Here is a 144,179-nt window from a genome sequence, read left to right as displayed (position 1 = left end):
TCCTCTCTTGTTTCAGTCCCAGGTGGTCTCCTTTGGTATTCCTAGTTGATCGGGAGAGGAGAGGAGAGGAGAGAAACAGATGTGCTGCTGCTTGTAGCCCGCCTCTGGAAGTCCCCGAAACTCATCCATTTTTTTTTCTTCCCAAGGACTCTTAAGATTAGAACCACTCCCTGCGACTTTATGCACAAATCACCCTATTTTGTTCTCCCTTTACTTGAGCACAATTTCCTGCATTTTTATGACTGTTTCTTTAATATCAAAAACCCTGAATTCAGGGCTGGGTGGTGGCGTACCTGGTTGAGTGCACATGTTACAATGTGAGAAGACCCTAGTTCAAGCCCCTGGTCCCCACTTGCAGGAGGAAAGCTTAGTGAGTGGTGAAGCAATGTTGCAGGTGTCTCTCTGTCTCTCTTCCTATCACTCCTCTCTCTCTTGATTTTTGGCTCTATCCAATAAATAAAGATAATAATAATAATCCCAGGGTTCATTGATTCACCACACTATACACACTCCACCGAGCTACCCATCCATGCATTTTTCCTTATTTCCTTCCTTTCTCTCTCCCTCACTCTCTCCTTTCCTCCCTTCCTTCCTTCCTTCCTTCTTCCCTTCTTCCTCCCTTCCTTCCATTCCACTGTCCTTTGACCCTCCGGGTTAAATGTTAGGGCAAGATGACCAGAGGGCTCTGAACTCCAATTCCATGAGGACCTAGAGAGAGAAGAGGAAATAAAGAAAAGAAAAAAAAGGAAAGTACACCCAGAAATAGTAGGTGTGACTTAGAAAGTAAGAGAAGGCAGGACCATAGAAAAATGGGCAAATATAGATAGATAGTTAGATAGTTATAGAAATTATAGTAGACCCATAACTTGATCTTGGGAGAACTGCTGCAGTTTCCAGTGGAGGGAATAGGGACAGAGAACTCTGGTGGTAGGAAAGGTATGGAATTATACCCCTGTTATCTTATAATTTTGTAAATCAATATTAACTCATTAATAAAAAATAATAATAAACACTTACCAAAACATCTGCTAGGCCTCTCCTATAAGGAGATTATCAGCCAATTAAAATGACTAGTCCCTTCCACTAAGGAGCTTATTGTCTATTAGAAATATTTTTTTAAATGTAGTAATTGCAGGTATTACCCACTGTAATGAGCAATATTATTACCTTTTAAGCATTAAAGTGTGTATGCAGATGGTCTTGATCGTCCCTTTCTAACTTTGGGGATTAAATATATCCCACCCCATTGTTAACTGTATTGAACCAATATCTAGCTGTTAAGGTCTGGACTAAAATCCAGTTTATAAAATGTTTTCTCCTTTAAAAGTAAAAATAATGCTAGGAGAGGACTTGTTTTCCAACTAGAGTAAACTTTTCTTCCTTTCCTTTTGAAAGATAATTACCAACAACATCATAAAATGCTAATTTATGAATTACCAGAGCATTTATCCAGTCCACTCAAGATATTCTAAACTTAAAATTTACTTTCCTGGGTTCAACAGGTGCATCAAAGAGCTTATCAAATCAAAATTGTCTCAGGGTTATTTTGTTATGCACCTTGACTCTGAACATATTGGTGAAGAAAATTACCTTATAGTTATTTCTTGGTGTTCTAGGTACAATAGAGCATTCATCTTCCCAGGGGATCTTAACTCGGAACATGTTAATGCTTCATTTCACCCTCTGCAGACTTTCCAGATTAGCCTTGATTTAGACTTTCCCCCAGGGCAACATTTTGCTCCTCATTTTGCAGCTTCATGAATGTATCATTAAATTAAAAGTCTTTTCATTCTTAGATCCCTGGTTCATCCATTTCTTTTCCTCTGCAAGACACTGATATTTCTATCAAGCACTTTGAAGTTTGGCCCATTGTGGATCTAACCCAATGCTGGCCATGTTAAATACCTATGTTGTTTTAGTAGAAAATCTTTTGGTGGGCTAGGTGATGGCACACCTGGTTGAGCTGAACATGTTACAGTGCACAAGGACCTAGGTTCAAGACCCAGACCCCACCTGCAGGAAGAAGAAGAACAACGAAAGAAGACCAGGGTCTGGCAGTAGCACAGCGGGTTAAGCGCACATGGCGCAAGGACTGGCTCAAGGACTGGCTCAAGGATCCTGGTTCGAGGCCCCAGCTCCCCACCTGCAGGGGGGTCACTTCACAAGCAGTGAAGCAGGTCTGCAGGTGTCTATATCTTTTTCTCCCCTTCTTTGTCTTCCTCCTCTCTCAATTTCTCTCTGTCCTATCCAACAACAACAATAATAACAACAACAATAAAACAACAAAGGCAACAAAAGGGAAAAAAAGTAAAGAAAACATTTTGGAGTAAAAAAAATTAATATTTCACTAATATCTCAAAATAATCTTACAAGAGGAGTCAGCAATGCTTGATAGTATTTCTCACAAAATACTTGTCAGATTAATGAAGATATTCTAGTTTTCTTTTTTTTTCCCACCAAGAGAGTATTAGAGTTTATTTTTTCTACATCCTCACCAGTGACTTGTTCCCAGTTTTTCTTTCTTTTTTTAAATTTTTTATTTATAAAAAGGAAACATTGACAAAAGCATAGGAAAATGGGGGTTACAGCTTCGCACAATTCCCACCACCAGACCTCCATGTCCCATCCCCTCCACTGATAGCTTTCCTATTCTTTAACCCTCTGGGAGTATGGACCCAAGATCATTGTGGGATGCAGAAGGTTGAAGGTCTGGCTTCTGTAATTGGTTCCCCGTTGAATGATATTCTAGTTTTCATTTTATACACAGGAAAGTCATGGCTGAAAGAAACACATTACTTGAGACTACTCAGTGGTCAAAGCAGATTTATCTCTTTATTCTCCTTTCTATGTATCATGTGCTTTCAGAGCAATAAATGTTAGCTACAGTCTCTGAGAATGTTTATGTTGCACCATCATTTAACATTCTAAGGAATTTCTAAGTCATTTTCCCCTTTTGTTGCCCTTGTTGTTTGTTTATTGTTGTTGTAGCTATTATTGTTGTTATTGATGTCGTCGTTGTTAGATAGGAGAGAGAGAAATGGAGAGAGGAGGGGAAGACAGAGAGGGGGAGAAAAAGATAGACACCTGCAGACCTGCTTCACCCCTGAAGGTGGGATGCCGGGGGCTCAAACCGGGGTCCTTGAGCCTGTCCTTGAGCTTTGCGCCACCTGCGGTTAACCCGCTGCACTACCGCAGGACTCCCCTAAGTCATTTTATTATTTTTAAAAATATTTTTTACTTATTCCCGTTTGTTGCCCTTGTTGTTTTATTGTTGTAATTATTATTGTTGTTATTGATGTCGTTGTAGTTGGATAGGATAGAGAGAAATGGAAAGAGGAGGGGAAGACAGAGAGGGGGAGACAAAGATAGACACCTGAAGACCTGCTTCACTGCCTGTGAAGCGACTCCCCTGCAGGTGGGGAGCCAGGGGCTCGAACCAGGATCCTTAGGCCGGTCCTTGCGCTTTGTGCCACCTGTACTTAACCTGCTGCGCTACGGCCTGACTCCCCCCTAAGTCATTTTAATCATCACCCACCAAGCCCCTTCAAATAATCAAAGTCCTCTAATTCTTAAATGGACTATCAAGGTGTTTGTTTGTTTGTTTGCCTCCAGGGTTATTGCTGGGGCTTGGTGCCTGCAACACGAATCCACTGCTCCTGGAGGCTATTTTTTCCCTTTTGTTTCCCTGGTTGTTTTATCATTGTTGTGGCTATTACTGTCGTTGTTATTGATGTAGTTGTTATTGGGTAGGACAGAGAGAAATGAAGAGAGGAAGGGAAGACAGAGAGGGGGAGAGAAAGAAACCTGCTTCATCGCTTGTGAAGCGACTCCCCTGCAGGTGGGGAGCCAAGGGCTCGAACCGGTATACCTCAGCCAGTCCTTGTTCTATGTGTCACGTGTGCTTAACCCGCTGTGCTACCGCCTGACCCCCCACTAGCGAGGTTTTTATCATTGTGTTGGGCTGTCAGGAAAAAAAGACATACTTTTGCACATGAAAACATAGAAACAGGGAGTCGGGCGGTAGCTCAGTAGGTTAAGCACAAGTGGCGTAAAGCGCAAGGACTAGCGGGAGGGTCCCGGTTCGAGCCCCCGGCTCCCTACGTGCAGGGGAGTCATTTCACAGGCGGTGAAACAGTTGCAGGTACCGAGCCCTTGGAGGAAAATATAAGTTAATTAATTAGTTAATTAATTAGAAATATATGCGTGATTTTTTTTCTGGCAACCCAATAAATGTCTCTTCGGAATCACATTGATCTCAGATGTTGATTATACAAAAAAAAAAAGTATAGAAAAACTCTCACAAAAAATTCTCGGGGCAGAATTAATTCTAAAGACTTTACTTAAAAGTTGAAGTAAATTGAGACGCCAAGCAGCACTCCCTAAAGACTGAGGAACTGGCACACTACAGACCTCTGGAAATGAGGTAAAAGTGTGTTAAAGCCAGGAAGAGTGGCTCAGAGTCAAGCTAGAAGCTATTAGATTTCTAGATTACCTCCCCTCTGCACAGCAAGCTCAAACCATCTCACACACACACCACCACCACCACCACCACCATGATCCCACCACTCCTGGCAGACTCTTTTTGTTGTCTAAGATAGTGAGAGACAGGGAGAAAAGGAAACAGAGAGAGAAGACAAGACATCTCAGCACTACTCCACCACTCATGAAGCTTCTCCTTTGCATGATGCTCCTATGTAAAAAAATGGTTGGGGGCTGGGACCTGGGTCTTCAAGTATGAAGTGTGTGCTGTATGGGTGATCTCTTTCTCAGCCCTTGTTTTGCTTTTGTTGTGTTTTGTTTTTGATCTCCTTAACTAGTTTCCCTTCTCCTCTCTCCAGCTGTCCTCCAGCCCATTCACCAAATGATTATATAGCTCTCTTGTTAAAAAATTTGCAGTGACTTCTTGTGAAGCAAAAGTCTTTTTTTTTTTCTAGCTTTATGGAGTCTAATCAGAGAACATGGTCTATAAAATTTGTATCTAGAATATTAAGAATTTTTATAACTAAATATGATTGATATTAGCCAGTGTTCCATGAGCATGGAAAAAGTATTTGCTTTCTGCTACTAGTTTACAGAGAGAGGTCTTTTTTTAAATTTTATTTATAAAATGAAAATATTGGCAAGACCATAGGATAAGAAATGTACAGTTCCACACAATTCCCACCCCCAGAACTCTGAATCCCATCCCCTCCCTTGAAAGCTTTCCTATTATTTATCCCTCTGGAGCATGGACCCAGTATCATTATGGGGTGCAAAAGGTGGAAGGTCTGGCTTCTGTAATTACTTCTTTGCTGAACATAGACATTAGCAGGCCGATCCATACTCCCAGCCTGCCAGAGAGAAGTCTTGTTTATTATTTGTAATGTCTACATTCTAACATGTTTCAACTAGATAAAGTCTGCTGATTCTATTCTTCAATATTTTATTTATTTATTATTGGATAGAGACAGAGAGAAAATGTGAGAGGAGTACGGAATAGAAAGAGACAGAGAGATACCTGTAGCCCAGCTTCACCACTTTTGAAGCTTTCCCCCTGCAAGTGGGGACCAGGGGCTTGAACCTGGGTCCTTGTGCACTGTAATGTGTGCACTTAACCAGGTGCACCACCACCTGGCTCCCTCCAATATATTTTTGTTATTTTTTATTTATTTTCTATTTAGAATTCAAATGCTACTTAACAGCTATATATTTTAATAGTCTTAATGGTTTCCTTATATTTCTAATGAGATATGTAATGTTTGAGACATAAATCCTTGCAACAAGGGTATCCTTTTGGCAAATAAAATATCACACTTTATTAAAAATCAAATCTAAGATTTGTTTTATTTTGATATAAAAATTTCATGAATGATATGACTCATGTTCCCTTTAATGCAACTGTCTTTTATCCTGCTATTCCCTAACACTTTTTTTTACAAAGCCCTGCCCCCAGTCATGCTCAGTTCCACAGCGCTAGAGCTTTGTTTGATACCATGACACTCCCACCTGTGCCAAGGTCCTATGGCTAGCAAAGTGATCCCTATTGAGTAAGCTACCTCCCAGCCTCTCTCTGCCTTTACATTTTAACAAATACAGTCTAATTCTAGCACTTCAAAGCCTTTCACATACACCTAAAATTTTACTCTTCCTGAAATTTCCTTTATATTTCAGTTCAGCTGTTGTAGATTGAATTCCCAAAGATGTTTGTAAACCCATAGCACTTGTGCTTACCTATCTTCTCAACACCATATGTTACCTGTGTATATGTATGTGTTTATCCCTGAATTAAAGTTCAGTAAAAACAGGGATCAAACCTTCATCTTTCTTTGCCCCTATACAAGACTTGAAACATGGTAGACTGCTTAATTTTCTTGCACTGTACCCAGCCAAACTTCGCACTGCACCCCTTCCTTAAGCCTTGTCCCATTTTACCCCATCCTCCTCCCAGGACTGCTCATCATCAGCCTTTCACTACCTCCACCAATGGTGTTTGATATGATGTCTCTAGAATAGAACACAGTGCTCCTTAACCAAAAGTCAGCTTTTATCCTTGGCCCCTTGTCTCATGCATGTTTCCTTGGGTAGTCACCATGGGGTTTATGCTCTCTTATCTCAGAAGAGATTCATTATGATTCAGCACCACCTCCTGGAGAAGGAACAGCAGAAAGATGACCATTCATCCCTTTTCGTTTTGAAATTCTGCTCTCCAAGCCACTTTGTGGTTGAATCAGGTGAACTTGTTATGCTGTAAAGGAGTTGTATCTATAGGCATGGACATCAACAGTCTCACAGACATTTTATTTCTCATTAGAATTTTGTTCATTTTCATTATGTCTTAATTAGCCTCTTGAAGAATGAGTTTGCATTGCATAATTAGTGTATATTTGGATTCGTTAAGTTGCAAGAAACAAGACAATCAAAATAGCTTTTGTGTGAAGGGGAATAATTTCTCTTACATGGAACAATAGGAAATGTGGTATAACAGGAATTTATGAATATAGTACATGAGAAAGCTGAATTGTATGAGAAGTAAGCCTAGAAAGTTTCTAAGAATTAGGTCACATCCAGGGACTAACAGTTGCCACTTCTCCACTCTCCATGCACCATGGTGTCATGGTCTCTCTCTTTATTTTTCTCATAGTTTCTTTCTCCCAACTATTCTTGTCTTTACACTCATGTTTCCTTTCTTTATATTCTTGAAGTTTTCTTCCCTTTAATTTCCCTTTGTATCAATTTTATTCTTCTTTTCCTTCTTTCTTTTTTTCTTTTACTTAATTTCCTTAGAAATATGGCTTTTTAAAACATTTTTTTAAATCTTTATTTATTTATTGGATAGAGACAGCCAGAAATTGAGAAGTGAGAAAGAGAGATAAAGGGAGACACAGAGTCACCTGCAGACCTGCTTCACCATTTGCAAAGCTTTCCCCCTGCAAGTGGGGACTGGTGGCTTGAACCCCAGTCTTTGTGCATTGTAACATATACACTTAACCAGGTATGTCATTGCCAGCCCTGAGAGAGAGAGAGAGAGAGATGGCTTTTAAGGTCATGGATAAATAAATGTATCTGTAGTGAGTTAACTAGCTCCATCTTCATGGCTACTATTTTGGTAAAATCACTTCTTCTTCTAGCGTTTGCCCTTCTTCCGTAGCCAGTCAACAGCGTCAGGTTGAGCCTGATGTAAAGTTTCGAGACCTCCTTTGAATCTGGAGAGGTGGCAGTCATTGACTATGTGGGTCATAGTCTGTCTGTAGCCGCAGGGGCAGTTCGGGTGGTCTCTTGCTCCCCAGCGATGGAACATAGTGGCGCACCGGCCATGGCCTGTTCGATAGCGATTGAGGAGGGCCCAATCATAACGTGCTAGGTCAAAGCCGGGTTGATGCTTGCAGGGGTCTGTGATGAGGTGTTTGTTCTTTACCTCAGCTGACTGCCAACTCTGTTTCCAAGAGTCTGGAACAGAGAAGTTCAGTGTAGGCGTAGTGTTGTTAAAAATTCATAGGGCTCTAGCTGGCCGGGCTGGCTTCACGGGCGGGTAACAGAGACATACGGCTGGGCAGGGAAGCTGTATTTCTTTATTCAGGAACGTTATTCATAAACTAAACCAAACTAATCACCAAACAGAACTCTGCTGTCTCTTTGCGGCGGCGCAAGCACTCTCTCTCTGCAACTCTGGAACTCAGGAACCCGCTCTTACTCTCGAACTCTGAAACTCTGGCACTCAGGAACCCTGGAACTCTGGCGGGGTTCCTAGGGGCGGGGCCAAGCGGCCCGTGAAAACTAACTGGACTGATCCAATTCTCTTGGCGGGGGAGATCTAGAACAACCCAATGTAAAGCATACAACAATTCCCCCTTTTCTTTTTAACTAAATGACTACAGTATCAAGGGTGTGGGGTGAACAGAAACATATATTGTACAGGCATTTTTAAAAAAGAAACTGGCACAAACATGGAGAAACATGTAAGCAAGTAACAAGAACCAGTGTGCTGCCAAGGGAAGGCCTGAGGGAGCCGGCCATTTTTTGCCTCTGTGGGCAAAACTTTATCAGCTTAAAAAAAACATTTCTTGCCTCTGGGGGGCGTACTTGCCTTGACGGGCATTTGCATGGGGGTGGGGAACGGCCTAGAGTCTCAAAGGCAGCTGGCTGCAATTTACTTACTATGAAACAAAACTTGTTATTAGCATATTTCTAATAGAGAAGGAATTTGAGACTTTTACATAGCAACAACGTCTTTTAACCTTTTGTTACACCCATTCAAGATGGAGTCAGGAAAGAAAATCTCAGACATGAGAATAATTAGCATAGCCATTGTGCGATCTACCATTTCTAATAGAGAAGGTAAGCGAGAGTTTTACATATCAACAAGTCTATTTAACCTTTTGTTTAGCCTAACTTAGCTAAAATATATTGATTGTTAACTAATTTTTATCTCAGACTTTAAATGTAAGTTAATTTTATCTTTATGAGAATTACGTTGAAAACCTTTTTCATTTAACTTTAACTAGTAAGAATTTAGCCTTAAAGTTACTGTTTACCAAACTTTAAACATACACATAAACATGGTCATTAATACACAAGGAGAGAAACCTTTGTTACGAAGACATGTCATTTTAAACACGAATTTAAATCTGTACTGTCTTAGTTGTTGGGGGGGGGGTTCACCATCCGGAGGTGGCTTCCCACGCAGCTTCACTTCTAGGAATTGCAGGTTGCGATCTCTGCACAAATCTCTGCGTACTCCAGCTTGTCTGCCTTCAGACCGGACCGGTGGCTGGAGATCTCGTGTGCCCAGTTTCAGCAGGAAGCCCGGGGGTCCGGGAGGTCCAGGATCGTTCCAGAATTTATAGCAAGAGGGCAGGCGGGCCAGCTTTGTAGAAGGCGTGGGCCTAGGTGCCCAGGGGTGGCGGCCATGATAGGCCACCGCGGCCCTGCCCCATGGCCCTGCCATGTCTGCTGCCCTGCTCACAGTGGCCGAGCAGCATGGAGGGATCACACGTCCAGTGCCCTGCGCCACGCGGCGGAGAGCCGGCTCCTGTGGGCTGGCCTGCGTGCTGGCATTGGGCTCCTGTGTGCTGGCATTGGGCTCCTGCGTGCTGGCATCGGGCTCCTGCGTGGTGGCATCGGCTCCTGCATAGTGGCATCGGACTCCTGCGTGCTGGCATCGGGCTCTTGCGTGCTGGCATCGGGCTCTTGCATGGTGGCACTGGGCTCCTGTGTGGAGGCATCGGGCTCTTGTGTGGTGGCGTCGGGCTCCTGCCGGCTGCGGGGCTGCGGGGCTGTGGGCGCGGTGCGCAGGGATGTCTGGGTGCAGTCGGCTGGCTGGCTGTTTAACCAGGTGGAAATAGCAGCTCTGCGCCTCGCCTCCCGCCCGCTGGTTATTCCCGCTGGCTGTTCTGAGTTCACCCGAGCGAGTGGAAACCACAGAGTGGTCCAGAGATAAATGTTCCAGAAACAGCAAAACAGTCTCGTGAAGAAAGAGCAGAGGCCTTTGGAGATCTCTTCACAAGCAGAAGAGAAGGCCATAGTGCATAGGTAGCTAAATTGTCTTTACTTATCTGAGAGATGCGCAGGTCAGGTCCACGTGGGCGCCATTTGTTGTTAAAATTCGGAAGCTGGCTGGGTGGGGAAGCTGTATTTCTTTATTCAGGAACAACGATTCATAAACTAAACCAAACTAATCACCAAACAGAACTCTGCTGTTTCTTTGCGGCGGCGCAAGCACTCTCTCTTACTCTGCAACTCTCCAACTCTGGAACTCTGGAACTCTGTCACTCTGGAACTCTGGAACTCTGGCGGGGTTCCTAGGGGCGGGGCCAAGCGGGCCCGCGAAAACTAACTGAACTGATCCAATTCTCTTGGCAGGGGAGATCTAGAACAACCCAATGTAAAGCATACAACAGCGTAGGGGACCAGATTGGGTGACAAGATGTCAAGCGTTGGACAGGGTGGTCGAAGATATCCGTGTATATTGGCAGGTCCAATCGAGCGTAGACATGGGAAATGAACTTAGATGATGCCGCATCCCGCATCCCGATGAATATCTGGCAAAATCACTATATTCTCTCATCTGAATAAATACAATGTTTTTCTGTTTTTCTGTTTTTGCCTCCAGGGTTATTGCTGGGGCTTGTTGCCTGCACTACCAATCCACTGCCCCTAGATGCCATTTTCCCATTTTGTTGCCTTTGTTGTTACCCTTGTTGTTGTTGTTGTTATTGTTGTTGTCATTGCTGTTGTTGTTGGATAGGACAGAGAGAAATCGAGAGAGGACAGGAGGAGAGTGAGAGAAAGACAGACATCTGCAGACCTGCTTCACCGCAGTGAAGCAAATCCCCCTGCAGGTGAGCAGCCAGGGGCTTGAACCAGGATCCTTACGCTGGTCCTCACACTTTGTGCCATGTGCGCTACCACCCAACACCCTGCTTTTCTTTCTTTTTATTTATTTATTTATTTATTTATTTATTTATTTATTTATTTTGGATAGAGACAGAGGAAAGCTGGGAGGGAAGTAAGAGACAGAGAAGGGGCCCCCTGCAGCACTGCTTCACCAATTGAAAAGCTTCCCCTTATAGGTAGGGACTGGAGCTTGAACCCAGGTCCTTGTACATGGTAATGTGTGTGCTCTACTGGATATAACACTGCCTGCCTGACCCTCAGTGATCCCCCCCCCAATATTTACTTATTTGTTTGTTTTATAGCAGAACACTGCTCAGCAATGGCTTGTGGTAGTGCTAGGGACTGAACTTGTGACCTTTGGATCTTCAAGCCTAAGAGTCTTTTTGCATAACCATTATGCTATATCTCCACACACACACCCCATGACTTTTCATACTAGGATTTCTGGAGTGGAGCTATGGTGCCCTAGTCTGGAGAACTTGACTCTCTCCCAATAAACAAGTATTATTACAAACTATCTCAGGAGCAGGTGGTGGCTCACCTGGCTGAGCGCACATGTGACAATGCGCAAGGACCCAGGTTCAAGCCTCCAGTCCCCACCTGCAGGGAGAAAGCTTTGTGAGTGGTGAAGCAGGACTGCAGGTGTCTCTCTATCTCTCACTGTCTATCATCCCCTTCCCTCTAGATTTCTGGCTGTCTCTATTCAGTAAAAAAATAATAATAAAAAAGATAATCAAAATATCTCAACAAACATCTATTCCCTTGATGTTGCCTTCATGATTTAGTCTTGGCTGGCCCCTTGGTACATCACCTGACTCATTTCATCATTCTAAATCTTATATCCCCCCCCCCGCCGACATACAGAAATTGTTTAAGTTGCTTAAAATATGCCATGTTCAACATGCTCTCTCTCACCTCTAGTTGTATGATATTCATTCCATGTAGAAAAACGCTTCCTCTACAAAAGGCCTTACTCTTCAAGTCCCCACTTAAAATAATTATCCAGGAAATTAATTATTATCTAGGTTACCTGAATATGTTGTTGAGCTTTCCAAGTACTGCACTTTCCCTATTGTATCAGAAAATGGTTTATGCTTTGTTTGGAAGCAAGGTATATCTTTGTCTTGTTTGTCATTCTATCCCTAGTATATAACAATCTTTTTATTATTTTTTTATTGTTACCAGGTTTATGTCTAGGGCTTGGAACCTGTGCAATGAGTCCAACTCTCCCTATGGTCACTTTTTCCTTTACTCACCTCACCCTTTTATTTGATAGGACAAAGACAAATTGAAAGGTGAGTGGAAGATAGAAATAGAGGGAGAAAGAGAGAGGGAGAGAGAGACTTGCAGCACTGCTTTGACACTGTTGAAGCTTCCCTCCTGCAGACAAGGACTTGATCCTGGGTCCTTGTGCATGGTAACTTGTGTGTTTAACTGGGTGCACCACTGTCCGGCCCCTATAACAGTCCTTCAATGAATAGTTGACAAATGAGTGAGGCCCCCACCATAATTCTCTGGTGCTAGTAGCCACTGGATGTCGGGAAAACCCCTGATATATAGATATACCTTAATTCTAATGGATCAGTCTCAAACAGGTCTGTGAGAAAAGTAAGTTCCCCTTAGGAGGTTCTTATAGACAACGTGGTTAAAATTTTTAACAGTCATATGATCTCCTTGTGTTGCTCTGAATATTGATGACTTTACCACTCAACTCAATATCATCTACTAACTGCCTTCTCCATTCTCATTATAACTAAACTAAAATATCAACTCCTCCTGATGACCTGAAGAATTCCCTGGTGGTACTTGCTTCTCACACTCTTGACTCTCCCTGCCCACCATCACTCACTGGGCACCAGACTCTAATCCCTCAGACATCCTTAAGTGATTCCTATCTCAGGGCCTCTGTAGTCCATGTTCATCCTCTGAAACCTGTCTTCCCTAGATCTTCACACACGGGACCTGGTCTCTCTGTCTCTTGATTGTTAGGTAAAACATTATATTCCTCAGAGAAGCTGTCTCTATCATCCTGTGTGACTTGACCCTCACACCCCCTTCCATGTACCACAAACTAGAATCCTGTGGTCTTTACTTGTCAATAATTCCTTGCCTTTCCCACTAGAAGACAAACTGTAGAGATTTGTTTGATTAATCCTCTGCTATATCATCATGGTTTAGAACACATAGGATCATAGTCACTCAATAAATATGACGGATGAATGAGTTGAAATTGGCACACAATTTTTTTCTATCAGAACCCTCTTTAGTTCTTTCTTTCCTTCCTTCCTTCCTTCCTTCCTTCCTTCCTTTCTTTCTTTCTCCTTTTGTTGATTTGTTTTTACTGTTATATTCAATTTAGTGATAGAAATGCCCAAACAAGGGGCTATACAGTGGCACACTTGGTAGACTACACATATCACCATGCTCAAGGACCATGGGTCAGTCCCTATCTTGGGGGGGGGGGCTTCAAGAGTGGCGGAACAGTACTGTAGGTGTCTCTCTTTCTCTTGATCTCTCTCTCTCTCCCTCCCTATTTCTCCTTAACTCTATAAGGAAGGGAGGAAGGAAGGAAGGAAGGAAGGAAGAAAGAAAGAAAAAGAAAGAAAGAAAGAAAGAAAGAAAGAAAGAAAGAAAGAAAGAAAGAAAGAAAGGTGGAAAAAGGCACAATGAGTGCTGGATTTGCCATGCAGGCACCAAGTTTCAATAATAATCTTGGTGACAATGAAAGAAAGAAAAGAAAAGAGAAAGAAGGAAGGAAGGAGGACTGGAAAGGGGTGGGGGGGGTCTTTCAGATCCTGGAACATGATGATATAATTTGGGGGTGAAAGTGTTTTGCAGACAACTCTCTTAGTGAGATGAGAAATTGTACTAAATGCCAACAGTTGTACTGTAAACCATTAACCTCACAATTAAAAAAATAAAGAAAAATATTTAGTGGCTACTGGGTGTGATAGAGTCATGCAGGCACCAAGCCCCAGTGATAGTCCTAGTGGAAATGAAAAGGAAAGGAAAAAAAAGTATACCTCCAATCTTAAATATTTCTCCTGATAGTCTGGAGCAGAAGCAGCCCTCTCAGCAGCTTTGCTTTCTATTGCCTGGGGCCACCCCAATCCTAGCTTAGTCCCAGAGGTGCATGGGGTGGTGGCTTATCTGGCAGACCACATGCATAAGGACCTTGGGCTCAAGGCCCTAATTCCCACCTCCAGGGTAGTGGTAAACAGTGCTATAAATACACATCTTTCTATATTTATGTCTCTCTCTATATATATATTTAGTGTGTGTGTGTGTGTGTGTGTGTGTGTGTGTGTGTGTGTGAGAGAGAGAGAGAGAGAGAGTTGCCCTCTATTAAAGAAAAAGAAAAAATGAAAAATGACTGCCACAATGATGGAGTCATACAGGGACCAAGAAGCAGTAATAACCTTGGTGACAAGAAGGAGGAGGAGGTAGAGGAGGATTTGGAATCAGAGTAAGAGGAGGAGGAGAAAAATAAGAAAAAGAAGGAGAAGAAGAGGGAGAAGAACACAAAAAGAGGAAGAAGGACAACTGATTTAAGTTTTATGAACCCTGGACTTCTCTCCACCTCTCTGCCTTGATGTATAAACCTGGACCAGGGTCTTCACTTGTGTCAGGAATCTTAATACTATAGGGTGTACCACAATCTTCAACGATATGTTTTGCAGAGAGATTTCAATATGCATCTGCAAGAACACTCATTGGCAATAAGAAGCTTGTGTTCCATAATTTCAACACTTGACAGCTAAATACAGCACTAAGCATACTTCAGGTTTGCTATCTTGAGACTCAAAGAATCTCTGACATGACTAAGGTCAAATGATCTAAACTCCCTTTGAAATGGTAAGGGATTTGTTGAGGAATCTTGGCCTACTCCTGCCAGAACCTGAGAAATACCTTTGGGGCACTGTGCTCAGCACTTTGGCCCAGCCAGAGCACTGTGTCCATGCAGACCTTGGAAGCAGATTGCCTGACCATCTCACAAATGAGGCATTACGTGTTGGTCTGATGGAGGGGAGATAAAATAGCATGGATCAAATGGAGTGAAACGTGGCCAACATTTGGCAACAGCTTTCCAACAAAAACAAAAGGTCTTCACAAATAGTGGAGCTTGCACTTTTTAGATCTCCTAGGAGAGAGAATCTGGTGTCTGTAATTAGTAATTTTATATCAGTGTGTTCAATTTACAAAACAGGCAGGCAGTTTTCTGGAAGCCTCACTGCTGAGGATAGGGAGTCACTGTACTCATTGCTGGCTTGGAGCTTCCTGGGGGGAATGGTTTGTGGGGTGGTTTGAGGACCAGCAGACCTGGCTGCAGCACAGCATGTCGAAGAGCAACCAGTTACCCAAGAAGAGGCAAGGGCCAAACCCCAGAGAATCTGAAAAGACAAAGAAGCCACTGTTCTGCTCTGATGAGTGCCAAAGGCCTCCTGTAACCTCAGTGCTTTTACTCAAACATTTACTAATTAAAAAGGGGGAAAGGCAGAAAGAAAGAAAGAAAGAGAGAGAGAGGGAGGGAGGGAAGGAGGGAGGGAGGGAGGGAGGAAGGAAGGAAGAAAGAAAGAAAGAAAGAAAGAAAGAAAGAAAGAAAGAAAGAAAGAAGGAAAGAAAGGGAGGAAGGAAGGAAGGAAGGAAGGAAGAAAGAAAGAAAGAAAGAAAGAAGGAAAGAAAGGGAGGAAGGAAGGAAGGAAGGAAGAAAGAAAGAAAGAAAGAAAGAAAGAGAGAGAGAGAGAGAAAATCTGACCAACAGTGAAATTAGATAACATGGATCTGGATGTATTTTGAAAGTGAATAGAAAAATGAAAAACAACCATGATGCAATTATATCAAGAAGGTTAAATGGGCCAGGAACTTGTCAATTTTGAGGTGGATCAGTTCTTTATTTCTTGGCATGTCAATGTTTATCTCTGTGCTTTTGTGGGAGATAAAGTGACTCATTTGCAAACAGGATTGTGCAGTATTTTCTGGATTGTAATAAACATTCAGAAACAGGATTAAGGCAATGTGGGGCCAGTCTTGCAAACCAAACTATATGTTATATTGCTCATGAGTATTTTTCTAGATTAAATCACATCAGTAAACCTATCTGTCAAGTATCTATTGATCATGTGAGAGGGAAACACACAGAAATGAACAAGACTGAAATGCAAGGAAATTAAAAACATCCAGCAGTCTAGAGAATATAGTTAGTCTTTTCTGAATTGCCTCCCCAGAGTGAGAGACAGGAAGTGAACTAACACACCAACAGCCAGCAAGGAAACTGATTCTCGGAAATCTCCCTCAATACAGCCAAAAACAATATTTTGATCTGGAAGAAAACAAAAGTTAAAATTAATGTAAAACTGACCTTCCCATTAAGTGGTAGGAAAGTCAACCAACTTCATTGAAAATACTGAACTGAAAATACTGAACTGAAAATACTGAACATTTACTGTGTTAAGCAGATATAGGTTATATGACATAAAAAGCGGGGGGGGGGGGGGGGAGTCAGCCGGTAGCACAGCAGATGAAGCACACGTGGCGCAAGGACTGGCATAAGGATCCTGGTTCGAGCCCCTGGCTCCCTACCTGGAGGGGAGCCGCCTTACAGGCAGTGAAGCAGGTCTGCAGATGTCTTTCTCTTCCCCTCTTCCCCTCCTTTCTCCATTTCTCTCAGTCTTATCCAACAACGACTACATCAACAACAACAACAACAATGAAAAAAAACAAGGGCAACAAAAGGGAAAATAAATAAATAAATGTAAAAAAATTAAAACAAAAAAATTTTAAAGGTGTGGCTGGCTTTTTAAAAAATAAATCTAAAGTTTACAGTCAACAATATTTATACACCTTTCCCATATTTCTGGTCCTTCTGCCAGCCATGACATCACCTCCCCAGACAATAATTAGGATCCACCTGTATATCAGATTTCAGGCTCAGGCAAAAAAAAAACAACAAAACACTAGTATAGTCACAGGCCCTTTGAAATATAACTAAAATATGCCTACTAGCTATCTACAAAATGGAGCCCCCCCCAACTCTTCATCTGCACTATTCCAGCCTTTAGGTCCATGATTAGTCAACAATTTGTTTGGCTTTGTATGTTAGCTCTCTTTTCAACCACCAGGTTCCAGATGCTAGCATGATGCCGACCAGACTTCCCTGGACAGACAACCCCACCAATATGTCCTGGAGCTTCGCTTCCTCATAGCCCTTCCCCAGTAGGGGAAGAGAAAGACAGACTGTTCAGCAGGGAAGCAATTATAGAAGCCAGACCTTCAACTTTCTGCATCCCACAATGATCTTGGGTCCATACTCCCAAGAGGTTAAAGAATAGGAAAGCTGAAGCATTCTAAGTGTCCAACAACAGATGAGTAGCTGAGTAAGTTGTGGTATATATATATACAATGGAATACTACTCAGCTATAAAAAAATGGTGACTTTACCGTTTTTAGCTGATCTTGGATGGACCTTGAAAATTTCATGTTAAGTGAAATAAGTCAGAAACAGAAGGATGAATATGGGATGATCTCACTCTCAGGCAGAAGTTGAAAAACAAGATGAGAAAAGAAAACAAGTAGAACCTGAACTGGAATTGGCATACTGCACCAAAACAAAAGACTCTGGGGTGGGTGGTTGGTGGGGGGATACAGGTCCAATAAGGATGACAGAGGACCTAGTGTGGGTTGTACTGTTATATGGAAAACTGGGAAATGTTATGCATGTACAAACTATTGTACTTACTGTTCTTCTTCTTCTAGCGTTTGCCCTTCTTCCGTAGCCAGTCAACAGCGTCAGGTTGAGCCTGATGTAAAGTTTCGAGACCTCCTTTGAATCTGGAGAGGTGGCAGTCGTTGACTATGTGGGTCATAGTCTGTCTGTAGCCGCAGGGGCAGTTCGGGTGGTCTCTGGCTCCCCAGCGATGGAACATAGTGGTGCAGCGGCCATGGCCTGTTCGATAGCGATTGAGGAGGACCCAATCATAACGTGCTAGGTCAAAGCCGGGTTGACGCTTGCAGGGGTCTGTGATGAGGTGTTTGTTCTTTACCTCAGCTGACTGCCAACTCTGTTTCCAAGAGTCTGGAACAGAGAAGTTCAGTGTAGGCGTAGGGGACCAGATTGGGTGATGAGACATCAAGTGTTGGACAGGGTGGGCGAAGATATCCGCGTATATTGGCAGGTCCGGAAAAAATAATCAGGGTGATAAATAATCTGGAAGCTCACTTAAATGATGTACAACTAAGAACTAGGGCTACTTGGTATGCATAGTGTGAAATTGGGAAGAAAATGTTGACAGTATGTGACTTTTTTTAAAATGTCTATCGGGAGATTAATAGTTTACAGTTGGCAGTAAAATACAATAGTTTGTACATGCATGACATTTCCCAGTTTTCCACTTAGCAATTCAACCCCCACTAGGTCCTCCTCTGCCATCATGTTCTAGGACCTGAACCCTCACCCCTACCTACCCCAGAGTCTTTTATTTTGATGCAACACACAACTCCAGTCCAAGTTCTGCTTAGTGTTTTCTCTTCTGATCTTGTTTTTCAACATCTGTCTATGAGTGAGATCATCCCATATTCATCTTTTTGTTTCTTATTTATTTCACTAGTATGTGACTCTTAATGATAAGATGGCAGATGATTTAATTTTCTTCTTTATATTTCATATGTATACATATATGTTACAATAATTATTATTTTCTTTATTTTTTAATATCATGATGAACAGTACAGACAGGGTATCAGCTTGTTGGATAAACTATTGAACTTTCAAGCATGAGGTCCTGAATTCAATCCCTGGCATCACATGTGTGAGAGTGATGTTATGGTTCTCTTCTCTTTTTCTTTTTCTCACTAAGAAAGTGCAAAAGATAGAAAGGAAGAAAGGGAGGGAGAGAGGGAAGGAAAAAGAAAAAAAGAGGTTTTTTTAGCATATGTTTTAATTGGAGGAGTTAATGGTTTACACTAAATACAGTTGTTGGTACATGTATAACATTTCTCAGTTTTCTGTGTCTTTCTTTTTTTTTTTTTTTCCTTAGGAGTATAGTTTCTTACTGCTCCTATCACCAGGGGTCTGTGTCTCCACCCCCAACCCCTTAGACAACCACTATAGTTCTTCCAGTCTTAGATATGAGTTGACTTTTTTTTTCACATTTGTGTTTTCAATTCTCTACATTCTGCATATGAGTGAAAACATTCTGCAGTTGTCCTTTACCTTCTTACTTACTTTACTACTCAAAATCTTCTCCAGTTCCATCCACTTTATCCCAAAGGACACAATATCATCCTTTATTTGTTTCTGAGTATATGTCCCATAACTTTTTTTATCCAATCAGCTGTTGAAGGACACTTTGGTTGTTTCCAAATTTTGGCTATTGTGAATAAAGCCACTATGAACACAGGGATACATATATCCCTTTGAATCAATGTTATTATATCTTTTGGATATATACCTAGGAGTGAAATTGTTGGATCAACCTAGGAGTGAAGTTGTTGGATCATAAGGCACTATCAAGAAATGATACCCATCTTTCTTTTTGAATATTAAGGAGTGGTAAGTTTTCAGGGATGTTCAGGGAAATCTATCTTCCTTTTCTCCTTCCTTCCCTTCCTTCCTTCATTCCTTTCATTCTTTGACAAAAAGAAAGATACCTTTCATTGAAATCACACTACAAATATTTGAAGAGAACAAGATGGCTAACCTGAACTGTTTTTCATTCTTATGGTACAAAAATGTAGGGAGTCAAAGGCAATGGCTAATTAACATTGAGCAGGGCTAATGGCTTTAGTTAACACTGAACTCCTTAGGACAGTGGGAATTATTTGCAGTGCTGTGTGGGAATGAGGAGGATAAAGTTGATCTGAATGAAGGCTTCACTGTGTATGGGGGGAAAGAGCATGAAGTGGAGAAGTCTGGTTGTCTCTTGCTGAATACATAAAACCCCACACCAGAGATTTATAGATGGATTTTTACTCAGAATTCAAAGATGTGCTTTTTGACAGTGATTTTATTTAGAACAGAGGTCCCAACTGCTCATTTGGCAATTGAAGACAGCTTTTTCTTTAAAAAGAGATGTGTTGTTTTCGAAGGGTTATGTTGTTTTTGCCGGGCTGGCTTCACGGGCAGGTAACAGATGACCAGGGACTCATGGTTGAGCTGTAGGCAGTATCTCTTTATTCATGCAGGACACAGCACAATCTAAGATGAGCTAAGCTGAACTCAAGGTAAAGTACTCTAAAACTCACAATGCTGTCTTTATATATACTTGCCAAGTAAGGTGGAAACAGGATGTGACATAGAGAGGGTGGAGAGAAAAGTGACTGGTGAAAATCAGGGTGTGACAAAGAAGGGATAAGGGTGTGATAAGGAGGGGGGTGGAGCAAAAACATATCATGAAACAGTGGGGATTGAACCAATGCCCTGGAGGGAGGTGCTTGTTAACAGCGGTTATGTAAATAGAATGAAGTGGTTATGTAAACAGAATAGTGTTAAGCAGGGGGGATTTAAACCAAATGAAACAGAAGGTGTCTCATGCATACCAACAGAGATGCAGGATAAATAATGTGTAAGTACACAGACTTTGAAACCAGGTTCTAGGTTCGGACGGTATATGGCCATACCACCCTAAACACACCTGATCTCATCTAGGTTCAGATGCTAGCTTTGTCAGCATGAGCTACTATGTGCAGGCCTCTTTCCTCTGCTTCAGGGTTTCACTATAACAAGAAGATAATGACAACACTTACCTATACAAGTGTTAAAAAAGTGTCTGAGGTTCTGAGGTTCCAGGTTCAATCCCCAGTTCCTCTATAATCCAGACCGAAGCAAGGCTCTGATCTCTAGCTCTGTATCTTTCCGTATCTTTTTCATTAAAATAAATGAATAAAATAAGAAGTGTTAAAATAAGTTCATTTAGATTTTTATTTTTGTTTAGATATTTCATTTATTAATGAGAAATATAGAATGATAAAGAGAACCAGGGCATCATTTTGGCATATATGTTGCCAGGGATCGAACTCAGGACCTGATGCTTGAGAGTCCAACTTCTTTATACTTCCTAGATCACAGTGAGTTCATTTCAAGAAAAAAACCTTATGAGTCAATTACAGAATCCAGAACTCCCACTTTCTGCCCCCCCCCCAAATAATTCTGGTCCAAACTTCCAGAGGGGAACAAATGTTAGGGGAAGAGAACTAGAGACCTCTGAATCCCATCAGGACCTAGACAGAGAAGAAAAAAAAGGAAGGACACTTGGAAGTAGTAGTAGATGTAGGTGTGATTTAGAAAGAAAGGACCATAGGAAAATGAGCAAATAGGGTGGGGGAGATAGCATAATGGTTATGCAAACAGACTCTCATTCCTGAGGCTCCAAAGTCCCAGGTTCAATCCCCCATACCACCATAAGCCAGAACTGAGCAGTGCTCTGGTGTTTCTCTCTGTGGATGCTTCTCTCTCTGCATCTCTCTCAAAAATAAATAAAATATTTTTTTAAAAAAGAAAAATTAGTAAATATGTATGTAAATATAAATAGACATAATAGTCAACCCCATATCTGTGACCTCGTGAGAACTACTGCAGTTTCCAATGGAGGGAATGGGGACACAGAACCCTGGTGGTGGGAAAAGTGTGAGATTATATCCCTGTTATCTTTCAATTTTGTAAATCAACATTAAAACACTAATAAAAAATTTTAAAAATTCTTATTTGTATGGTGCCTGGCATGCCACACACAAAAAATTTCACAAGAGAGCTGGTACTTAAGCTTTTTGAATCTATAGACTGGAAATATGTTTTATACCTAAGGTCACCATGAATTCAACTATGTTGAGTTTAAAACACTAAAATAATCATATTCAATATAAAATATTACAAAATAACATATCTTATCACACCTGGATTTCCACAATTTAAAAAAATGTCTAGGAAATGCTCTTTATCAGTCTGCGTACAATGTTGAAAGTGCATATGAATTTAGAATAAATTTAAGGTAGTCTGAGGTTTACAACACACAGATATCACCTATGTCTGTAAAGATGGCCTATAATTGGTTATTTATTTATAAGTCATTTATTTATGAGTCTTTGCTGCTCCAGGCTGACTTTTTCAGACAGAAATAGAGACAAACAGAGATGAAGAAACAGCACAGTACCAAAGTTTTTCCCAGTGCAGTGGGGAAAAGCTTGAACCTGAACTGTGTGTATGACAAAGCAAGTTTACTTCCAGGTGAATTCTCTTACTAGCCCAGATGGTCTTTTTTTTTTTTTCCCCTTATTTTTTGGATAGAGACAGAGAAATTGAGGGGGAAAAGGGAAATGTAAAGACAGAAAGAGACATCTGTTTCACCACTCATGAATCTTCCTCCCTGTAGGTGGGGACCAGGGGTTTGAACCATAGCCCTTGAGCATGGTGAGTAAAGCCGCCACCTGGCCCCCATTTGGTCATTTTTAACTAATTAGAATCCTCCCAGAATATTTATGTGGCAGCTACACTAATATGACCTTCCCCTTTCCCCCACCAGAATCATGGCCCAAGACAAACCTAAGAAAGCTGAGTAAAAAAAAAACCCACAGAGACTACAGGAGTTTAGCCTCTTAGAAAATTAACATAGGGGATTATTGACTAGTGATACTGGGAAGCATTCTTAGAATGCAGTTGTAATTAAGAAAGCAAAGCCTAATTTATTCCATTGCCTGAGAACTAACTACATTAACAGAAAGCCTTAGCCTGGAGCAGATGTGGTGGCTGGTTGGGAAACAATGTGTCTTTGGGTGTCTTGCACTGTCTAGTTAAGAAGACACTAGAACAGATGTTCATAAACCTTCTGATCTCTGTACCACAAATATTCCTGTGCTATGGAGATACAGACCCTGATGATTGCATTCATTTTATTTTATTTTTTTTTATTTATTGGCTATCAGGATTTGGCTGGAGCTTCACACTTGTGTGATTCCACCATATCTGGTAGATTTTTTTTTTTTTTCACATAAAGATAGAGCTAAAAAAAGGAGAGCTACCACAACACTGTTTTACCATTCATGCAGCTTCTCCTTTGTAGGTGCTCACATATTGTGATCAGGGACTTGAACCTGGATCCTTGTGAGTTAAGTGTGCATAAAGCAAAGTGCACATTCTAGCCAGTGAGCTGTCTCTATAAAATTTATTTATAAAACACCTCTCTTCATTTGTAACATTCTGACAAGTAACATTCTGGTGGGAATTTGACTTTCTGTGTAAGTTTGTCCGTGGGTAGACTTGTACTTGGTGTTACTAGTTGTGAATAAATTAATCAGCATTCTGGATTATGTAACAGTTACTGTGAATAAATTTTCTTAGCAAGAGTCTCTGAGAATATTCTCAACTTGGTGCCCAGCAGAAGGATAGACAGAAAGAAAGAACAGGTCACAAAGTTCTACAGGTGCCAATTTAACAAGTTTCATAATCTTTATGTGTTGTGACTTTGGGCTTTCCTGGTGGGGAAATTTCCTGCTACACATTGTTCTCTCTGGGACAAGTGAACAAAGGTACACTTTTGGCTTTGATACCAAGTAGTTCAGACTGTGTGCTATGTCAACAATTAAATTAATTGATACATAAAATGACACAATTGTATACTGACATATTATACTTAATTATGTAACTACTCAACTAGTTTGTTTTTATTAACTATCATCAATTCATTTCAATAGTCATACTGAGCAACGAGCAGTGTGTATTGTTGGAAGATACTTGATTATAAAGATGGGTTATAAGGGCTGGGGAAATAGCACACTGCTTTACAAAATAGACAATCATGCCTGAAACACCAGAAGTCCCAGGTTCAATTCCCAGCACCACCATAACCCAGAGCTGAGCAATGCTCTGAGGGAAATAAAAGTTGTGAAAATGTGGGAGCCACTCAAATATTCACCAATAGATAAATGCCTAAGCAAAATGTAGTGTTCACATAGAGTGGGATATTATTCTTTTTAAATTTTATTAGTGATTTAATTATTGATTTACAAAATTACATGTCAAGGGGTATAATTCCATACCATTCCCACCACCAGAGTTCTGAATCCACAATCCCACCATTGCAAACCACAGCAGTTCTCTTAAGGTTGCAGACATGGATTAACTGTCATCACACCTGGTTGAGCGCACATGTTACAGTGCTCAAGGATCCGGGTTCAAGCCCCCAGTTCCTACCTGCAGAGGGAAAGCTTTGCAAGTGGTGAAGCAGGGCTGCAGGTGTCTCTCTTTTCTCTCTCCCTCTCTATCTCCTCTGTCCTCTTGATTTCTGGCTGTCTATCCAATAAATAAAGATAATTTAAAAAAATTTATTTTTAAATAGCCTCCTCCAGGAGCAGTGAATTCGTGGTGCAGGCACTGAGCCCCAGAAATAACCCTGGAGGCAAACAATAATAATAATGCTGCTTGTCAGGAACTTGGTTCGAAGTGGGGAGAAATAGGGAGTTGTTCAGAGGTCATTTTTCCATTTTTGCTAGATAAAGAGCTCTGGAGGTGGGTGGTGGTAAAGGTTGTCCAACCTTATGTACGTAGTACCATTAAGCTGTACACTTAAAAATGGTTAAGATAGCAAATCTTACTTTATTATAATAATGGTTGGAGAAAAAGAAATAGGTGAGTTATGGTGGCCCAAGAAGTGGTGTTGTGAATAAAGCATTGAACTCACTGGCACGATATCAATTCCCATCATTGTATATATCAGAATGATGTTCTGGTACACTTTCCCTTTCTCGTAAATAAATAAATCTTTTAAAATTTGTATTTACTTTACTTATTTGATAGGACAGAGAGAATTTGAGAGAGGAGACTATAGAGGGGAGGGGAGAGGAAGAGAATGAGAGGAGGGGGGAATTAGAGAGGGGAAAGGAGGAGGAGATTAATGAGGGGGAGAGGGGGTGGAAAATGGAGAGGAGAGGGGGAAGAATGGAGAGTGGGAGAATGAAGAGGGAAGAGGGGAGAGTAGTAACCTACAGCACTACTGCACCAGGTTGCTTGAATATGGATTTTTGAACATTACAACTTCTATATTCAGCCAGCTGCATAACCTCCCGGTCCCCATAAATAAATCTTTTAAAGTGGTCCGGGAGGTGGCGCAGTGGATAAAGCACTGGATTCTCAACCATGAGGTCCCAAGTTCAATCCCCGGCAGCACACATGTACCAGAGTGATGTCTGGTTCTTTCTCTCTTCACTTATCTTTATCATGAATAAATAAATAAATTCTTTGAAAAAGTAAATCTTTTTAAAAAAGTTAAATTATGGCTCCTGGCCTATGATATTCATAGCCCCCGCAAGAAGTCGAAGAGGAGAGTTGGAATAACGTTTGAGAATGCTGACTAAGCAGAATTTGTCTCTAATTTAAGGAGACTAATTTAAGGGGTGGGCTTTCGGGCTGGCCAGGCTGCATCCGAGATACCCTCGATGGCCCAGCAGGTGGCGCAGGCGCCCGCAGTGCTCCTCTAGGAGCCGCTCTGGGCCGGCTTCACGCACCCTCTGCCTCTATGACCCCTATTTCCGCCCGCGGAGCCTTCGGCTTCTAGTGTCGGCGCGCAGCTCCGCTTTCTCACTGAGAACATGGCGGCGCCTTCGAGCGGCGAGAAGGAGAAGGAGCGCTCTGGAGGCGGCGCGACGGCGGCGGCAGCGGGCGGAAACAGCACACGAGAACGACTGCTGTCTGCGCTGGAGGATCTAGAGGTGTTGTCGAGGTAATGACCGAGAGCCCGGCCCCAGCTGGACATGGAGGACTGACTCAGGGCTGGCCGAGCAGCGCGAGGTGCCTGGGGGCGCCCTCGGGGCGTGGACCCCGGGACACTGCAGAGGCCCATGGGGGTGAGCTCCCCGGCCCGTGACTCTCAGCGAATATTTGGGGAACTTGCCCTCGCTGGGAAGCAGTGAGGAAGCCCGAGCGCAGGAGCCCGGAGTCCAGAGGGCAAGACAGGAGGACAGACAGACGGCGTCCTGGAATCTGTTGAGCAGAGGCGAGCGCAGCGGGCTCCTGCAGTTCAGGTTTTAGGCCCCTTTTTCCAGGTGCTCGGTGTTTGTGTGTTTTTAATTGGGGCTCTACGCCTTCACGATTCCTTCCCTCCTTGGCAGAACTATTTATTTTCCGGTCACAGCCCTTCTTGTTCCATACTCTCCAGCCTGCCTGAAATCGCCCCATTCTAAAACTAACCCTACTTTCTCATCTTCAGTGTCTCCCACTCCACCTCCAACAGAGGCTAATCATTCATTTATGCTTCGTAGTCCAGTTCAAATCTATTTACTTATATTATCCGACTGGCTGGTGATCAGCCTTTTACCTTTGCTGTAAATTTAGTCCTTACTGTGTCAATTACTAGGCTTAGTAGGTCAGCACTATACTCCTACATGATAATGACTATATACTCAGACACCAGAGATTAAGTGGTTTGTGTTTGATCCGCTTACTAGACTGTATTAAAGTATTGCTTCAGAAGAAGACACTTGGCCATTTTCAGTCAGCTAGTAGTCCATACAGTGAATAAGAAAACTCCTGTTTGAGGCAGCTGTCTCGTTTGGTGTTGGAAATGTTTACAGAGATGAATGCAAGTGCTGCTTTCTGAAGTTTGTGTTGTGGAGCACCCCGGTTTCTTTCTTTCAGTTATTCTTAAGGAATGAGCGTTCAAGTTCTTTCATATATATATATATTCCCATTTGTTGCCCTTGTTTTATTATTGTAGTCGTTGTTGGATAGGAGAGAGAGAGAAATGGAGAGAGGAGTGGAAGACAGAGGGGGAAGAGAAAGATAGACACCTGCAGACCTGCTTCACCGCCTGTGAAGCGACTCCCCCTGCAGGTGGGGAGCCGGGGGCTCGAACTGGGATCCTTACACCAGACCTTGCGCTTTGCGCCACGCTGCGCTACCGCCGGACTCCCCAAATTATTTCTTAGTATAAAGACACCAGCAAGACAACATATCCTTAGTAAATCTGCTTAAATGGGTTTGGTAAGACAACTGACACTTGAGTAGTGCACAGGGTTAAGCGCACATGGCGTGAAGCACAAGGACTGGCGAAAGGATCCCGGTTAGAGCCCCACCTGCAATGGGGTCTCTTCACAGTGGTGAAGCAGGTCTGCAGGTGTCTGTCTTTCACTCCCCCTCTCTCGATTTCTCTCCGTCATATCCAACAGCAAGGACAACAATAACAACGGTAAACAAGGACAACCAAAGGGGAGAAAAAGGCCTACAGAAGCAGTGGGTTCATAGTGCAGGCACCTAGCCCCAACAATAACCCTTCAGGCAAGGAAAAAAAAGAGGTAGATAGCATAATAGTTATGCAAAGAGACTTTCATGCCTGAGGCTCCAAAGTCCCAGGTTCAATCCCTCAATCACCATAAACTAGAAGCTGAGGAGTACTCTGGTAAATAAAATGAATTTTTAAAAAAGGCAACTGAGACTTACTTGGTAAGCATGTAACTAGGGATTTTTGACAGCAGCCTTGAGTGTTCAGCATGCTGTGGGCATTTATGAATCCAGCGAGTCTATTGAGCATGTTAGTTAAAGCCTATATTATTTTTACTTTTCACATTTTTTAGGGAGCTTATTGAAATGCTGGCAATTTCAAGAAATCAAAAATTGTTACAGTCTGGAGAGGAAAACCAGGTAAGTGGCATGTTATCCTGAACTAAGAAAAAAAACACAATTTTTACAAGTTATTTATATTTACTTTGTGTGAAAATAGAAAGACTGGGCTGAGGAGACCACATGAGGCTTCCACAGAAACTTTCATGCTAGAAGCTCTGAGGTTTCCCAGTTCAATCCCCAGCTCCACCATAAGCCAGAGCTGCATAGTGCTATGCTGGGGGTGAGGTGGGGGAGATTGTAGTTTTTTTTTTTTTTTTAATTGACACTTTTTAAATTGGCATTTTCTTTGTGTCATTTACTTAAGAATTTAACACTTGGGGACTGGGCAGTGGTACCCTTGGTTGAGTGCACACATTATAATGCTCAAGGATCCAACTTCAGCTGGGCATTGACACACCAGGTTAAGGGCACATAGTGCAAAGCACAAGGACCAGCCCAAGGATCCTGGTTCAAGCCCCCAGCTCCCCACCTGCAGGGGGGCTGATTCACAAGCAATAAAGCAGATCTGTAGGTATCTAACTTTCTCCCTTAAAAATTAAAAAAAAAAATAGAAGAAGGAATTTAACATTTGTCTGAGGCCTGAGAGATAGTACCAGCTATAGCACAAGAGACTTTAATATCTAGGCACCATCATTAGCCAGAGCTTAGCAGTGTTCTGCTTTAATAGGGAAGGGGGGGCAGTGGTGCACCTGGTTATGTGCTCACATTACAGTGCACAAGGGCCCAGGTTGAAGTCTCTAGTCCCCACCTTTAGGGGGAAGGCTTCACAAGTGGTAAAGCAAGGTTGTAGGTCTCTATGTCTCCTCCCTTCCTAATTTTTCTCTGTCTCTGTATCAGTCTGCTAGTCTAAAGTATTTCCTACTTAGCACAGGCATTCCAATAAGACATCTTGATTCTGTGGTGGGGTGGATATGAAGATTTTTATTTATTTATTTATTTTTAGCCAGAGCACTGCTCAGCTCTAGTTTATGGTGTGGGGATTGAACCTGGGACTTTGGAGCCTCATGCATGAGAATCTTTTTGCATAACCATTATGCTATCTACCCCCACCTGTTGTGGAGATTATAACTACCCTTTATTGATTCCTCCCTGTTTAGTGATCATTCATTATGTCATAAACCCTCTTGACAATCTTATGTAATAAGAAACTGTTGTTATTATATTTTTCCCAATGAGAAAACAGGCCTTATGAGGCTAGGGATATGAATTCATACTTGTTTGCTTTTTCTTTTTTAAACCCCCCTCCCCAACTCTCACTTGTGATGATGGGGTTTTAACCTGGGATCGGGCATGAAACTCTTTTCCATAACTACTATGCTATCTCCCTCTTTTTAACCTTCAATAGTTTTTCCTTTTTTTTTTTTTTTTTGATGTTTTAAGATTCATTTATTTTTTTTATTTAAGAAAGGATTAACAATTGTTAATTAATCAATAGTTTTTCCTATAGCTGTTTTATATACCGTATTCACTCCAAGCATGAAATCACAGTTTTATTTTTTAATAGTTATATTTTTTTCTAATGCATACTAGCACGGATACATAAAAATGCCTTGAAGTTCTTGGTGTCAGTCATCTCAAGTATTTTGAAAGATTCTGTATGACATTTTCAAAGGTAACATTTTTAAATTTGATCTTCCCTGGGAAACCTGATTGTTTTAGCATGTCACTCCTTCTGAAAGACTAGCTTTGTATGAAAAGAAGAATGGTATATAATTAGAAACCAGTAGGCTAGGGAGACAGTACAATGGTTATGCGAAAGATTTTCATGTCTCAGACTCTCAGATCTTAGGTGTCATTCCCAGCACTACCATAAGCCAAAGCTGAGTACTGTTCTGGTCTTTCTGTATTTCTCATTAAAATAAAATAAAGATTTTTAAGGAAATCAATAAAGAAGACATTACAGGGGCCAGGTGGTAGCACAGCTGGTTAAGCGCACACATAGTGCGCAGGGAACCAGATTCAGGCCCTTGGTCCCCATCTACAGGGGTAAAGCTTCATGAGTGGTGAAGCAGGGCTTCAGATGTTCCTCTGTCTCTTTCCCTTTCTCCTCTCAATTTCTGTCTCTATCCAGTAATAAATATTAAAAAGACATTACATAATTTCTTTTTTTTTTTTAATTAATTTTGTATTCATCACTGAGGCTTCCAGGCTGACTTTTTTCATATAGAGAGACATTGGCTTGGGAGGTTGTGCACTAAATAAAGCATTGGGCTCTCAAGCACAAAGTCCTGAGGTCGATTCCTTGCATCATAAGTACCAGTCATAATCTGGCTCTCTCCTCCCATACATATCTCTGTCTCTCTCCCTCCCCCCTTCTCTCTCATAATTGAATCAATCTTTGAGAGGGAGAAAAAGACACCACAACAGTGAAGCTTCCTACAGTGCACTGGAGGCTAGGTTTGAACATGAGCTATTACCAGCTCTGCTATTTATTTTAATTTAGTTGTGATGTGTGAAAAGTTCTCATTTTCTGGCCTAGTCAATTCACTTGTGGATTTCTTTGCTTCTTGTTAGGAGGTAGACTTTGACTTGTTTGTTGTCTGTTTTAATTATTTATTGTCTGTCAGGTACTGGAGTTGTTAATTCACAGAGACGAAGAATTTCAAGAACTGATGAAATTGGCACTTAACCAGGGGAAAATTCATCATGAAATGCAGGTTTTAGAAAAAGAAGTAGAGAAGAGAGATAATGATATTCAGCAACTACAAAAACAGCTAAAGGAAGCAGAACAAATACTGGTGAGTTGACAGACTAGTTCTTAAAATAGAAACATAAAGACTGTTTACTTTATTTCTGAAAAGTTGAATTTGTTGCAAGTATTTTGAGAGGGCAAGAAACCTGACTTTCCAGGTCTAAAAGTGACACTTTACTAGCTAGTTTAAATGAAATGCCATTGTCATTCTCTTTCATATTTTTATCTGCATGACTTTGGAACCACTATTTATTATTTCATTGAATTCTGTACATTGAAGTATAAAAGTGCCTTATCCTGATGTAAATTTTAGTTACTAATATTCTAACTATTCAGTTTGGAAAATATTTTGGGGGTTGGGCCGTGGCACACCTGATTAAGTGCACATACCACCATGCAAAAGGACCTGGGTTCAAGCCCCCTACTCCCCACCCATGTGTGTGGGGAGGTGCTTCACAAGTGATAAAGCAAGTTTGCAGGTATCTGTTTCTCTCCCTCTCTGTCTCCCCTCCCCTCTCAATTTCTCTCTGTCCTATCAAGTATAATAGAAAGAAAAAGGGGGGAAATAGCCACCGGGAGCCATGAACTCAAGGCCAAGTGCTGGCCTTGAGGCCCAACGATAACCCTGGTGGCAGTTGGGGGGGGGGCTGAAAAAAAGAAAATATTTTGAACCTAGTAAAAATTCAGTTGACTCTTGAACAACATAGGTTTGAACTGTTCCTAGTAATACTGTTAAGTATATTTTCTCTTATGATTTTCTTAACTTTTTCTAGCTTATTTCATTGTAAGAGAATAGCTATAACATAGAATATATAAAATTTGTGTTTATTAAATTTATGTCAGGTCATGATATCAGAAGGAACCTTTTTTCTGCCAAGGGACATTTGGACATTTATAACATCATTCTCAGGCCATAAAAAATTATGACCTTAAAACTTAGCACTTGGGGGCTGGGCAGTAGCGCAGCAGGTTAAGTGCACATGGTGTAACACACAAGACCAAAGTGAGGATCCCAGTTCAAGCCTCCAGCTTCCCACCTGTGGGGGGGGGGGGGCGTCTCTCTTCACAAGCAATGAAGCTGGTCTGCAGGTGACTATCTTTCTCTCCCCCTCTCTGTCTTCCCTTCCTCTTTCTATTTCTCTCTGTCCTATCCAACAACAATAACAAGGGCAGCAAAAATAGGGAAGAAATAGTACAGGCACCGAGCCCCAGCAATAACCCTGGAAGCAAAAAAATAAATTAAAAAAAATTAGCATTTATATAAATATGTTTAAAAAATTTTTTTAATTTTAATCCTAAACATCTTCCTGAGAATAACATTTGCTTAAGTATGCAGTGGAATAAAATTGATCATGATGAAAAAAAAAATAGCATTTAATATTGCCCTGAAAAAAACCCTTAGATGTATTGAATTTTGAGTCATACCAGTGGTTGCTTTAGCAGGGCCACACATTTCCCACTCCTGGTTTATATAAGCTTACTTAGCCATAGTGGTCTAGGGTAAATTAACCACTCCTGTTGAAGAAATGACTCAAAGCAATTGATCTCTTTCTCTCTCTTTAACAATTAGATAACTAACTCACCCTTTAAGTCATGCGCCTTACCAAGTGCAAAACGCTAGGTTCAGTCCATAGCACCAGAGGAATGATGGAGCTGTGCTGTGGTATCTTCCTATTTGTCTATTGGGGGGGGGTCTTCCTGGAGCAGTGGAATCTTGTTTACACAAGACTCTGGAACCTCAAAAACATAAAGTAAGTCTCTTTTCTATTAGGAAAGTAATACTTATAACAAGTATTCAGAAAATATAGAAAAGTAAATAGAGGGCCTGGGTGGTGGCACACCTCATTGAGTGCACAAGTTACAGTGCTCAAGGACCTGGGTTCTAGCCCCTTGTTCCCACCTGCAAGGGAAAAGCTTTGCGAGTGGTGAAGCAATCTTGCAGGTGTGTCTCTCCCTATCACCTCCTTCCCTCTCAATTTCTGGCTTTCTCTAATAAATAAATAAAGATAATAAAAAAAATTAAACAGTAAAAACATCCTTTGTCACAGTATTCAAAGATTACCACTATTGTTCCATTTGATGTTGTTCCTTTCAGTCTTGGGTATATTCATATATTTTATTTTTTCACTTTGTTAATAGCAAGATACTACTTTGTAGTGCTGGTTATTAAAACTTATTCTATTTTTTTTGTTTTCCACCCCTTATTATGTTTTGATGACTATACCTTTTAAAAAGCTTTTTTTCTCTGCATTTTAAATTATATTCTTCAGATTAGATTTCCAAAAATGAAGTTATTGAGCTAAAGAGAGCAGAACTGAATTAAGAGCACAGGTAGATAGCATAATGGTTATGCAAAGAGACTCATGCCTGAGGCTCCAAAGTCCCAGGTTCAGTCTCCCACACCACCATAAACCAGAGCTGAGTAATGCTGTGATTTAAAAGGAAAGCTATTGGGGAGGGGATGGATCACGGATTTCTGGTGGTGGGAATTGTGTGCAGTTGTACCCCTCTTATCCTATGGTTTTTGTCATGTCTCCTTTATATAAATAAAAGTTTAGGGAATTAGGCTGTAGCGCAACAGATTAAGCACATGTGGCACAAAGCGCAAGGACCGGCCTAAGGAACCCGGTTCAAGTCTCTGGCTCCCCACCTGCAGGGGAGTCTCTTCACAAGGGGTGAAGCAGGTCTGCAGGTGTCTTTCTCTCCCCCTCTCTGTCTTCCCCCTCCTCTCTCCATTTCTCTTAAAAAAAAGAAAAGAAAACTAGATTTAAACTAGCATTTACTGGATACTTGTGCACCAGACCCTGTACTCTGTACTTGTCATGCACTTTTTGTCATCTCACTTTTTGTGACAATTCTGAGATCAACAGTGTTCTTCCATTTTACAAATAAGCCAAAGCTCTAAAGAAATACTGCCTTGCTTGCTTAAGAATGGTAAAAATTCAGTCCGGGAGGTGGCGCAGTGGTAAAGCTTTGTACTCTCAAGCATGAGATCCCGAGTTTGATCCCTGGCAGCACATGTGCCAGAGTGATGTCTGGTTCTTTCTCTCTTCTCCTATCTTTTACATAAATAAATAAAATATTTTTTTAAAAAGGGTAAAAACTGTAGATAGAACTTAAACCTTGATCTATATGGTTCCATACTCTTAACCACTGTGCTGTAACTTGAAGACACATAAAAAATGACACATTAACTTCATTTTACCCTTTTGTGTACTTGTGTGGGTGGGAGGAAGGAAAATTTTCTTTATAGTCATTGAGCGTGAAGGTAGTAGTCATATGTAAGTATCTAAGAATGTATCTTGTAAACTAGAAAAATATTAACTATTACTGAACTAAATCCAAGAATAGTAAGCTCTAGTATTACACTGTCTGAATCTCTTGCATGGTTATGAGAGAAGATATAAAGAAAAGGCACTGCTGGGGAGACAGCATAATGGTTATGCAAACAGACTCTCATGCCTGAGGTTCCTAAGTCCCAGGTTCAATCCCCGGCACCACCATAAGCCTGAGCTGAGCAGTGCTCTGGTGTTTCTCTCTCTCTCTCTGCATCTCTCTCAAAAATAAAATTAATAAAAAAAATTAAAAAAAAAAAAAAAAGAAAAGGCACTGGTAGGCAGTCTGATTTTGCTTTGTATCTAATTTGTGAATAGAGACTGAAAAGGGTATTTCTTACATTAAATGTATTTGCTGTGCAAGTGATGTCTAGTGGTATTTTAAAACACAAATAAGTTGAGGTTTTCAGATTGTGCAGTTGTTTTTGTGAGATAACTACTTTTGTGAAGCAAAAATTATGTTTAATGTAGTTAAGAATAAACCATATTTCTTTTTGAAATGTCCTTTAAATCAGGCAACAGCTGTTTACCAAGCAAAAGAAAAACTCAAATCAATAGAAAAAGCAAGGAAAGGTTAGTACTATGGAAATACAAAATGTCCTTTTAAAAATGTTAACTTTTGGTTTCAAGAAAATGATAGCATTGTTATTAGTAATCAGAAATTTACTACTATTGAAAAAGTTCCAGGACAGTTTCATTGTAAAACATCTGTGGTTTAACACTGCTAGGAGTTGTTAGCAAGTGTCATGTCCTTTTTCGGGTTAGAATAAGCAATAATATGACAAGATTATCCCTTTATATCCAAATGTGAAATAAAGATGAGTTTATAAAATTGTTGGGAAAAGGAAAGAGAACTGATGGATAAAAAAAAAGGTGGAGTTTGAGTTGGTTCCTGAAAGACAGGACAAGGATAGTATCATTGTCAGCACATCATGTTGTCAGAACTAGACAGCATGGAATGTGTGCACATGAGGGGTGGAGAGGCCCAGTATGTCTTCTAGTTCTGTCCTTCTTTCTAAAAAAAAGGGGGGGTGTTTTTAGTTTATATACTAGATGTGAGAATTACACAGGAAACAGGTTATTTCCTCTTAATTTACAGGCATGATTTACATTTAGTTCTCTCAGACTCTGTTCCTGTTTAAATTTTTTTAGATCTATAAATACATGATAACAGTAGAAATCTACCTAGGTCTGCTTACTGATATAGGGTTATATACTACAAATAATAGTATAATGCCAGATATTCTTATTTAGCAGCTTTGATGCATTGGGAAATGGAAATGAAGCACTGTTGACTCTATCCCCCCCCCCTCCGTGTGTGTGTGTGTGTGTGTGTGTGTGTGTGTGTGTGTGTGTGTGTGTGTGTGTGTTTACTATTGCTTTCAGGACAGTGACAGTATTTAATGGCCACTGACTTTTTTACTCTCCCAGTTATATTATTTTAAGTATGTCACTTGATTTTTCTGATCATCTTGTTTAGTTTGGAGATAGAATTATGTTTACAATATAAATGTAGATATATTCAGACAATTTAACAATGGTATGTGACAATGATTATGTTTTTATAAATGTATATGTTTACTCAACTGAAATGTTGTATTCCCCTCTTAACTCTCTCAGGTGCTATCTCCTCTGAAGAAATAATTAAGTATGCACATAGGATTAGTGCAAGTAATGCTGTGTGTGCTCCATTAACCTGGGTTCCAGGTAAAACTTCCTCTTTCTGTTTGTTTTAATGAGAAATTTTTTGTCATTTTGAAATTTCTTAAGTAATTTTACATTAAAATGGGAAAGATTTAAATACATATTCTTTTTTTTACCCTGCCCCATATGTATCCTAAAAAAACATCTACATATTTAACATCAGTAAGAATATAGGTCATAGATTTTATTCAGTTTGCTTTCTACAAAGGCATTGTTATTAGACATTAAGAAATTTAAAAAAAAAAGAGTTACTAATTTTTAGAAATAACAAGCTAAATGTGATGATTCTAAAGCTGTAGATTTTTTTAGGATACTTAGGATTTCCACAAAGATTGCAGCCTGGAAGGTAGTCTGGGCAGGGGTAGATAGTATAATGGTTATGCAGACAGACTTTCATGCCTCAAGCTCCAAAGTCTCAGGTTCAATCCCCTGCACCACCATAAACCAGAGCTGAGCAGTGTTCTGGTTAAAAAAAAGAAACAATGTAAGGATTCCAGTTCGAGCTCTCGGCTCCCCACCTACAGGGGGGGTTTCTTCACAAATGGTGAAATAAATATTAAAAAAAAAAAAAAAGGAAAAAGAATAGTCCTAACTCTTAAATGATAAAGGTGATGCACTAAGCAATCAATAGCAGGCACTCAAGACTGAAAAGTGCAGGATTAATAAAACTGCAACTATATTAACAGTGGATCAGACATAAGTAAGATGGAGACCCAAGGTAAAATAGCTGCCAGCAGTCTTCTGAGAGGGATGGGAGGTGGTTATCTCAATTTCAGTTTTATTCCTGATGGCAGTATTTTACTACACTAAAACACTAAGGGTAACCCCAGTTTTGAGAGGTTAGAATCTGCTTAGTGAAAAAAAATGTTAATGCAAATCCTTATCAACCTGTAATAGTTATTTACTGGAAACTTAGAATGGATCAAAGAGGGAGTCGGGCTGTAGCGCAGGGGGTTAAGCGCAGGTGGCGCAAAGCACAAGGACTGGCATAAGGATCCTGGTTCAAACCCCGGCTCCCCACCTGCAGGGGAGTCGCTTCACAGGCGGTGAAGCAGGTCTGCAGGTGTCTGTCTTTCTCTCCCCCTCTCTGTCTTCCCCTCCTCTCTCCGTTTCTCTCTGTCCTATCCAACAATGACAACAATAATAATAACTACAACAATAAAAAAAAAAAAGGGCAACAAAAGGGAATAAATAAATAAAATATTAAAAAAAAAGAATGGATCAAAGAGGCTAGTTAAATGAAAATTTTGAGAGTTCTCCCTATAAACATTCTAGCTGTGTCTTGACATTTAGATTATTTGCTAAATTAGTAGGCTTTTTGACATATTTTTTCCTATAGAGAATGGTTTATTTTAAAAATCAGAATTAAGTTAAAAATCAATATAAAGTTAAAATCAATATTTAAATATATATCTTATTTTGCTAGGACTTTGTACCTACACAATTTCACTCCTTCTGGTGGACTTTTTAATTTATTTGGAGATTGGCAGCAGAATTCCATGATGGCACATGTAGTGCCAAGGATTGAACTTGGGGACATATGCTTGAGAATCCAACACTTTATCCACTATGCCACTTCTTGGTCCTCTTTTTTTTTAGTTTTTACTAGAGCACTGCTCAGCTCTAGTTTATGGTGGTGTGGGGAATTGCATCTAGGACTTTGAAGCCTCAGGCATGAGAGCCTTCAGGGGCTGGGCAGTGGCACACCTGGTTAAACCCATGTAGTAAGCTATGCGAAAGGACCCGAGCAAGGATCTGGGTTCGAGCCCCCCAGCAGGAACACTTCACAAGTGGTGAAGCAAGTCTGTAGGTGTCTATCTTTGTCCTTCTCTACCCCCCCGACCCCCCACTGTCAGTTTCTCTCTATCCTATCCATTAAAGTGGAAAAAAGGGGGGAAAATGGCCCAGGAACAATGGATTTGTAGTGCAGACACTGAGTCCCAGCAATAACCATGGGCAAAAAGAGTCGCTGAGCAACTATTATGCTATCTTCCCCTCCCTTATTTTTCTTTTCTTTATAAAAGGGGGAAGGGGACAAAGAAAGAAGAGGCACACCACAGCAGTGCTCCACCACTAGGGAAGCTTCCACCATGCAGGTGCTCCCATGTTGTTAGGAGGCTCAAACCCCTCACACACAGTAATGTGTATGCTCCACCAAGTGAGCTATCACTAAGTGTATAACTCTTAATAATAATTCGTGTGATAATCTTCATATTCTAAAGTTGAAAATGTAGCAGAGTTTATCAAAAAGAGCTGAGGAAAATCAGTACTTAAGACATCAATGCAGGTGGGTGTTGGTACTTATTATAGTGGTTATGCAAAGAGACTTTCATGCCTGAGGCTTCAAAGGCTCAGGCTCAGTAACCCACACCACCCTAAACCAGAGCTGAACAATGCTCTGATAAAAAATTAATTTAAAAAGATATCAATGCTTATTTTGTATGTAATTGAATTAAATGCAGATCCTTTTGTTTGACTGACTAGGGGATCCACGAAGACCATACCCAACTGATTTAGAGATGAGAAGTGGATTATTGGGTCAAATGAACAACCCTTCTACTAATGGTGTGAATGGTCATTTGCCAGGAGATGCACTTGCGGCAGGCAGATTACCAGGTATGTTCAGCACTTTTTAGATGATATGCAGTGTCTAACTATTAGGCAAGTTTGAGCTACTAGTCTCTCTCTCACTTTATTGATTATATGGAAGAGACATGGAGTGAGGTGAAAGCATTATCCCATTAAATATTTATGATAAGAGAGAAAGAGCCAACTTTTTTTTTTTATTTATTCCCTTTTGTTGTCCTTGTTGTTTTATTGTTGTAGTTATTATTGTTGTTGTTGGATAGGACAGAGAGAAATGGAGAGAGATGGGGAAGACAGAGATGAGGAGAGAAAGATAGATACCTGCAGACCTGCTTCACCGCCTGTGAAGCGACTCCCCTGCAGGTGGGGAGCTGGGGTTCGAACCGGGATCCTTATGCCGGTCCTTGTGCTTTGCGCCACCTGCGCTTAACCCACTGCTCTACAGCCCGACTCCCAAGAGCCAACTTTTTAATAGATTCTCTGCCATTATCTCCTCTTACTATAAAGAATATTCTAGATGGAAGATGTGAGATTGAAGGCTTTCTCATATGTTAACATACTATTTCCCTCAAAGGTTGGGGTGTTCTCCTTTGCTTTATTTTATATTTATTTCAAACTTTTGTTGATTGGATAGAGAAGTGGAGAGGGTAGAGGGAGATAGAGATTGAGAGAGAGAAATAAGCACAGACATTTATTTTCCCTTTTGTTGCCCTTGTTTAACATTGTTGTGGTTATTGATGTCATTGTTGCTGGATAGGACAGAGAGAAATGGAGAGAGATGGGGAAGACAGAGGAGGAGAGAAAGATAGACACCTACAGACCTGCTTCACCACCTGTGAAGTGACTCCCTTGCAGGTGGGGAGGCCAGGGGCTCGAACCAGGATCCTTATGCCTGTCCTTACGCTTTTTGCCACATGCACTTAACCCACTGTGCCACTGCCCAACTCCCTAGCTAATGCTTTCATTGTAAGAATGCCTCAGTACTATTAGAAATGGTATACTGTCTGCTCACTGTGTATTAGTTTTCCCTTTAATTCATTGTGACTACTGTATCATGCCAGCTATGGTTTAGTTAAGGGTCAGAAGCTACACTACACTATGGCATGGAAAATTTTCAAAAAACATTAACTAGTAAGACACTAACAAGACTTTTACCAGAGCACTGCTCTCGGGTCTGGCTTATGGTGGTACTGGGGGTTGAACCTCACTCTGATAGCCTGAGGCGTGAAAGCCTTTTTGCATAACAATTACAGGAATAACAGATGTGGGGTTCAGTTGCTACCTGCAGGACCAAGGTGGAATACCTGCCCAAGGAAGGGACTGAGAAGTCCCTTACCCCAGCCTCGATGTTGATACTCCTATCTGATGCCTTTGTTGCAGAGAGTGTAACTGACTCTGGGTGGCAGAGACATTAGATGAGTTGTCACAAGCCATAGATGGCAATTAGAAAATTATCCAGTGGGATCCAGGGGGAATTAGCTGGAAGTCACATTTTGAGATATTGGCAAAACTTGGATACCACTCTCTAGAGTAACACTGAAACTTGCTAGGGTATGTAAAAGACTTGAATTGCGTATCACCAATGAGTAAGAATGAAAACACTGGGTGTAGGAATAGAAATGTATTCCTCTGTAGTTTCTCTAGTGCCCTCTACTGATAAAACTTTAGCTGCTAGCACAAGGGAAATGTTGGCAATGCTGAAAGAGTGGATATGAGGAGTTAGAGGTATTTAATAATTGACCTGCTTGTCTAGTTAATAAAACTCTGTAGACCCTTTTAAAGTCCACTTTGTTGGGTCAGCAAAATAGTTCACTTGGAATGTAACTGTTGTGCCATGCACTTGGGTGATGAAGCCCCAGTGACACACACACCCCCATGGCTTAATAGTATAGTAAATCAAATAGCTGAGGGGGTCAGGTGGTGGCGCACATAGTAGAAAGTGCAAGGATGCCAGTTCGAGCCCCTAGCTCCCCACAAGCAGTGAAGCAGGCCTACAGGTGTCTATCTTTCTCTCCCTCTCTATTTCCCCCTCCTCTCTCAATTTCTCTGTCCTATCCAGTAAAACAGGAAAAATAAACAGCTGGGAAAATTGCTCAATAGAGTATAGGACTTGTATGCCTGAGGCTTCTGATTTGAATCTTTGGTGTTGCATATATTAGTTTTTGGTGCCTCTGACTTCTTGCTCTTGTGTAAAACTGTATCATATAAAATATTTTAAAAGCTATTTTACTTTATTCTTGGGAGCATGGAAGATTCATTGCCAAAGCAAAAATACAGCTTTATCACCAAAGTTTTAGTATACTTTAAATTGTGGAATGGGCTATCAGCAAGATGGAAGCAGACTATTTTTCCCCCCAAGAAGGAAATTAACTAGTATTAGAATTTATTTTACCAAAGCATTGCTCAGCTCTGGCTTATGTGCTGGGGGCTGACTGAACCTGAGACCTCATAGCCTCAGGCATGACAGTCTTTGTTTAACCATCATGCTATTTCCCCAGCGTCTTATTAGACATGTTCTCATTTGCGCTTTCTTCTCTCCAGAGGTCCTTGCTCCACAGTATCCATGGCAGTCAAATGACATGGCAATGAATATGCTTCCACCAAATCATAGTAATGACTTTTTGTTGGAACCTCCAGGACATAATAAAGAAAATGAAGACGATGTAGAGGTTATGTCAACAGACTCTTCAAGCAGTAGTAGTGACTCTGACTAAAACATAAAAAGGGATGTTTTATGAAATATTATAGGATCTTATTTGGACTTTCCTTTTTAAAGCCAAAAATGACAGTTTCAGTTCTGAGCCACTGGATGGTTATTGAAATGCAGATTTTACTGTTGGAGAACAAGATAATAATATTTAGTACTGTCTTACCCTGTTCTATTCCAGTTGTATTGGAGTTGTACATAGTAGTTTTGGAAATAAAACTTGAAGGAGCTGATCCATGTACATATATATATGTAATAGTCATAGAAGTTTCCAGGAAAAATAAAAACAGCCTTAAAAGAAAGATACTGGATCACTGAGTGTGCATCATAGCTCAGATTAACAAAACACTTTGAGACTGAAGGCTGTTGGCTTCTGTCACAGAAACAGAATAGTTTCAATCTGTACTATTTGTAACTATTGTAATTTTTGTAAATAAACCTCATTTTTGTTAGTATTCTGTGCTTTTTTTTTTTTTTTAAATATATAGACCCTCTCTGAGGTAGGAAGTTATTTCTATAACCTGGTTACACTTCGCACATATTTTAGTAGGATTTTGAAGTGAAAATGAACATAATGTAATGGATACATCTGTGCTACGAGTAAGAGCAAATAGGTTTTAGAGCAGCAGGGTTCAAGCTTCACCAAGTGGTGCAACAGGTCTTCAGGTGTCACTCTACCTCCCCTCCCTTGCCCTCTCAATCTATTTTGTTAATTAAAATAGGAAAAACAATAAAAACAGAGTGGTGTATTTGTAGTACAGGCACCTAAGCCCCAGTGATAACTCTGGTGGCAAGAAAAGATACTGCAGACACTTCAATAAAAGAAAAGTTTTGACTAACAACCTCACCCTATTAGAACAATGTAACATAAATGCTAATGTGAAAAACTTGGAAGAAACTGACTTCTACACTGCAGCCTGTTGCTTATGCATCAAAAGAGCTAAACACTAAGGGGACTAGTGAAACCAAAGCTGATAAAAAATGTAAGTCCCAGAGGATTTTGCCACTGCAATTTAATTCCTCCAAAAGCAATCTGTGATGGACTCCAGAAAGCTTGACAAAATACTTTGAGGAATGGAGATTAAATCTACGACAGATGTTTGAATTTGAGACTGGGAAGATGTAGATCTGATACTCTGGTTACAACATGGCAGCTTCCCATTAGATAAAGTTGAAGGTAATCCCACAGATAGATACGGCTGGAAATGACCACTAGCAGTGGCTGAGAAATACCTTTTGTAATGAAGTTCTGGATTATGTAGCATATGTTGAAGATTTCAACACAAACCACCAGACCCAGCTCCTTTCTAGTAACTGTGATGGTAGAGTTAAGGTTTGCACTGCTTATTATTGATGTTACTGCTGTTGGTGAAACTAGTGTAGCAGTGATAACAAATAGTAGCTCAAAGGGATCAAACAGGTTATGTTTGCTGCAAATGGGAAACACACACACTCGCATACAAACTTTCTAAGATTTCATGAGAACTATGCTGGTTATCTTTGGGAGGTTGAAAGGTGGGGACTCAAAATTTTGGTAGTATGTCTGATTATAGAACTGTTCTCTGTAATCTTACAATCTTGTAATCCACTGTTCACAAAAATATGGGAAGGAAAAAAACAATAGCTAAACTATCTCACTTAGGCAGAAGGAACAAAGACAGGGAAAACAGTGAACCTTGGACTAGATTACTGCACCCAAGCAAAGGACTGGAGAAGGAGGGGAAGGAAAGAGTGGAAGGGGGTTGGGGGTCCTTGTGCATGATGGTGAAAAAGAAGCTAAATTGGGGGTGAGAGTGTTTTGTAGACACCTATCATAGGGAGATGAGAAACTGGATCCAAGTGTCACCAACTACTTAAATCATCGCCAATAAAGTACACACACACACACACACACCCCCCAGTTGGAGGAGCACCTGCTTATGCCTTAGCAACCAGAGTGTACATGTTGAGGGGAAAGCAGAGTCTACAAAATATACCATTCTCTGTCTTCATGAAGCTTAAGGTAAGTTTGCTATTAAAGTCATCATGGGGGAAAAAAAAGAATAAAGTCATCATGGGGGTTGGGCATTGGTACACCTGGTAGAGCACACACACTACCATGTGCAAAGACCCAAGTTAGAGCGTTGTGCCCCTCACCCCCACCACTCCCTGGGTCCCCACCTAAGGTCTGCAAGTCAGAGTCAGTCAGTCTCTTAATTTCTCTCTGTCCTATCAAAATAGAAAAAAGGAAAAGATGGCTGCAGGAGAGGTGGATTCATAATGTGGGCACTGAGCCCCAGTGACAATCCTGGTGACAATAAAATTAAACAAGTAAATAAGGTGTGGAGTGGGAGATGTAAAAGACTGAATCATTTTACTTTTTCCTGTGCTAAATTTTAAGAGTTGCTGCCTATTGGAGAGGACCGCTCCCTTGGGTTCTTCACAGGCTTCTTCCTATTAGGACTGCCAGGAAAAAAAAAAAAAAAAACTTAAGGAAAACAGCTATTTCTGATGATATAAACAGGAAGCAGGTCAGTAGTCATGAACTGATTGGAATTGTTTATTCCTTCCAGAGTGTTTTTTTCCTGTGTGAAGAACTTTATGTTTGGAGGGCAGAAGTTTGGGAATACCTTTAACATAGTGCCTTGGGGACATAGTGATTTAGGACTAATGGCAGTCTATTGGACAACCTTAATGAAACCAAGCCTTTCAAGAACTCCTCCCAGTTCTCACCTTCCCCAACCTCTCCACAGTCATTCTTCTCAAGGGGGAGATGGGGTGGAGGGCAGTATCTGAACATAAAGAACTCCAGGGCTGAGTAGATAGTGAAGTGGTTATGCAAAATACTTTCATGCCTGAGGTTCCAAAGGTTCAGGTTCGATCCCCAGTACCACCATAAATCAGAGTTGTGCAGTGCTCTGGGATTAAAAAATAATAAAGACTACATCCTTCAGTTGTGCAATGAAGCAGATTCCTCTGCAAAAGACTGGTGTGACAACAGTATGGCTTTCTGCAGCAGGGGACCTTTTAGTCTTGCTTCATTAGATCATTAAGAGAACTCCAACTGCAAAGATCTAACTCCTACTGAATAATACTAAGGGGAAAAAAATTCCTTCACTATGAAGTAATGGAATAGATCTCTTAAATTTATTTTTCCTGGGGGCCGGGTGGTGGTGCACTTCGTTAAGTGCATGTATTACAATGCGCAAGGACCCAGGTTTGAGCCCCCGACCCCCACCTTCAGGGGGAAAGCTTTACGAGTGGTGAAGCAAGACTGCAGTCTATCACCCCTTTCCCTCTTAATTTCTGGCTGTCTATCCAATAAATAAAGATAATAATAAAAAAAATTTTCCCGTCAGTGAAACCCTATCAATCAGGGAAAATAAAAAAAGTTTTAGAATAGAAAATATTGTCTCTTGTCTTCATATTACCTCCTACTGCAGTTCCTAGAAAAAGAAGTCTCTCTCTGGTGGTTGACCTCCATATTTAAATAGTTCACTTATGCAACCATATCTTGACTTACCAATTTTATGCAGTGCTTACCTTTTATGATTTTGTCCCTGACTTTATAAGTAATATAACACCCACTGTAAAAGTTAGCAAATTTAATAAAACACAAAGGAAAAAATGGAATTATTAGCATTCTACCCAGAAATCATGTCAATTATACTTTGGTACAGATTCTCTTCAAAATCAACATATATAAAAAAGGATCTGCATATCTTTTTTTCCTTAACCAATCTTTGGCTAATGGTGGTGCTATCTTCCCGCCCTTAAAATTTTATTTATTTGTTTTTAGATAAAAGACGGGCAGAAAGAGAATGAAAGAGACCACAGAACCGAAGCCCCCTTCAATGAGTAGGGGCTAGGCTCAAGCCTAGGTTGTGCACATAGCAAAGCAGCAGACTATCCAAGTGAGGTATTTTGCCTTCCCTGCTGTATATTTATTTATTTATTTATTTTTCCCTTTTGTTGCCCTTGTTATTTTTCATTGTTGTAGTTATTATTGTTGGTGTTATTGATGTTGTCATTGTTGAATAGGACAGAGAGAAATGGAGAGAAGGGGAAGACGGGGAGAGAAAGACAGACATCTGAAGACCTGCTTCACCGCTTGTGAAGCAGCGACGCCCCTGATGGTGGGAAGTCAGGCTCAAACCAGGATCATTAAGTCGGTCCTTGCACTTTGTGCCACATGTGCTTAACCCACTGTGCTACCGCCGACAACTGCCTCTGCTGTATTTTTAAATTGCTATTAATCTTTATCCTTCACATGAAAATGACAGTTCAGTTTTTCCAACTTTTTCTTTTGATTATGTAAATGGAGTGGCCTGGGAAGTGGCACACCGTAAGCATCCAAGTTCCAGCCCTCGGCTCCCCACCTGCAGAGGGGTCAATTCGAAAGTGGTGAAGCAGGTCTTCAGGTTTTCTACTCCTCTCTCCGTTTCTCTCTGTCCTATCCAACAACAATGACAGCAATAATAATAACAATGATGAACAACAAGGGCAACGAAATATCCTCCAGGTGCAGTGGATTCATAGTGCAGGCACCGAGCCCCAGCAATAACCCTGAAGACAAAAAAAGAAGAAAAAAATAATGGTACACTAGTAGAGCTTAGGATTTACAAGCATGTGTTCCTGAGTTTGATCCCAGGCATTGGGTATTCCAGAATGCTGCTCTGGTGTGTGTCTGTGTGTGTGTGTGTGTGTGTGTGTGTGTGTCTCTGTGTATATCTCTTGTGAAATAAATAAAAAGAAATCTTTTAAATATTTATTTATTTATTTTGCCTCCAGGGTTATTGCTGGGGCTCAGTGCCTGTACTACAAATCACTGTTCCTGGAGGCCATTTTTTCCCATTTTGTTGCCCTTATTGTTATTATTGCTATTGCTGTTGTTGGATAGGACAGAGAGAAACTGAGAAAGGAGGGGAAAACAGGAGTGAAAGCTAGACACCTGCAGACCTGCTTCACCCCTTGTGAAGCAACCCCTCTGCAGGTGGGGAGCCAGAGGCTCGAACCGGGATCCTTTTGCCAGTAATTGTGCTTAGCAGTGTGTGCACTTCACCTGCTGCGCTACTGCCGGCCCCCTTTAATATCTATTTTAATGAAAGTGATACAGAGAGATTGAACCAGGGACCGTAGAGTCTCAGGGATGAAAGTCTTTTGAGGTGCAGTGGGTTCAGCGCACGTGGATCCCAGTTCGAGCCCCCGGCTCCCCACCTGCAGGGGAGTCACTTCACAGACGGTGAAGCAGGTCTGCAGGTGTCTCTTTCTCTCCCCCGTCTTCCTCTCCTCTCTCCATTTCTCTCTGTCCTATCTAACAACGACGACGACACCAATAACAACAACAATAACTACAACAACAATTAAAAAAGGGCAACAAAAGGGAAAATATAAATAAATAAAAATAATGGTTATCTTTTGCATAACCATTATGCTATATTCCCAGCACAAACCTTTAAAAAATAATAAAGACATATAAGTGACTAGAAAGGTTGCTTGGCAGGTAAAGTCCAGGACACACTGGAGCCCCATGTCTGATCCCTGGCACTAAATAAGCCAGTGCAGTGATGCTCTTGGTTTCTCTCTTATCAATAAGAAAATGTTTAAAAAATAAATGAGGACAGGGATAGATGGCATAATGGTTATGCAAAGAGACTCATGCCTAAGGCTTCCAAGTCCTAGGTTGAATCCCCCACACCACCATAAGCTAGAGCTGAGTCATATTCTGGTAAAAAATGATAAATGAAAATAAATAAAATAAACATAATTTGCTGAAAATAGAAAAATATTAAGAAATTATTAGGGCCAGGCAGTGATACACCTGGTCACGAACACACATTACAGTGTGCAAGGACCCAGGATCAAGCTCCAGGTGCCCACCTTCAGGGGAAAAGCTTCACAAGTGGTAAAGCAGGGCTATTAGGTGTCTCCCTCCCTTCCTATCTTACTCTCCCCTCTCAATTTCCATCTCTACCCAATAATAAATCAACCAATAAAAATAAATTATTTAAGATAAACTTTATTAAATGAGAGCACTTCGGGCCGGGGGACATAGCATAATGGTGATGCAAAGAGATTCTCAGGTCAGAGGCTTCGAAGCCCCAGATTCAATCCTCTGCACCACTATAACCAGAGCTGAGCAGTGCTCTAGTTAAAAAAAAGAAAAAAGAAAGAAAGAAAACGAAAAAGAACTTTTGTGTCTAGTTGAATGGATTAAAAGCAAAAAAAAAAGCTCACCAACTCTTAATGACTCTAACTACTAAAAATTTAAAAATAGTGACCAGGAAGTGACACAGTGGATAAAGCACTGGACTCGAGTATAAAGTCCATAGTTTTATTATTGGCATCACATGTACTAGAGTGATGCTCTGGTTCTCTCTTTCCACCCTCTCCATATCTCATTCTCTCTCTCTTTCACTAGTATATAAAAAAATCTGTTAAATTGCTAAAAAAATATCTAAACAACATTTTATTTATGTATGTATTTTTTGGATAGAGAGAAACCACGAGGTAAGTGAGAGACACCTGTAGCACTGCTTCATTTGTGAAGCTTCCCTGCTGCAGGTAGAAACCACACATTTGAACCAGGTCCTTGCACATTATATAATGTGTGATTTACCAAGTGTACTACCGTCTGGCTCTCTTACTCTGTTTTTTAAATTTTATTAACATGAGAATGAGAAGAGTAGAGAACCAGAGTATCATTCTGGCATATGCAATGCCAGGGATCACACCTCATGCTTCAGAGCCCAACACCTTTGAAGTAGTATATAAAAATTACTTGTGGGAGTCGGGCGGTAGCACAGTGGGTTAAGCGCACGTGGCGCAAAGCGCAAGGACCGGCATAAGGATCCTGGTTCGAGCCCAGGCTCCCACCTGCAAGGGAGTCGCTTCACAAGTGGTGAAGCATGTCTGTAGATGTCTGTCTTTCTCTCCCCCTGTCTTCCCCTTCTCTCTCCATTTCTCTCTGTCCTATCCAACAATAACGACATCAATAACAGCAGCAATAATATCTACAACAATAAAACAACAAGGGCAACAAAAAGGAATAAATAATTTTTTTTTTAAATTAGTTGCAACTATTTGTACCAGTCTTTTTTTTTTAGGACATCTATAAATCCTAAACTTCACTCCCCTCCAGCTTCTGGTGTTTATAAAAGCCTTGACAGCTTTTAACCTATTAACAACCTCTGCCCATTTCTTAGTCCTTGTATGTCTAACTGTAAATCATTTGTCAGCCTTTTTATTTTCTTTTTTAAAGATTTTATTTATTTATTCATGAGAAAAATAGGAGGAGGGAGAGAAAGAACCAGACCACTCAAACTTTCTTTCTGTAGAAAAGGGAAATTCTGCTGAAAATCAGAGCCCAGAAATTTTTAGCTTGAGCTAATTCTGGTGCCAATAAACTCTGTTTTCCTACATCCCAGCTGTTGTGACTTTTGTCCAGATTCCCCCTTTACAACTTAATCATTATACCACCTCCCAGGTCCTCTACACTTATTTTACTTGAGCTCCTCAAACATCCTAATATAATAATAAATCAGAAAGGGCTGGGAAGGTAGCAAAGAGACTTTTATGCCTGATGCACCAAAAGTCCCAGGTTCAATCTCCAGAACCACTATAAGCCATAGCTGAGCAGTGGCTTGGTAAAAGAAAACAAACACTCACTATGGGCCTTATGTAAAGATCATGTGTGAATAAACTTTCTTGATTGCAGTCCAGGGGATCATGCAGTGGATAAAGTGTTGCACTCTCCAAGCATGAGGTCCCAGCAGAACATGTACCAAATTGATGCTCTGCTTCTCTCCACCTCTCTCTCTCTCTCTTCTCTCTATTATCTTTATTTATTGGCTAGAGACAACCAGAAATCGAGAAGGAAGGAGATGATAGAGAGGGAGAGAGATAGACACTAAAAAGAAAAAAAAAAGATATTTGTAAGTGGTAAATCATACAATGCACACAACTTTTAAAAAGAAAACAAAATTAAGAAAATAACTGTAAAAATTATACTAGTTCAGAACCATGAAAATGTACTTGACTGCTTTGCCATGCACACAACCCAGCTTTGAGTATGGCATGCTCCCAATGCACTGGAGGAAAGAGGGAAGGCTTCTCTATCTGAAAAAGTTGACCTAGAACCATGAAATCCTGTTGATGACTAAAAAAAAGACCTGAGTCTTTTTGGAAGGTCAAAATTAAAATGTAAACAACTCTAGAAGCATAGAATTTCATAGTAGAAAGAAAGGGATGTGAATATATAATCAAGCCAGCAATTTGTAAGCTTTTGGTTTTAGATTATATTCTTAAATCATTAAGCCCCCCAGAAAGCTTTTGCTTTGTTGGGTCTTACTTATTCTTATCATATTAGAAATTAACATTCAGATGTTGTAAGAATTTTTATTAATTCATTTGCAAATAATGAAAACGTATTAACAGAAATAACTTATTTTACCACCAGTTATCACTGAGACTCAGTGCCTATACAACTCCACCACTGCTGGTGGCCTTTTTTTTTTTTTTTAACTTTTTCTTTCTGTTTTGATAGAGGGTGAGAGCTAAGAAAAGAGAGGCACCTGCAGTACTTTTCTAACACTTGTGAAATTTTTCCCACTGCAGGTGGAGATCATGGTACCCTGTGTGATATATATAAAAACCCCACAAGATAGTGGTATTGTTTGTAATCTTTGCAAATTTCTTTAATACTTCCAATAGACATGAATTATCATACCTACTTTTGTATTTAATCTGTCCTAGTATCAATGTTACATAACCTCAGGAAAACTGCACTCATGACAGAATGACAGTAAAATAGGCAGTGTCTTAGTATCACCAAAGTAACTGCAATCTTAAGTTTCCTTAAATGGGTCTCAAGAACTATGACACTGGTGACAATGGTTTGAAAACACCTGCCCTAGACTAATCTCATTTAACACATGGATGATGGACCTCACAGAAATGGAGAAATTCAGAATTTTCTATTTGCCTAATTGCATGGACTGTTATATTTTAATAAAAAAAATTAATAAGACAGAGGAAAATCAACAACCTTGATAAATTCCACAACAGGAATATGGTGTTAGCACTTTAATTAAGACCTATATCTGACCTAAAATAATAAACAAACTCTAATGCATGAAAAACATTTAAAAAAAAAAAAAACCTTTACTGTCTGACTGGGAGAACTATGGTGAATACTGGGAATGGGGGGCACACAGAGCTTAGAGAGAGGGTGTGGAGACTTAGGCACACCCTGGGTGTGAGAATAGGCCCCTGACATCTTTTTGTAATTTTGTAAAACACTGTTATATCACAATAAAGAAAAAATGAAAAATGAAAAAAAATTGTACTGCCTGCTATTTCAGGCAAGCTGGTAATAGCACTGTATAGTCAATAGCAGAGAAATTAGGAAGATTACACACAGTATCACCATTTATCACATTTTCTGTGTAATACATAACACTCATACAACAGAATTCCTGAAAATTTACCACAAACACTGGCTGAAAGGGTGGTGGGTATACTAGGAGACTGGCAAATAAACTGGTGTTGTATGGAACATTTTAAACGAAAAGTTCTGAAAGGTAGATATTTTTCATTCTCTAACAAGATCTTATTTTGTAAAAAGAAATCGTGTTGACCTAAAGATGATTCCCTTTGTAGCCTACCAGGTGACCCAAATCTTCTTTAAAGGGATCATAACCTTGTTCTTTTAAACAGCGTAATGCCCAGAAAAGCTGGTCTAATGGAGGAAACTCTTCCCATGGAACCCATTGCCAACCTAGAAAAGAAGGACACCAAATCAACTGATTTAACTCAATAAGAGAATATTTACTTTGTCAAATTAATCTATATTCTACAATGTCTTATTACTAATGAAATATAGCAGTGCTACTATGCATTGCCTTGACTATCAAACATAATTTGTATTTGTAAAAAGATTTACTTCATAGGCAGAGAATAAGAGTCAGTCTCTCTCTCTACCCCTCTCTCTCAGCAGTGTTCAGCTCTGGCTATTGTGGTGCAGGGATTGAACTTGGACCTCTAGGGCCTGAAAGTCTACTTCATAAGCCACTATACTGTTACACTGATCAAGTTTAATATTTTTAAATTAGGACCGGGTGGTGCCACACCTGGTTAAGTGCACACATTATAGTGCTCAAGAACCTGGGTTCAAGCTCCCAGTCCCCACCTGCAGGGGGAAAGTTTCAGGAGTAGTAAAGCAGGGCTGCAGGTGTCTCCCCCCCCCCCCCCGGACTCATTCCCTCCCTCCCCTTCCCTCTCAATTTCTGGCTGTCTCTATCCAATAAAGATAATAAAAGTGTTTTTTAATATATATTTAAATTAGCTATTTTTCTCATGGAGTTTTATTAAATTTGAAGAAAAATAACACAAAGCCTTTAGAACAATGCTTAGCATACACTAAGTAATAATCTGTTGTCATTAAAGCTTTCAGAGCATTATATTCAAATAGTAGGTAACAGAAAACTGCTTTGACAGGTTAGTCACTCTCTAAAAAAATAAAAATCACTTCTCTTTTGCACAGATGAGGAAATGGAGGAAGGCACATTCTATGTTCTGCTTAAATCACAGGCTGGAATAAAATTAAGCACTAATAATAAAACGAAATGTTTTTGAGTATGTATTTACTGTGTTGACTAGATTGTTTATATTCATTAATTCATTTTTATCTTTCTAACAGGACAGTATTTAACTATGATTACAGATGAAAAAAAGAGGCTCAGACATGACTGTAACCTGCCCCAGGTCACAAAGCTCTATACTTCAGAAGAGTCTAAGTGGAAGAGCCATGGTTCAAAATAAGAGTCAGTATTCTGCTATCTTATTTGTATGCTTCCAGGATTTAAATAGATTTTGATTTCTATCTCCTTCATATAGCATCATAATGCAGTCTTTCTTTAGATGATGCATTACCTTCAGTTCTTCTTCTAACGTTTGCCCAATTACCTTTAGTGAAAATGCATCATTATCACTTTCTTCCTGTGGCTGGGAAAGTGGTTCAACCAGCAGAGTATAGGGTATTCATGCCTGAGGTTCCCAATTTGATGCCTGGAGTTCCCACGTGCTGGAGTGGAGCTCCAGCTTCCATCTCATTATTATTATTTTCTTTCTTTCTCTCCTCTCTGCCTTGTGTGAACCTCTCTTTCATATGTGATAAGTTAGTGTCTTAAATATATCATCTTTAAATAATAAACAAAAAAATATGAGTCAATATAAATAAAATAAAAACAATACATCTTTTGAAAAACAAGTAATTTTCTTACTTTCATTTTTTTCAGGCTCTACATTCTTTGGTTCTGGATCATGAGTAGTGTCCACCTCTCCTTTCATTAATACAGTGACATAATGATAATTCTCTTCCACCAGGAAAGAATTAACAACTGAAGCAAATCGAACATTTTTCAGGTAAAGAGCTGCTTCTTCCCAGGTTTCCCTTTGAGCACACTCTTCCCAGGTTTCACTGAAAAACAGGAGCATACCATTGTTTTCAGTTCCAATTATTAGCTTTTATTTATTTATTTATTTTATGGTATGAATTCTTAATTAGAATTTTCAGTGCAAAGCAGAAAGAACTGTAAAACTGGAAGGCAGCTATGCTCACCACTATACCAACAACGCAGAACTGTAAAATTGGCTCATGCTTTAATGCAATTAGTCAACAGCCCGGCCTCTGACATTTTATATATCCTATACCTAATTATCTGAAGACCAAAAGGACTTCATACTGAACACAAAGATGTGTATTTAGTCATTAGCACTAGTTCACATGTCTGCAAGTGACATGCAATCAGGAGGCAGTTAAGACCACTGGTTTTGGAGTCAGATCTAGCTTTATGCTGGAAGTTCTTTCTACCTTAGACAAGTAAAAAAAATAAACAAATAAAAGAGATCATGCTACTTTCTCTCAGGGTTGTTTTAAGTATGTCAAAAAGCAGACCATATCTTTTTTTTTTTTTGCCTCCAGGGTTATTGCTGGGGCACAGTGCCTACACTACAAATCCACTGCTCCTGGTGGCTTTTTGTTATTGTTGTCGTTTTACTGGATAGGGCAGAAAGAAATTAAAGAGGGAGAAGTAGATAGAGAGGAGGAGAGAAAGCTAGACACCTCCAGACCTGTTTCACTGCTTGTGAGATGACAACTCCCCCCCCCCCCGCCCCCACACGAGTCCTTGTGCTGGTACTATGTGTGTTTAAAATGGTGTGCCACTGCCCGGCCCCCAGACCATATCTTTCTTATAGTCTCAAGTGAGGACAGCAGACAATAAACACCTTTGAATTTTAAAAAGTACTGTAAAAAAAAAAAAAAAAAAAACAGATGCTAGGACCAGCAAAATAGCTCACTTGAAAAACATATACAGGTTCAAACCAGATCCCAACCCACTGAAGGAAGCTATCACACAGGAGAAGGTGGAGAGACCAAAGCAATGGTCCTGTACCCTTTCCCCACAACAGGGGAGAGAGAAATTCTGATCAAAATGTGATTTACTTTTATGACAAAAAAAGTGACAAGAACAGAATTGGTAGTATAAGACAATGGATTAAGGAAATATAACCACTTCCTGATAGTTTCCCATCAAATTTAGCATACTTTATATTTCAGTTAAAGATAAGTGAACATCCCACACCTATGGACATCTAATCTTTGACAAAGGTGCCCAGACTATTAAATGGGGAAAGCAGAGTCTCTTGAACAAATGGTGTGGAAAAAATTGGTTGAAACATGCAGAAGAATGAAACTGAACCACTGTATTTCACCAAATATAAAAGTAAATTCCAAGTAGATCAAGGACTTGGATGTTAGACCAGAAACTATCAGATACTTAGAGGAAAATATTGGCAGAACTCTTTTCCGCATACATTTTAAAGACATCTTCAATGAAACAAATCCAATTACAAAGAAGACTAAGGCAAGTATAAACCTATGGGACTACATCAAATTAAAAAGCTTCTGCACAGCAAAAGAAACCACTACCCAAACCAAGAGACCCCTCACAGAATGGAAGATCTTTACACGCCATACATCAGATAAGAGTTTAATAACCAACATATATAAAGAGCTTGCCAAACTCAACAACAAGACAACAAATAACCCCATCCCAAAATGGGGGGAAGACTTGGACAGAATAGTCACCACAGAAGCGATCCAAAAGGCCGAGAAACACATGAAAAAATGCTCCAAGTCTCTGATTGTCAGTGAAACGCAAATAAAGACAACAATGACATACCACTTCACTCCTGTGAGGATGTCATACATCAGAAAAGGTTAACAGCAGCAAATGCTAGAAAGGGTGTGGGGTCAAAAGAACCCTCCTACACTGCTGGTGGGATTGTAAATTGGTCCAACCTCTGTGGAGAACAGTCTGGAGAACTCTCAGAAGGCTAGAAATGGACCTACCCTATGATCCTGCTTTTCCTCTCCTGGGGATATATCCTAAGGAACCCAACACATCCATCCAAAAAGATCTGTGTACACATATGTTCTTAGCAGCACAATTTGTAATAGCCAAAACCTGGAAGAAACCCAGGTGTCCAACAACAGATGAGTGGCTGAGCAAGTTATGGTATAAATACACAATGGAATACTACTCAGCTACTAAAATGGTGACTTCATCGTTTTCAGCTGATCTTGGATGGAGCTTGAAGAAATCATGTTAAGTGAAACAAGTCAGAAACAGAAGGATGAATATAGGATGATCTCACTCTCAGGCAGAAGTTGAAAAACAAGATCAGACAAGAAAACACAAGTAGAACCTGAAATGGAATTGGCATATCACACCAAAGTAAAAGACTCTGGGGTGGGCGGGTAGGGAGAATACAGGTCCAAGAAGGATGACAGAGGACCTAGTGGGAGTTGTATTGTTATATGGAAAATTGGGGAATGTTATGCATGTATTGTATTTACTGTTGAATGTAAAACATTAATTCCCCAATAAAGAAATTTAAAAAAAAAAGATAAGTGAACATGGGGCTGGGTGGTGGCACACCTGGTTGAGTGCACACATTACAGTGCACAAGAACCCAGGTTCAAGTCCCTGGTCCCCACCTGCAGGGGGAAAGCTTCAGGAGTGGTGAAGGCTGCAAGTGTCTTTCTGCCTCTCTTCCTCTCTATCTTCCCTCCCCCTATACATTTTTGTCTCTATTCACTAAAAATAAATTTAAAAAATAAATAAGATTAAATAAATAATAAATAAGATTTAAAAATAAATACAAAGATATGTGAACATAAAGATAAAAAATATACCCGAAGAGTTAAGTATAATATCAAGCACTTAGTAAAAATAATATTACCTCATTTTTAAAAAATATTTTTATTTATTTATTATTGGACAGAGACAGAGAAATTGAGAGGGAATGGGAGGTAGAACGGAAAAGAGACACCTGCAGCCCTGTTCCATCACTCGTGAAGCTCCCTCCTACAGGACAGGGGGGTTCAAATCTGGGTCCTTGAGCACTGTAATGTGTGCACTTAACCAGGTGCACCACTCCCAGGCTTCAAATCACCTCATTATTGGCTATTGTCATTCAATATGAGTCAGGACTCCAGACCTTTGTCATATATTAAGATAATTTTATATAGTCGTTGTCTAGAAATTATTCCATATTGGGGCTTAGTTCATAATCTAAACTTGTCTATTGCCCACCACCAACAATAAGTACATTTTGGTATACTTGTCTGGGCAATTTGATTCTTTTTTTTTTTTTTACCAGAGCATGGCTCAGCTCTGGCTGATGGTGGTACAAGGGATTGAACCTGGTGACTTTGGAGCCTCAGGCATGTAAGTCTGTTTGTATTATGCTATCTAACCCTGGCCAATAGGATTCTTTTTAAACATGATGTAATTACTTGTTACAGAGAGTGAGAGAGACCACCAGAGTATCACTTGGTATATAGGGTGCTAAGGATCAAACTTCTGACCTCATGCTTGAGATTCCAACACTAATTATAAAGGCAGTAGGATCAAGCCTGCTTTTTTCTTTTTTTTTTTTTTTGGAAAAGGACATCTTTTTTAATATTTTATTTTTATTTTTAATAAAGAGAAATTAAGGGGGGTGGGTGGTGGCACATTTGGTTAAGCACACCTAGGTGCAAGGACCTAGGTTTGAGGCCCTGGTACCCACCTACAGGGGAAAAGCTTTGCAAGTGGTAAATCAGGGCTGCAGGTGTCTCTCTGTCTCTCCCCTTCCTCTCAATTTCTGGCTGTCTATCCAATAAATAAAAATAAAGATAATTTTTAAAAATTCAACTTAAAAAAAAAAGAAAAATTATGGGCAAGGAAGATAAGACAGGGAGACAGCTGCCACACCTCATGACTCATGAAGTTTCCCCCTGTAGATGGGGAATGAGGGTTTGAACCTGAGTCCTTGTGCTTTGTAGGTGCTTGACAATTCAGTGACTGTTCTTGATGTTTACATTTAAATTTTTTTTTTTCGTTTATTGGATAGAGACAGAAACTGAGATGGAAGGGGGATGTAGAAGGGAAGTGACAGTGGTCTGGGAGGTGGCACAGTGGATAAAGCACTGGATTCTCAAGCACGAGATCCTAAATTCAATCCCCATCAGCACATGTACCAGAGTGATGTCTGGTTCTCTCTCTCTCTCTCTCATTCTACCCTTCTCATTAATTTTTTTTTTTATTTTTAACCAGAGCACTGCTCAGCTCTGGCTTATGGTGGTGCGGGGGATTGAACCTGGGACTCTGGAGCCTCAGGCATGAGGGTCTCTTTGCATAACCATTATGCTATCTACCCGCGCCCAATAAATATTTTTAAAAGGGGGGGCAGGGAGAGACAGAGGGACACATCTTTGAGCTCATAATATATGGGCTCAATCAAGTGTACCCCTACCTGGCCACTCATGTATGTTTTAAACTTCTTGTACTAAAGAAAACAAACATGTGCTAAGTCAAGAACGCTCTTGAGGCTGCTGATCTGCTGTGGACTTGAACCCAATTCTCACTCCAGATGTTATGATTTAGCACAACCCCAGGCCTTTCTACCCCTGGTGAACTGGGCAACTTTAGTTGCTGGTCTGATAAAACATCAAACCCCAGAATGTCAAAGTAGAGAGGGTCTTAAGAGGAGTTAGTCCAAATTCCCCATTTAAAAGATGAAGAAACTGAGGCCCACAGCGTATCACCACCCTATGTGCTCAGCGAGGTTCAAGTCCCTGGTCCCAACCTGCAGATGGAAAGGAAACCTCAAGAGTCATGAAGCAGTGTGTGTGTGTGTGTGTGTGTGTGTGTCCGTCCATTCACTCTCAATTTCTTTTTCTATTCAAAAATAAAAGTATCTGTACAGGTGTGGGGGGGAGGGGGGTCCTTCACTCTCAATGCCTATTTCTATTCAAAGATAAAAGTAACTATCTGGGAGTCGGGCTGTAGCGCAGCGGGTTAAGCGCAGGTGGCGCAAAGCACAAGGACCGGCATAAGGATCCCGGTTCGAGCCCCCGGCTCCCCACCTGCAGGGGAGTCACTTCACAGGCGGTGAAGCAGGTCTGCAGGTGTCTGTCTTTCTCTCCTCCTCTCTGTCTTCCCCTCCTCTCTCCATTTCTCTCTGTCCTATCCAACAACGACAACAACAATAATAACTACAACAATAAAACAACAAGGGCGACAAAAGGGAATAAATAAATAAAATTTAAAAAAAATAAAAATAAAAAAGTAACTATCTGTACAGGCACGGCCAGAAGGTGGCGCAGTGGCCACAGAGCTGGACTTGCAACCCTGAGGAGCTGAGTTCCACCCCCAGCAATGCATGTACCAGTACAGTGATGCTCTGCCTTTCTATCACTAATAGATATTTGTAAATTAAAAAAAGTACGTTTAAGTCACAGGCAAATATTTTCACGGTCAAATCTAAACTCGAGGTTTATACACAGCCGGTTTAGCGCCACCTCGCAGCCGGTGCCTAGGCTATGCCGCCCGCCTGCAGGCTGGGAGGGAAGCGTGAGAAAGGACCCCTGGGCATGGCCGCCCAGCCGCAAAACAGGAGGAGGGCGTGAGAAAAGGCGCAAAGACGGCGCGTGCGTACGCAGGACGTGAGCGGGTTATCCACGCGCACGCTCCGCTTTCCCGGGGTCGACCCCGCCGCAGCTCACCCGAACTCCAAATGGCCTCCGGGAAGTTGGAATCGGCCAGCTCCAACTGACCCTTTCCTCTTTCCCAGAAGGATACACCGAGGATGCTTGCTGCTAGTCACTACGACTCCGACTCCGACTCCGGGCCGTCGTCTAGGTGACTCCACGCTGGCCGTCATGATCCGGTGGGAGCCGGCGGATTGCAACAGGAAGTGACGTCAACCCGCCCCTTCCGCCAGTGAGCGCCTTGAGCAGCTGGGAGCGCTAGATTCAAAGTGCCTTTCTCTCCCCCTTCTGCCTTCCCCTCCTCTCGCAATTTCTCTCTGTCCTATCCAACAACAACGACATCAAAAATAATTACAACAATAAAACAAGGGCAACAAAAGGGAATAAATAAATAAATAAATATTTTTAAACTAGTTATTTGATACAAGAAATGTAAACATCTTGCCATAGTTAACTTACCAAATTAAAATAACCAAGTTTTGTTGGTGTTCTTTGAGTTTGAGCATGTTCTTTATACCTATAGAAAATTTAGTTAACATTGGGATAAATATTATAAAGCCGTCTAAGATCTTGTGCCCAAGTCCTAAGATTGTGGCCTGGGACATGGCACAGGGGTCCAGTGTGCCGGATTTGCAAGCGCAATCCTAGGTATTACAAGTGCCAGAGTACATGCAAAACAAAGTAACCTAAGAATCTCACTTTTCAACAGATAAATATAAAACGATGGCTAAAATCCATTTTCTATCATATATCTATCATATATCACTACTATAGAGATTGCATGATGTTATTTTTTTTTATGCAGTGAGATATTCAGAAAGGCTATTTTTGTTCAGCTCATTAATAGATCCAGTCATCTGTTGATGAATATTAAGGCTGGTTCCATAGTTAGTTTATAGTGACCATAGTGAAGCTATGAACATAAGAGGTGCACATATCCTTTTGTATAAGGGTTTTTGTGTGAGAAAGTTTATTAAAAAACCCATAGAACAGCTCAGGATATAGTATGGTTGAGACAACAATGGAATTTCAAGCATGAGGTCCTGAGTTCAATCCCCAGAACTGCATGTGTTCTTGAACTCCCATTTCTTTCTCATTAATAAAAATAAATAAATCTTAAAAATAGAAATTGCCAAGTTGATCCTAAAATCAATATGGAAATGCAAAGAACTAGAATAATTAAAGCAATTAAAACATTCTATTGATTTAATAATGATCAGTAAGACGATAGGATAAGAGGGGTACAATTCCACACAATTCCCACCACCAGAACTCTGTATCCAATCCCCTGCACTGCAAGCTTTCTTATCCTTTATCCTTCTGGGAGGATGGACCCAGGATCATTGGTAGCTGAAAAGCATAAAGATATAAAACAGAAAAAATTGTTAAATAATCAGGAACCTAAAGGTAAGAATAGAACAGGCAAGATTTGGGGTCTTCATGTTGGAATGAGTTAGGAAGTCTATTTTAGGTATATTTCAAGGGGCCTATGATCTTACCAATTTTTGCCTGAGCCTGACAGCTAACATGCAGGTGGGTTAAAGGTATTGTCTGGGAAGATGGTGTCAAGAGTCGGAAATAGGGCTAGAAAACTGGACCAGGGAAGAGAGTAGCTTCCAAATATGGGGAAAGTATATAAATACTGTTAACTGTAAACACTATTGATCTGATGTGGGGCCCATATTCAGCACAAGAGCTTTTGTAACCTCTGCATCCTTGTAGGTCTGAGCTCACATTCTGTGGTCATAGCTAGGAACATTCTAGGCTCCACTCATTTCAGTACATTGGGTGGCAGAGTATTTTGACCCAGCCTCCCTTTGGAAAGTGGGGCAGTTCCCACCATTGTTATTCCACATTGAGGATGAGGTCCTGTAGAGGCCCACAAGAGGGTCCACAATGCTGTTCCTGATGGAAATGACCAGTGATGGTAGAAAGAGGTCTCTTTTAGAGGCCTATGCCCATCAAATTTATGTGGGATTCCTAGGATTCCCTGACTAGGGCCCCAAATGATGGGGTGGCCTGGCAGTGACCAGAAGAACCATCATTAAAGTATTCCAGTCTCTTGCCCCTATCCAGATTAAAACAATTTTTAAGGAAAAAAATTGAGAATCAAAAAGATAGCTCACTTGGATATTGCAATTGCTTTGTTATTCATGCAACTCAGGTTTGAGCCTGGCTTCCACCACTATAATGAAGAAAACATGGGTACTGTGATGTCTTTCCCTTCTGTCTCCTTCTCTCCCTTTCTGTCTGGAAAGTTCAACCCAGAGTAGTAAAGCACCCACTAGTAAATGATGACTAGAAGGGAGAGGAGGAGGAGAAAGGGAAGAATAATTCATTTGGAAGCTTCATGCCACTTGATTTAATAGAGTAAAGCCACAATAATCATGAGACTTTGAAAAACATAGATACAGAGGGGCAAGGTAGTAGGACACCTGGTAGAGTACACTTTATAGGGCTCAAGGACTTGGGTTCAAGTCCTCAGTCTCCACCTGCGGGAGTGAAATAATACTACAGGTGCTCTCTATTTTCCTTTCCTTCAAAAAAAAAAAAATGAGGGCCAGGCAGTGACACAGCTGGTTGAGTGCTGAAGGACCCAGATTCAAGTCCTTGGTTCCCACCTCTAGGGAGAAAGCTTCATGAGCAGTGAAGCTGTGCTGCAGGTGTCCCTCTTGCTCTCTGTCCCTCCCCTCCTCTGTCTCTCTCCATCTCCATCCAAAAAAATAAATTAAATAAATAAATAAATGAAATAAAATTGAATTAGATTTTTTAAAAAGAATGAGGAAAAAATGTAGACACAAGTCAGTAAACAGAATAAAGCCAAAAATAGGGTTGAGGAGACAGCACAATGATTATGCAAAAAGCCGTTCATGCCTGGGGCACCAAAGGTCCCAAGTTCAATCCCTAGCACTGTCATAAGCCAGAACTGAATAGTGTTCTGTTAAAAAAAATAGACCTACATATTTATAGTTATTTGACTTTGAAAAATGTGTATGGATTGGGAGATAGATAACATAATGATTATGCAAAGAAATTCATGGCTGAGGCTCCAAAATTCCCAGCTTCAGTCCCCTGCACCACCATAAACCAGAATTGAGCAGTGCTCTGGTTAAAAAAATAAAATCTATAAAAAAAGAGAAAATTTTGGGGTGGGAATAGATAGCATAATGGTTATGCAAAAAGACTCTCATGCCTGAGGCTCTGAAGTCCCTGTACCACCAAAAGCCAGAGCTGATCTGGTAAAAAGAAAAGAAAAATTTGAATGAGCATTTGAACAGATTAAAGATAATATTTTAATACAAATAGTGATGCAACAATTGGCACACAAATGTAAAATAGTAAAACTTTGCTCTCTACCTGGCTCCATATAGTATAATGAACTATAAATGACTCGGAGACCTAAATTAAAGTACCTAACGTAAAATACTAGATTTTTTTAGAGAGAAACATAAGAAATTAGTGCAGCCTATTATGTTCCTAGCCATGATCACAGAATGTGAGCTTAAACCTACAGGGATACAGAGGTTACATGGGCTCCTGTGCTGAATATGGGTCCCAGATCAAATCGATGGGGTTTGCAGTTAACAATGTTTATATACTTTCCTCATATTTGGGAGCTACTCTCCCCTGATACAGCTTTCTAGTCCTTTTTCCAACTATGACACCAACTCCCCAGACAATAACCTGGGTCCACCTGCATATTAGGTTTCAGGCTCAGGCAAAAACTAGTAAAGTCATGGGCCCTTTGGAATATACCTAAAATAGACCTACCAGCTTTTTCCAAAACAGTGACCCCAAATCTTCATCTGCAATATTCTTGCCTTTAGTTTCATGATTAATCAACAGTTTGTTCTGCTTTATATTAACTCTTTTTTAACTACCAGGTTCCAGATGATACCATGATGCCAACCTGACTTCCTTGGGCAGAGGACCCCCACCCTGTGTCCTGGAGCCCCACCTCCTCAGATCCCTGCCCCACTAGGGAAAGAGAGAGATGGGCTGGGAGTATGGATCGACCTGCCAACGTCCATGTTCAGTGGAGAAGTGGACCCGAACTGCCCCTGCGGCTACAGACAGACTATGACCCACATAGTCAACGACTGCCACCTCTCCAGATTCAAAGGAGGTCTCGAAACTTTACATCAGGCTCAACCTGACACTGTTAAATGGCTACGGAAGAAGGGCAAACGCTAGAAGAAGAAGAAGTGGAGAAGCAATTACAGAAGTCAAACCTTCCACCTTCTGGACCCCATAATGATTCTGCATCCATACTCCCAGAGGGATAAAGAATAAGGAAGCTATTAAGGGAGGGGATTGGATATAGAGTTCTGGTGGTGGGAATTGTGTGGAATTGTACCCCTCTTATCCTATGGTCTTGTCAATAGTTCCATTTTATAAATAAAAATTAAAAGAGTGGATCTTTAGCAATACTGGGATTGGTAGGAATTCAACATATAAATGCAATTTTAACAATTTCAAAGAGAATACTTTTTAATTTTGTTGAAGTGAAATTGTCAGCATTTCTTTTTTATGGATCATGGCTTTGGTGTCATAGCTAAGAAATATGTGTGTCTAATCCAAGACCCTAAAGACTTGCTCTATTTTTTAAAATTTTTATTACCTTTATTTATTTATTGCATAGAGATAGCCAGAAATCTACAGGGAAGGGGGAGAGAGGCAGAGAGACACCTGGCAGCACTGCTTCACCATTCACAAAGCTTTCCCCCTGCAGGCGGGGACCAGGAACCGGAACCTGGGTTCTTGCGCATTGTAACCTGTGCGCTCAAATTTTTCTTAACATTTTATTTATTTACTAATGAGAGGGATAGGAAGAGAGAGATATCATTCTGATACATGTTCTTCTGGGGCTCAGCCTCAGGATCTCATGCTTGAGAGTCCAGCACTGTGCCACCTCCCGGCCTACCTTGATATATTTTTTATAAGATTTCATTAATTTATTTAATCCCCTCTCTCTCTCTCTCTCTCTCTCTCTCTCTCTCTCTCTATTTTGCCTCCAGGGTTATTGCTAGAGCTTGGTGCCTGTACTACGAATCCACTGCTCCTGGAGGCCATTTTTTTCCATTTTTGTTGCCCTTGTTGTTGTCATTATTGTTACCGTTGTTATCACTGTTGTTGCTGTTGGATAGGACAGAGAGAAATGGAGAGAAGAGGGGATACAGAGAAGGAGACAGAAAGATAGACACCTTCAGCTCTGCTTCACCACTTGTGAGGCGACCCCTCTGCAAGTGGGGAGCTGGGGGGGGAGGACAAACCGGGATCCTTAAGCCGGTCCTTGTGCTTTGCACCACCTGCGCTTAACTCGCTGTGCTACCGCCCCGACCCCCTAATTTTCTCTTTTTAATTTGCTAGGACAGAAGGAATTTGTGAGGGGAGGGAGACACAGAAGGAGAGAAAAATAGAGATACCTGTAATACTACTTCACAGCTTGTGAAACTTCCTATTTTCAAGTGGGGACCAGAGACTTGAACTCAGATCTGTGTACACTGTATCATGAGCACTAAACCAGGTGTGCCAAATATTTGTTTTTTTCGTTCATGAGAAAGATAGGAAGGGGCAGGGGCAGAAAAAAAAAAAAAAGATAGGAGGAAAGAGATAAAGAGAACCAGGCATCACTCTGACACATCTAGTGTTGGTGATCAAATTCCAGATGCTACCATGATGCCAACCAGACAACCCCACCAATGTGTCCTGGAGCCCCACTTTCCCAGAGCCCTGCCCCACTAGGGAAAGAGAGACCGCCTGGGAAGCACTTGCAGAAGCCAGACCTTCCACCTTCTGCACCCTATAATGACCCTGGGTCCATACTCCCAGAGGGATAAGGAATAGGAGAGCTATCAGGGGAGGGGATGGGATATGGAGCTCTGATGGTGGGAATTGTACTCCTCTTATCCTATGATTTTATCAGTGTTTCCTTTTTATAAATAAGAAAATAAATAAAAAAGAATAGTAATCTCTACAGACTTACTTTCTGCATTGCCTTAACCTAGAGTTAGGGGGAAAAGGGCTCCTCCTCTTATCAGATCTTACTGGATTTGTGCAACTTGAACTCTTAGGGAATGATGTTCAAGATCACAGACAATACTGTTAGGGAAAGTACACTATTTTTAAAATGTAGTTAGAACTTGAAGGTAGTTGGTGAGTAGATTGTGACATTCAGAAGTCAGTGGTTAGCAGGCACTATGAAGCATGGGTTCCTATATTGTGTTGTACATTCAGCTGGGTGTATCACTGCCCAGCCCAATAAATAAATCTTTAAAAAAAAATTACGTAGTAGTCCGGGAGGTGGCACAGTGGCTAAAGCATCGGACTTTCAAGCATGAGGTCCTGAGTTCAATCCCTGGCAGCACATGTACCAGAGTGATGTCTGGCTCTTTCTCTCTCCTCCTATGTTTCTCATTAATAAATAAATAAATAAAAACAACAAGGGCAACAAAAGGAAATAGATAAATATTTTTTTAAAAAAATAATAATTATGTAGTGACTGGGGATACAGCATAATGCTTATGCAAAAGACTGTCGTATCTGAGGTTCCAAAGTTCCAGATTCTGTCCCCGGCACCATCATAAGTCTAAGCTGAGCAGTGCTCTGGTCTTTCTGCGTGTCTCTTTCTCATTAAAAGATTAAATAAAAATCTAAAAATAATTATTTAAGATAATAATGCATACCTGAATAAGATTGTGTCTATATCAACATAACAAAAATAATTTTAATATATTTAGGCAAACTAGAATCTAACAATTTTCCCCCAAATCTCTATGTATGTAAAAAGGTGACATGATTCACATAGAACACAAATGGTGGGAGTCTGCGGTAGCGCAGCGGGTTAAGCGCACCTGGAGCAGAGCGCAAGGACCAGCTTAAGGATCCGGGTTGGAGCCCCCGGCTCCCCACCTGCAGGGGAGTCACTTCACAGGCGGTGAAGCAGGTCTGCAAGTGTCTTTCTCTCTCCCTCTCCAGTCACTCTTCCCTCTCAATTTCTCTCTGTCCTGTCAAGTAAAAAAAAAAAAAAAATTAAAAAAAAAAAAGAACACAAATGGTTTTAAAAAGAAAAACATTGGGGGTCGGTAGGCGGCACAGTGGGTTAAGCGCATGTGGCGCAAAGCGCAAGGACCGGTGTAAGGATCCCGGTTGGAGCCCCCGGCTCCCCACCTGCAGGGGAGTCGCTTCACAGACGGTGAAGCAGGTCTGCAGGTGTCTGTCTTTCTCTCCCCTTCTTTGTCTTCCCCTCCTCTCTCCATTTCTCTCTGTCCTATCCAACAACGAACAACATCAACAATGGCAATAATAATAACCACAACGAGGCTACAACAACAAGGGCAACAAAAGGGGGAAAAATGGCCTCCAGGAGCGGTGGATTCATGGTGCAGGCACCGAGCCCAGCAATAACCATGGAGGTAAATAAATAAATAAATAAATAAGAAAAGAAAAACATGGTCTGGGAGGTGGCACAATGGATAAAACATTGGACTCTCAAGCTTGAGGTCTTGAGTTCCATCCCTGGCAACACATGTACCAGAGTGATGTCTGGTTTTGTCTCTCTCTCTCTCTCTCTCTCCTCCTGTCTTTCTCATAAATAAATAAAATATTTTAAACACACACACACACACACCAACCAGATGTTTATACGCCCTACAAGAGAAATATATACCTACTTAGATAGTATGTATTATAGTTAGAGAATTCACATATAAAAAGATGCAGGATCCTCATCTAGTTGAACAAGTTGAACTAGAGCTGTTAACAGAACTATTTATTGCCACATCTCCTTTCTAGTTTATCCAGAGTCCTGCCCCACTTTTTTTTTTTAATATTTTACTTATTCATGAAGAAGATAGGCAGAGAGAGAGAAAGAACAAGATATCATTCATATACTGCCAGGGATTGAACTTGGGACTTCATGCTTGAGAGTCTTATGCTTTATCCACTGTTCCACCTCCCAGACTATTCCCCTGCCCCATTCTTTACCAGAAGTACACCATTCACTTCCTTCCTATCCATATAGAAATATTACACAGTCAGCCTGGAGAGGGGCTAGAGTTTTCTCCCAACTGGCTACTTTGTCTGATTCCATATATCCTTATATATTTTCTCAAGGTTTTATTTATTTTAATGAGAGAGCAATTCAGATAGACCTAGAGAGAAACCCAGGTCAGCTCTGGCTTATAGTGGTGCTGGGGACTGAACTGGGATCTCAGAGCCTCAGGCATGAAAGCATTTTACTTTATATAACCATTATACTGTCTCCCCAGCTCCTACATACTATTATTTTTACTTTCATTTTTTGCCTTCAGGGTTATCGCTGGGGCTAGAGGCCTACACTATAAATCCACTGCTCCTGTGGCCATTTAAACATTTTTTTTGGATAGGACAAAGAGAAATTGAGAGGGGAAGGAGAGGGAGAGAGAAAGATAGATACCTGCAGAGCTGCTTTACTGCTTGTGAAGTGACCCCCTGCAGGTGGCGCCTGGGGATTGGACTGGGATCTTTGTATCGGTCCTTATGCTTCGTACTATGTGTGCTTAACCCAGTGCACCACTGCCCCCCTCATGATATTATTTTTAATGACAACCTATTGATTTAATATATTGCCTATACTTCTTATATTTATTTATAATTACTGAATACATTTTTTAGTAAATGCTTACCTGATGTTATTTCACATTTAACACTAAAACTAGGAAAATTACTAGCAGTGACTTTATAAGAATATTTTATTCATTTATTGGATAGAGACAGAGAACCTGAAATGGAAGTTGGAAATGGGGAGAAAGAGAGAGAGACATGTGCAGCACTGCTTCGTCACTCCTGAGAACCTGGGTCCTTGTGCCTGGTAATATAGTTAGGCTAAAAGATGGAATGCTGCAGCTAAAGTAAAGTGGTCCAGGGCCAGGAGATAGCTCACCCAGTGGGGTGTGACCTTACTATGTATGAAGCCCTGGGTTTTAGACCCAGGAACTTTGGCAACATAAAGGCATTATATATTCAAAGAAGCAAGTGTCACATTGCCAACCTCCTTCCTAGGGGACTACTGTGTACATATCATGTATTCATCATATAATTCCTATTTTACCAATTGTTAGTATTTTGGATTTTATGTGTTATTTGGTATGACTTGGTAGTTATTTGATAGACTTGTTATTTGGGGAGGGTCTGAGAATATTCACATTTTTTGTTCTATATGAATGGTAATTGCTTCCTAACTTTATACCTTTTTTAAAAATATATTTATTTCCTTTTGTTGCCCTTGTTGTTTTATTGTTGTTGTTATTGTTAGATAGGACAGAGAGAAATGGAGAGAGGAGGAGAAGACAGAGAAGGGGAGAAAAAGATAGACACCCACAGACCTGCTTCACTGCCTGTGAAGCGACTCCCCTGCAGGCGGAGAGCCAGGAGCTCGAACCAGGATCCTTATGCCGGCCCCTGTGCTTTGTGCCACGTGCACTTAACCTGCTGTGCTGCACCCGACTCCCACTTTATGCCTTTTAACATATGAAATTGTTATGGTAAACTTCTACTTACAAATAGCAGGGAAACCTGTATTTTATAACCTATTCCCATCAAGTCTAAATCACCACTTTTACCTAAAAACCAAGCCAATAAAGAAGCAAAATTATCAAACAAAAGGGATAAACAATTTGGGTCATGGCCAGTTCAACTGCTCTTATTAAGCTGTGCTCCTCATCTGCAAAGCACACATTTTAAGTTTTTGTTATGTACTCATTGATATGGGTAGCTGGGTTGTGTCTGCTCCCCAGTAGAGTATCAGTCATGTGAGAGTTATGTCATGCTTTGTTTTTGCTTTGCTGTCATTTCCTTAGATGTCTAGATCTACAGCTCCTAGGGAAGAATTGACAGTCAATAGTTTTTTATTGAACCCCTTCATTCATTAAATATTTTATTTCTTACTAAATGTTCTCACTCTGTTAAGCACCAGAGATCAAGAATATGACTGTGCCTTCAAGAAGCACATGTCTAAGAGGGAAACAGCATGGTGGTTTCAGTACAATGTGATCTACTTCAGCCAGGGAGAGAAAAAAGTGATGAAACAGTTGGAGGCAGCTTGAAAAGGGTTCCAAGAAGTGTTGCTCTTTCTATAGAGTCATAGAAGGAGTTGCCCAGTGAGTGATGGGGAAGAAAGGAAAGAACATATGCAGTGGCCCAGTGGCACAACATTTAGTTATGGGACTGGGAATAGTTCACTTGGATAGTGTGCTGCTTTGCCGTATGTGCGATCCTGGTTCAAGGCCTTACTACATTGAAGGAAGTATTGGTGTTGTGTTATATTCTCTTTCACTCTTTCTGCCTCTCTGTCTCTAAATAGTTAAATAAATAACTACTTAATTGTGGTATACCTTTATTCCAAACAGTTCATTAAGTCTCCAGAGCTTGTATGGATGTGGATGATACTGGGAGATGAAACTTTTTTTTTATGTATAAAAAGGAAACACTGACAAAGCCACAGGATAAGAGGGGTACAACTCCACACAGTTCCCACCACCAGAACTCTGTATCCCATCCCCTCCCCTGATAGCTTTCCTACTCTTTAACCCTCTGGGACTATAGACCCAAGGTCATTGTGGGATGCAGAAGGTGGAAGGTCTGGCTTCTGTAACTGATTCCCTGCTGAACATGGGCTTTAACATGTAGATACATGCTACCAGCATACTACCAGCCTGTCTCTCTCTTTCCCTGGTGGGGTGGGGTTCTGGGGAATCTGAGCTCCAGGACACATTGGTGTGGTTGTCTGTCTAGGGAAGTCTAGTTGGCATCATGCTAGCATCTGAAACCTGGTGGCTGAAAAGAGAGTTAACATATAAAGCCAAACAATTGTTGACTAATCATGAACCTAAACACTGGAGTAGTCCAGATGGAGAGTTGGGGAGCCCTTCATTTTGTAGATAGCTAGTAGCCATATTTTAGTTATATTCCAAAGGGCTTGTGGCTCTACTAGCTTGTTTTTTTCCTCTCAAGCCTGAAATCTGATATGCAGATGGATCCTAGTTATTGTCTGGGTTGATGATGTCATGACTGGAAAAAGGACCAGAAAGCTGCATCTATCTGGGAAGAGAGTAGCTCCCAAATATGGGAAAGGTGTATACATATTGTTGAACTTAAACCCCACTGATTTGATCTGATCTGGGGCCGATACTCAGATTAGGAGCTTATGTGACCTCTGCATCCCTGTAAATCTGACCTCACATTCTGTGGTCATGCATAGGAACATTTCAAGCTGCCCCAATATCAGGACCCATCTTCCTCAGGTGTAGCATAGAGTATGTTGTCCAGCCTCCCTTAAGAGGATAGAACATTCTCTACCATTGTTGATCCAAGTTGAGGGCAAGGTCCTATGGGGGCCCACAAAGGGGTCTGTTTTGTTGTTCTGAAACTATTTTTTTTAAGATTTCACTTATTTATTAATGAGAAAGATAGAGGAAAGAGAGAAAGAACCAGACATCACTTTGGTATATGTGTTGCCGGGGACTGAACTCAGGATCTCATGCTTGAGAGTCCAGTGCTTTATCCACTGCTCTACCTCCTGAACCATAAGATGAAAAGACTTTGTATGCCAGGAAACCACTGAAAGTCTTTATACTTGAAAACACATGTACCTCTGAAGTTTTTCTAATACTGCATTTACATAGTCATTCTGGTCCCACTGTGGAAGATGAATTGGAGTGACTGGGAGATGTTGGGCATAGTCCTTTGCAACTATCCTTCACTTGCATATTTCCTTTGAAAATTTGGCACAATATCAAAGAGATGTAGGGAAAAGGGCAAACCACTGGTCCATCCAGGATGACTGCCCTTCTTGCTACTATCTTGCATATTTTATAAACAGTAACCATCTTCATAGAATTCTGACCTATTTTGACTTATCTAGGACATGACATTCCTCATCCTCACTTTTTTTTAACTTATTTTAAAAATATTTTATTTATTTATCATTGATTTAATATTAATCAACAAGACCAGAGGATAAGAGGGGTACAGTTCCACACAATTCCCACCACCAAAGTTCTACATCCCATCCCCCCCATTGGAAGCTTTCTTGTTCTTTATCCCTCTGGAAGCATGGGCCCAGAATCATTATGGGGTGCAGAATGTGGAAGGTCTGAATTCTGTAATTGCTTCTCCACTGGACATACACATTGGCAGGTCAATCTATACTTCCAGCCTGTCTCTTTCCCTAGTGGGGCAGAGGTCTGGAGAGGTGGGATTCCAGGTCACATTGGTGAGGTCGTCCTCACTTCTATAGAAAAGGTTGAAAGTCTTCTAAGGAAGCATTAGATATTTCCAGAATGAGAATGAGATAGACAGCTTAGACAGAGTCCTCTTAAAGTCTATAAGTTCTGTTGATCTGTAAGTGGCAACATTAGGACAGCTTCTCTCCAGGACAGACAGTTAAAGCTTCAGCTTATTGACTGTCAATGTCCTCAAAATCTGAAATGAGAGATAAACAATGTTCCAAGTCAGTAGACTCACTAGACTTGTCATTGTCAATAATGTTTTTTTAATGTCATACCGTGTTCTTATAAAGATGCCTAGATGAAATTCTTGCCTGATTTTATATCAGTAATAAAAACTTTTGAGAAATGTCCTGTTTATGTATCTGAACATTGTGGCATAACTAGCCACTTACCTAGGAACAGACTAAAGACCTGGTCTTTGGCCTATTGTTAGTGTGGACAAATACTGTCAACATAATTATAGTACTCTACCTAATTCTTTTGTGTTTTAACACTTCACTTTAAAGAATGAGGATGAATCGAGCAACATATGGGAGGGGAACATACTATAAAGAAAGAACAATCCCAGACAGAGGCAGAAATATTCCTGATCTATTGCAGAAAGAGCACAGAAGCCAGTGTGCTTGGAGTGAAAGAAGCTGGTAGAGGCAGGAGTTCAGTTTCCACTGGTGCTACAGTGGAGGGTGTTTTGCTGCCACTTCACAGTGATTAAAGTATTGACTCTATTAGCATTTCAAGCATAGAATTCTAGACTTTCTCCACTTAGATTTTGATGGAATGTGTGGAAGTAAGTCACAGTTTTATCTTTAGTGTTTAACCAGAGTAGGTTGGGTATTGCTTGAAAGTATCCTGTTTCATAGTCTGTGAGAGGCACATTCAATAAGATGTTAGAAAATTTGTCAAGAAAATTTGATACCTGCCATTGCATGTATTGGAATGATGAAACTCTTGCTATCTTTATTTCTTCTCAGCCCCCATCAATACATAAAACTCATTTTGATTTTTATGTATATATATATTTATTGTCTCATTTAAAAAATTTAAAAAAAATTTTAAATTTTGTTGCCCTTAATAAGTTGTTGCCCTTAAATAAGTTTTTCATTGTTGTTGTAGTTGTTGTTGTTGTTAGATAGGACAGAGAGAAATGGAGAGAGGAGGGGAAGACAGAGAGGAGGAGAGAAAGATAGATACCTGCAGATCTGCTTCACCACCTGTGAAGCGACTCCCCTGCAGGTGGGGAGCTGAGGGCTCGAACCAGGATCTTTCCGCCAATCTTTGTGCTTTGCACCATGTGCTCTTAACCCGCTGCACTACCGCCCGACTCCTCTGTCTCATTAAGCTGCATTTGCCTTAGACTTTATTTATATAGAGACTTTATTTATATAGTTGTGGTCTGCACTCAGTGGTATTTCTGATTGCTAGCTTCTTTAGCATAGTTTTTGATATACGTAAAGAAAATAAATAAGCAAACAAAACACCACAGGAGTTCACCACCAAGCTATTCCTTCATTCTGGAGGTATTTCACACACCTGTCTTCTTTATTTTCACTAGAGTAATTCTTTTCCCTTTTCTTTTTAAAAAATTAATTAATTAATTGGACAGAAGCAATGAGAAATCGAGAAGAATGGGAGGGATAGAAAGAGAGAGAAATACCTGCAGCTCTACTTCACCACCCGCAAAGCTTTCCCACTGCATATAGGGGCTGGGGGTTGAACTCAGGTCCTTGCACATTGTAATGTGTGCTCAGCCAGGTGTGCCACTACCCAACCCCTCTCTTTTCTTTTAATGTAGATTATTATTATTAATTTTTTAAAAAATAGTACCAGAATACTGTTCAGTTCTGGCTTGTGGTGATGCCAGGATTAAACTTGGGACCTTGGAGCCTCAGGCATGAAAGTCTAGTGCCTATAATTCTTTTCTTTTCTTTTTCTTTTTTCTTTTCTTTTCTTTTTTTTTTTTTTTTTACCAGAGCACTGTTTAGCTCTGGCTTATGGTGGTGTAGGAGATTGAACCTGGGTCTTTGAAGCCTCAGACATGAGAGTCTGTTTTGCATAACATTATGCTATCTACCCTCCGCCTAGTGCCTATAATTCTTCCCACTTTGTATGTAAGTGGGAAAAGTAAGAAAGAATACATCTGACCCCCCAACTCTTCATCTGCTCTATTCCAGCCTTTAGGTTCAACAATTTGGATTGGTCAACAATTTGTTTGGCTTTGTATGTTAACTTTCTTGTCAACCACCAGGTTTCAGATGCTAGCATGACGCTGACCAGACTTCCCTGAACAGACAACCCCACCACCAATGTGTCCTGGAGCTCTGCTTCCCCAGTGCCCTTCCCCACTAGGGAAAGAGAGAGGCAGACTGGGAGTATGGATCCACCAGTCAACGCCCATGTTCAGCGGGGAATCAATTACAGAAACCATACCTTCCACCTTCTGCATCCCACAATGACCTTAGGTCCATACTCCCAGATGGTTAAAGAGTAGGAAAGCTATCAGGGGAGGGGATGGGATACAGAGTTCTGGTGGTGGGAATTTGTACCCCTCTTATCCTATGGTTTTGTCAGTGTTTCCTTTTTATAAATAAAAAATTAAACTATATATATATATATAAATAATACATCCATTCCATATTTTGCACTGTTATTTATTTATGCCAGATACTTCACAATTGGGAAGTGGAAACCCTTTCAAATTGACTTCTGTATCCATCCCTCTTCGAGCACTTTCTTTTTGGGTTAGTAAAGTATTCCAGATTAATTTTGTACTTTTCCTGTCCAATACTGTAATTAACCATTTCTCCAAGAAGCTCTAGTTGTTTTTAGTGGAGGACAGTGATATGAGCTAGGCACTAGGTATGCTTGTTATTGAGGGTTGCTGCTTCCAGACTTTCTCAGCAGACAGAGTATAAATAGACAGCACACACACACACATTTACATTTGCAATGGCTAATTTAGTATGCCAACTTGTTTGGAGCATGGCACCAGACTTTATTTGATTAAACTTGATTTCTGATGTTTCCATGGAGTTATTTATGTATGTGATTTATATTAAAAAATCAGTAGACTTTCCTCCTTAATGTGGATGGGCCTCACCCAGCCAGTTGAAGACTTGACTAGAACAACAAAAAAAGAATCTCACATCCCCCCAAAAGGAATTAATTAAATAATAATAATAATAATAAAAACAGAGCACTTATCATCTCTGGTTTATGGTGGTGTGGGAGATTGAATCTGGAACTTCAGAGCCTCAGGCATGAGAATCTTTTTGCATAACCATTATGTTATAATAAAAATAATTTCTTTCTCTCTTTAAGTCTTTTAGTGCTGGATAGAAACAGAGAAATTGAGAGGGGAGAGGAAGATAGAGAAAGAGACACAGAGATACTTGTAGCCCTGCTTCACCATTTGTGAAGCTTTCCCCCCTGAAGGTGGGGACCAGGGCCTTGAACCTGGGTCCTTGTGCACTGTAATATGTGCGCTTAACCAGGTGCACCACTGCCTCACCCCAAAAGAGGAATTCTCTACTGTGATGAACTACAAACTTGAATGAAACATGGACTCTACCTTTGTCTCCTTCCTGATGGCCTTTGAGCTTGAATAAAACATTGAATTCCCCTCTGTCTCCCATCTGATGATCTTTGAACTTGAGCTGCAACATTAGTTCTTCTCTGGGTTTTTACTTGGGCTTATCCTATTGATTTGCCATAGATATTTAGGGTATGGCAGAATACATAATTCTATGTGCTATCCTTTTAAATGCCTTCCTTCCTTCCTTCCTTCCTTCCTTTCTTACATAGAGGCAGATAGAGAGAGAGAAAGAAACCATAGCAGTCAAATTTCCTTCAGTGCTGTGGGATTTGGGCCTAAATCTGGGTTGTGTACAGGCAAAGCAGTACATTATCCATGTGAAAGGCACACACACACACACAGAGGGAGAGGGAGAGACAGATAGCAGGAGGAGAGACATTACAACACTGCTTTATCATTTATAAAACTTCCTTTTGCAAGTTATTCCTGTGTAGCAGCTGGGGATTTAAACATAGGCTCTTGCACACAGTACAGTGTGTATTCAATAGGGTGATTTCTCAGCACCTTCTCTTTCTGTATTATCATTACTATTATTATTATACTTTTTTTTAAAGACTTTATTTATTTATTGATGAGAAAGATAGGAGGAGAGAGAGAAAGAACCAGACATCACTCTGGTATATGTGCTGCTGGGGCTTGAACTCAGGACCTCACGCTTGAGAGTCAAGTGCTTTATCCACTGCACCACCTCCCGGACCACATATTATTATACTTTTTAACCAGAGCTCTGCTCAGCACTAGCTAGTGTTAGTTTGAGAGATGGAATCTGGCACCTTGTAGTCTCAGGCATAAGTCTTTTTGCATAACCATTATGCTATTTTCCTTGTCCTCTTCCCATATTTTAATTCCTTTATTTGATAGAGAAAAGCCTCATTCCCACTACTTTTTCTTAAATTTTTTATATTTAATTATATGTAGGGACAGAAATAGAGAGGAAAGAGACAGCAGGAGAAACTCTTGCACCACTGCTTCAGTGCTAGTGAAGCTTTTCTGTTGTATGTGGGAGGCCCTGGGCTTGAATCCTGGTTTATGTACACTATAATGTGTGCACTCTACCAGGTATGCCACTGCCCACTACCTCCCTATCATTCTTACTATATTTGCTTATTTACTAAATTGCCCTCATATAATTTTTTTGAGACTTTGTAGAATATGTTTTGTTCACTTTTAAAACAAGTAAAGTGTTTAGAGGATGGAGTCACCTCCTTTCCTAAGTTCCTTGAGGGGTTGCATAGACTTGGGGTGGCTCTGCCTCTGCCTTAAGGAGGTATTTTGAGAGACACAGTGGAAAAGAAAGCCAGCCCGAGGGGGAGGGGCACTGCTTGTCTAGCATAGGGGTGCCTCTTTCCAGGTGCGTACTCTCTGGGTTGGAGAGAACTAGACCAGAGCCAGCCTAATGGCTAGGAAAGGGGTGGAGAAAGGCAAAAGGGGCTGGAAAGGTAGGAACTTCCTTAGCAACTCTTGCAAGGGTTTTAACTGGTAGGATTAATAATAATACCCTACAGGCAGAGAGGGTCTTGATAGTAGAAAGAAGATAGATCAAAGGAATGGAATGGGTGGGGATCTTTCAGGCAAAACAATGATTATGTAGATAATAAGTCTAATAAGACAAGAGGATGGATGTCCCCTCAAATCAAGCCCTACTAAGCTCAGTCACATCCTCACAATTTCCCCACAGGGCACAATTTATGTTAATGACAGCTTAGGACTTTCAGGTACTTTCATATACTTATCTGACTTGCTCCTACCTATAGCCCTATCAAAAATAGATAAAATTAGAAAAGCTTCCCTGGTGATTTTGTGTGCCACTAGGATTGGTAAGTAGTGCAATGCTGTCCTTTCTCTGAGGACAATATTCACTGTTTTACTTGCTTATTTATTTTTATTTTTAAATTTATTTACCAGAGCATTGTTCATGCACTGTGTGGGACTCAACCATATTTATTTATTTATTTTTAGACAGTGACAGAGAGGCAGAGAGAGAGAATGAAAGACACCACAGTACTGAAGCTTCTTCCAATGTGGTGGGGACTGCTTCAACTTGCACAGGGCAAAGCAGGTAAGCTTTCTTTTGGCTTTTCCTTTATGTACTTCATTTATCTTTTCTTTTTAATATTACTCTATTTATTTATTTACTGGATAGAAATAGCCAGAAATTGAGATGAAGGGGGAGATAGATACCTGCAGCACTGCTTCACCACTCTTGAAGCTTTTTCTCTAGGCAGGTGGGGATTAGGGTCTTGAACCCCAGTCCTTGCGCATTGTAATATGTGTCCTTAACCAGATGCTCCACCACCCAGCCTCTCTCTCTCTCTCTCTCTATTTTTTTTTGCTTCCAGGGTTATTCGCTGGGGCTGGGTGCCTGCACCATGAATCCACTGCTCCTGGAGGCCTTTTTTTCCCTTTTTGTTTATCGTTGTTGTTATTATTGCTGTTATTGCTGTCGTTGGATAAGATAGGACAGAGAAAAATCAAGAGAGGAGGTGAAGATAGAGAGGGGGAGAGATAGACACCTGCAGACCTGCTTCAACGCTTGTGAAGAGACTCCCTGTAAGTGGGAAGCCGGGGGCTCGAACCGTATCCTTAAGCCCGTTCTTGGTCCTTGCTCTTCGCGCCACGTGAGCGCTTACTCCTCTGCGCTACCACCTGGCCCCCTCATTTTTATTTTCTAAGAGAGGTAGAGAGAATGGAAGAGACCACAGCACCAAACCTTTCTTCAGTGCAGATTGGACCTTGGGTTGTGTATATATGGTAAAGCAGCACACTATCCAAGTGAACTGTTTCCCGCTGCCCAATTTTACTAGCTGTTGTATCCCAAGGGTTCCAATGCAGTGTTTGGCATAAAGCAGACATAGTTTCTGGGTGCATCATGTTTTACAGAGGCGGCAAAGGAGCCTCAGAGAAGTTTCTAATTACACAGGCGGCCTGCATTGGTCAGCGTTCCATGACTAGTCGACATGAAATGTTCAGGCTGTTTTTCTAAATGTAGGGTTAACCGGGAGCTGGCGGCTCCTAGTTATAGGGTCAAAGTACGCCTGGGGCTGCCTGGCTATGGGTCAACAGCCGCGCAGGCTCTGTCCCAGCCCAGGACAGAGCGCGAAGGCGGCCTCAGCAGACATTCCGCGAGACTCCGCCTATGGGGAGGGGCCGCCGCCTAGGCCTGGAGAGCAACTGGCCTGCCTCCTGCTTCTGCGCCTGCGCGCGGCGCCGAGGGGACGGGGTCGGACAGAGAAATGGCGGCCTCTATGATCTACAGCCGTCTGCTGGCCACTAGCACCCTTCGGAGCCATCAGCCCCGGACGGTGCTGCGGGCGGCCGCTCAGGTACTACAACCCCGTCCGCTTTGGCCTCCAGGGTTGGCAGGAGAAAGGGGGGAAGTGGGAGAACTGGCTCCGGTGGGTGCGGTGTGAGGGGACCTGGTTGCTTCGCAGTGGGTGACATTGAGTGGCATGGGTGCCGCTCCGGGGCAGCAGGCTGCTGGCTCGGGGCGGAGGCCCCGGCTTTGCGGCTTGACGAGCGGGCCCAGGTCGGTGTCCATCTCACCTGGCCGCCCGTCCTCGGGACTCCGGGGACGCGGCCGCAGCTGCCCACCCAGTCTCCCCGGGGCGCCGGGAGGCGTGTGGGCTCCGGGAGGAGGCGAGGGGGCTCCCGGCTGCTTCGGTGTCCGGCGCGGAGCCCCCCTCTGGAGGGCTGGGGCGATGCCCTTCAGACGTACTTGCGTGTCCCTCGGGAGCTGTCATAGGTTGGAATAAGTTCACAGGACCAAGTGCTTGCTGACTTGCCTTTTTTGGGATAAGGTAGCGAAGTTTCCCACCTTCCTCAAATAATTGTGTAATCTGTTTGTTAGTAATAATGACATGAAGTTTACCAGCTTAGCAGTTAGGGAAGTGATAAAAATAGACCATATGATATAGCTTATTTCACTTTTTGGATAGACTTTAGCATCGTAGTCAGAGTTTTGTTTTGTTTTTGAATATTAGTTGTGTGCCAAATACTGCCCTGTGTTTTTACATATAGTTTCTCAGTAGCCTTTTCAGCAACATCGTAAGGGCTAGGTCAATAATGTTCCCATCTTTGAGAACATTGAAGAAATTGTAACTAAGAGGACAAGTAGTTTGGGTTAGGTCACAGAGCAGGGGAGGTCACAGCTGAGGTTTAAGTCCATCAATGTCTGGTTCCAAACTTGTGTGCTTGAATGTGCTCTACATGGTTTTTCAGAATGTAGGGATCGACCAGTTCTTTCCTACACTGACTCCAAAAATTTGGTGAAAGATCATAATTGTCTTTAGAAGTGAACTGTAGAATCTTAGGTTATGCTCTAATTCGTCAGACATGACATAAGTGAGGGTTTTTTCCCCCTTTTTCTTCTTATTTTTTAAATATTTATTTATTCCCTTTTGTTGTCCTTGTTTTTTTTTTTTTTTTTTTTTTAATCGTTGTAGTTATTGATGTCGTTGTTGAACAGAAAAAGGAGGGGAAGACAGAGGGGGAGAGAAAGATAGAAACCTGCAGACCTGCTTCACCGCCTGTGAAGCCTTGGGCTCCAACCAGGTTTCTTACACTGGTCTTGCGCTTTGTGCCACCTGTTTTGTTTGTTTGTTTGATCAGCGCACAACTTAACTCTGGATTGCAGTGGTGCTGGGGTTAAACCTGGAGCTTTTGGTGCCTCAGGCATGAAAACATTTTTGCATAGTTATTACTCTGTCTCCCCAGCCCACCCTAAGTGAATTAGTTTAGAGATAAAGATACTTTTTTTTTTTTTTAAGAACTATTCATACTTTCTTCAGCCTACAGGTAGTAAGATCCAGGAGTTTGCTGGCTACTGGAGAAGTGATTTTTTTTTTCTTTTAGAGTGCTTCTTAGAAAATGGGGACATCTGCACCGTAAACCATTAAGTACCCAACAAAAATGATTTAAAAAGGAAAGAAGGAAAATGGGGACTTCATGAATATGTTTTCATCGCAATATCATCCTTTTAGAAAATTTGCTCTTCATATTGGGATATCTAATATATCATATTTAGTAAATTCAAACTTTTTGTTTAGAACTGGAGAGATAGCTCTTTGCCTTGTGTTCAAGTACCAGCACACTCTCCTTTCTCTGAATGGAAAGTGATAGGGGGAGGTGTGTGTGTGATATCTTGCACATGTGAGACCCCAGCTCCACAAAACAAACAAACAACAACATCAAAATCACTTTTGTCTAGTGTATATTTGACTAAAAAGATACTTCAGGTTCTGAGCAGATGACATAGTTAAAGGTAATTTCTTGGTTGCTTTGAGTTACATACCCTTGTACTTACATCTTCCCAAGTTTGAGTAAATGTTTTTTAACCTGTGTGTGATTGGATGGGTGATGGGTGGCTTTTTGGTGGTAATATCACTGAATATTATGATTCTACAGAAAGCTAGTATTTTAGTGATAAATCTTGGTGAGAGGAAAACAGGTTTATTTAGGTGCCAGCAACCTGGGATGATGACTGGCTCATATCTCAATTACTGCTAGGATGAGGATTAGGGATAAGAAATGAAAATAAATAAGAGGAGTTTGGGAAAGAAGTTGTTTGTTGATGCGGGGAAGGAAAGTCACAATGTCCTCTCTCTGACATCTGTAGTTAGTGTGTTTAATCCAGCCTGCTACTTGTTAAAGACAAATTTCAGATAATATTATTGTACACGCTGTTGTGTTGGACATCACAACCCTCCCTGATTGTTCGCTGCTTTCCACCTACTACTGGCTAATGGTTTATCAACTGTGCTTAAAGTTGGTGAAAACATTCCTTTTTTTTTTTATTGGTGATTTAATAATGATTTATAAGATTGTGGGATAAGATAAAATATTCCTTTCTAGTTGCTATAGCAAAGAAAGAATAGCTGAAAATGCACAAAGGGAAGGTCATGGGTAGAGTTACTAAATAGAAATGGAAATGGAAGCCTTTTTGGTGCACTTACAGTAGGAACTTTTAAAGTTTTTTTTTTACCAGAGCACTGCTCAGCTCTGGTTTATGGTGGTGCGGGGGATTGAACCTGGGACTTTGGAGCATCAGGCATGAGACTCATTTTGCATAACCATTATGCTATTTACCTACTTTATAAGTGTTTTAAAGAAAGATATACATACATCAGTGTGGGAATATTACCAACACAATTCAAAACTGACAAATTACAACTTCATGTGGTATAAATAAAGAATTATCGGGGGCCGGGCATAAAGATCCCAGTTAGAGCCCTGGGCTCCCCACCTGCGTGTGTGTGGGGGGGTCTGCAGGTGTCTTTCTCTCCCCCTCTCTGCCTTCACCTCCTCTCAATTTCTCTGTCCTGTTCAACAACAACAGGAGCAATAACTAGGGCAACAAAAGGGAAGAAAATTTTTAAAAATTATCAGAATGTTTTAGATATATATTAGAAAAATCTTTACAAGGGTTGGCAAAATAGTGTACCAGGTTTAAACCCCAGCCTCTACTACTGCATGGTGGTAACTTTTGATCCTTTGGTGTCTTTCCCTTTCTCTGTCTCTGTTTGAAAAAGTCAGCTGAACAGTGAAGCCCTGGGGACAACAACAACAAAACAACTTTAAGGCCTGGGTGGTGGTTCATCCAATGGAATGCACAAATTACATTGTGCAAGGACATGGTTTAAGTCCCTGAGCTCCACTTGTGTGTGTGTGTGTGTTGGGGGTTGGGGCTTCATAAGAGGTGGAATAGTGCTATTAAAGGTGTCTCATGTATGCTTAACCAGGTAACCACCACCAGGCCCCCACACCCACCTCTTATAAATTCCATAACCATTTGCACTAATCCTGTCTCTGCCTCAACCTCTGAACTTAATTTTATGGATTGTATCTACCGGTTTGCCTATTGTGTAAATGCCATATAAAATGAAATATACAATAACTTGAAAAAAAAAAAGGTGTCTCATCTTCTCTCTGCCTCTTTCTTCCTTTCCCTCTCTCTCTCTCTCTCCTTATCTATCTCTCTGTCAAAGAGAAAGAACAAAAAAAAGTCCATTTGGAGCAGTGTTGGCACTGAGCCTCAGTGACAGTGGTGGAAAAAATAAACAAACAAAAAAAATTCTGGTGATAACTGTGGCAATGAAAATAGTCTTTTCTAAATTATCACCAATTAGCACTTTGCTATAGCAGCACTTTACAATATTTACATATTTAATATATACTTCATATTCATATATTTACATATTTAATATACTTCATATTCAAATTTCCCCAGCTGTCCCCAAATTATTGTTCTTTTTTTTTTTTAATATTTTCCTTTCTTTCTTTCTTTTCTTTTTTTTTGAGGAGGGTTGAGGAGGAGAGACAGCACCCTAGGCTGGCCCTGGAGCCCCTCTTTCTCCTTTTTTAAAAAATATTTATTTTCCCTTTTGTTGCCCTTGTTTTATTGTTGTAGTTATTATTGTTGTTGTTATTGATGTTATCGTTGTTGGATAGGACAGAGAGAAACGGAGAGAGATGGGGAAGACAGAGAGGGGGGAGAGAAAGACATCTGCAGACCTGCTTCATCACCTGTGAAGCGGCTCCCCTGCAGGTGGGGAGCTGGGGGCTCAAACCGGGATCCTTAGTCTGGTCCTTGCACTTTGTGCCACGTGCGCTTAACCCTCTGTGCTACCGCTGGACTCCCTCCCAAATTGTTCTTTAAAACTATTAGATTTTTATTAAAAATCAGGGCCAGTTTCTGCCTTTCTTGTCACCAGTTTTTGTTTGTTTGTTTGTTTTTTGCCTCATGTTATTGCTGGGGCTCAGTGCCTGCACTATGAATCCACTGCTCCTGGAGGACATTTTTTCCCTTTTGTTGCCCTTGTTGTTGTTCTTACTATTGCTGTCGTTGTTGGACGGGACAGAGAGAAATCGAAAGAGGATGGGAAGACAGAGAGGGGGAGAGAAAGATAGACACCTGCAGACCTGCAGGTGGAACCAGGGGCTGGGACCAGGGTCCTTACTCCTGTCCTTGGACTTCATGCTGTGTGCACTTAACCTGCTGTGCTAACGCCCAGCCCCCCTTTTAATATTTTATTTATTATTGGATAGAGACAGAGAACTTGAGAGGGGAAGGAAGAGAGGGAGTGAAACAGACACCTGCAACCCTGTTTCACCACTTGTGAAGCTTTCATCCTGCAGGTGGGGATCACCAGGCTTTTACCACTCTGGACAGAATTTTGCAGATGGAGAGACAGGGACCACACTATACTAAAGCTTCCCCCCAGTGCTGTAGTACTCTGATGTGACGTGATAAGTTGAACCTGGGCTATGCATGTGGGAAAGCAAGTGCCCTCCCAAGTAAGCTACCTCACTGACCCTCTTTGTAATTTAAATTGGTATTGAGTGTTCAGTTAGGTGGATATGCCACAATTTATCTATTTTCCTATTGATGAATAAATTGGGTCAGTTCCATTGTTACCTTTTTTTAAATCTTTTTTTTTCTTTTTATTTATTCCCTTTTGTTGCCCTTGTTGTTTTATTTTTGTCATTGTTGGATAGGATAGAGAAATAGAGAAAGGAGGGGAAGACAGAAGAGGAGAGAAAGATACCTATAGACCTGCTTCACCACTTGTGAAGTGACTTCCCTGGCAGGTGGGGAGCCTGGGACTCAAACTGCGGGTCTTTGGTTTGGGTTGACCTAAGCATCTAATCATGTGGTCATATGGTACTTACCACACATGTACATAAGTTCCATTCTTTTTTTTTGGGGGGGGATATAAGTTCTATTCTTATCATGCTTTTTTTGCACTCACACATTACATCATGTATATTGTTACATATTCACTACATCTTAGGACATTGTTTCATGTGAGCCAAGTTTCAGCTGTATTTTTTAATCTGTACCGATAGTAGGATACATAAAAAACACATATGTGATTATAACACAATTCTCTAAGACTTCCATACCAATTAATTTGTTTACATATTGCCATATAAAGTGATATGTTTCAGGAATTTGGAAAAAGAGTGATGTTTATATGTAACTTACTGGAGTTTTGGGACCAATAGTCTCTAGAGATCTTACTGATGTACATTCTTCCCACAACATATTTAATTTTTGTGGTCCTGCAACTGGAAGCTGAAACATAACTTTTCTCTTTTAGCAGTGACTTGTAAGCTGCCAGAAGGACATCTTTTTTTTTTTTTTTTTTTGTAAGAGTATTTCTAACTCAGCTCTGCTAAGGAACACTCACTCGTCCAGTTATAAAATAGAGCTTCCTTTTGTCCTATTTTTTTAAAAAAAGATTTTATTTACTTATTCATAAAGAAGGTCGGAAGAAAGAACCAGACATCACTTTGGTATATGTACTGCTGAAGACTGAATTCGTGCTTCAGAGTCCTTTTTTTTTTTTTTTTTTTTTTAACCAGAGTACTCCTAAGCTCTGGCTCATGTTGGATTGAACCTGCGACTTCCAGAGCCTCAAGCACGAGTCTCTTTGCATAACCATTTTGCTATGTACCCCAACCCCCCCTTTTTTTTTTTTTTTGGCTTTGTGCTGCTGCGCTACCACCTGACTCCCTCTTACCTTTTTTTTTTTTGACCAGAGCTCTGCTCAGCTCTGGCTTATGGTGATGTGGGAGATTAAACCTGGGACTTTGGAGCCTCAAGTATGAGAGTCTCTTTGCATAACCATTATGCTATCTACCCTCCTTATTGTGAATATGCTTAATGTACACTTTTTTTTTTTTTTTCTTCCTCCAGGGTTATTGCTGGGCTCGGTGCCTGCACCATGAATCCACCGCTCCTGGAGGCCTTTTTTTTTTTTTCCTCCTTTTGTTGCCCTTGTTGTAGCTTCGTTGTGGTTATTATTATTGCCCTTGTTGATGCAATTCGTTGTTGGATAGGACAGAGATAAATGGAGAGAGGAGGGGAAGACAGAGAAGGGGAGAGAAAGATACCTGCAGACCTGCTTCACCGCCTGTGAAGCGACTCCCCTGCAGGTGGGGAGCCGGGGGCTGGAACCGGGATCCTTACGCCGGTCCCTGCGCTTTGCGCCACATGTGCTTAACCCACTGCGCCACCGCCCGACCCCCTATGTACACATTTTTATGTCTGTCCCCCCCACTTCTTGCAGACTACAAATACTCCTGAATATATGGATAAATGCCTAGGAATGAAATTTCTGAAAGTCATTGAAAACTGAACAGTTTGGGAGGTTGCTGGCTTTTAATATTTAGGTAACATTTAACCATGGAGTTGAGCTAAGTAACCTTGAAATATTAGCTAGGATTTTAGTTTGCCAGATGAATCAAAACTATTGATATGATCCCATTATATGTAATTCACTTGTTAGACTCTGGTTCTCAAACTGTAGGTTGCTTAATCAACCTGAGACTCAGTCCAGAGATTTGGATTTCATAGATGAGAGCAGGCACTGGATTTGCATTTTTAGAAGCATCCCAGGAAATTTTGATGCAAATGATTTATGAACCACTTTTAAGACACAGATTGTTTATATTTAAAGACTTATTTATTTAGAGACTCCTTTAAGTTCAATTCTTATGTAGTGAATATGTAACCATATACATGATGTAATGTATGATTGCAAAAGCATAAGAATGGAACGTATGTACATGCGTGATAAGAAGTACCATATGCTTAGACACTTACGTCAACCCGAACCTTATTGGCTAATGGTGATGTAACCTAAACATCAGCCAGCAAGTTAGTATAAATATAGGAAAGACATCCAGTCAATTGAAGCGCGACCAATGACGAATGGAAAGAGGGCCTCAGCGTAGAGGATGTCGTTGCTCTTCCCCAGCTATCCAGAGACCCTCATTTGTTCCATCGCACCAGCAGTTCTGATCATCTATATGGATGGTGTAAGGCAGTAACTTATACCTTATCCAATCCTATATTCTGCCTTAACAGGATATCCTGCCAACTACACCAGCTGTCGCGAGCAGCCTAAGTGAAGGACTCACTCGGAGAGCGTGTCGGGGTTCAAGTATAATTTATTCTATACTTATTACCATAGAAGGGTCTCTCTCTCTCTCTCTCTCACATACACACACACACACACACACACACACACACAGAGTCAACCCAATGCCTCCCCTTATTTTTTTTTTAGATTTTTTTTTTTAAATCTTTATTTATTGGATAAGGACAGCCAGAAATCAAGAGGGAAGGGGGTGATAGAGAGGGAGAGAGACAGAGAGACACCTGCAGCACTACTTCACCACTCGCAAAGGTTTCCCCCTGCAGGTGGGACCCAGGGGCTCGAACCTGCATCCTTGCGCATTGTAATACATGCGCTCAACCAGGTGCGCCACCACCCAGCCCCTCTTTCCTTACCTTTTAAGGTCTATGCAGATAAGGCTCACAACGTGGTTACCAGTTGCTGTGTTGCCGATCTGGCGGCCCTTCAGTCTGCTGGTGTGATGGAACGAACGAGGGTCTCTGGATAGCTGGGGAAGCGACTTGACTTCCTGTCCGCTAGCTGAGGTCATCTGTTCCGTTCGTCATTGGTTGCACTTCGATTGACTGGATGTCGTTCCTCTATACTAACTTGATAGCTGGTGTGTAGGTTACATCACCACTAGCCAATAAGGTTCAGTCTCCAGCACCACCGTAAGCCAGAGCTGAACAGTGCTGTGATGTTTCTCATATATATATATTTTAATTTTATTTTTGAGAGAGATGCAGAGAGAGAGAGAGATAGACAGAAAAACACTGTAGTACTGCTCAAATCTGGCTTATGGTGCTACAGGAGGATTGAACCTGGGGCTTTGGGGCCTCAGGCATGAGAGTTTGTTTGCATAACCATTATGCTGTCTCCCCCAACCTGATGTTTGTCTCTAACTCTTTCTCTGTCTCATTAAAAAAATAATAAATAAATAAAAGGAGTTTTTAGTTGTTGATGTTTTGAAAGTCTTTGTTGTGAATGATAAGCGCTTGAACTGAGCTTTAAAAGAGGTACCAGTTAAGAGAGTTATTTAGGGGCGGGGTTGTGGTGCACCTTGTTGAGCAAACCTATTACAGTGATCAAAGACACAGGTTCAAGTTCTCGGTTTGGTTCCCACTGGCAGGGGCAAAGCTTCATGAGTGATGAAGCTGTGTTCCAGGTTGTCTCTATCTCCTTCTTTCCTCTCAATTTTTGTTTCTATCCAAGAATAAATAAATAAATAATAATATTTTTTAAAAAGAGTCATTTACAAGGAAAGCATTAAAGATGATGTGGACACTCATTCTCAGTGATGCTATCAGTGTATGGCCTGTGAAATGGAGAGTTTCATGGAAGAGGTCCACAGGAAAGTATCTTTGGTTCAACACCTGTGGAGAGTTCAAGGAGGACTGAGTAGGAGAAATAGAATTGTGGTTTTATTGCAATAGGAACATCTCCCATTGATGTAGGATATATAGAACTTAGGAACAAAGTATTTTGAGTTGTTTTAAAGAGAAATAACTGCCAAATCACTGTCATACATATATATATATATATATATTTATCCCCAATTTCTTAGGTTCTGGGAAGTTCTGGACTGTTTAATAACCATGGATTCCAAATACAGCAGCAGCAGCAAAGAAATCTCTCACTACATGAATACTTGAGTATGGATTTGTTGCAAGAAGCTGGTGTCTCCGTTCCTAAAGGACAAGTAGCTAAGTCACCAGATGAAGCTTATGCAATTGCCAAAAAATTAGGTACTAAATTAAGAAAAAAATTATGCCACTTTTGACATGATACATGGTAACTCTGATAAGATATGGATTTTTTTGTTTGTTTGCTTAATAACAACTTTTTAGTTTTTACTATATAAAAGGTTTTCAGTGGTCTGGGATGTGGCACAGTGATAAAGCTTTGTACTCTCAAGCATGAGGTCATGAGTTCAATCCCCAGCAGCACATGTGCCAGAGTGATGTTTGGTTCTCTCTCTCCTATCTTTCTCATAAATAAATAATTTTTTTGTGTGTGTGTTTTTAAAAAAATGTTTTCAGTTTTATAATCAAAGATGCTATTAACTTAAAATTTTAAGAATTGAGGTCCAAGTGACCTGGGAGGTGGTACAGTGGATAAGGTGTTGGATTACCAAGCATGATGTTCTGAGCTCAATTCTTGGCCGTGCATATGCCAGAGTGATGCTCTAGTTCTCTCTCCCTCTTTTTCTCTCCACTATGTAACAAGTCTTCTCCCTCTCTTTCTCTTAAGTAAATAAAAAGGGGCTGGGCAGTTGCTCCCCTGGATAAGCACACACATTACAGTGTGCAGGACCCTAGTTCAAGCCCTTAGTCCCCATCTTCAGGAGGGAAGCTTCATGAGCAATGAAGCTGTCCTGCAGGTATCTCTCTTTCTATTTCCCCTTCCCTCTTAATTTCTCTTTGTCTCTATCCAGTAAGCAAATAGATAAAATGTAAAAAATGTAAACAAATCATTAAAATCAATTAAAATAAATTTTTTTTTACTTAGAAGAGAAGGCACAATTTTATGATAGTTGATAGTCCAAAATTATTATGAAATTATTATAAACTTCCACAGAGCTAGCAGTTTTAAGTGTCATGTACATTGATGTCATTAGGAAGCTGAAGTCCTAATTTTGGCTGGATTGTAACTATGGGGCAGGGAATTCTGTTTACTACTCTGTAACTTAAAAGGGAGGTAACTGGTGAATCTTTAGGGAAATAATGAAGGAAAATCAAGCTGCGGTTGCCAGAAAGAGGTTCAACAATATCTTAAGAGGTGGCCCAGTAGATAAGGTGTTGGACTTTCAGGCATGAGGTCCTGGGTTTAATCCCAAGCAATGTATGTGCTCTTTCTCTCTCTCTTTTTTTTTTTCCTCCTCCAGGGTTATTGCTGGGCTCGGTGCCTGCACCATGAATCCACCGCTTCTGGAGGCTTTTTTTTTTTTTCCCCTTTTGTTGCCCTTGTAGCTTCGTTGTGGTTATTATTATTGCCCTTGTTGACGCAATTCGTTGTTGGATAGGACAGAGAGAAATGGAGAGAGGAGGGGAAGACAGAGAAGGGGAGAGAAAGTTAGACACCTGCAGACCTGCTTCACTGCCTGTGAAGCAACTCCCCTGCAGGTGGGGAGCCGGGGGCTCGAACTAAGGTCCCTGCGCTTTGCGCCACATGCGCTTAACCCACTGCGCCACCGCCCGACCCCCCTCTTTCTCTCTCTTAACTAAGTAAATCTTTTTAGTGCCGGCTGGTGGTACACTGGGTTAAGCACCCGCACAAGGATCCCATAAGAACCTTCATAAGGATCCCAGTTTGAGCCCCACTCCCACTCCTGCTCCCCACCTGCGAGGGGGTTGCTTCACAAGTGGTGAAACAGGTCTGCAAGTGTCTTATCTTTCTTTCTCCCTCTCTATCTCCCCCATCCTCTCAATTTCTCTCTTACCTATCCAAAGAATCAGTGGGAAAAAATGGCCACAGGAGCAGTGGATTCTTAGTGCAGGCATGGAGCCCCAGCGATAACCCTGGAGACAATAATAATAATAATAATAATAATAATAATAATAATAATATCTTTTAAATAAGATCCAATACTCCCCTACCTCTTCTTTTTTGACATGAAAATAACGTTAGAATGCAAGCTCTATGAGAATGGGTTTCTTTGCTGGTCTAATGGATTTAACCTGGGACCTCTCACATGCAAATCTTGTGTGCTACTGCTGTGCTGTCTCCATGGCACTCTTCAACTTTTGCCTCATTTAAAAAAAAAAATTATTTATTATTGGATAGAGACAGAGATAAATTGAGGGGAAGGGGGAGATAGAGAGGGAAAGAGACAGACACCTGCAGCCTTGCTTCACCACTCGTGAGGCTTTTTCCCCTGCAGGTGGGGACCAGGGCCTTGAACCTGGGTCTTTGGGCACTGCAGTGCGTGCACTTAACCAGGTACGCCACTACCTGGCCCCCCTCATGAATTTTTTTAAAATTATATTTTTATTTATTTATTATTAGATGGAGACAGAAATTGAGATGGGAGGAGGAGGTAGAGAGGGAAAGAGACAGAGAAAGCAGCCATGCTTCACCATTCATGAAGCTTTTGCCCTGCAAGTGGGCGCCAGGGGCTTGAATTTGGGTCTTTGTGTAATGTTTGAACTTTAAGTGAAGCAGGTGTGCCACTGCCTGTTCCCCCAACTTTTTCTTTTTTAATTACCATCAAGGTTAGCACTCTCAGTGCCCATTCTCCCCCTCCCTCTTTTCCTTTTGGTTAGAGACAAATTGTTAAGGAAGGGAAAGACAAAGAGACACCTGTAGGTAGAGACTGAGGGCTTGAAGCAGGATCCTTGTGTCTGGTTAACTTGCTCAAGCAAGTGTGTCACTGCCCAGTCCTTTGACCTGCCTCTCCCTCTACCTCTCCTTGCCCCCTCCCTCTCGCTGTCTGTCCCAAACTCTTAAAAGAGTGTCTGATATTAATATTAGCTGAATGAATTAAGTAATTGTCTAGGCTTACTAGTAGATTCTTTTAATTGATAGTAATTTAATAATATTAATAGCTTTAGTTAATTTGAATTTATATTAACCTCAGTTAAAAAATGTTTTCACTTTAGAAAATTTTTGTTGGTTTACATTTTTAAGGAATTAAATACAAGGATATAATGATGAGTAGTATTGTATGTACTGCTTATTCTAACTATGTACTGTTATTTACTTGTTAATTATTATTATTTATTCATTTATTTATACCAGAACATTGCTCAGCTCTGACTTATAGTGGTGCTAGGGATTGAATTTGGGACCTTTGTTGCTTGCCTCAAGCAGGAAAGTCTTTTTGCATAACCATTATATAATCTCTCTTTTTGTCTACCAGTTTGGATAGGGAAGATAGCATAATCATTATGCCTGAGATTCTAAAGACCCAGGTTCATTGCCCCAAACCAATCATAAACCAGAGCTGTTGCCTAGAATTGATATAGATGAATAAAACATCAGCCATAAGGTCCTTAGATCCACCCTTTGCATTGCATATTCCAGAGTGATGCTTCGGTTCTCTCTCTTCTCGTCTTAAAAATTCCACCAATTTTACATAGGTTAGCATATTTAACTTCTTTTGTATATATAGTTGGTTAATATAGCTTTAAATGTGCTTTGGTAAGGCTTTTGGTAGTTTTTCAAGAAACATATGGGAGCTGTCCATATAGTTCACTTGGGTAGTATGCTGCTTTGTCATAAGCGCAGACCTAGTTTCAAGTCATGTCCCCATAGCATTAAAGAAAGCTTTGGTGCTATGATCTTTTTTACTCTATCTCCCTCTATCTAAAAAAAAAGGAAGAAAGATATAGACCATTTAACAAACAGACAAATTTGAGGTTTTATTCCAGTTTGTACATATTTCTTTTTAGGATGGGATTTTCTTGCAAATGTTAGGCATGTCCAAATTCAAAAAATCATATAAGCTATGTTTTTGATTGAGATTGTCATTATTCCCTTGATTGGGAAGCATGATTTCTCACTTAGAGTTTTTATTTGATAGAAAAAGCTTATTCAGATTACAAGCAAAATTCTGCAAAACCCTTGTGTAAGTTCATACTAGTAATGGTGGAATTTTTGTTAATGATTTGAACTTGTGCATGGTAAAAAATGTACCTTATTTGTTACATTTGAAACACTATGGATTAGACCCTTAAGGATCAAGCTTTGAAGAAAACTCATGATTATACATTGTATTTTTTCCCTTTATCATTATTTTTTAAAACCAGAATACTATTCAGCTTTGCTTGTTTGTTTTTCCACCAGAGTTACTGTTGAGGCTTGGTACCTGTGTTCGTGTATGACTCCCATCCTGGGTGGACTTTTTCTTTTTAGATAGAATGTGAGAGATACCGCAGTATAGCACTCCAGTGTGTGGATGCTGTGAAAGGAGACTGGGGCTTCTGTCCTAAGTGTTTACAGAGTGAACACCCTGGGGCTGGCATGGACTGTAGTCTGTCTGTGGGCCTGCAAGGGAGCATAGTAGGCAGGAGAACTTCCAGGCTAGCTGGTTTTACTTTGGCAGGTCTATTGGGTGCTTACTAACTAAAATGCATGCTACTCGTTTGCTAGTGGTCAGGTGTGGACTGGCTAGGGCCATCTGTTTGTCTGACAGGAGTTAGCATGCTCCATAAATGTTTCAGTCCCCAGCTAAATCTGCTACTTGCTAAGTATAGATCCCATGTTCCTCCTGGAACTTGCTCCTAAGATCTGTTACTTTGGGATTGAACTCCAACATGGTGCCCATTAGTGCTGCCCTCAGTAAGGTTGTGGAGGTCTTCAGGAAGGTGGCTGCCACAAATCCTGTATAAAACCTGTGTGTTTTGTTTTCCATTCAAGTGTTAAATTATAGGGTTGTGGGGGCTGGGCGGTAGCGCGATGGGTTAAAAACACATGGGTTGAAGCTCAAGGACCCGCTAAAGGATCTGGGTTAGAGCCCCTGCTCTCCACCTTCTGGGGAGTTGCTTCACAATGGGTGAAGAAACAGGTCTGCAGGTGTCTCTCTTCCTCTCCCTCTTTGTCTTCCCCATCTCTCTATTTCTCTCTGCCCTGTCTAACAACAACAATAACAATAACAAGGACAACAAAATGTCCTCCAGAAGCAGTGGATTTGTAGTGCAGGCACCAAGTGAGCCCCAGCAGTAACTCTGGAGGCAAGTAAATAAATAAATAAATAAATAAAATTATAGGGTTGTAATAGGATTGGGGTGCTGGTAGTTTTGTTACAACCCACATCCTATTTCCCAGATTAAAGTTCCACACCCTACAAATCTCTTCCCAACTCAACTTGTTCTTCTCCATGGAGTTTCTTTCACTGTCCTCAGTGTCTGGATGCTGACCTTTTGTTCTGTGCTATGAAAGCTTGCTCTTCTGGGTTTTACACTCATCTCTATATAGATTCTTTCACCTTTTGGCATAGTTGTGCTTTTTGTTGCACAAGGAGGTAAATAAAGTTCCTTTCTGTCTGACTGTTTTTGAACCTGCTCTTTATGAATGCTACATGGTTTTAATGATCTCCACCAGAGTTACTGGCATTCAGCTCCCGGTGGCCATTTCTAAATGCTATGTTTAGTAGTTCTCTCCTTTAGGTTTCCTTATTATTTGACTCAAACTGAGTATCAGATGAAGAGCCAGCTAAGTAGGAAGGAAAACTTAAAATTGAGAGAGGGGAGAGAGATTGAAAGGGAGAGAGAGGGCAGGGTTAGATAGCATAATTGTTCTGCAAAGAGTCTCTCATGCCTGAGGCTCCAAAGTCCCAGGTTCAATTCTCCCCACCACCATAAGCCAGATCTCTGTAAATAATATTTATAAATATTTATAAATAATATCTAAATATTTACCAGAGCAATGCTCTGGTAAATAAATAAATAAAAATATTAAAAATAAAATATTAAAAAAAAGAAAGGGAGAGGAAAAATTCAACACCTGCAGACCTGCTTCACAACTATGAAGCTTCCACCCTGGTCTTTGAGCATGGTAATGTGTATACTCAACCAGATACACCATCAGTTGGCCCTTTCTTGAAAACTTGATCAGACTACTCAGGGAGATGGCCAATAAAAAGTGAATACCTGACAAATTCTCTGATATCAGAACTTAAAAGTAGTAAGTAGGGGGTTGGGCAGTAGCACAATGGGTTAAGTGCACATGGCACGAAGTGCAAGGACCAGTGCCTCCGGCTCCCCATCTGCAGGGGGGTCGCTTCACAAGCGGTGAAGCAGGTCTGCAGGTGTCTATCTTTCTTTCCTTCTCTCTGTCTTCCCCTCCTCTCTTGATTTCTATCTATCCTATCCAACAACAACATCAATGACAACAATAACAACTAGGGCAACAAAATGGGAAAAAATGGCCTCCAGGAGCAGTGAATTCATAGTGCAGGCAATGGAGCCTGAGCAGTAACCCTGGAGGCAAAAAAAAAAAAAGAAAAAAAGAAAAGAAAGGTTAAAAGTAGTAAGGAGCAGATAGGCATATTTGTGCTGAATTTGTGTCCATATGCAAAATGATACCATGATTCATGCTCATTAAATAAATAAAATTTTTAAATATACCTAATTCTGCCTTTCTAGCAAGCAGGTTTTTTTTTTTTAATATTTATTTATTTATGAGAGAAGAGAGAACTAGACATCACTTTGGTACATGTGCCAGATTCAATTTAGGAATTCATGCTTGAGAGTTCAGTGTTTTATCCACTGAGCCACCTCCCAGACCACTCTAACTAGCAGTTTCCAGTGCTGATTTTGGCTACCTCCTGATTATCTTCACTTCTTGAGTTATCATCAAATTCACATCTTGCCAGTTCCCTTACATTAAAAACTCATCTGAACTCACCAAATGATATACTAGGATGTATGGTGTTCATTAGTTGTGCCCAACTATTGCTTTCTAACTTTGTCCTATGGGTGGGAGGAAAAACTGAGTGAAGATTAGGGCCCCTGATCCCTTCAACTGACGACTTAAAGTAGCCTTCACCTCTCCCCTGTGTACTCTCTGAATTTATCATTTTCTATGTGTGTCATAATATGAAAAAAAGTTAGGGATCACTGTCCTAGAAAAAAAAAGCCTTTTTTTTCCTTTTTAAGATGTAAAGAGAAGGGGGGGGGGGTGCAGGGTAGACACCATATCACCCAAGCTTCTTCCAATGCACTGGGTGGGAGCCAGTCTCAAACCTGGATTGCTTGCTGGGAAAGCAGGCATACTATCCAGGTGAGCTATTTTGCCAGTCCTAGTAAGAAGGTTTACATGTTGTGAATAATTGCTGTTAGACATGGAGAAATGGCAGTCGAGACATTTAATGTTAAATGGTTGAGGACTATATGAATTCTCAAAATGAGTTTTGTGAGTTTAAACATCTGGGAAAGTTTCTGGAATGGTTTATCAAAGGGATAGTTAAGCACAGAGAAATAAAATAGTTACAATTTGGAGTCAGTTCTAAAAGCCGTATTGCCACCTCTTATAGTAAGTAGTGAGTTAAAGGAGATTTGAATTTAGTCAGACATTTGGCAGAGTTCTTAAAATTGCTGTATGACTATGACTTTATAGCTTGAATTTTAGTGTAGTTATGGTGGACTTTATGGTCTCTGTTGAGTAAGCATGTGCAAAAGTTCCCATTAATGAACGTCAACCTGGAGGGAAATTTTTAATGGCATTATAGTAGACATTGCCTTCTTTCCAGTGTCTTATTAGATGGTCACATTCAAGACTAAGGTATTAAAACTAGGAGTGGTAAGTATTTTTTTTTTTTTCCTCCTCCAGGGTTATTGCTGGGCTCGGTGCCGGCACCATGAATCCACCGCTCCTGGAGGCCATTTTTTCCCCCCTTTTGTTGCCCTTGTTGTAGCTTCGTTGTGGTTATTATTATTGCCCTTGTTGACGCAATTCGTTGTTGGATAGGACAGAGAGAAATGGAGAGAGGAGGGAAAGACAGAGAGGGAGAGAGAAAGATAGACACCTGCAGACCTGCTTCACCGCCTGTGAAGCGACTCCCCTGCAGGTGGGGAGTCGGGGGCTCTAACCGGGATCCTTACGCCGGTCCCTGCGCTTTGCGCCATGTGTGCTTAACCCACTGCGCCACCGCCCGACCCCTGGTAAGTATTTTTTTAAAGACACTCTTGGAGTTGTAGAAAAGATCTCTTATCTGACCAGAGAAAAGGGCCAAATCCATTAAGACTGTAAGCTCTGTAAGGGCAGGATAGTTCTCTTGCTCATGGCTGCATCAACAGCTTCTGCACAGTTTGGTTTGTAGATAACAATTTGTTGAATGTGTTAATGAAATTGAATAAAATCTTTGCTTCAATCAGTTGCCTTCAGACTTCTCTGCTAACCCTCCTCCCCATCTTGATGGTTGATGAGGCTATGTTTTGAAGTATTTTTCTGTGGTTTTTCCTTTCATTGTGAAGGGTTTTTTTTTCCCATTATTTTTCTTTATTGGAGGGATTAATGGTGTACAGTCAACAGTAAAGTACAGTAGTTTGTACATGTGTAACATTTCTCAGTTTTCCACACAACAGTCTAAACCCTCCCTAGCTCTTCCTCTGCCATCATGATCTAGGAACTGAGTACTCCTCCCCCACCAGAGTCTTTTATCTTGTTGCAACACACCAAGTATATGCATTTTTAAAGATTTCATTTATTAATGAGAAAGATAGGAGAGAGAGAGAAAGAACCAGACATCACTCTGGTACATGTGCTACCAGGGATTGAACTCAGGACCTCATGCTTGAGAGTCCAATACTTTATCCACTGAGCCACCTCGTAGACTACCAAGGTTTTTTTTTTTTTTTTTTTTTTTTTAAAGAAAAAACTTTCCAAGAATCATCTATATTAGTAAGGAGTTTATATAAAAGATTTATTTTCTTAAAGAAAGGGAATAGATGTTTTGGGGAATGAACATTTTGTCTAATACAGTATTTCTGGAATAGTAGAACACCTTTACACTTAAGAACAGGAATGTTTGAATTTAGTCAGTTGCTTTTAACAACTTTTTTTTTGTATTACATTTACACTATTCGATTTGCTGTCATTCTGTTTGCATATAAATTAATGTTTCTTAAGCACTGGAAAATTAGGACTTAGCAGGTAACCAGAAACAATGACCAGTGACTGGCTTGAATTTTTAATATACTGTAGTCCCTGAGGCTGCCTCTTACCTTCTCAATATGAAAATTAATGTTGATTTTAGGGAAATTTCCAAGTTTTTTTCTAACATTCAGATATTAGTTGTTACACATTGGAATGATCAAGGCTAGCAGATTAAAGAGTTTTGTAAACAAAGTTTAATCAGTTCTCTTTACAGAGCCCAGTATTTTCAGTTTTTAGTTTTTTTTCAAGACCAGCAGAAAACCCAAAAATTAAAAAAATATATTTTCTTTTAAAAATATTTTATTTATTTATTGGATAAAGACAAGCTGTGATGGAAGGAGAGTAGAGAGGGAAAGAGAAAAATAGATACCTATAGCACTGCTTTGCCACTTGTGAAGCTTCCCTCCTCTGCAGGTGGGGTCAGGGGGATTGAACCTAGGTCTTTGTTCCTAATAACATGTACGCTGAACCACGTATACTACTACCCAACCCCCCAAAACTGAATTTATAAGAATGTTCTCCCTTACAGGTCCAAGAAGGATGACAGAGGACCTAGTGGGGGTTGTATTGTTATGTGGAAAACTGAAAAATGTTATGCATGTACAAACTATTGTATTTACTGTTGAATGTAAAACATTAACCCCAATAAAGAAATTTAAATTAAAAAAGGGCAACAAAAGGGAAAAATAAATATTAAAAAAAGCATGTTCCTTTTAAAAAATATTTATTTATTTATTCCCTTTTGTTGCCCTTGTTTCTTTTTATTGTTGTACTTACTATTGTTGTCGTAGTTGTTAGATAGGACAGAGAGAAATGGAGAAAGGAGGAGAAGACAGAGAGGGGGAGAGAAAGATAGGCACCTGCAGACCGGCTCTACCGCCTGTAAAGTGACTCCCCTGCAGGTGGGGAGCTGGAGGCTCCAACCGGGATCCTTCCTTCCAGTGGTCCTTGCACTTTGCTCCACCTGCAATTAACCCACTATGCTACCGCCCAACTCCCAAATGTTCTCCTTTTTAAGTATGGGTTTTATTCAACATTTAGAAAATAATTCAGGCTAGGTAGACAGCATAATGGTTATGCAAAAGGCTTTCATGCCTGAGGCTCTATGATCCCAGGTTCTATCCCCAGTACCATTGTAAGCCAGAGCTGAGCAATGCTCTTGCCTGTCTGTCTAGCTGTTGCTTCATCCTTCCCTCCCTCCATAGCTTTCTCTCTGCATTTCTCTCATTAAATAAAATTTTAAAAATTATACACACACATATAAAATAATGTTAAGAATCCTTTCAGTAACTTGTAAATACCAAAGAACATAATACAGATACTTCCCTCTCAGAGCCTTTGTTCTAGTGAGAAAACAAAACAAATGACAAATATGAGAAAAATCTGTGTTATGTTGAAGATGATGATTTTCATGGGAGAATGAAGCTGAGTAAGGGAAATTGATCACATTAGGGGAGGTTATAGTAGTAGTTGGTAGGATGATTAGAGCCAGCCTCTTGGACATTTGAGATTTAAGGATAAACTTGAAGGGAATGAGGGCCATTCTTAAATGCATCACTGCATGAAGAGGATCCCAGGCAGAGGGACCAGGAGAGCCATGGTCTGAAGGTAGGGGCATGCAATAGTGGAGAGCAGTAGTGGAGAGTAGTGCAATTGGGATGGAGTGAAGAATAAAGTGGACTCAGGAAGGCAAAGGGTAAAGACATTGCATGGATTGTGGATTTTCCTCTGAATGAAAGGGGCATTCATTGCAAAACTTTTAAGTAGAAGAGCGATATGTATTCACTTTGGCTGCAGCTTTGAGAATATTGCTGATGACAGAGGTAATTTAGGTAACATTATGCTGACTGGGATCAGAGTTCAACCTTCTGGAGGTGATGAGGAATGATGAAGATTCAGGATAAATTTTGTAGATAAAGCTATAATGATTTCCATAAATAAATGTAGGGTTGTAAGAAAGAGTGCTTTTTAAAAAACATTACTTCGACTAGTAGGGTCATCTTTTGACCTAGATGTCTACATATTCAGTGTAGACTTATTTACATTATTAATTTTACAAACATGTTTATAGTTTTAAAAATATTTTTATTTATTCCCTTTTGTTGCCCTTGTTTTATTGTTGTAGTTGGTATTGATGTTGTTGTTGGATAGGACAGAGAGAAATGGAGAGATGCCTACATATTCAGTGTAGACTTATTTATATCATTAATTTGTAAACATGTTTATAGTTGTTTTTTTAAATACTCCCTTTTGTTGCCCTTGTTTTATTGTTGTAGTTGTTATTGATGTCATCTTTGTCGGATAGGACAGAGAGAAATGGAGAGAGGAGGAGAAGACAGGGGGAGAGAAAGACACCTGCAGACCTGCTTCACTGCCTATGAAGCGACTCCCTAGCAGGTGGATCCTTGCGCTGGTCCTTGCACTTTGTGCCACGTGCGCCTAACCCGCTGCACTACCACCCGACTCCCTATAGTTGTTTTTTAAACAAAACTTCCATGTGTTTATTACTGAGTCAAGAAGTAGGAGTAGAAGCCTAGAAATAGGGAAAAATGGGTTCCTTAGCAAGTGTCCAAATAACAGTAATTCTTCCCCTTTTTGGCCTTTTACAAAAAAGATGTTAATGACATGTGACTCCATATAGACCCAGTTTTGTTCTTCTCCAGTGGAGTTGTACCTGATTTTATTACCAATTTCTTTATGAATCTGTTACGGGGATAGGACAATTCTGCTTTTGTTTTTTGGTCAGAAATTCCCTGAAAGTCTTCTGAGAAAACATGGTGAAGAACAGTCATCAGGCACAATATTGTTTAAATATAAACCTTAGATCATTTCTTATTTGTTTGTTCCCCCAAATTGGGTTTGGCTGGTTTACTTGACTAGGTGATAGTGTTTGTTCATTCTGCTTGACATTCGCAATAGGGTGTGAATGATCATTCTATGATATAGATCAACTATCTTCAATCTGTTTGAATATGGCGTGATTATTAGATCCCAAGGACTACTTCGTGCTAGGGATATTAAATAAGACAGTGTCCTTAACCCTGCCCCTCAAACCAAGTTCAATGTACTGGGTTATTTTTTTTTCCCTTATTTTATGTTTAACACTTTATGTGATAGGTAATTTTATTATGTACTTTCCCCCCCACATTTAAGACCTAGGCATGTTGCAAAAAAAAAAAATACTGCTGCCGTGCTGCTGCTTCATTAAAGATAAATCCTGTGACAGGCAAATTGAGGAGGCTCTGAAATTCCACCTGTTGGGTAGAGGTGGAATTAAATTCCTCTTAAGAGTTACTGCCTTAGATCTGACAAACTAGGAAAAAGAGGAAAACAGATTGATAAATCTAGCCATTAAGAGGAAAAATTCAGAGTTTTTATTAAAAAATATTTTTAAGTCAACAAGACTTTCTTAGTGGGATTGTAAATAGGTATCAGTGTTAGCACTTTCCCCTTAAATCATAACATATTTCTGTGTAAAGTAGCATCAATATCTAGAATTATACATGGTAGCAGGCTTATGTGTGACTAGTAAGGGAAGAAGTATTAAGACATTTGAGTTTCAATTTTATACTTATGATATCTTTCAAAGTAATATATATTTAAAATGTGAAAGGAAGACAAAATTGTTCTCAGCACACTTTTAAGAAATGATTTGATTGTATTTAAAAAATAAAAGGACTTTGCAAAAAAGAGAGAGAGAGAAAGAAATGGTTTGATATGGATGGTGATTTTTTTTTTGGTTATGAATTTATAATGATGAATGTTTTAATTTTCTTTTAAATCTTGAAAATCTCATTTTTTAACATTGTGAATAAAATTAAACACTGCATTTAGTAATATCACTTAGTATGTGTGGTTAACAACAAAATGCTGTGTAGTACTTGCTGCTTCATGTATCTTATTTAATAGAAATGTTTTTCTTCTAGGTTCCAAAGATGTTGTGGTAAAGGCACAGGTATTAGCTGGTGGTAGAGGAAAAGGAACATTTGAAAGTGGCCTCAAAGGAGGAGTGAAGATAGTTTTCTCGTAAGTCATGATTTTAAAAGAGAACTTGTTATTATTAAAGAGAAAAACATAAGGACCAGCAAAATAGCTCACCTGGATAGTATGCCTGCTTTTTCATGTGCATCACCCAGGTTCTAGCCTGGCTCCCCACTGCATTGGTGGGGTGGGGGTAGATTGCATAATGGTTATGCAAAGAGACTCTCATGCCAGAGGCTCCAGAGTCCCAGAGTCTCATCCCCTACACTATCACAAGCTAGAGTGTAGCAGTGCTCTGGTAAAAAAGAGAGAGGGAGGGAGAGAAAGCTTTGCTGCAATAGTGTCTTTTCTTTATCTGAAATAAAAAAAAAAAAAAGCACAAAAACCAAAACTAAACAAAATATAAGCAAACAAAACTCCTACTTATTTTAGCAGCTGGGGAGATAGATAGCTCAGCAGTAGAGCATAGGGTCTGGCAAGGCCTGTAGTTCAATCTTCAGCACAGCGTATGCTGACCAGTGCTTTGGTTTCTATCAAATAAAATAAATAAATGTTGGGGGCAGGTAGATGGCTCACTCAGTAGAGTGCACACTTCACATTGCACAAGGCATGCTTGACCCCTTAGCGTCACCTGGAAGCACCACAGAACATGGAGGCTTCACAAGTGATGAGGCAGTGCTGTGGTATCTCTCCACTCTAGCTCTCTCTTTCTCTTAGTCTTTTCATCTTTTATCTGAAAAGGGGGAAAAAGTTCACTGGGAGCAGTGGACATTATTATGTAGACATGCAGTTCTGTCCCAGGGAAGACCTGGTGACAAAGAACTATTTCCCCAATGTATATTTAAAAAGTATATATTATAGGGAGGGCAGGAGTAGATAGCATAATGGCTATGCAAAGAGACTCTCATGCCTGAGGCAACAAAGTCCCACGTTTAATCCCCAGTACCACCATAAGCCAGAGCTGAGCAGTACTCTCAAACAAAGTAAATAAATATATTTATTGTAATATATTGTAAAAGATGACCCTTATTTAAATATTAGTTGATGACCCTTATTTAAATATTAGTTTAGATAAGCTGGTAAGATTTTGGTTGTTATATGTGTTTACCTCTGTTGGAGGAGAAAAACATTCAAGTGTTTTTTTTTTTAAGAAGCCGGAATATTTAGCATGTGAAAAAATTACAAATTAAGTTTTTTATTTAATGCTTGATAGTGACCAGGGAAGTAGTCTGGGAGAGAGTATATTCCTTAAACATGTGAGAGTTTCTGTTTATTCCTTAGCACTGCATGACAAAGCAGTAAGTACTCTGATCTCTCACATTTTCTTCCTTCACAAAATAAGTAAATACATGAATACAATTATGTATATGATGACTTTCATTTTTCTTTTTCAAACAGCTCATATGTATTACTGAGTCAGAAAACAGGAAGAGATACGAGGCCGAGTAGGTTCCTAATCAAGTGTGCAAGACAACAGTGCTTCATTCAAGATACTAGTGGTCTATCTCAGCATAAATATGTGTGCATCTTAGAGGAATCCTTATAGACCCAGCTTTGTTCTTCTCCAGTGTCTCTTCTTGGAGTTGTACCTGATTCTATTACCAGTTTCCAACCGAATCCACTGGGGAATGGGACGGTTCTGCTTTTACTTCTTAGCCAGGAAACACTTGATTCTGAAAGTCTTGTGGGAAAACATGGTGAGGACAAGTCAGTCCACTAGCACGATGGAGAAAATGCAATGACTTTTTTAAAAAGATTTATTTTAATTATAGATAAGAGAGACAGTTTATACATAAGGCAGAGAGACTAACCAGGGCACCACTCTGGTACATATGCTAACAGGGATTGAGTTGGGAATCTTAGCCATGAAAGTCTAATCTAATCCTCTGCCAACTGATAAACTGATGATTATGCTTTTCAAAAAATCATTATTCATAATTTTTTATTCATGAGTTAATGTTGATTTACAATATTATGAAATAATAGAGGTATAATTCCACATCACTCCCACCGCTAGAGTTCTGTGTACTCCACTGGAAACTAGTACTTCTCCCAAGGTCACAGAATATGGGTTGACTTTATATCCATCCCTATATATTTGTGTGTGTGTGTGTACACCCCCACCTCCCATTTTTTCTATGCTCCTGTCTTCTTTTTTTTAAGTTTCTTTTTAAAAAATTGTATTATCTTTATTTATTTATTGTATAGAGACAGCCAAAAATTGAGAGGAGATGGGGTGATAGGGAGAGAGAGACAGAGAGACACCTGCAAACTTGCTTTACCACTTGCAGAGCTTTCCCCCTGAAGGTAGGGACCAGAGTCTTGAACCTTGGTCCTTGTGCACTATAATATGTGTACCACCACCTGCCCCCTCCTGCCTTCACTTCTTTTCTAACTCACATCTGTACCTATTATAACTTCCAAGCATCTTCCTTTTTTCCTCTTTTCACTCAGATAAGAGAAGTAGTGCCTAACTTCCTCTGGTGTTTTACAACTTCACCTCCCTTTCAGTGATGCTATAAAAACAAGATTCCTGGTAACAGATGCTTTGGGTCCTGGTGGGATTAGGGCTTAGAGCATTCTACTGTTTACTATTTTTTTCATCATTTTTAGGTGGCATATGCTGATCAGACTGTAACCCCTGGGGACCAAATTTACCAGGAACAAGTTCTAGTAACCAGCCATCTTGGTAGTTAGAAACAAAGTCACTGCCAGGGTTAAGAATCTGTATCCAGAGGGCCAGTCAGAAGCACAGCAGGTTAAGCACTGTGATGACCAGCACAAGGATCCTGGTTTGAGTCCCCAGCTCCCCACCTGCAGGGGGGTTGCCTCACAAGCAGTGAAGCAGTTCTGCAGGTGTCTGTTTTTCTCTCCCCCCTCTGTCTTCCCCTCCTCTCTCCATTTCTCTCTGTTCTATCCAACAGCAGCAACAACAATAACAATTATAACAATAGTAAGGGCAACAAAAATAGGGAAATTGGCCTCCAGGAGCAGTGGATTTGTAGTGCAGGCACCAAGCCCCAGCAATAACTGGAGGCAAAAAAGAATCTATTTACTCTGTGTGCAAGTTTAGAACATCCTACAATGAAGTTCTTTTTCTTCTTTCAGTCCAGAAGAAGCAAAAGCTGTTTCATCACAAATGATTGGGAAAAAGTTATTTACCAAGCAAACAGGAGAAAAGGGCAGAATATGTAATCAAGTATTAGTTTGTGAGCGAAAATATCCCCGGAGAGAATACTACTTTGCAATAACAATGGAAAGGTCATTTCAGGTGAGTAGTTGAATCATAGATATTTATTATATATTTAGGCAGGACTTAACTACATGCAAATTTTAAAAAACTTTTTTTATTGGGGGGGGTTAGTGGTTTGCAATCAACAGTAAAATACAGTTGTTTGTACATGTGTAACATTTCCTAGTTTTTCACATAACAATTCAACCCCCACTAAGTCTGCTTCTCCCATCATGAACCTGAACCCCCACGCCAGAGTCTTTTACTTTGGTGCAATACACCAAACTACATTCAATTAAAATTTTTTATTATTTATTTTCCCTTTTGTTGCCCTTGTTGTTTTTTATTGTTGTTGTAGTTATTATTGTTGTTGATGTGGTTGTTGGATAGGACAGAGAGAAATGGAGAGAGGAGGGGAAGACAGAGAGGGGGAGAGAAAGACAGACACCTGCAGACCTGCTTCACCGCCTGTGAAGCGACTCCCCTGCAGGTGTGGAGCTGGGGGCTTGAACCGAGATCCTTATGCCGGTCCTTGCGCTTTGCACCACGTGCGCTTAACCCGCTGCGCTACCGCCCGACCCTCACTACATTCAATTTTAAAGGTTGCTTATTTCTATTTATATGAAAAGAAATAGGTTCATGGTCTATTTATATATGTTATGAGCACAATATTTCTTTTTGTGTCACTTGAAAGCATGGTTGTAGTTAGGGAGGTGGCAAGATGGCTTATGTACTCCTAGCATATGTGAGATCCAGAGTATGATCCTCCTGTGACAGAGTGTTGCTCTGGTCTCCTTTTCCTTGGTTAAGTAAAAAGAGCATGATTAATACTATAAAATATGAAGGATAATATTGTTTAAAAAGGGTGGAGGGGAGACTAAGGGGATTGGCTAAAATTCTGTTAAAATAAGTTCCATAGGACTTCCAAATCAGTAATTTTCTAAGAGAAGCTTATAACATATTTGATTCATGTCTTGATTTTATAGATCAAGAAATTTTCTAGCAGTAAAATTTTTTGAATCAAAGAGAAAGTCTTGGAGCCTACGAAGATAATATGCATCCCTGGCTTCATTTTTTTTTTTTTTCTTTCTAACCAGCTTCTTGATATTTTTTACAGTTTGGAGTTTAACTAAGATTTGTTATTTAGAACGTTGAAGGATGATATTCAATAGCAGACATTTTAAGGAGTGTGAACTCTCTCTGTTCATAGTAAACTTAAGGATTCAAGTAATAAAAAATGCTTCCATAGACCTGAAGCTTCTAGAGAGCACTGATATTCTTTTAGTACTGTAATTTTTTTTTTTTTTTTTTTTTGCCTCTAGGATTATCATTGGGCCTTGGTGCCTACACCATGAACCCTCTGCTCCTGGAGGCCATTTTCTCCATTTTATTGCCCAGATTATTGTTGTTATTGGATAGGACAGAGAGAAATTGAGAGAGGAGGGGAAGACTGTGCACGAGTCCTTGCACTTTGTACTATGTGCTCTTAACTCAGTGCGCCACCGTCCAACCCCCTAGAGAAATTCTAAAGATTGTGAAAATTGTCTTACATAAAAACAACTTTGGGCAGGGGTAGATACCATAGTGGTTATGCAAAGAGACTCATGCATAAGGCTCCAGAGTCTCAGGTTCAATTCTCAGTACCACCATAGGCTAGAGCTCATCAGTGCTCTGATACTAAAAACAAACAAACAAACAAACAAACAAACCTTATGGGGGCTGGGCAGTGGTATACTAGTTTAAGTGCACATAGTATGAAGCTCAAGTACCCGTGAAAAGATCCCAGTTTCAGCCCCCAGCTCCTCACAAGCAATGAAGCAGGTCTGCTGGTGTCTTTCTCTCTCTCCCTCCTGTCTCAGTTTCTCTCTGTCCTATCCAATAAGGTGGAAAAAATGGCTTCTAGGAGCAGTGTATTCATAGTACTGAGTCCCAGGAATAACCCTCGAGGCAAATAAATAAATACCTTCTTATTTTTCATTAACTTAGCATGGAGTTGCAATATTTTAAAGCTTTTAGGGGTATAGTTCTATACCAGTATATGTGTAGAAGACTTACCACACCCACACCAAAGTTCCAGTGTCATTACATGAAAGAGAACTCACTTCTCTATCTACCCTTCTCACTCTCTCTATTCCCTCCAATAACTGCCATAATTTTCAGTCTGTTTTGTTATCATTTTTTAAAGTTCATTTGGTTTAGTTGTTTATATTTCACATATGAATGAAACTAACTGATAGTTATCTTTTTGCTTCTTTATTTATAAAGTAGCTTTGCACAATCACTTTGTGATATCCCCCAAAGGTACAGTGTCATATTTCCCAATGACTGCATTGTATTGCACTGAGTATATAACCCTTAACTTTTTCTGTTTTGAGGAAATGTCTTATAAGACCACAGGGCTTATAGTTTTTACTTTTTTATTAATATTATTTATTTATGGGGTGGTTAGAGCATCATAATGGCACACATGATACGAGGGTTCAAACTCAGGACTTTATGCCTTATCCAGTGTACCACCTCCTAAGCCGCAGGTCCTTGTCCAATTGTCTGTTAGTGGACTTACTTATTTATTTTTTTAATTACCAACAGGGCTATTATTGAGGCTCAGTGACAGCAATACAAATTGACTGGTCTTAGTGGTCATTTATTTATTTATTTATTTCTATTTTTATTGGATAGGATGGAGAAATTGAGAGGGATGGAGAGATAAAAGGGGAGAAAGAAATATAGACACCTGTAGATCTGCTTCACTGTGAAGCATCCCCACCTGCAGGTAGGGAGTGGGGGCTCGAACCTGGGTCCTTACATATAGTAACTGTGCATTCAGTAAGGTGCATCATCTACCCACCACCCTGCTATTGGGCATTTAGGATAATTTCATATTTTGGCTATAGTGCTGCTATTAACATAATGGCATTAACACAGACACTAATATGTTTTTGTGTCTTTTGGAGAAGTGCCTTGGAGTGGAACTGCAGGATCATGGGCTCTTTTCTTTAAGGAATCACTATACAATAAGTTGCTTAAAAATCAACTTTTCTGTGTTCTGTCCCCTATAATCAAGTCTTCTTATAATATCTGAATGATGTTAATTTTTTACTTATTTAACCAGAGTACTGCTCAGCTCTGGTTTATGGTGGTGCTGGGGACTGAACTTGGGACTTTGGTGCCTCAGGCATGAAAGTCTTTTTGCATAACCATTATGCTATCACCCCATCCCTGAATGATGTTATAAAATGATTTTTATAATTTAATTTTTACAAGAAAGTATTTCTAATGTGTAACACTAGGTGGTAGTAAAAACTCACTCAGTATATAAGATAAAGGTTGTTTTACTTGTAAGCTTTGTTACCTCTGTAGGGTTCTAGTTCCATGCAGTAGAATTTGGTTTTGTAAGTTACTTTAGAAGTCTTATGATAATAACCTTAATATAATAAATACATTTGCACAGCACATTATTTTCACTACTTATTTTTCTTTTTTTTTTGGTATTCATATATCAACATCTGGTTTGTTATCATATTGATACTTTTTGTTATAGCCAGAAATAAGTATATTATCCCTGGACAATTGTAGATATAAGTCCTATAATGCTGGACATTCAAAGGAACTCATTTTGATTGGAATAAACGTTGCAAACTAAATGTTTATTAATGATATAAATATAACACTGAGTATATGTATTTTTAAAAGTATATTTAAAAATTTGTGGAAAGATGAAATTTTGAGTTTATCCTTAGAACTTGAATTTTCAGAGAACTGTTTGAATCCTATTAAGGAATAATATTTTTATTGCATTTGCAAAAGTTGCTCTTAAGTTTTTTTTTTTTTAGTTTGGACTAAAAATTCTGTAGTATCATTATTAAAACTATTGACCACAGACATTATGTTATTACTGTAGACAAACATAAGAGTTAGTTGTTGGGGGGTCAGGTGGTATCGCAGCAGGTTAAGCGTTCAAGGACCAGCTTAAGGATCCCAATTTGAGCCCCCGGCTCCCCACCGACAGGGGAGTTGCTTCACAGGTGGTGAAGCAGGTCTGCAAGTGTCTGTCTTTCACTCCCCCTCTCTGTCTTCCTGTCCTCTCTCGATTTCTCTCTGTCCTATCCAACAGTGATGACAGCAATAACAACAATAATAACAACAACAATAAAAACAACAAGGGCAACAAAAAGGAAAAAATAGCTTCCAGGAGCTGTGGATTCTTAGTGTAGGCACTGAGTCCCAGCAATAACCCTGGAGGCCAAAGAAAAGAGTTGTTAATTTTTTGGGATATAGTAAGCATTTTTTGAGAATTTCTCTATTAAACAACAAAAATCAGTAAACTGTTTTAAATCAAAAGTATTTATGACTGAATTAAAGCTCTACTAGACATAGAAGTCAATACTCATCATTAAAAACTACTTTTGCTGCTTGTCTGTTTTTAGAATATGAGTCAGGTTCTACTGGTCTTTAGTATGTGTAATATCAGGTTTCCTGGCCAGATGTCCCTAAGGTAGTATAGTATGTCCTATTTTTTAAATATATATATATATCCTACCTGAGCACTTTTAAAAAATCAACTTTCTTTCTCTCTTTTTATCCCTCCCTCCCTCCCTTGTTTATTAATTAATGAGATGGATGAAGGGAGAGAGAGAGAAAAACAGATCCTTTGACACATGCAGAGCCCAAAGTCAAACTCAGAACCTCATACTTTTAGGTCCAGTGCTCTAGACATTGTGCAACCTCCTGGGTCACAAAAGACAAGACTCTTCCCTCCCTCCCTCCTTCCTTCCTTTCTTTCTATTTCTCCCTTTCTCTCTTTCTCTCTTTCTTTCTTTCTTTCTTTCTTTCTTTCTTTCTTTCTTTCTTTCTTTCTTTCTTTCTTTTTTCTTTCCCTTTCTTTCTTTCTCTCATCTTTATTTATTTCATAGAGACAGCCAGATATTGAGGAGTAAAGAGGAGGCAGAGGAAGAGAGACACCTGCAGACCTGTTTCACGACTTGTGAAGCTTTTCTTCTTGCAGGTGGGGACTGAGAGCTTAAACCTGGATCCTTGTGTATTGTAAGATGTGCACTCAACCAGGTGTGCTACCACACAGCCCCCAAATGACAGATTTCTTAACATTTTCCCAGTGCCAACTAACTCATTTATAATTATTCATTTATAATTCATTTATTAGAATTACAGTTTTTCCCAGAACTTAATTTTTTATTTATTATAAAAATATTAAAATGAAAATTGTTTAAACATAAACAGATATTTATTCAGCGGCCATTACCAAGTGCAAAACGGTAGCCATTGGTTTAATTAACCCCTATTTCTACTTACCTATGGAGGGTTTCTACTGACCACCAAGCACCACTACAAATCTACTGCTTCTGGACAGAGAGAAATTGAGAGGGGGGAAATTGAGACCTGCTTCACCACTTGTGAAACTAACAATTCTTGAACTTTGATTTTTTTTGTTTGAATGTAGTAGACTTGACTTTGTGCCTATTTTTGTGAAGCATATCTCTAGAGCTTGCAAAACTAACAATTCTTGAATTTTGATTTTTTTTGTTTGTTTTTACTTTATTGAAGGGTTAACGGATTACGGTGTAACTATTGACAGATGGGTACAATTTCTCATCTCCCTGTGATAGGTGTAAGCAAAATACTCTCACCCCCCAATTTATGTCTTTTTTCACCATGCACCAGGACCCCATCAACCTCTCCATTACCTTTCCCTCCTTCCCCAGAATCTCCTGCTTTGGTGCAAAGCACCATACCTATTCTAAGTTTTTCTTTGTGTTTTTCCCTTTCTGTCCCACCCCCCCTTTTTTTTTAATGTTCCACCTGTGAGTTCACCTGGTATTCATTCTTTTTTTTTTAAACTATTATCTTTATTTATTGGATAGAGACAGCCAGAAATTGAGAGGGAAGGAGTAGATAGAGAAAGAGAGAGAGAGAGACACCAGCAACCTTGCTTCACCACTTGTGAAGCTTTCCCCCCTGCAGGTGGGGACTGGGGCCTTGAACCTGGGTGCTTGCGCATTGTAACGTGCACCACCACCTGGCCCCTCTGGTATTCATTCTTTATCATGGGATGTCTTTCTATTTATTTGCATCTTCCTTTTCTGGTTCCTTGAGATGTTAGAAATGATAAACTGCAGGGCCAGGTGGTGGCACACCCATTTGAGTGAACACATTTCTGTGCACAAGGACCAGGGTTCAAGCCCCCAGTTCTCACCTGCAGGGAAGAAGCTTCACGAATGGTGAGACAGTGCTGCAGGTGCCTATTTTTCTTTCTTTCTCCTTATCTCCCCAATGCATCTCAGTTTCTCTCTTTCTATATCCAATAAATGAATGAATAAATAAATAAAATAAGTCACAAGTAGTGCTTTTCCCATGTTTTGACAAGCAGTCTTCATGATCTTCTATGGTTTTACTATCATGAATTTGAGCTCTCTCCTGTTCTCAGTGCCCCATCAAAGAGTGGCGCAATCGGTTAGCATGTGGTAATTATACAGAGTATGCAGTTGTCCAGTCAGTCCTCCAAGGTAGGCAAAACAGAACCCAGCTCCTTGGTCAGCCTCTGTGAAGTTGGACTGTTGGATGAATTTTCTGCTCTCCTCACTACCTCCCTAGGGAGAAACCCAACACTTGGGGCATTTCTTTTGATCTCTATTTCTCTTGATTTGGTGAAGGGCTGACTCAGATAAAATGAAATGTTTTTTATTTGTTTGATAGCACTAGAGCTTCCTGGGGTACTGCAACTTCCTACCTGATTTCTGACATTTTCATAAAGGCTTTATTTATTTATCATCATATGTTGTTGGTGCTCCTACTGGAGAGTGAGATCTAGGATTTCCTATTCTACAATCTTGCTTACTTCAGATTTATTTTTGATTGTAAACTAATAACTTTATGATGGGGGGGTGGCTCACTGGTAGACCACAGGATTTACATGTGTGATATCCTGAATTCTGTTCCTAGTAGCACATATGGTAAGATGCTCTGGCATGTCTTTCACTCATAAAATAAATACATCTTTACAAAAGTTAGCAAGTAGGGAGGTGGTGTAGAAGGTAAAGTGTTGAGCTCTCAAGCATGAAGTCCTAAGTCCAAACCCCAGCATTACATGTGTCAGAATGATGCTCTGGTCTTCTCTCTCTACCTCCCCATAAATAAATAAATAAATCTTTTTAAAAAGTTAATAGCTTTAATTATTTTTGTTTTGTTTTTGACACCAGAGCACTGCTCAGCTCTGGTATATGGGAATGCTAGGGATTGAACCTGGGACTTCAGAGGCTCAGGCATGAAAATATTTTGTATAACTACACTGCTATCTCCCTAGCTCCAATAGCTTTACTTATTTAGTAATTATACCTTAGCTTCCATTTTTCATGATGATTGCTAGAGTTATTCAAGATAGCTAGCTTTCTTATTAATGATTTGCACTAGGGTAGATCTGGGAATTTTACTCTGTAGACTCTGCCTTTTTAATATCAGAAATATTTTTATGATTTTATATTATTTAAATATAATATCCGTTCAGTTCTTAGGAAATATGTATAGATTATATTTCATATGTATTTATATTAATTTATTTGGTATGGGTTTTCTATATACTTTACTCTCCCCCCGCCACAGGTGAATCATTATATTCCTCTTATTTTTCATCTTTTTTCCTACTTTGTAAATTGAACATTTGTAATGGGGTACTGTGCAGGAGGAGCAAGGGTAAGTTCTCAAAAAAAAAAAATGAAAGTGGGTTATGTGGAAATAAAGGTGGGAAATGAAACATTAAGTCTTATGTACTCAGAGGTGTGTCTTAAAATTTTATTGACAGATCCCAAATAAAATATAGGTATTCTGGCTATCTCCCCTCGTTCTAGGGTCCTGTTTTAATAGGAAGCTCTCAAGGTGGTGTCAATATTGAAGACGTTGCTGCTGAAAATCCAGAGGCCATAGTTAAAGAGCCTATTGACATTGGAGAAGGTATCAAAAAAGAACAAGCTGTCCGGGTATGTTGTATTCCAAAAATGTCTATCTTCTTATTGCATGATTTAACACTTAGAATTAATCTGTACAAGTGGTAATTGATACAAATGTAAAAAACCAAATCTTTACTGTTCTGCATCTTAGTATCTTGTTTAAAATTGAAACTCTGGAGTCCTCTGTAATGTTTTTGTACATATCTTATGTAAACATTACTATATATAATTTCACATAGATGATTAAGATATTTGAATGTTTTAAATATTTAATACATTAAATAATAAAACCCAATAAATTAAATATTTGAATATCAAAATATATGAATGAGTAATCTGTTAGGATTATAACATTTTGAGCAATGAGCAGAAGTAACTAGTACAATGCTTGGTGCATTAGTGCTCTGCTTAGTTGATGGAGAGTGATTTTTTTTCAAGTATTTATAATTAAAACTGGGTTTTGAACTAGTGAAAAATCTTCCTTAATGAAACACTATATTTCTTAGTCTTTATTTGAAACATCTTGGTCAAAAAATGGCATTTCTAATCTTGACCATTCACTTTATTAGTTACCATTTGGACTTATTGCAAAAATCACATTTACCCTTGAAGAATTTTAAGATTTTTCTATTACTGCTGGTTGAGCACCATTGCAGTCTTAGGATACAAATAAGAGCAAGTGGAAAAACTTCTCTGTAGTTTTATCAGCTGTGGAAGTAATTAGAATTAACATGTAGACACATACCTTCTATACCAGTGTTTCAGAATCATTTATGGGACTTATGTACTGTAGAACTATTGAACCAAAACTTCTGGGCTTGGATCTTTTTTAGAAATTATTGAATTGTCACAAAAGTCATGACACTTTGCATAAAAACCAGAAAAATATGTCATGGCTTTCTGACAACCCAGTATATGGACTTTGACTTGTCAATTTCATAAAATAAAAAAAAAAAGAAAAGAAAACACCAAAACAAACAAACAAACAAACAAAAACCCTCTTCAGATAATATCCAGTTAGGAATCTATATTCAGGATAGTTAAGTCCCTCTGTAAGGTATAAGCTTAAGTACCAGAATCTTACAGACACAACAGCTAGCATATATAAGATGCTCATTTTTTTTTTCCCAACAAATGGGATAATATTCCCTTAACTTAGTTGTCTTCAGGGTTTAGTAGACACTCCTAATTACCTACAAGGCAAAATAGAGTGATATATTGTTATGACCATATTTGGATAATTGCTGCTTCTTCTTTTTTTTTCCTCCACTAGAGCTCTGGTTTATGGTGGTGTTGGGGATTGAACTTGGGCCTTCAGAGCTCTAGGCATGGAAGTTTTTTTGTTTGTTTGTTTTTAATTGGGGAATTAATGTTTTACATTTGACAGTAAATACGATAGTTTGTACATGCATAACATTTCCCAGTTTTCCATATAACAATACAACCCCAACTTAGTCCTCTGTCATCCTTTTTGAACTCCCCATCCCCACCCCAGAGTCTTTTACTTTGGTGCAATACACCAGTTCCAGTTCAGGTTCTACTTGTGTTTTCTCTTCTGATCTTGTTTTTCAACTTCTGCCTGAGAGTGAGATCATCCCATATTCATCCTTCTGTTTCTGACTTATTTCACTTAACATGAATTTTTCAAGGTCCATCCAAGATCATAACCATGGAAGTTTTTCTGCATAATCATTGTGCTATCTTCCTAACCCTGCATCTACCTTTAATAAGCAGTTTTAATAAAACATAAACCTCTTCTTTCAGTTTAGATTAGTCATGGGCTTAGAGATAGGCAATGTGGAGGCTGTGGAATAAAGACAAAAACTGGAGTCTAGGTAAATGGGAAGTCACTTCTATATCTCTTATTTGTAAAAGGGGCATTCTACCTGTCTTAAGAGGATTTTAAATAAAAAGTGATTAACTATTTACTAATAGTAGTTATGATTTCAGTGATTATTGCTTGATTACAAATGATTCATGCTTTAACATTTAACTGATAAATTATAAGGCTTTATTTATAATAACTTAATATTAATTGGACATCTACAGCATACTTGTACTAAAAACAGTAACTTTTCAGCTTGCACAGAAAATGGGATTTCCATCTAGTATTGTGGATTCTGCAGCAGAAAACATGATTAAGCTTTATAACCTTTTTCTGAAGTATGATGCCACTATGGTAGAAATAAACCCAATGGTAGAGGATTCAGATGGAACTGGTAAAGTATCTTCTTTTATCCAATACTGATTATGCATTTGGATATTGTGTTTTTATCTACCTATTTACTTCACTAAGTTGAACTCATAAGACATTGAATACATGTAGAAGCTTATTTTATAATAAATACAATGAATGTAAACACACTGAAGAGGCATAAAACACACTGAAGAGGCATAAAACACACTGAAGAGGCATAAAACACACTTGCACATTTAAATGAATAGTAGAGTTTTAGCCCTATATCAAACTATCCAATTGCCTACCCATTATACTTTCTTTTTTTTTAAATTTTTTTATTTAAGAAAGGATTAATTAACAAAGAGGGGTACAACTCCACACAATTCCCACTGCCAATCTCCATATCCCACCCCCTCCCCAGTAGCTTTCCCATTCTCTATCCCTCTGGGAGCATGGACCCAGGGTCATTGAGGGTTGCAGAAGGTAGAAGGTCTGGCTTCTGTCCCATTATACTTTCTATAACTCTGCCTTTTCATGCACAGGCACAAAGAAGAAAAAAACATCACACATTTCACTGAAACAATGTCAGCATCCCCAAGTGATATCACTTAATGGTTCCCTGTATTATTCTTTGGATAAATATAAAAGTTGGTATACTCTCAACTGTGTAAATTAATATTTTGTAATCATTTGGGCATAAGGAGAAACTATTAAAAGAAGTTGACTTTGACTGTTAGTGAATTTGGGAAATAATGTCTTAGTATTTTGCTTTATGTAATCTTAATGACCATTTTTTTCTTTTTTTATTAATGTTTTTCATTCAACAGTAAATACAATAGTTTGTACATGCATAACATTTCTCAGTTTTCCATATAACAATACGACTCCCTCTAGTTCCTCTGTCATCCTTCTTGGACCTGTATTATCTCTCCCCACCCACCCGAGTCTTTTACTTTGGTGCAATACGCCAATTCCAGTTCAGGTTCTACTTGTGTTTTCTCTTCTGATCTTGTTTTTCAGCTGCTGCTTGAGAGTGAGATCATCCCATAATGACCATTTTTTCAAGATTAGTGATTAAGGAAGGACAGATAAATCAATGATTTCATTGTATCTAAAGAAATGCAATAACTTCTCTTGATCTGAGAACACATTTATGTCAGGTGTTCATATTTCAAGGGTATAATCTACTAGAGTACTTTTAATCTTTTTAGCTACAAAAATAGGATTAGCTTGTTACTTTCTCAGCTGTTTTGCATCCTATAAAGATAAATCAGATTCTAAATTATCATGCCTCTCACATATAGGGTTCTAAAATATAATTACCTTACTATAACATAGATTTTTCTCGATTACTTATGAAAATTTTTTTCTCTTTTGAGGGTTAATTTTTCTTCTTTTTAAAAAATTATTTATTTATTTATTTTCCCTTTTGTTGCCATTGTTGTTTTATTGTTGTTGTTCTTATTGATGTCGTTGTTGGATAGGACAGAGAGAAATGGAGAGAGGAGGGGAAGACAGAGAGGGGGAGAGAAAGATAGACACCTGCAGACCTGCTTCACCGCTTGTGAAGCCACCCCCCCCCTACAGGTGGAGAGCCAGGGGCTCGAACCGGGATCCTTACAGCAATCCTAGCACTTTGCACCATGTGCACTTAACCCACTGCACTACCACCCAACTCCTGGGTTAATTTTTCTTATTGTTGTTCTTTAGTACCTATATATTAGCTTATTATAGCAATTGAGACAAATACTATAAATTAGGTGACTTTGAAACAACAGAAATTTATTCAGTTTTTGAAGTCAAAAAGTCTAAAATCGGAATCATATGAATTCAAGGCATCAGAGATTACTTCTTCCAGAGTCTGTTGGCTAAATCCCTTCCTTGCCTTTTCTAGGGTTTTGATACCTTGCTTCCAATCTCTGCCATCTCTTCTGTGTGTATCTGGTTTCCCTCTGTTTGTGTCTTATGAAGACACTGGTGATGTCATTCATTTAGGGGACCCATCTGGGATAACTTAATCTATTTAAGATTAAAAATTTTTTTTTTTACCAGTTTACTGGTAGGGGGAGGCATTAGTGGTTTACAGTATATTTGTTGGCACATTGGGTACAATTTCTCATCTTTCTGTCTGCAAAGACAAGGTGTCTGCAGACTTGCACCTGACTTAGGTCTATTTTCACCATCATGCACCAGGATCTCATTGCCCTCTCCTTCCCCCGGGTCCTTCTTGCAATAATACACTACACCCAGTCCAAATTTCACCTTGTGTTTTCCCTTGTTTAAGTCCCACTTGTGGAATCCTACAGTATGTATCCTGTCTTACCCCTCATATTATTTTTCATTTGTTTTAGTTTCTTTTTGCTGTTTTGTTTGTTTGTTTTTGGTATGTTCTTCTACCGTATCCTCTAGCTCACCACTTTGACTTTTGGCATCTTTTCCTGATGGTATTCTCCTTTATGGAATTTACTTATTTTTACCTTGGATATTTTAATCTTTTATTTCTCTGGTTCTATGACTTCTTTCAAGTTTTCTATGACTTTGTTGAAGTTTTTTTCCATTAAACTTCTCATTTCCCTAAGCATCCTTAAGACTATGTTTAGGAAGTTTATATTGCTCTTTTGAATTTGGGCTTTTCTACAAACTGTTTTGGTCCATTAATGTAGGTTTCCTTTATTCTTCAGTTGTATTTTATGCTTCATGAGGTCCAGAGCCAGGGGTCTGTTTGAACAGGCCTGAATAGTTCAGTCATAGGTACCTGATTTATACCACAGCACTTAGGTTGATCCAACCCAAGTAGTGACCAGTTGTCTTAGGTTGCTTGTTCTCACAGCTCTGGCAGATTATATACCATAAATGGAGAACTCCCTGATTCCACCCCTAGGGTCTCTTACAGTAGACACTGAATTCTAGTATGGCTGCATTAAACTGGCCTCAAAAGGTGCCATGTTCCTTAGGAAAACTTGCACTGTATCTCCCAAAGTGGTTTATAGCTTTTATTCCCTGTTTCCTTTTTTAAATTTTTTAAAATTTTAAATTTGTATTTATTTTGCTTCCAGGATTATTGCTGGGGCTCGGTGCTTACACTACAAATCCACTGCTCCTGGAGGAAATTTTTTCCCTTTTGTTGCCCTTGTAGTTATTATTATTGTTGTTATTGCTGTCATTGTTGTTGGGTAGTACAGAGAGAAATTGAGAGAGGATGAGAAGACAGAGACGGGGAAAGAAAGACACCTGCAGACCTGCTTCACCACCTGTGAAGCGAACCCCTGCAGGTGGGAAGCCAGGGGCTCAAACCAGTATCCCTACACTGGTCCTTGAGCTTTGTGCCATGTGCACTAACCCACTGCACTACCGCTACTGCCTGGCCCCCTTCCCTGCTTCCTATTCTTGTAACATAGACACAAAATTATAATAGTATTGGGAGGATGGGGTTTCTTTCTTTTTTCTCCTTTTTTTTTTTTTTTTTTTTTAAGAAATTCATTCCTTTTTTATAAGACAGAGAGAAATTGAGAAGGAAAGGGGATAGAGAGGGAGTGAGAGATACAGAGACGCCTGCAGCACTACTTCACCACTGATGAAGCTTCTCCCCTACAGTTGGGGACAGGAGGCCTCAATCCAGGTTCAAGTAATATATGTGAACTTCTGGCCTCCACCTGGCTCCATGGGTGGTGAGATTTCAATTCAGTCTGCCCCATTCTCACCACACTATTTTTTTTGTTTGTTTGTTTTTTTAATTTTGTCTCTTTCTATTGATTGTGATTTACTGTCCTGTGGAAGAACTTTTTACTTTTGATGAGGAAATCTTTCTGTGTCCTCACTGCCTGAATGCTTTTGTTCTTTTCTGTGGAAGCTTGTTTGACATCCAAGCTTATTAATTTTTGTTTACATTTAGATGTTTTATTCACTTTTAATAAGAGAGATACAGAGAAAAAAGATACATAGAAGGAGAGAGATCAGAACACTGCTCAGTTCTGACTTATAGTGGTGCTGGGGATTGAACCTGGGACTTCGGAGCCTAGGACATGAAAGTCTTTCACATAACCATTATGCTGTCTACCTGCCCCTAACTTAATTCTATTCAGGGTTTTTCAAGAATGTTGTGACTTTGTTGTTGTGGAGACAGAGGAAAACCCTTTTATTTGACCCTCTGTTGACATAGACTTCTTTTTTCTTTTTATGTGACACCAGAAAATGAACCTAAGTGCTCAGACATACATGTTACTGCTGATGGTCTTATTTTATGGTTTTTTTTTTTTTTTTTTTTTTTTTTTTAATAATTGAGATAGAGAGGAGAGACTATAATGTTTTCACCATCTGTGGAATTCCTCTATTGCTGTCCATGGTGCTCCTAACTGGGCTTTGAACCCAGAGATTCACACACAGCAGGATACATGCTCTGCAGGGCAAGCTATCTCTTGGTTCCTAGAACTAGTGATGTTCTTTTCTTTCAACCCCAGATAGAGAAGTGAATGGAGAGAAAGAGAGAAAAGGAAAGATACCACAGCACCAGTACACCATTCACGAAGCTTCCCCTTGTGCTATCCTTTGTGCTCCCGTGTAATGTCATAGGATAAAATACAGGTTGTTGCACTAGATAAGCCAGCTCCCAGTTCCTAGCTTTGATTACAGTTTTAATTCCCAAGTTTTTTTTTATTAAGAATTTATTAATTTATTCATGAGAAAGATAGGAGAGAAAGAACCAGCCATCACTCTGGTACATGTGCTGCCGGGGATCAAACTTGGGATCTCATGGTTGAGAATCCAGCGCTTTATCCACTGGGCCACCTCCTGGACCGCAATATTTTTTTTAAACTCACGTTTAGGGGCTAGAAGATATCTTACTCAGTAGTACGTGTGCCTTGCCGTGCACGTGGCCTGGCTTTGATCCCAGCGCTATATGGGAACGTTATGGTACTATGAATTGCACTGGTTCTGTGATGCCTCTTTGTTTATATCTGGAAAAGGGGGGGGGGTGAGTTTTGGTTCTGGAGCAGTGAAATAGCACATACATGAGGTCTTAACACTGACACACACACACACACACACACACACACACACACACACACACACCCCAAATATAAAGAGTTTAAGTTCATTGTGAACAGAAATTGGACTACATCTGATAAGTAACAGATTTTTTTCTCTAGTGTTTGTTTGATTAATGGTAGTTTATTGTATCTGTCCTGAAATTAAGATTGCTTTTTTTCCTCTTTCCTTCAAAGTGTTATGCATGGATGCAAAGATCAATTTTGATTCTAATTCAGCTTTTCGCCAGAAAAAAATTTTTGACCTCCAAGACTGGACCCAGGAAGATGAAAGGGACAAAGATGCCGCTAAAGCAGATCTCAACTACATTGGGCTAGATGGAAATATAGGCTGCCTAGGTACTACAGGTTTTTATGTTAAAATTGAATTGGCTAAGCTTAATTTGTTTTCTTTACATTTGGCTCTAATACAAACAGTTTTTGTTTCTTGATAGTAAATGGTGCTGGTTTGGCTATGGCCACAATGGATATAATAAAACTTCATGGAGGCACTCCAGCCAACTTTCTTGATGTTGGTGGTGGTGCCACAGTTCATCAAGTAACAGAAGCATTTAAGCTAATAACTTCAGATAAAAAGGTAAGGGCAGAACTTAAGCTTTAGAATTTGAGTGATGCAATGCAACTTTGTTAATTTGTAGGTATGGTCATTCTAGTAGTTGAGTATTGAATTTCAAAAGATCTCTCTAGTTTTGAAAAAATTGAAAATAATGCAGTAAATGCTAACTAAAATAAAAGAATTTCCCATTCTGACTTAAATGGTAGGAATCAATTAATTGCATGGGAAAAAATCCTAGAGATGCTTGTTGAATCTAAAATATTTTGAACTTGTATACTTATTTTCTGATGTTACTTTTACAAAGATCACTCAACTAACTGAAACAAATGGTGCTTTATTTTCCTTTTTTAATGATTATTCAGGGTAAGTAGAATAGCTTAATATTTAGTGTACTGCTTTGCCGTGTGCACAGCCCAGCTAAACGTGGGCATATGGGAGAAGATGCATGATTTTGAGGGCCTGATTCATGTGAAAAATTGGCTAGGTTGTCAATGAAAACTGAAAAAGTGATAGTTAATGGACACTAAATTGGAGATCCTCCTCATGGCATTGCCTTGTAACATGATCTGATGTTAGTGAATAACTGTTTAGTAGGAAACAAGTAAATGAAATTAGGAAGCCTCATTCATATGGTATAGGAGAGAAGAAATGCTAGCTAGGTGTTGAAATAACTCAAGGGGAGGAATAAGTTCTGGAAGACAGAGTACTTCAAGTGATGATGACACTAATCTACCAAAAATATTTAAATCGCAGGTACTATCTATTTTGGTCAACATTTTTGGAGGAATCATGCGGTGTGATGTTATTGCACAGGGCATAGTCATGGCAGTAAAGGATTTGGACATTAAAATACCTATTGTGGTACGGTTACAAGGTAAGTGTAAATGATGTCTTACAGTGGTTTTATAAACTGTAATTAAATGTTCTTTACACTTTTAACATTTTATTTATTGTTAGAAACAGAAATTGAGAGGGGAGAGATAAGAGAGGGAGAGAGACAGAGACACTTGCAGCACTACTTCACCTTCTGTAGATGGGGACCAGGGCATTGAACCCACGTCCATACATACAGTAGTATGTGCGCTTAACCAGGTGTACAACCACCTTGCCCCAAATGTTCATAATTCTAAGGAGCTCAGTTCATTTAAAATATCACTGTCAAATAGCTGTTCTTTCAAATGAAGCTGTATTTGAAATAAGGATTTTTAAAAAGGTTTCAAGCATTGGAGCATAACTTCAATTTTGCTTGATATGATTCAATCCACTTTTGTTGTAATTTGTCTTGAATTTTGACTTCCTTAAATTATCAAGTATATAGGAAGGCAAAATATGAAGCATCTGGGTTTTTACATTATTTTCTTTGGTCAACAAGCATTTACTAAGTTATGGAGTATTTGTTTGTTAAAATCTTATACTTCTAGCATATTGTGGCATCTTTTTTTAATTTATAAAATGGAAATATTGACAGGACCATAGGATAAAAGGGGTACAATTTCCACCACCAGACCTTCATATCCTTTGAAAGCTTTCCTATTCTTTATCCCTCTGGGAGTATGGACCCAGAATCATTTTGGGGTCTAGAAGGTGGAAGGTCTGGCTTCTATAAATGCTTCCCTGATGAACATGGGTGTTGACAGGTTGATCCATACTCCCAGCTTGTCTCTCTCTTTCCCTAGTGGGGCAGAGATCTGGGGAGGTGGAGCTCCAAGACACATGGTGAGGTCCTCTGCCCAAGGAAGTCAGGTTGGCATGGTATCACCTGGAACCTGGTGGCTGAAAAAGAGTTAAGATATAATGCAGAACAAATTGTTGACTAATCATGAACCGAAAGGCAACAATATTGCAGATGAACATTTGAGGGTCTCCATTTTTGATAGGTCTATTTTAGGTATATTCCAAGGAGCCCATGACTTTATTAGTTTTTGCCTGAGTGTGACAGCTAACATGTAGGTGGACCCAGGTTGTCTGGGGAGATGGTGTCATAGTTGGAAAAAGGACTAGAAAGCTGTATCAGGGAAGAGAGTAGCTCCCAAATATGAGGAAAGTATATAAATATTGTTAACTGTAAACCCCATTGATTTGATCTGGGACCCATATTCAGCACAGGAGCCTCCCTATGTGAGTGACCTTTGTATCCCTGTAGGTCTGAGCTCACATCTGTGGTCACGGCTAGGAACATTCCAGGCTGCACTAATTTCAGGACCCAGTGGCAGATGTTTTTAAATGGTTTTGTGCAGGTACTAAGACATCTTTATATTTGTTTAAATAATTTTCAGGTACACGAGTTGATGATGCTAAGGCACTTATAGCAGACAGTGGACTCAAAATTCTTGCTTGCGATGACTTGGATGAAGCTGCTAAAATGGTAAATAGGCTATGTTAGTCTAAGGAGTTTTTTTTTTTTTTTTTTTTACATAGTGTATAAAAGACTTATAAGTAGATCTAAAGGAAGTCGGTAGTGCAGTGGGTCAAGCGTACTTGGCACAAAGTGCAAGGACTCTCGTAAAGATCCCGGTTGGAGCCCCTGGCTCTCCACCTGCAGGGAAGTCGCTTCACAGGTGGTGAAGCAGGTCTGCAGGTGTCTATCTTTCTCTTTCCCTCACTGTCTCCCCTCCTCTCTCCATTTCTCTCTGTCTTATCTAATAACGACGAGAACAAAAACAACAACAATAATAACTACCACAATAATAAAAAAAAACAAGGGCAACAGAAAGGGAAGATAAAAAATAAATAAATAGATCTAAAGCCAGCTAATATTGCTAGTAATTCATGTCTTAGCTAAATATCAGTGCTGTTGAACTTCTTACACTATGACTTACTTTAAATGTTATTAGTAGCTGCTTAATATTGTTTTGTCTATATTTTTAGCTAATTTCTCATGATTATTTTGAATCTCAAAATTATCATTTTAGAAACATCATCATTGATGTATTGCACCAAAGTGAAAGACTGGGGTGGGTGGGGGGCGTAGAATACAGGCCCAAAAAGGATGACAGAGGACCTAATGGGGGTTGTATTATATGGAAAACTGAGAAATGTTATGCATCTACAAACTATTGTATTTACTGTCTAATATAAACCATTAATTCCCCAATAAAGAAATTAAAAAAAAAAAACCATCCTGTATTTACAAGATACATATATTCCTTTATATGATATACATAATAAATATATTGTACTTTTAGAAGTTAGTTAAGGTTTTAAATATATACATACATTTGTGTATATCTATATTTATATTTTCTTACTGCCTACATCTTATTTATCCCAGAGTCAGGAACAGTATCTTAGTTGGGCACCCTACAATGCAAGACATATAAATAGTATTTAAAAAACGATTCAGTGCCTTTTGATTACTTATGTACCTACAAATTAATATATGAAACAGTATGAAGGTATTAAATTAAATATGGGTTATCCAGGGTATCAGGTTTGACTAGACTTTGAGAGTGACAAATGCTTGTCAGAGTGTGGTTCTGTCTTAACAGTATCAAAAAATTCTAGGTGTTTTAGTTTGACTTCTAGAGACAAAGATCTTTTCTTTTCTTTTCAGGTTGTAAAACTCTCTGAAATAGTGACATTGGCTAAGCAAGCCCATGTGGATGTGAAATTTCAGCTGCCAATCTGATCGGGGAGCCCAGTGGATGGTTGATGGTGTTAAATGAACTATCCTCATTAAAATACTGTGTTCTATAATATTATTATTCCTTTTTAGTGTGTGAAGATTATAATTGTATCTAGGCACAAACACTTTTAAAGCATTTGGCCTGCATTTGATTCTACTGTTCTGAATGGGCTGTTTGTATAAAGGATATATAATGTAGTTAATTTCTTTTGTTGTAGCATTTTTCTCTTCTACAGCCTGTCACTTGCAATATGCCAGTTTTTTATTGGAGATAGCATTCTTCACTGATTAGTCCTATGAATAAAATAAATGCAAAGATAAAGCTTTATTCTTTTGTTGAGATATATATCTAACAACTAGCCTTACTAGTAGGGCTATATATTTAAATGTTTTATATAAGTGCTTATCCTCAACATCATATGCCTAGTTAAATTTATCAATCATTATAAACAGAGCTTTCAAACACTCCCCAGAATATCCTTGTAAGTATGTCAATGAATATCATGTTAATTATTTGAACTTTGTTTTAATCATTACAGAACACTGACAGTTGAAAATCTTCATGCTCCTGTGGTATTAAGAAGAACCTGTAGGTCTATATCAAATAAAAGTATATTTACAAGAGACTTAGCAGACAAATATCAAATGTCAATTTAAGTTAATAAAAATATCTGAATATGATTTGATTTTTTTCCCCTTTTTTAAGTAACTACATTAGAAGGTGATATTTTCATCATTTCACTGGGGACCTAAGGAACTGATTTGTAGATTATGTGTCAGTGCATAACATTAAAATATTTTAAAACTATAGATATCTACTTGGATTTTACTATTTATGTGTTTGCCATCTGGAACATTCTCTAAAGAAAATGCATTGATTTTGTGCCTGTATATGAATATGCATGTGTATATACTGATCTTTTTTCTGAATGGAGCAACATTAATATTTGTCTGTTAGTAGTGCTAATACTATGTCCTATTTACACTGTATATATTAGGATAGATAGAAGTCAGGTGGGAACTGGGCAGTGGTGTGCCTTGTTGAGTGCACACATTACCATTTACAAGGAACCAGGTTCAAGCTCCTGGTCCCCACTTGTGGGGGGGGTGGACTTCAGGAGCAGTGAAGTAATGCTGCTGGTGTCTCTTTCTCTCTCCCTCTCTATCTCCCTCTCTCCTCTCAAATTCTCTCTGTCCTATCAAATAAAGAAGGAAAAAAAAAATAACAGGAGCAGTGGGTTCATGTGCAGTCACTGAGCTTCAGTGATAACCCTGATGACAGTAAAAAGAAAGAAAAAAGAAAAACCAAGCAGTGCATTACATAGCTGTATTGATTAGATATACCCTACCTGGTGAGCTATATCTCTGACCCTGTAGCATACATATATTTTTAAATTTTAACCTCTTTGATGTTAAGTATCATCAGGAATGCATAGTATGAGAAGAAGCATAGCATAGTGGTTTTTAACTTTAGAGCTTTATTAAATAATAGTTTATAGTATAGTCTTTGTTTCACCACTCCCACCACCAAAGGTCTGTGTCCCCAACCCTACCCCCACAGATAACCACTATAGCTTTCCCATAGTCTTAGAGGTTGATCTTTTTTCCCCCTGCTCCCTCCCTGCAGGGAGGACACTTAATGAGCAGTGAAGGAGGTCTGCAGGTCTCTCCCTTTCTACCTCCCCCTCCTTTCTCAACTTCTTTCTGATCTGTCCAATAAAAATAAAAAAGCCACCAGGAGCAGTGGATTTGTAGTGCTGGTACCCAGCAGCAAGCCCCAGCGATAACCCTGGAGGCAAAAAAAAGAAAAGAAAAGAAAAAAAAAATACATCATGACTTATCTGACAGCCTAGTGATTTATAAGTTGCTGTCCAACATGATGACATAAGAGAGTACTACAATGTGTAGAAGTGTGCAAGAGACTTAAGATAAGAGCACCCTATCTCCTTGGATGTCAGGATTTGAAATTCTCAAATTTTTGTCTTTGTTATTCATGGTTTTAGCTCACAAGGAACTGAGACTGACTGTCAGCCACTTTGTTTTTGCTTCAGCCTTGGCTCGTAGTGGTGTGGGGATTTGAACCTGGGACTTTAGAGCCTCAGGTCTGAGTCTGTTTGTCTAACCATTATGCTATCTACCCCAACATTCTTTTTAGTTTTCATTTTTATCTTGTATGCATCCTTGTCCCTCTATTGCCTTTCATGTGTAATAGTGAGGGAGCTTTGCTATGTTTGCCATCCCCACTTAGCTTACTTTACTCGATATTCTCTTTGATGGTGCAGTCTGCTACAAATTTAGTAAGCAGCCACCCTGGATCAAAGAGACTGGAAGAACTGACCTCACCAGGATACCCGTAGGTGTTTGATTTGCCACCCACCTCTCTTGTCTGTCCTATAGTTATAGCCTTTTTTTTTTTTTTTTTTTTTGCTCTAGCCTTTAGGTTGCCTACATGAAGAAACACAAAAGTTGATGATCCCTAGACTTTGCTCTATTCATGGTAAGTGGAATAATGGTCCCTTCTCAAGAGTTCTGTGCCCTAGTCCCTGGAATCTGATATGCCATATTTTGTTCCGAGAGTGATTATAAATGTGATTAAGGTTGGAGACTTAAAATAGGGATATTCTTGTAGGCCTGTTTAGGCTTCTGTAACAAAATATCTTAGACCGGGTAGCTTACAAACAAATTTCTCAATTCTGGAAGCTGAGAAAATTAAGTCACTGGCAGATTCATTGTTGAGAGCTTGCTTCATGATATATACTATGTATATTTATTTTTACCAGAGCACTGCTTAGCTTTTGGTTTATGGTGCTATGGGGGGACTTCAAACCTGGGACTTCAAAGCCTCAGTCATGGGAATCTCTTTGCATAACCATTATGCTCTCTCTCCCACCAGCTTCCTGGTTTATACATGCTGCTACAGCTCTGTATACTCATAATGGAAGAAGCAAGATAGCTCTGGAGTCCTAAAGAGCATTAGTCATCATATTAGTAAAATATGATGACTAAGCCCTCATGACCTAATCACCTTCTAAAGGTCCTAGTACCATTATATTGGGTGTGCACTGATCTCAACATGATTTTGGAAGGAGACAAATGCTCAGTCTATATAAGACTAATATACCATCATTTGAAAACATGAAGCCTTAAAAACAGCTCATTCTCTTTTTTTTTTTAAATTAATTTATTTATTGGATAAAGACAGCCAGAAATCGAGGAGGAAGGGGTGATAGAGACACCTGCAACACTGCTTCACAATTCAAAAAACTTTCCCCCTGCAGATGGGGACTGGGGGCTCAAACCTGGTGTCTTGCTCTTTGTAATATGTGTGGGGTCCTCTGCCCAAGAGGTCGGGTTGGCATCATGGTATCATATGAAATTTGTTGGCTGAAAAAGAGTTCAGATAGAATGCAGAACAAATTGCTGACTAATCATGAACCTAAAGGCAAGAATATTGCAGATGAACTTTTAGGGTCTCCTTTTGGAAAAAACTAGTAGTACCACCACCCGCCCCCCAGAGCTCATTCTTTAGCAAGAGACAAAAGACACGGCTGAGGGGGAGGCTGAGAGTTATGCATGACAAGAATACAGTGTGCTGAGTCATTATAGAGAATGAGACCTTTGGCTAAGAATGACTCTGAGCTGACAACCAGGAAGGGACGGGTTGCCAGTCTGATAGCCAGAGGGAACTATATTTTGCTAACAACTTGATTTCATTTGAAAGCAGATTCCTTCCCGGGCCTGGTGAAAGCCTAGCTGACTCAGCCGTGATTGTAAGCTGAGAAAGCAGACAACCCCCCTCCTGATCTACAGAACTGTAAAATAAATCTGTGTTGCTTTAAGTTGCTAAGCTGGTGCTACTATTAGCTACATAAGGCAACTCAAACTAAGATGATGGGTCACTATTTCCCCAGCATACCAACAGTATTTGTTGGAAAAGGATAGTGATACCTTCTCCAGCAAGAGTGGGCAAACTATCACTGTGAGAGAAGAAAATCTGGAGAATACCTGAAGAAGTCAGATGCTGTTTCCCTTATCTGAGAGAAGAGATGAAGTATACCTAGAAGTTGTAATACATGTAGGTGTGGCTTAGAAAGGCCAAGGCCTTAGAAATGAATACAAGTGAGTATTCCACATAGGACCAGCCATCTTTGCACAAGAAGCCTACCTCCTCTGGTGTGTGCCTTTTCAATGTTCCTGATTAAAAGTTTAAAATATCGGGGGTGTGGGGAGGGAAACCTATGAGGGAAAATCCTTTAACGATAAAATAAAAATCATTAATTTGAATCTTAGAAATATTAAAAAAAGAGGAAAGACAACTATGTGATGAAACAAATTTGAAAAAAAAACCAAATTATAGTCAACTCATATCTATGGCCTTGGAAGAACTATGGTGGTTTCTGTTGAAGAGAGATGGGGTCACAAAACTTTGGTGGTAGGAGTGGTGTGGAACTATACTCATATATCATCTTGCAAATCACTAAAATATTTTGCAGAAAGCCTTTACTGGTGAGATTATTCTTCCATTCACAGTGTATAATTTTTCCATATCTTACATCTGTATATCTTTAAAATATATATATATTTAAGATTTTATTTATTCATGAGAAAGATAGAACAAGACATCTTTCTGGTACATGTGCTGCCAAGGATCAAACTCATTACCTCATGCTTGAGATTCCAATGCTTTATCTACTGCACCACTTCCAAAACCATTATCTGTATCTTTTTTTATCTACTTCTTTCTCCTTACCCTGGGAAGTATACTGAAGAGTGATAGCCAAACATAATGTTTAAAAAGACTGGTTATGGGGGTTCGGGCAGTAGTGCAGCGGGTTAAGTGCACATGGCGCAAAGTGCAAGGACTGGCATAAGGATCCTGGTTTGAGCTCCCGGCTCCTCACCTGCAGGGGGGGTCGCTTCATGGACAGGGAAGCGGATCTACAGGTGTCTATCTTTCTCTCCCTCTCTGTCTCCTCTCCTCTCTCGATTTCTGTCTGTCCTATCCAACAACAGCAGCAATGACAATAATGACAACAAGGGCAACAAAATGGGAAAAATGTCTTCCAGGAGCAGTGGATTCATAGTGCAAGCACCGAGACCCAGCAATAACCCTAGATACAAAAAAAAAAAGTCATCTTTCTTTTTGCTGCCAGGACTTTGCTAGGACTTACATGATTTCACTGTACCCGGTAGACTCCCCTTTTTCTCCCAGCTAGAGGGTGAGAGACAGATAGGAGAAGGAATACCACCACACAGCTCCACTGCTCATGAAGCTTCCCCTGTGCAGGTGTTCACATGTGAATTTAACCCAAGTCTTCATGTATGGTAAAGTGTGTTCTACTAGGTGAAGTATCAGCTTCCTCATATTTTTTTCCTTAGAATAAGATTTTTTTATTGTTATTTGGTTTTGAGGTATCTTTAGTTTACAAGACTATAAATGTTTTACATGCACAATTTCATACCTCTTCAAAACGTGACCACATATACCCAGTACTCAAGTCTGAATATCCCTCCAGCAAAGTCCATTAGATTCCTACTCTTCAACCCACTCCTCCTCCAACCCCTTTTGGTGACCCCAGTTCTCAGTTTGAATCCAAGGTTTTGTCTTTAACTTTATTTTCCTTTGCATTATTTATTTACTCCACATGAGAGAGATCACACAGTATTTTACTTTTAGTAAGTCCTTTCAGTGTTGTAGGGCTGGTTTAGTGGCAATCTGTTCCTTTAACTGCTCTAATGAGAATGGACATCCTTGTCTTGTTTCTGACCTCGAAGGGAAAGCTTTCAGTTTCTCACTGTTCAATATGAAGCTGGCTGTGGGTTTGTTGTAAATGATCTTTACTGACTTGAGTGCTGCCACTATCCCTGTTTTTTAAAGAGTTTTATTTTTGTCCTGCTAGGGGAAGAATCCATAGATTTATTCATGTGTGATATTGCTGATCTACTTCCTAGCCTAATTTTTATCTTATATTTTTAGAGAAAGAGGCCACAAAGCTCTGCTCTACCTTCCCTGGGGTTCCACTGGTGCTATCTTAGTGTTTCCAATGGTGCTAGAAATGGAACCTGAGCCTAATGAGCTCTATCCACTGAGTCACCTCAGTGGCTATACAGGGTATAGTTCCACCCCACACTCACCACCAAAGTTCTGTGTTCCCACCCTCCCACCTCATAAAGACAAGCACCGTAGTTTAAAAAAATTTTTTATTAGTGATTTAATAGTGATTTAAAAAATTATAAGACAACAGGGGTATAATTCCATACATTGCAAACCATCAGAGTTCCACATCCCCATTCCCTCCATTAGAAACTGTAGTAGTTCTCCCAAGATCATAGATATGCATTGACTATTATTATTTTTTTTTCTATTTCTTTACTGGGGAATAACTATTACTTCTATAACTACCTACCTACCTACTCATTTTTTTTCTATGGTCCTGCTCTCTCTTCCTAAGTCATACTTGTAGACCTCTTACTACTTCCCAGTGTCCTTCATTTTTTTCTCTTCTCTCTCAGGATCCTGTTGGAATTGGAGTTCAGAGCCCTCTTGCCATCTTTCCCTAACATTTCTCCTCCCCTGGGAGAGTGGACCAAAATTCTTTATAGGGAGCAGAAAGTGGGAATTCTGGCTTCTGTAGTTGCTTCTCTGCTGGACATGGGAGTTGGCGTGTTCATCCATACCCTAGTAAGGTCATAGTTTTTGTAAGTCCTAGAAACAGCTTGCATTTGTTTTTTTGTTTTCTGCAAGTTCATATGTATCAGTGCTCCAGACACCACATATGAGTGAAATCCAGTAATTGTCCTTCATCTCTTTGCTTATTTCTCTAAGCATAATCACCTTCAGGTCCATTCACTTTTTTAAAGAACACAACATCATCTTTTCTGGTTGCTGAGTAATATTTAGTGGAGTATGTGTCCCAGAGCTTCTTTAGCCAGTCATCTGTCAATGGGCACTTAGGCTGCTCCCAATCTTTGGCCTCTGTGAATAATGCTGCTATGAGTATGGGAGTACTAATGTCCTTTTGGATAAATGTTTATGTATCCTTTAGATAAATGCCTAAGTGGTACTGCCAGGTCATATGGTAATTTCACTTTTATTTGCATAAGAACTCCATATGTGTTCCAAAAGGGCTGCACCAGTTTGCATTCCCACCAGCAATGTAGAAACCTGTCGTTTCCTGTTTTTTTGTGTGTAGGCCATTCTCACTGGTGTGAGGTGGAATCTCAGTATTGTTTTTATTTGCATTTCTCTTCTACTATGTGATGTGGAGCATTACTCCATATGTCTGTGGGCCATGTGTATCTGTCCCTGATGGGACAGGGCTCTGCGGAGGTGGGTTCCAGGACACAATGGTGAGGTCATCTGCCCAGGGAAGGCAGGTTGGCATCATGATAGCATCTGCAACTTGGTGGCTGAAAAGTAACAAGATATAAAGCAGGACAATGTTTAATAAGCAGGAACCTAAAGGTAGGAATAAAACAGATGGAACTAAGGGTCTTCATGTGGGAAGAAGCTAGGAAGTCTATTTTAGGTGTATTCCAAGGGGCCCATGACTTTACTAATTTTTGCCTGAGCTCAATAGCTAGCATGCAGGTGGGCTAAAAATAACTGTCTAGGAAGATGGTGTCAGAGTTGAGAATAGGACTAGAAAGCTGGATGAGGCCAGAGAGTAGCTCCCAAATACAGGTAAAGTATATAAATACTATTAACAGTTAACCTCGTCAGTCTGGCCTAGTCTGGCCCATATATATTTATATTTAGCATCAGAGCCTGTGTAACCTCTGCATCCCTGTCAGTCTGAGCTCTCAGCTCATGGTAAGAACTGGCAACATTCTAGGCTGCACTCATTTCAGGACCATTCTTTCTTGAGTGGGGCAATCCCTACCATTGTTGTTCTACATTGAGGTCACGGTCCTATAGAGGCCCACAAGAGGATTTATAATGTTACTGATGGAGATGACCAGTGATAGTGAAGAGGGGGATCTGTTAGAGATCTAGGCCCATAATATCTATGTGGGAATCCTAGGATTCCCTGACAAGAGGCCCAGATGATGGGGTGGCCTGGTAGTGACTAAAATGGCCATCATTAAAGAGTTCTGATCTCTTGCCTTTATCCAGCTTTTGTAGCCCTTGCTTTATCTGACAAGGTTAGAGTGGTTGAGGAAAGTGAAATAGGAAGTAGGAGAGGAGGGTATCTAGGCCTAGGCTTTAAAATATCCTTTCATCTGATAACAGCTGTAAAAAGTTCCTGAATTCAATTCAGAAATGTTCCTTTTCTGAATATTATGAGAACTCTAATAGTGTTGGTTCCGGGCATCACTATAGCATCTCTTCACCCTGTGCTCTGTTTCAGGCCTTCTTTTCCCCTTCCAGTTGTTCGCCTTACCTCTCTAGATTTTAGTTTTCCTGCTGCTGATACACTGGCTTTAAACTCTCAGGCTGGAAAGGTTGACCTCAGAGCTAAAGCAATCTCTGTTGTTGGCAGGAGTAAAAGGCAGACTCTGAGTCTGCAGAGGATGTGTAGAGCTAAGTTTACTCCTTATCTCTGCAACTGAAATGTATCTGAAAGAAATTGCTCCAGCAATAAATTTTATGCTCTAAGTTAGGAGGAGGTGAGAAAAACTCACAAAAGAAAATATGTTGGCCTGGTACACTGTAACAAAGCTGAAGTGACTATTATCTCAGGACACAAGTACCAAATGCATAATGGGATGATACTTTTATAGTCACATTCCAAAAAAGTTGTTAATGTTACATGGGCGTAGGAAGAACACCAGACCTTGTGAGAAGGAAAAAGATGTGAACTTTTTAGAGGTGGCAAAATCAAAGAACATCTTACCTCTTAATTTGCAAGGATAAGAAATCTCTTCCATCTCTGGTAAAAGTATCTTGAGTATTTTTACTGCTGCTGTACCTCTAATTAACAAGGAACACAAATTTAGGTAGGAAAGAACTTGTGGGAAATATGATTTATACTTAAATGTTACTTCAAGACTGTGCCATGACACCCTCCACAGTAATTAGCTGTATTTTAACATCAGAAAGTCTAACTCATCATGAAAACACTTGGTTTTTTTTTTTTTTTTTAATGTTTGCATAGTTTCATGTTTTACATTTGGAACTCTGGCCCTCTTGAAGTTGTTTTCCCCCTGTGATGAGTAATGAATCTAATTTATTTTTCCTAAATTGCTGTTTAGTTGTCCCAACACCATTTACTACAGTGATTACTTTTTTTTTTTTGCCTCCAGGGTTATTGCTGGGGCTCGGTGCCTGCACTATGAATCCACTGCTCCTGGAGGCCATTTTTCCCTTTTGTTGCCCTTGTTCTTTATCGTTGTTATTATTATTGTTGTTGTTGTTACTGCTGTCATTGTTGGATAGGACAGACAGAAATCGAGAAAGGACAGGAAGACAGAGGAGGAGAAAGACACCTGAAGACCTGCTTCACCACTTATGAAGCAACCCCCTTCAGGTGGGGAGCCAGGGACTCGAACCAGGATCTTTAATGACGATCCTTGCACTTTGCACCATGTGTGCTTAACCCGCTGTGCTACCACCCGGCCCCCCCTAAATGATTACTTTTTTAAAAATTTTATTTATTTATTTATTTATTTATTTATTGTCTCCAGGGTTATTACTGGGGCTCGGTGCCTGCACTATGAATCCACTGCTCCTGGAGGCTATTTTTTCTCTTTTGTTGCCCTTGTTGTTCATCATTGTTGTTGTTATTGCTGTCATTGTTGTTGGATAGGACAGAGAGATATCGAGAGGAGGGGAAGACAGAGAGGGAGGGAGAAAGATAGACACCTTCAGACCTTCTTCACTGCTTGTGAAGCGACTCCCTGTAGGTGGGGATGATTACTATGTTTAATGAATTGAGAGACCATCTTTATCATTTGCTTTATTTTTCTTTTAATATTTTATTTATTTACTGTATATTTTGGATAAAGACAAAGAGAAATTAAATGGGAAGGAGGAGGTGGAGAGGGAGATAGAGAGAGACCTACCTCTAGACCTGTTTTACCACTTGTGAAGCTTCCTGCCTACAGGACAGGTAGGGACCAGGGACTTGAACCCGGATCCTTGCACACTGTAATGTGTACACTCTGTCTGGTATGACACCTCCTGGCCTCTGCCTTGTCGGATTTATTTTTTAAACTTCCTAGTCTGTTTCTTTGACCTCTTTGTCTAGTCATGCACTAATTAATGAGATGAGAGAGGAGGAGAGGACCAGAACACCACTCTGGCATATGCAATGCTAGGGATCAAACTCAGAATCTCAGGCTTGAGAGTTCAATACTTTATCCACTATGCCACCTCCTGTACCCATATGATATTTTATTTTTTTAAATTAAATTAAATTAAAGCCTCCAGGGTCGTTGGGACTTGGTGCCTGCACTAAGAATCCACAACCCCTGGTGGCTTTTTTCCCCCTTTGTTGCTGTTATTGTTGTTATTGTTGCTGTTGCTGCTATTATTATTGGCTAGGACAGAGAGAAATTGAGACAGGAGGGGAAGACAGAGAGCAAGAGAGAAAGATAGACCCCTGTAGCCCTGCTTCACCACTCATGAAGCTTCCCTCCTGCCTATAGGGACCAGGGACTTGAGCCTGGGCCTTGCACACTGTAATGTGTACACTAAGCCAGGTGCACCACCACCTGGCTCCCCATCCTTACAGTTCTTATCAGCATTTTTGTTCTTTTTCTTTCTTTCCCTTCTTCTCCTCCCTCCCTTTCTCTTTACTTCTTTCTGTCTTTCTTCCCTTTTTTTCTTTTTGAAAAAGAGTGATAGAGAAGCAGGGAGAGAGAGAAAGAGAGTAAGATACCACAGCCCCCAAACTTCCTTAAATATGCTGGGGGACTGGCCTCAAATATGGGCCACATACATGGCAAAGCAACACACTATACCAATGAACTATTTTGCTGATCCTCTAATCAGTATTTATTTATTTACTTATTTATTTATGATAGACACAGAGAAACTGAGAGGGAAGAGAGAGACACCTGTGTCATTGCTTCATTGCTTGTAAATCTTCCCCCCTGCCAGTAGGGACTAGAGGCTTGAACCCAGTTCCTTGTGCACTGTAATATGTGTGCTCAACCAGGTGCACCACCACCTGCCCCTTCATGTGTTTGTTTTTTTGATGGGGAATTTGAATAGTTTTTCATTTAATATTTAATTCTTATTTCTGGATAATCCTGAAGATGTTCTGGGATTCATTGTTAGATGATCTATGTATAGGAATCTTCCAATCACAGCTCCATGAAAATAGCTGTAGTAATTAAAAACTATTACTGATGGCGTACATCATAGCTTCCAGGGATGTTGGAGTGTTAGAACACTAATTCTTCTTTTTCTTTTCTTTTTTTATTTATTTATTTTGTTTATTTATTCCCTTTTGTTGCCCTTGTTGTTTTATTGTTGTAGTTATTATTGTTGTTGTCGTTGTTGGATAGGACAGAGAGAAATGGAGAGAGGGAGGGGAAGACAGAGAGGAGGAGAGAAAGATAGACACCTGCAGAACTGCTTCACCGTCTGTGAAGCGACTCCCCTGCAGGTGGGGAGCCGGGGTTCTATCTGGGACCCTTATGCCGGTCCTTGTGCTTTGCGCCACCTGCGCTTAGCCCGCTGCACTACAGCCCGACTCCCTCTTCTTTTTCTTTTTTGTGGTTTTTAGTTTAATTAGAAAGAGGAGAGGAGGGAGGGAGGGAGGAGAGAGGGAGAGACAGACACAGAGAAGAGGCACCTCAGTGCCTTTCTACCATCGATAGAACCTCCCCTGTGCCATCCATGGTGCTGCCATGTGGTGTCAGGGCTAAAGGCCAGGGGCTTGAGGGGGATCAGGTGGTGGTGGTGCTGACATCTCAGGTTTGGCAACTCAGGATACAATCTGAAGTGAAGAGGCAATGGCAACATAACATGGCATGATGGCACTGGTTGCTTTGATGTAATTGAGGTCAGCAGAGCTACAGTATCACAGTGTCAAAAGGAGAAGCATTGAGAAATACAAAGTCCCAGAGGTTCCAGGACTGGAGGGTGTGTGGGGGGGATGGGGGAAGATACTGACTTTTGAAGAGAATGGGGAGGTTCCTTGTAGTCTTAGAGTTTAAGATAGCAATAAATAATTATTGCTATAATCAAGTTACTTGGGAGCTAAATTTACTTTGAGAATCCTATAGTTAGGATTTATCATACCATATCTGACCTCACCATGATTTATGTCTATTAGTGCTATATAAAAATAACTATACATTACTGTCAAGACCAATTGATTCTGTACTATCTGGTCTAACATTGTAGATAACTTAATATTTGAAAAAAAACTTTTTAGATATGCTTTAATTTTAGCCCAGTGTCAGAACTCAGTTTACAAATTTGAAATATAAAGAACTAAGACTGAATATATACTCAGACTGAAATCTAGGCTGTTAAAAAACTTGAGATATTCTATTTTTCATTGAATAGTAATTTGTAAGACTGTAAATTAAGGGGGTGGGTGGTAGTGCACCAGGGTAAGCATACGTGGTGCGAAGTGCAAGGACTGGCATAAGGATCCTGGTTCTATCCCCCGGCTCCCTACCTGCAAGGGTGTCGCTTCACAGGCGGTGAAGCAGGTCTGCAGGTGTCTATCTTTCTCTCCCCCTATCTGTCTTCCCCTCTTCTCTCCATTTCTCTCTGTCCTATCTTGTCGGGGTCTCTCTGGCGGGGTGATCTCCAGGGGAAAGGTAACGGACTGGTTCTTTCTCGCTCACCACAGGGGTGACATGAAGTAAAAGACACCAGGGAGCTCTCCAGTGTGCCCAGAACTCAGAACTCCTTTATTAGCAAGGTGGACATGAGTTAAATAGAAAAACAAAGGGAATTATTACTGAAATATGTCAGAAATTACAGATTTCTTAATGGTCGGCATGCCCCTAAGGTAGGGGGCTGGTGTGACAGGAATTGATGAGATACAAGACAGTTATTCTCCATGACGCAAGCAACTTAATTATCCAAAGGTATTTGAGAGAAGCATAGGGGTTAAACTCTTAGGGTGAGACAGAGAGAAGATGGATATCAAAAGGCCATATAGTTTGGAATTTCTCTTGTCTGGGGTCTGAGGTGTGTGATGAAGTGTGTGATAAGGTGTGTTCTTCTGTGATCAGAACGTGACTTTGAATGAGTGAATCTGCAGCCATGTGGCCTGCAGTTAATGGAGGGAAGTACTGGGGTATCTGTGGGCCTGAGAGTCAAGAAGGAAAGAACCAAGTCTGAGTTTCCCCCCTTTTGCTCACCTCGGTTGAGAGAGACTTACCAAGAGGTTATCTTCTCAGACCTCCATCCAAGGACGGGCATGGTTCTCCCTAAGCTCTATCAGGCTTACACATAGTCCCAACACTATCTAACAACTGTGACATCAATAACAACAACATAATAACGATAAAACAACAAAGGCAACAAAAGGGAAAAAATAGCCTCCAGGAACAGTGGATTCCTGGTGCAGGCACCAATGCCCAGCAATAACCCTGGAGGAAAACAAACAAAAAGAAACTATAAATTAATAACACCATTCCCATCACCAAAGGTCTGTGTCCCAACTTAACTCTGCTAAGGTGGACCCAGTAAGGTCTACCTCTATCTCCACCCACCCCTGGTCTTTTATTTTGGTGTAATACTGAATTCATTCTTAACAACTGAGTAGTAGTATTCCATTGAGAACACTAATTCCTAACCTTGGTTTCATCTTAGAATTACCAGAAGGGCTGGGGAGATAGCATAATGGCTATGCAAGTGACTTTAATGCCTTAGGCAGAAAAGGTCTTGGGTTCAATCCCCAGCACTACCATGAATCAGATCTCAGCAATGCTTCTATAAAATAACAATAATAATGAATAATTATAAAAGAATCACCTGCAAATTTTTTTTTTTTCTTTTTCTCCAGGGTTATTGCTAGGCTCGGTGCCTGCACCATGAATCCACCACTCCTGGAGGCCATTTTTTTTCCCTTTTGTTGCCCTTGTTGTTGTAGCTTATTATTATTATTGCCATTGTTGATGTTGTTCGTTGTTGGATAGGACAGAGAGAAATGGAGAGAGGAGGGGAAGACAGAGAGGGGGAGAGAAAGATAGACACCTGCAGACCTGCTTCACCGCCTGTGAAGCGACTCCCCTGCATCACCTGCAAATTTTAAATGAAAATTTTATTTATGAGAGTGGGTGAGAGAGATAATCAGAGCATTACTTTGCTATATACATTGCCAGGAATTGAATTCAGGATCTCATGCTCCCCAATCCTAATATTTTAAAATACACAGTGCTATCTCCCATATCACTTACCTGAAATTTTTAAAAAAATTTTTTTTATTTAAGAAAGGATTAATTAACAAAACCATAGGGTAGGAGGGGTACAACTCCACACAATTCCCACCACCCAGTCTCCATATCCCACCCCCTCCCCTGATAGCTTTCCCATTCTCTAGCCCTCTGGGAGCATGGACCCAGGGTCATTGAGGGTTGCAGAAGGTAGAAGGTCTGGCTTCTGTAATTGCTTCCCCGCTGAACATGGGCGTTGACTGGTCGGTCCATACTCCCAGTCTGCCTCTCTCTTTCCCTAGTAGGGTGTGTCTCTGGGGAAGCTGAGCTCCAGGACACATTGGTGGGGTCTTCAGTCTAGGGAAGCCTGGCCAGCATCCTGATGGCATCTGGAACCTGGTGATTGAAAAGAGAGTTAACATACAAAGCCAAGGAAGGAAGGAAGAAAATGTCCAAAGCCAAACAAATTGTTGAGCAATCATGGACCCAAAGCTTGGAATAGTGGAGAGGAAGTGTTAGGGAAGTACTCACTGCAAACTCTAGTGTACTTCTGCTTTCAGGTATATATTTTACAGTAGTTTATGGATACGTGTGAACATAAGCTCTCTCTCACAGAAACTGGTGTATATCTAGGTTATGGGACTTTGTTAGAAAGTGAACCACCTGAGATGAAATTAGAGTGTACTATAAAAGGAAAGGTCTCACCCGAGTAATGAAGCTGAAGGGTTGTCATTCCACACGTGAAGTCTCTGGACACAGTCTGAGGTGAAGCATGTTGAGGTGGCAATCGTTGCATTGGTTAGGTTGTGATTGGTGGATGCAATATTATTTGATATGGATTGGGAGAGGCATACGGGAAAGTGGGCCCTATCCAAGGGTTCCAGGACTGGGGGAAGTAGGGGCTCTATAGTGGAGATGTGAGGTTAAGAGTTACTGATGTTGGAACTTACATTCAGTTAGATTCTGTAGGGCTGAGATCTATTTTTTTAATTATTATTTTTTATATTTATTTATTTTCCCTTTTGTTGCCCTTCTTGCTTTTTATTGTTGTTGTAGTTATTATTGTTGTTGTTATTGATATTGTCATTCTTGGATAGGACAGAGAGAAATGGAGAAAGGAGGGGAAGACAGAGAGGGCAAGAGAAAGATAGACACCTGCTTTACTGCCTGTGAAGTGACTCCCCTGCAGGTGGGGAGCCAGGGAATTGAATCTGGATCCTTATACCAGCCTTTGAGCTTCGCACCATGTGTGCATAACCCGCTGTGCTACTGCTGGACTCCCAGGGTTGCGATCTTTTTCCTAGTTCCTTTCTGGAACATTTTCAAATGATATTAGGCTATTATCTTTCTTAGTTTGGTCAGATAAAACAGAAAGTATCATAGGTTTGGGGCCTTAAATCATAAACACTTATTTCTGTCAGTTCTAGAGGTTGGGAAGGCTCAGAACAAGACTCTGGCAGCTTGGGTGTCTGGTTAGAGCCCACTTCCTGGTACCTGGACCTTTCTGTGTTCTCCTGTGGCAGAAGAGCAAGCTGCCAGCACCTCTAATAAGGCATTTATCTTGTTCATGAAGGCTCTACCCTCATAACCGAACCACCTCCCAAAAGCCCCACTTTCAGACACCACTACATTGGGAATTAGGGTTTCCAAATACAAGTTTTGGCAGGTCAAAAATATTCAGCCCCTTACATCGCCATCAGAAAGTGCCACTTGTACTTGTTTTGCAACACGTCATTCTGATTTTTGTGCAACATACTCATGTCTTGTCAGTTATCCTTTGAAGAATAGTTTTACCCCCAGTTTCACTAACTGTAACTGAGGCATATTGAAAAAGAAATAGAGAAAAAAAATAAATGAGAATGTTATGAGTTAAAAAAAAAAGCAATCCATTTCCAGGAAGATGCTTCCCACTATAAAGTTTTTGTAGAGGTGGGGGTAGATAGCCTAATGATTATGCAAAGAGACTCTTATGCCTGAGGCTTCGAAGTCCCAGGTTCAATACTCCACATTACCATAAACCAGAGCTGAACGTTGCTCTGATAATACATACATACATACATACATACATACATTCATTCATACATACATACATACATTTGTAGCGTTGTGTCAATCTCATTGTCCAAAGGTTGATTATAAAGCCAATCCCTGCACTGCATCTTTGCTTGAAGCAAATCCTTTTTGTGAGTAGGTGATCCGGTTGTCCCTTTCCTTATTTAAGTCAATTTAAGTCATAGGATTAGCATCAGAAAACAGTGTGTTGCTTTCCCTTCCCTTTTATTTATTCAGCCTTTGGGCACTTTGTCATCTAATTAACACACAAATGGAATTCCATATGACTCTACCCCCTTTGCATTGCTCATGGTTTTTCCTCCAGTGTAGGAAATTGCAGTCTACATCATTTTTTATTGTCTCGAAGTCTTGAAGAAAATGAAAGACATTTTCTTTCATTTACTTCTATAATGCCCTCTAGTGACCTTTCTGCTTGCCAACAAAAGAACCTTTTCCTGGCCAGCATCAGCAATCAACTCCTTTACGATCGATTTAGTTTAAGGTCAGTGTTGGCCAATAATAGAACTACTTAAGTAAGTGTAGCTTTAAAGAAAAATGGAAATAATGTATAAGATTGCTAGTGAAATATCTCATCTCAGAAAAAGCAGCTCCTTTTCTGATGGATTTAAAGCAATAGTGAGAGTTTTTTAATTTTATTTATTTATTTATTTATTTTAAACAGAGCACTGATCAGCTCTGTCTTATGATGGTACAGGGCATTGAATCTGGGATTGCAGAGCCTCAGGCTGGAGAGAGTCTCTTTGCATAACTATTATGCTATCTACTCCCATCCTTCAACAGTGAAACATTTTAAAAACCAATGGCAGGTGTCAGGTGGTGGCGCACCTGATTGAGGGCACATGTTACAATGCACAAGGACCTGGGTTCAAGCCCCCAGTCCGTACCTGCCAGGGGAAAGCTTTGTGAGTGATGAAGCAGTGTTGCAGGTCTCTCTCTGTCTTTCTGTCACCTTTCTTCTCAATTTCTGGCTGTCTCTACCCAATAAAAGAAAAAAAGAAAAAAACAAATGGCAAGGCATGACTTCTAGAGGAAACCCAGGCCATCTTGGAAGCTGCTGGTCACATACCCTACTTTATACTGTGCTATTAATTTCAGTTCCCTTTGTGGAGTTTCAAGAGATAAAGAGGATAACAAATTAGAGGAAGGTGTCCCAGGGAACTGAGAGAAATATATTTGGGGGATTGTTGTAAATATTTAAGTAGATGCAAAAAAAAAAAAACAATCAGGATAGGGCCAACATGAGGACCATTATGACTTTGTGAAAGAGAATTTAGTTGTAAAAAGCAGACTTACTCTTTTTTACTTCAGAAACTTAAGTACTCATGTATAGAAAAAGAAATATAGCAAACAATAGCTAGTATTAAGTAGGTTAGTAAGTAGCTTCCTGTCATCTCAGAATGCTGAGAGGCTAGATGATCATTTGCTGGGCTATTGTAAAGGGTTTTCTTTTATTTCCATGAGAGCACACTGCTTTTCTTGATAATAAAGAGGGCATCTCACTTAAAAATGGTTTCATTTAGGGCAGGGGAGATGACATAATGGTTATGCAAATAGACTTTCATGTCTGACACTCTCAGGTCCCGAATTCAATGCCTTGCACCATGTTAAAACAGAGCTGAGCAGTGCTCTGGTTAAATAAAAAGAAAGGGGAGTCGGGCAGTAGCACAGCAGATTATGCGCAGGTGGTACAAAGCCCAAGGACCAGCATAAGGATCCTGGTTCGAGCCCCTGGCTTCCCACCTCCAGGGGAGTCACTTCACAAGCAGTGAAGCAGGTCTGCAGGTGTCTATCTTTCTCTCCCTCTCTGCCTTCCCCTCCTCTCTCCATTTCTCTCTGTCCTATCAACAATGATAACTACAATAATAAAAACAAGGGCAACAAAAGGAAATAAATAAATATTTAAAAAAAAAAAAGAAAAAAGTTTAACTTCAAGACAATATCTTGAGTCCTTTCATATCATAAGATGTCATCTGCATTTTTTAGGTTGTAGATGATTGGGTTACTTGAAGAACAATTATTCCATATAAAATATTAACCATATGCAGATTAAAAAATAAAATACTGCTCTAAGTCTGCACACACATATACAACTTTCAGGAAGCATTGTAGAGGGAACAATTTTTCTGGTCTTCTTCATTCATCCTCAGAGAATGGGAGTCATCAGGGATCCTAAAGGTGGATGAGAAATCTGGTTATTGATTATGCTGGGAATCTTAAGCCATGATGTATAAAATCGATAGATTTCAAGAGGCTTTTTCTCTTCTGTTTTTTCTTCTTTTTAAAAATTATCTTTATTTATTGGATAGAGACAGCCAGAAATCCAGAGGGAAGGGGGTGATAGAGAGGGAGAAAGAGAGATACCTGCAGCCCTGCTTTACCACTTGTGAAGCTTTCCCTCTGCAGGTGGGTACTAGGGGCTTGAACCCCATCCTTGAGCACTTTAATATGTGCACTTAACCAGGTGTGCCACCACCTGGCCCCCAAGAGGCTTTTTTTCTTAACAAGACCCTTTCTCAGAGCCCCCGCATGTTGTGTGCAAAGTCAATTATCTGTTACCTTTTCTTTTTTTATTTATAAAAAGGAAACATTGAAAAAAAAACCACACGATAAGAGAGGTACAACTCCACACAATTCCCACCACCAGACCTCCGTATCCCATTCCCTCCCCTGATAGCTTTCCTATTCTTTAACCCTCTGGGAGTATGGACCCAAGGTCATTGTGGGATGCATAAGGTGGAAGGTCTGGCTTCTGTAATTGCTTCATTGAACATAGGCACTGACAGGTGCCAGGCTAGCCTGGGGGTGCCTCTTCTTGGGCATGTACTCTTTGGGTTGGAGAGAATGCGACCAGAGCTAGCCTGGGCTGCTACTCACTCAGCGACAGCAGAGCGATGACCCAGGAACAAAGCTGGTGGTGGCAAGGTGATTCAATTCTTTATTGATCAGAGAGCTAAGGCTTTTAAGAGTCGGACCCGGAAATGGCAAGTCAGAAATGGAAATGGCTTGAGATGGTTTAGAAAGGGGCGGAGAAAGGCAAAAGGGGCTGGGAAAGGTAGGAACTTCCTTAACAACTGTTGTGAGTATTTTAACTGGTAGGATTAATAATGTAGGCAGGGAGGGTCTTGAGGGTAGAAAGAAGATAGATCAAAGGAATAGAATGGGTGGGGATCTTTCAGGCAAAACAATGATTATGTAGATAATAAGGGAGCAGGCCATAGTATCAGGAATGCAGGGTGGTTTGTGAGGCAGGGAGTCTGATAAGACGAGGCAAACCTTGGGGGGTGTGTCCCTCCTCGCTTGACCTCTCAGTAGAGAGAGAGAGACTGACAGGATGGATGTCCCCTCAAGTCAAGCCCTGCCAAGCTCAACCACATCCTCACAATTTCCCTACAGACAGGTTGATCCATACTCCCAGCTTGCCTCTCTCTTTCCCTAGTAGGGTGGGGCTCTAGGGAAGCAGAGCTCCAGGACATATTGGTGGGGTTGTCTGTCCAGGGAAGTCTGGTTGGCATCATGCTAGCATCTGGAACCTGGTGACTGAAAAGGGAGTTAACATATAATGCCAAAAATATTATTGGCCAGTCATGAACCTAAAAGTTGGAATAGTGCAGATAAAGAGTTGGGGGGGCATCCTCCATTTTGTAGATAGCTAGTAGGCATATTTTAGTTATATTCCAAAGGGCATGTGGCTATACTAGGTATTTATTTTTCCTTTTTTTTTTTTCCCCGAGCTTGAAATCTGATATGCAGGTGGCTCCAAGTTATTGTCTGGGGAGATGCTGTCATGTCATCCAGAAAGCTGGATCAGGGAAGAGAGTAGCTCCCTAATATGGGAAAGGTGTATAAATATTGTTGACTATAAACCCCATCAATTTGATGTGATCTGGGGCCCATATTCAACTTAGGAGCCTATGTGACCTCTGCATCCCTGTAGATCTGAGCTCACATTCTTTGGTCATGAATAGGAACATTCCAAGCTGCCCCAATATTGACCCATCTTCCCCTTTGGAGGATGGAACATTCTCTCGTTGTTGATCCAAGTTGAGGGCAAGGTCCTATGGGGGACCCACAAAGGGGTCTATTGTGTTGTTCCTGATAGAGATGACCGGTAACAATATATAGAGAGATTTACTTGAGGCCCATCAAGTCTGTTTGGGAATCTCAGGACTCCCTGATTAGGGCCCCAGCTGATGGGGTGGCCTGATTGTGACTAAAGAGTCAGCATTAAAGTATGCCAGTCTCTTGCTCTTATTCAGTTTTTGTGGTCCTTGCTTTGCTAAGGTCAGCTTTGGAGTGAGTGAGAGAACTGTAATAGGAAGTAGGTGAGGAGGATATCTAAGTCTAATTAGATACTATTTCATTAGGAACTTTATACTGACTCACTGCAGACTATTGTGTATTTTTGCTTTCAAGTATATATTTTGCCCTAATTTATGGATACATGTGAACATATGCTCTATCTCATAGGACCTGGTCTATATCTAGGTTTTGGGACTTTGTTAGGAAGTGAACCTCCTGGAATGGAATTAGAAAATACTATGAAAGGAAAAAAGGTTTCACCCGAGTAATGATGGTGAAGGGTTGACATTCCATGCCTGATGTCTCTGGACACAGTCTGAAGTGAAGCATGCTGAGGTGGTACTGGTTGTGTTGACTAGATTGGGATTAGCGGATGTGATATCACTTGGTATGACTTGAGAGAAGCATGCAGGAAAGTGAGTCCCACCCTAGAGGTTCCAGGACTGGGAGGAATATAGGCTCTATAGAGGAAGCGGGAGGTTCCTGCTGTCTTAGGGTTAAGAAGACAATAGATAGTTATTGTTATAATCACATTATCTGGCAGTTGGGTTAACTTTGAAAAATCCCTTTTTTAGGATTTGCTATATCATACACAACATCACCATAATTTATGTCCTTTGACATTATTTGTATATAGCTGTACCACCAGTTGCTTCTGTTCTCCCTGGTCTAGGCTTTTAAGAGAGTCAACATATCAAAGATTCAGCCTATGTATTAGAGAGACTCACATCTGTGCTTTAAAAAGTTTGAGACATACAATCAATTTCCACTCTCATATTAATTAGTGATTTATATGACTATAAATTAATAGAAGTGTACATGAACACCATTCCCAACACCAAAAGACTGTGTCCCATCCCTCCACCGCCCACCCTGGAAAGCCGAACATCCATCCTCACCCCAGGGTTTTTACTTTGGTGCCCTACTCCTGATCTGTTACTTTTTTTTCTGCCTCCAGGGTTATTGCTGGGGCTTGGTGCATGCACCACGAATCCACTGCTCCTGGAGGCCTTTTTTTTTTTTTTTTTCTATTTTTTTGTTGCCCTTGTTATTGTCATTATTGCCATTAATGTTGTTGTTGGATAGGACAAAGAGAAATTGAGAGAGGAGGGGAAGACAGAGAGAGGGAGAGAAAGATACCTGTAGACCGGTTTCACTGCTTATGAGGCAACCCCCTGCAGGTAGGGAGCTGGGGCCTTGAACTGGGACCCTTACTCCGGTCCTTGTTCTTTGTGCCATGTGCACACAACCTGCTGCACTACTGCCTGACCCCCCAACCTTTGTTTTTTGAAAATGTCATTTTGATTTCAATAACAAGAAGTCAGTGGCTCAGGTGTTCAATAAGTCCTAGAAAGATTTGTTTGAGATACTCCTGGATTTCATAAAATAAAAACCTCTCTATTAGATAAAGTGTGAGAAATGGAAGAAGGAGAAGGATGGAGGAGGAAGAAGAAAAGGAAGAGGTGGGGGGAGAATAGTCCTCATTGTAAGTTAGTCAATGGAATGCACCTTGTAGACAGATAACATATCTTGCAAACATAGATGCAAAGGTAACAATCAGGATTTCTAATAACAAGTTTCAGGAGGTTTGAGGTCAGAAAGCTTCTTCAACAAATCTTGAAAGCATGAACTACCATAATTTAGAACACAGGCTGTACAGGAAAGTCCCCAATTCTGTATGTGCAAGGCTTCTTAGTCCTCCTGTGATTGTTTTATTGTCTACATATACATATAATTGGAGCTGTCCTGCACTGAGGTTATGTCAGGCAGTGTATTCTTCCATGCTTGATCTTCTCCATGATACTTGGAGGTATGTACTATTTTTTTTTTAAAGATTTTATTTGTTTATGAGAAAAATAGGAGGAGAGAGAAAGAACTAGACATTACTCTGATACATGTGCTGTCAGGGGCTGAACTCAGGACCTCAGGCTTGAGAGTCCAATGCTTTATCCACTGTGCCACCTCCCAGACCACAGTATGTACTATTTTAAAAAATATTTTTATT

At 40.1% G+C, this 144,179-nt stretch overlaps 3 protein-coding genes and 1 pseudogene across 4 annotated transcripts; 2 read left to right on the top strand and 2 right to left on the bottom strand.

Annotated features, from left to right (window-relative positions):
- The first annotated feature begins 25,386 nt into the window (after positions 1 to 25,386).
- On the top strand, positions 25,387 to 40,954 carry MED4 (mediator complex subunit 4). Its single transcript, XM_007521220.3, has 7 exons — positions 25,387 to 25,577; positions 27,427 to 27,493; positions 30,043 to 30,213; positions 34,018 to 34,075; positions 35,123 to 35,209; positions 37,691 to 37,822; positions 40,334 to 40,954. Exons 1-7 carry the CDS (start codon positions 25,447 to 25,449, stop codon positions 40,504 to 40,506), a joined length of 819 nt encoding a protein of 272 aa, XP_007521282.1. The 5' UTR covers positions 25,387 to 25,446; the 3' UTR covers positions 40,507 to 40,954.
- A 7,907-nt stretch (positions 40,955 to 48,861) lies between these two features.
- On the bottom strand, positions 48,862 to 57,791 carry NUDT15 (nudix hydrolase 15). The gene is made up of 3 exons (XM_007521219.3): positions 57,595 to 57,791; positions 51,761 to 51,957; positions 48,862 to 50,256 (listed from the first exon to the last, which is right to left on the bottom strand). The coding sequence occupies exons 1-3, from the start codon at positions 57,750 to 57,752 to the stop codon at positions 50,117 to 50,119; spliced, it is 495 nt and encodes a 164-aa protein (XP_007521281.1). The 5' UTR covers positions 57,753 to 57,791; the 3' UTR covers positions 48,862 to 50,116.
- Positions 57,792 to 76,607: 18,816 nt separating this feature from the next.
- SUCLA2 (succinate-CoA ligase ADP-forming subunit beta) lies at positions 76,608 to 122,194 on the top strand. 2 transcript variants are annotated; one of them, XM_060194839.1, is made up of 12 exons: positions 76,630 to 76,763; positions 84,311 to 84,386; positions 85,906 to 86,086; positions 98,864 to 98,963; positions 102,027 to 102,189; positions 110,010 to 110,138; positions 112,189 to 112,327; positions 117,510 to 117,671; positions 117,767 to 117,909; positions 118,642 to 118,762; positions 120,165 to 120,253; positions 121,442 to 122,194. In XM_060194839.1, exons 3-12 carry the CDS (start codon positions 85,996 to 85,998, stop codon positions 121,514 to 121,516), a joined length of 1,212 nt encoding a protein of 403 aa, XP_060050822.1. In that variant the 5' UTR covers positions 76,630 to 76,763; positions 84,311 to 84,386; positions 85,906 to 85,995; the 3' UTR covers positions 121,517 to 122,194. The 2 variants fall into 2 exon arrangements, with proteins under 2 accessions (XP_007521277.1, XP_060050822.1); XM_007521215.2 differs by lacking the exon at positions 84,311 to 84,386 and having other exon boundaries at positions 76,608 to 76,763.
- On the bottom strand, positions 100,459 to 100,614 carry LOC107522402 (large ribosomal subunit protein eL39-like; annotated as a pseudogene).
- Positions 122,195 to 144,179: the final 21,985 nt, after the last annotated feature.

The sequence above is a fragment of the Erinaceus europaeus genome, chromosome 7 (genome assembly GCF_950295315.1).
Source record: "Erinaceus europaeus chromosome 7, mEriEur2.1, whole genome shotgun sequence".
NCBI lineage: Eukaryota > Metazoa > Chordata > Mammalia > Eulipotyphla > Erinaceidae > Erinaceus > Erinaceus europaeus.
The sequence above is the reverse complement of the archived record's forward strand: the minus strand, read 5'-3'. Positions and strand labels throughout refer to the sequence as shown.

Excerpts from the sequence above, each read along its gene's own strand:
- MED4 (XM_007521220.3), top strand. The coding sequence starts at position 25,447 with ATGGCGGCGCCTTCGAGCGGCGAGAAGGAGAAGGAGCGCTCTGGAGGC. Across the intron at positions 25,578-27,426 it reads GATCTAGAGGTGTTGTCGAG|GGAGCTTATTGAAATGCTGG; the intron begins GTAATGACCGAG and ends CACATTTTTTAG. Across the intron at positions 37,823-40,333 it reads TGCGGCAGGCAGATTACCAG|AGGTCCTTGCTCCACAGTAT; the intron begins GTATGTTCAGCA and ends TCTTCTCTCCAG.
- NUDT15 (XM_007521219.3), bottom strand. The coding sequence starts at position 57,752 with ATGACGGCCAGCGTGGAGTCACCTAGACGACGGCCCGGAGTCGGAGTC. Across the intron at positions 51,958-57,594 it reads GGAGGCCATTTGGAGTTCGG|TGAAACCTGGGAAGAGTGTG; the intron begins GTGAGCTGCGGC and ends CCTGTTTTTCAG. Across the intron at positions 50,257-51,760 it reads AGAGCCTGAAAAAAATGAAA|GTTGGCAATGGGTTCCATGG; the intron begins GTAAGAAAATTA and ends CTTCTTTTCTAG.
- SUCLA2 (XM_007521215.2), top strand. The coding sequence starts at position 76,674 with ATGGCGGCCTCTATGATCTACAGCCGTCTGCTGGCCACTAGCACCCTT. Across the intron at positions 76,764-85,905 it reads TGCTGCGGGCGGCCGCTCAG|GTTCTGGGAAGTTCTGGACT; the intron begins GTACTACAACCC and ends CCAATTTCTTAG. Across the intron at positions 112,328-117,509 it reads AGAGGATTCAGATGGAACTG|TGTTATGCATGGATGCAAAG; the intron begins GTAAAGTATCTT and ends TTTCCTTCAAAG.